This window comes from Cupressus sempervirens, chromosome 10 (assembly GCF_028749045.1).
Source record: "Cupressus sempervirens isolate cs-2001-9-10 chromosome 10, ASM2874904v1, whole genome shotgun sequence".
Classification (NCBI taxonomy): Eukaryota; Viridiplantae; Streptophyta; class Pinopsida; order Cupressales; family Cupressaceae; genus Cupressus; species Cupressus sempervirens.
Window position 1 is genome coordinate 224094718 of NC_143127.1, and position 144179 is coordinate 224238896.

The following is a 144179-nucleotide window of genomic DNA, read 5'->3' on the forward strand; positions in this document are numbered from 1 at the left end:
TCCTTATATTCTTCAACTAATTTCTTTGGTATCTTGAATCTGTTATTCATCTTTTCTTTGAAGGCTTCAAAATAGTTATCCATGATACTGACAAAATTTTCACCCATTTCAGCGATATATTCATTTATCTGATATAAAACTAGCATATCTTTTCTCCATACAATCGTGCCTTTAGAAGGGAAAAAATTTCAAACATAGAAAAACAAACATGTCAACAATGAACTAAATTTGCATGGGTTATTCTTTGAAGTTCTAATGCTTTCCATGTTTTTCTTCAACTACTTCAAGAACAAATTTGCTAAGTCATATGATAGATTCTTCTTCACTACCTTAAAAGCTAAGTCAACTACTTCACATGACACACTATTAAGTTGGCTCAAACTATAAATCTTGTGTGCTATCACATGGATGCCAAATTTTAGTTCTGTATTAGTTACATTATTGATTTTCATTCCTTTGCCGTCCCATTTGGCTAGGGTTTTCTTTTGTAACTCATCTCGACCTAGGGTTTTAGTGGCTTTAGCTATTGTGAGCATGGGGAGACCAGTAATGCGACCTATAATTTTCTATGTGATCAAAACTGGTTGCTCTAACCATGGTTGACCATTATGAAATTGGCTTAGGATATACCTAATCCACTTGATTTGAAAGTTCCAAGGCAGGTGAAGAATATGAGTTAAACCTTTCTCTTCCAAATGTTTGTGCTCAGGTTTGAGAATTCCATCCACACAAAATTCACTTAGGGCATTATCCATTTCAAGGGTTCCTATCTCTTGAATTGCACATTTAAAATGAGTTTGAATGTCAATTATGAGAAGTACCTTAGGTGGGATCTACGACTGAGCTCCATTCAATTCGAGGGTTTCAGCGATTGCTGGCACAACTTTGAAGTTAGGGGCTTTCCATTCAACACCTCGCACCAACATTTCAGAACCTTTCTCTGCCTTACTGCTACTACCGGATGCCATGATAACTCAATAAGCTAAGAAATTTTTTGAAATAACTTCTTTGCAAATTCTACTGAAAGTCGCTTGAATGCTCTACAAATCGCTCTGTTCGCAATATTTTGAATTCACGGTGAAAAATGAAGTTGATTTCCTGCCTTTTAATAAAACTTCCCATTAATGCTTGGTATGGCGGGATCCACTATTTCTATGGATTGCTTGGTGAAAGCTTGTAACTCAACAACCAAACATAACCATGTTATTCCCGACTTCGCTCGATAGAGTCCATGTCCCAACCTTGCTCGGTAGAGAAGTCAATTCGGTGATAACTATTACTGATCTTACCAATGATCCTTTTGTATCTTGAACACCAATATGAATCTTTACTTACTTTCAATTGGAACTGTTTAAGATGTGACCTTGAAAACACAGTTCCAGTTCTTCCTTAAGAGCTTAATTGGAAATGGTGGAGTCACCCACTTCTTGAGTGATATGACTATCATCGCTTGAACTAGCTTGCTTGGTAGATTTATGAATCCATTGCTATCTCATCAACTTCCTGATGCTATCTACTTTTTCTTTCTTTTCATCTTCAATTATACTTGTATTCATGCAATTCTTAGCTATATGACCAAGTTCTATACATGTGTAACATCTTATGGTGGTATCATTTCTTCTCATGTGATGTTTAACACAGTTCATGCCAATGTGTCCATATTCTCCACAATAATGATATCTACACCAAGTGTTGTAGTCCCAACTAAATATTGCCTTTACAAGTTGTTCAGCTGGATCCAATGAGTTGGATCTACATTCAAATGCCTTGTGACCTTGTTTCTTGCATTTGTGACACTTGCCAAACTTTGGTTTTTCTTTGCATTCATTAGCTTTATGACCATGCTAACTGCAATTGTAGCATTTTTCATTGAATTTTGCTTTTCCCTTACTCCAACATTTGTTTGATGTATGAACTATCTTACTACAGTGATTGAAGGTAGGTTTTTTTTTCTTTTGTGCACCTTGTTTGGAGGACTCACCTTCTTCTTTGTATCCAATTCCTGCCTTACCCTTTTGCCTATAGATATTCTACTCATTTTGCTAATTCAGTTGATCCATGTCTTCTTGGGATTTCATTATTCTTTCATTGAGTTGCTTTTTAGAATTTAGATCAATTTTCATCCTTTTATTGATTTGACTTTCAAAGTTTAAGTCATTCCTTGACCTTTCATTTTTAGATCTCAGATCATGATTTCTTCATTTGCATTGGAGAGTTGATCAATAAGATTTTCTTGTTGAAGGGATTGATTTTGAATTTCATTGTTCCTTGCATCTAAGTCTTCTTTTGCCTTATTTCTCTGTTTTGAGATTTCACACAATCTTATTGATTGAATTTCTTGTTCTCTTTTCAATTTTCTTACTTCTTCTTGTAGGGAACCATTATTTTCTAAGAGTTCTTTGATTGCATCATTTGCTTCATCTAAATTACTTGAAAGGAGAAAATCTTCAATCTTTTTTCAACATACTAGTGGTCATTCATCTGATTTGCAAGTTCCTTCTTTTTAGAGATTGGGAAAGATGCTCTTTTTCTTTCTTGAGTTGAGCTATGGCCATCTCTAGATCTAACTTTTCATTGTCAATAGCTTTGTCAAGTCTATATATCTCCATTGTCCTTGATCTTTGCTCAAGTTGTCAAACTTTATCTTGAGAACCACAATGCTCTGATACCAATTGTTGGAAATATTCAGGACTAGCTAGGTTACTGAGAGGGGAGGGGTGAATCGGTAACCTCAAAAACTTTTAATAAATTCATAACTTAATTGTATTAATATTAATAACTCTGATATACTGCATGCATAAGAAATTGAGAAACATAAAACACCATGAACACAATATTTGGTGACCTAGAAACCTTCCAAATAGAAAGTAAAACTAGGGTGGGGATGATACCCACAATACTTCAATACTATAGCATAAAGTTGGCCTGTTAAGGCTTAAATTAATCACTTTTGATGATCTTCCCTATTAGGAGCAATTAGGACTGCTAGATCCACCTTGTTAGAGGTTTTACAAACATACAATGAAGTATGCACTCAGTAAAGAGATTTAAGATAAGTCTACCTTGTGAAAGGATTTGAAGTTGTTTCACCTGTTAGGATGAAACAGTAGATCTCTAACTTACAATTGAATTTTTGATTGAGATCCTTGAAGTACTGATCACCTCTATGTGATAGATATAACTCTGCTGCTCTTGATATGGCCTTACAATACACTTTACTCTGCTACTGAATCACATTTGCGTGCTTACATTCCATTCACATTATCGCATCTCATTTCATTACTTGCCTGGATATGATACAATACATTACATATATATCAATCCAATTCACATAATTATAAAGTCGACCATTACACAAGTTAACACCAATACTACAAAGTCAGCCTCGAATGTAGATACTTGGGTTCTAAAAATTGACTTGGTGATGTTCTAATACATGGCGTCCATTGTCATTACTCGGCTTTGTCATGCACTCAGTAGAAGTAGAAGCTTGGTCCATACTAATCACTTCAACATAGTTTCGAACTCGGTATGCATTGGTGACTCGGTAGATATAGTGTAACTCAATATAACCTGCATTCCCTATTTACCACAATTGTACTCAGTAGACACTATTCTGCATTCAAATTGATTAACAATGGCTTCGCTTGACTTAAGTTGTTAACTCGGTAGAAATTGTAAAGCTCGGCAAACATTGAACTGCTCGATCTGAACTGTAGTACTTGGAAAACACTGAACTGCTCAGTCTAAACTATAGTACTTGGCAAACACTGTATACAGAATCTGAATAAGTGTTGTCACTAATAACAAACTTGACTGAATGTCAACAATACCAGTAAGTTAAAATATCATAGAAATGAAATCAGATCCTACACAAAATAATTCGTGCATAATACAACACTGAACATGTTTGAGAGGACTATGTTTTGTCCCTATGGTTATGAAACTAGTATGCAAAGAGCAGAGAGCTAGATATATTCAAGGCAACATAGTTTGTGTTGTGAGGTTCTCACATCATCGCCCCAAAATTTTGGGGACCCCCTTTTTTAGTTGCCTTGGCAAAAAATTTTGGAGTTGTCCAAAAGTTTTCATTTTGGAAATTTTACGCTTTGGATGCCTTCGGGCCAAGAGGGATGTGGTTGGATTTATTTTTTCACCCAATCTTAACTTGATTTTCTGGAACTTGTAATTTTATCCTTAGGCCAAACAATTTCAAAGATAACATTTTTTTCGATGGTTAGAACAATATCTAGTAGGATAAATTTAAAAATTTTGTGGACTTAGACGGATTTTGAAAATTGGATGTAATTGTATAATCTTGAGCATTTTCAAAACAATTTTTTTTTAGATTTAATTGTTTCATAATTTTATTTTATTTTTTGGTGAAAAAGAAAATTTTGCGAGAGCGAAATTAAATTGGAAAAATCAATTTTGAATGCTAGAAAAATGGTTTATTTTTGGTAAAAAAATTGAAATTGCATTGCAAAGTCAAAAATAGATTAAATTGCAAAATTTTGCATTAAATTGGTTAAATTTGCCCTGAAGATTTTAAAAATATTTAAAGAGATTGGTAAATTAAAATTTTAAATTGATTTTAATCTGATTTTAATGATATTTTAATTACCAAGACCTTATTAAATGAAAATTTTTAACATCTCCAAGGCTTCCTTAATTTTATTTTGCAATTTTTGGTCTTAAACTGGCAATTAAATGTGCAAATTTCGTTATAGACAAAAATAATTTTTGCTTGGTATTTAAATTGGGACCATTAATGAAATACTAATTTGATTTTCTTCTCCTATAGGGCTAGTCAGCCAACTTGGAGGAGTAATGGGAGTGTGGTATAAGAGGGCTCCCCCCTCTTCCATTTCTTCATTCCATCATAGCCTTCTCCCATGTTTGGCGATTTTTCTAGCAAGGAGCAGATTTCATGTGCTTGGTGATTTTTGGAGCAGCCTTCTTGTTTGGCGATTTTCTTAGAGGACCAGCTTGCTATGCTTGGCAATTTTTTACAAAGGAGAGCAATTTTAGACCTTGGAGTTTGTTTTCTGGTGGTAGATTTTATGCTTGGAACCATATTTTCTTCTTCCAACTAGGGCTACGATTTCTACCCTAGACAATTTGAGGGGCAAATCAGAATAACTTCCTCTTGCTTGGCAATTAGAAAGGAGTTTGATTTTCTTGCAAAGATCTGTGACTTCAATTTCAGATCTGGGCAATTTTTATTCGGTAGAGGATGAATGATTGAAGGTCTGATTTCTGGGCAAGTATGGGCAGTTTCAATGAGTTTGAAGTTCTGATTTTTTGCACGAAAGCTTGAATTTTTTAAGGTCTAATCTGAATTCAAAGAGGGCCCAACTATTGGTAAAGGTTAAATTAAGGTAAAATTCAATTCATTTTAGAGCTGAAGATTGGTTTAAAGGCAGATTTTACTTCTTGTTCTTGCTTGGTTTCGTTTCCCTTATATTCTTCTTCCATTCATCATCCACCACTTCATCATCCCATTGCTAGGTTGAAGATTAGAGAGATAAGTGTAGATTTCATGATAGGACACTTGGCGAGGCAAAAATAAGCTAGACCACTCTAGGTTGAAGTTGGGAGATATAAGTATAGTGTTGAGATAATGGGTGTTGCACACATTGCATAATATTGTTATTTTATTATTTTATTTTTATTATGTAATGTTGTGCCTAGATGGACGTGCAACATGTAAAGATTCCCATAGAATATTCTTGATGAGTTGTATTGTAACATTGTGAAAATATTTGATGTAATTATTTAATATTGGGGAAAAGAATTAAATGCCCAATATTAAATGTGGAGTTAGTGGGTTAGGTAGCACATGGTTTTAGCACATGGTTTATGTAATGCCACTTGGTGGTTTTGTAAGACTTGCTACTATATAAGCAGCCAAAGGGGTAGTTGTTGTATAGAGAGAGAGTGACAAGAAGACAAAAGGCAAGAGTCGAGCGGGACAAGGCTTGACAGGTTAGCCAAGGGAGCATTTGTGAAGGTTGAAAGCATGGCATGGGATGTGTGGATTCATGCTTGTTCACATAGTTTTCTCGGTTGTGGCTATGGCCATGAAGGCTTCCATGGTTGTATGGCAATGGTATTTTTGCTGAATAATACATTGTGATGGATGCTTTTGGAGGCTGGGTTTTTCCCTCAATGAGGGTTTCCCAGGGTATATCTTGTGTCACAATTTTGTGGGTATGTTGTCTATTCTCTTGCATGTGGATTTTAATTCCGTGTTTATTTTAGATCTATTATGGGTTATGTGGAAATGGTTATATTCTTTATTGCCAAGTTTCCTTACAAGTGGTATCAAAGCTATGGTTTTATTATTGTAACCCTAGATTGAATCCATGGGAATGCATGAGAGGATAAAAGAAAGGGCAAGATATATGAATGATTTATTGTAGATTTGAAGGTTTTTGGATTTTCTGTTATGATGGGATGTTAAAAGATTTGGGCATGTGAAATTGTTGGACAAAAATATTTTTTCGGATGTTTCATTTAAATGAGAGTTTTTCGGGGGTAGCTTGCAGAAATGACCTCCTGGGTGAAAATAGACCTCACCATTGGATCCGGGTCGACATTTCCATAAAATTTGATATATAATATGCCCTAGTTTGGCCATGTTAAGAGGAAATGAAAGAGTTTTTTGGTTTCAGCCCATGATGGCCGTCAAATTTAATCCCATTGGAATTTTTGTCACAGAAAAAAATAAAAATGAAAGATCGTACTAAAAATGGTAAAAAGACTGTCTTAGTAAAATGGCCATAACTTTCTCTCAGATTATCGGATTTCAGAGTTCTTATAGGCGTTGGAAAGCTAATTCAGAGCACTACAAGATGGTGTAGGTTTGGTTCTATGATTTTGAAATTTTGTAAGGTTTTAAGAGCCCTAAAGTCAGATGTTTTTTATTTTTAGCACGGATTAGGGCATAACTTGGGCATATGGAGTCGGATTTTGGACTTCGAGTAGTCAACGGAAAGCTCTTCGAGAGCTCTACACATTGGTTCAGATTTGGTGCAGGTTTGGCATGATTTATTTGGTGATATATTTATCTGAACAGTTTATAGGTATATTTTGACTATGGTAACATTGTGAGTTTATGACATTGGAGATTTAAGATTTGATGTCATTGTATACTCAGTTCATATTTTAGATTGGTCTCATGATGATATGGTTATCAGTTTTTGGTTTGGATATGCATGATGACTTGTTGGATCTACAAGTTGTGCAGTGTTGTAAGTGGTCTATACTTACAGGTTGCATTTATAGCTTAGTTATGGGTTGTCTTTGCCCATTGATCTTTCATTATTGATGCATATTCAGATTGGTGGCTTGGATTTGGGTTGTCTATGCCCTAAGTCACATGATTTACTATTTTATCTTCATGTAGAAGGGATGAGATGTTGTTACCAGGTACAGTCATGGCAGAGGATTGTGGTTGACTATGCTGACAGGTTGGACATATTGAGAGCCAGATGCTCGGTTCATGGATGTGATCATGGTGTTATGGATTTTGGCATGACATGATTGGTTATACAGGTACATCCTTGATGTTCATTAGCTTGGATTTCTAATTCAGTTATGGTGGTATATCTTCTTGGTTGAGGATCATAGTTATTTAGTTTCTTTTGAGGAGCTCATGATGTGCACTTTGAGTTCTTTGATAGTTTGATGCCTTGGTTGATTCTCATGGTTAGAGGATGGTTATTTTTCATCATGATGTCATGGATAGCTTGGATACACGGTTTAGTGGGAGCTTGTGATAGTGATGGGGTGACAGTGCAGGATTAGTTCTTGGTTTGGTTTGGATCTTCAAGTAGGAGATGGATTTTATGATGCCATAGGTGACTTGGTACCACGGTTGAGTGGGAGTTGTTGGCATTGATATATTTATTGAGTGTTTGCAGATGTTGGAAGTTTGTCTTAGATCCTGTTGCTGCAGAAGCATCTTTGACATTTGCATGGTGCACTTGTTATCTTCATGGCGTTTGAAGATGATTAGATCTTGAGGACTCATGGAGTTCTTGGTTATCTTCATGGTATGTGGAGATGGTTCTTCCTAGTATATGAAGATGTTTTTCTTCATGGTGTGTGGAGATGGTTGCATCTTGAGGACTCACAGGGTTCTTGGCAAAGGTGTGGTTTATCCTTTTATTTGGCATGTTATCCTTGATGTGAGGATGGTTTCATTATTATGTCATGGTATACTCTTGATACGTGTTTAGAGTTGTGACATGTTATAGTATGTTCATATGGAGCATGTTATCTCTTTAGTTGAGATGGTTTGGATCGTGTTGTCATTTTTATGTTCCTAAGGCCATGGTTGGAACTTTGACATTGATCTTGGTTTAGTTTCTTGGTATTGAGTACACTGATCATAAGCTGGATACTTCATGATATTGCTATGTTGCATTTGGAGTTGCCATGGATTGATTGGTTACAGGTGCTCATGGATACTTAGAGACGGTGGTGATGCTGATTTCTCTTGGATTAGAGAAGTATTTGTTGGGATGGTTGATGGTTTCAGCAGGAAGTCCAAGGGGCAGTCACCTGATATGGACTTGAGAGGAGATTGTTCTTAGATGAGTCTTGGTTGGAGACTTGGGTATCTTGATGAGCATTCTCATTCCCCACTCTTGGTCTACTCGGCAGTTTGCTACTTGAGAGGTATAGCCCATTGTTTCTCTTAGTTGCATTATATTTATGCTTGTCTTTCATGAATATGGATCTTGAGCTATGGTTCATGAGTTAGTTCTGGAGGGTTCATTTGAGAGATGGTTTACCATTGGTTATCTCCATGTGCATATGTTGTTATGCTGGTTGAGTTTGGGAGATGGTTTTATATTGGGCATTTTTCTTGGTTTAGGAATGGTTTAATGAGTTTGATCTTCTTGTGAGAGGCTTACATCCATGATTAGTTATATGGTATGGTTTGGGTGTTGTTGAGGCTTCTTGTTGGGGTTTTATGGAGGAGATCATACTTGCACAGTTTACATCTAGAGGTGTGTGTAGAAGGACATGATGCAGGTTTGATTTGCATGGTTTCTCTAGTCTTGGTTATCTTCTCGGATGTTCAGTTTTTCCTACATTGGATTTGAGATTGGTTAGAGATTGTGATCACTGGTTTGTGCTCATGACATGGTTATTTCTTTATCTCTTTCCTTTGTTGGTTGTGGTGAACTTGGGAGAGCATTGGAGACGTGTTACAAGAGTTGTTCTTGCAGGATAGCAGTTTATGTATTGTGGATGTCCTTGATACTACATGGATTCACTTCTTTGAGATGTGTTGAGTGGATTGGTTATAGATTTGACATTATCTTTTGCAGTGGGAGCTTCTTGGTATATATGTGGTAGGTATTGCTCTTGAGGCTTGTGATTGTAGGTTGCAGATTGGATATGTCGGTGATATGAGATTCACTTGTTATACCTTTGAGGTATGGATAGTTGGATGGGTTTGGCACTTGCTGTCGGTGCTATTTCAGCTATGGATATTTTGAAAACTACGGATACATGTGATTACCTTTGGATTAGTTTTTTGTGCTTGGAATTTTAGTTGGTACAAGATTTTATGATCTTCTAATGCAACAGGTTAGGTGGCTTTCTCTTTGGATGGCTTCTATGTATGTCCAGTGGGAGTGGCATAATAGGAGGTAAGATCATTCATGTTCGAGATGCTGGATACTTTGATTTTTTTGCGGGTACTAGGATGGAGCACTTGGTGTATTTTGATCCATGATGGTGGATGTGCTGGGAGGGATTGTTCCTTTGTTCATTTATGTGACTACGGATTGACCCTATGCAATGTATACAACAAGTGGGAGATTGTTGAGATAATGGGTGTTGCACACATTGCATAATATTGTTATTTTATTATTTTATTTTTATTATGTAATGTTGTGCCTAGATGGACGTGCAACATGTAAAGATTCCCATAGAATATTCTTGATGAGTTGTATTGTAACATTGTGAAAATATTTGATGTAATTATTTAATATTGGGGAAAAGAATTAAATGCCCAATATTAAATGTGGAGTCAGTGGGTTAGGTAGCACATGGTTTTAGCACATGGTTTATGTAATACCACTTGGTGGTTTTGTTGGACTTGCTACTATATAAGCAGCCACAAGGGTAGTTGTTATAGAGAGTGAGAGTAAGAGTGACAAGGAGAAGACAAAAGGCAAGAGTCGAGCGAGACAAGGCTTGATAGGTTAGCCAAGGGAGCATTTGTGAAGGTTTAAAGCATGGCATGGGATGTGTGGATTCATGCTTGTTCACATAGTTTTCTCGGTTGTGGCTATGGCCATGAAGGCTTCCATGGTTGTATGGCAATGGTATTTTTGCTGAATAATACATGGTGATGGATGCTTTTGGAGGCTAGGTTTTTCCCTCAATGAGGGTTTCCCAAGGTATATCTTGTGTCACAATTTTGTAGGTATGTTGTCTATTCTCTTGCATGTGGATTTTAATTTCGTGTTTATTTTAGATCTATTATGGGTTATGTGGAAACGGTTATATTCTTTATTGCCAAGTTTCCTTACATATAGTCCATCCTAAGGTAACGAAGAGGCAGAAATAAGTTGTAGTCTCACCCCTAGGTTGAAGGTTGGAGATTGATAAGTGTAGAGATAGGACTTGGCAAGGCAAAAATAAGCTAGACTCCATCAATAGAAAGAAGGTTGGAGATCAATAAGGGTAGTCCATATCACTTAGAACGAAGTGGCAGAAATAACTGTTTAGGATGGTAGATGTTAGTGCAAGCAAGAACCCAAAGGAAACAAACACCAAAAAAGATAGGGAAGACATGATGCCTAAGACCACCTTCTTCTCGAAAGTGAGGCAAATAAGTGATACCAATATCAGCACAGTAAACATGATACAATTAAAGGACAGACTAAAGGAAGGACAATCCCCCATGGCAAAGAAGATTTACAAAAGCAGAATTGTACATGTGACAACCTTCCCTTCGACCTTGCCTTGTCCAAAATTGGTAATGGAATGTGCATCCTGATTTGATTTGGTTAGTAAATCCATCATTTTTGATGAAGGGAAGAGGGTGTTAGCCAACATTAGCGGACAACTGGTCAAAGAAGCATTGTACAAAAGCATGACAATGGTAATGATGGATTAGGCGGCTAAGTTATTCTAGGATAACCAGGAGGCTTATTTCATTCATTTAAAGCATGATTGGCTACACGAAGGCAAGAAGGGAGTCACCAGATCATCAATGTTCACCGTGTCAGATTTCAAATCAGAATATGGCAATCTCATTGTGCTTCTTAGCCGGATCATGGACCTAGCTCAAGGTATGCAATTCAAAAACTGGATGTACTTCTTTATTGATGAAATTGACAAAGGGAAAAGAAGATTTGATTGGCCTAGGATCATAAGTGAAAATCTAGAATTGCAACTTAGGGCCATGCAAAATCAAAAACAATTCTACATGGGATCCTATCTATTCTATGTGATTGCTAGATTGTATGAAAATCATAGACTTAAGGCCTTAGGAGTGATTGGAAATGGGTCAAGAAAATGTTTGGTGCATGAGTGCTATCCATAGCTTCACTTGCACAACAACAAAGACTATAAGATATTTTGTGATGCCTTTGCCATGAAGACAGTAAGGATATTACAAGGGACACTTGCTAAGAGACTCTTAGTGGAAGCAAAAGCAAAAACTAAGAAGTATGGAAGTTGGTTCATCCAGTTTCCACAATTCACTTATATTAGAGTAGCAGGAAGTACAGTTCATCCCAAGAGACTTCCAAGGTACCCACCCGACAAGGTAGTTTTGATGGAATTGGCTAGGCAACTTGAGCATTATGACAGAATGATGAAACTCAAAGGTGAGACAGGCATTACCTTCTCATTTGGAATTGGCAATGATAGTTGCCCCAATCCTGTCGCCTTTGTAGTTGCAAAGAAAGAATTAGAATGGTATCGTCTAGCCTGGTATAGAGCAAGGCAAGGATTTGATCCTAATGGTCTTATCAAGGCATCTCATGGAAATACATTCAAACATGTTCCTATTATAGAGGATTTCTGGGCCAATGCACGAGATGACTTTCACATGAGAAAGATAGCTTTCTCAAGACTGTCAGTGAACATGATGAGGGCAATCAGATGGGGAGGCCTTGATATTCCTGATCAACTAGAAGATGATGAAAATGTGTTGAGAAAAGATTATGATACAGTGGATGGAACGGAGTTGAATCCAGTGGATTGGGATGATCATCAGGATCCTTCCTTGGAGGCAGTTACAAGGATAGTCGATTTGCACACCAAGTCATGGTATAATGAGAAGTTAAGAAAATTACAAAGCCAGAGGGTACACCTTACTTATGAGAAGATGAAACCAAAAGAAGGTCCAGAGGAGCCAGTCGGACAGAAGGATAAAGGAAGTAGCCGGCAATAAGGAATAGTTAGAAGCAAGAAGAGAGGTTTGGAGTTTGAGAAAGGTAAAGAACATTAGGAACCTCTAGCAAAGAGATAGAATGCAACACCATCAAGGGAAAGAATAATTGAGGCTAGAAGCCAAGAAGATAATACTAGTGGACAAGGGGCTGCGGTAGAGCTAAGCTCAGCTCTAATTCAAAATCAAGTGGTTACAGTGGCAGCACTAAGTACTCTCCTCTCTCAAAGAATCAACATGGAGATGACATGGCAATTACTAGTGAAGAAGAAGATGGGTCAATTAATATTGAGGAAGTAAGCTTGGCACTTGAGGCTGTTGGTGATGATTGACTAATCAAACCAAATCCAAATTTGGGGAGATGCACTGCACCACTATGGTTAAGGCACATGCTTATGCTGAGAGGTGAGGTAGTAACTACCTGAATATCTAAAGACATCCAAGGATTAATGGAAAAGGGTGATAGTGAGAACCAGAGACAAATTGCAAAAATAGTGGCAAAGGTAGTTAGGAGAGACAATGATGGTCACCGAAAGGTTCAGATTGCTATACCAATGGTTAACAAGACATATGGATGAAAACGTAGCTCAAGAATATGAGATAGTTAAGCATAACTTGGGAAGAATCATGGATGACATGGAATGTGAGGAGATCTAGGAAGGCATCATTTCAATCATAGAAAGGTTGAGGAAGGAAAATGAAATGATTGTAAAGTTGGAGGCCGAGAACAAGTATTGGAGATATTGCCAACCTATCCAACAGTTGCACCAGGTAGCCCCTCCTCAAGACAACAGGAGCAACATAGAAGAGATATTAGCTCAGCTGCGTAAAGTCAAGGATTGGATCCATGATACAATCCAAGATGGGTGAAATTTCTTGCCTTCCTTTGTCTCAACATTTAGGTCATTAGTGGCTATGAGAGACAAATTTAGAACATTTGAAGGTGAGTGGAAGGATTTCCTTCCAATCAAGGACTTAGCCATTCCCAGGCTATAGACATTCATTGAGCTACTAGAAAAATATTTGGAAAGAGCCAAGTTGTTAGATTAAGGAGGATTGAGTATGAAGGAGTCTTGGTTTGTTGCCCTAACTATCAGATTGAGAATACTTGAAGAGGTACATAATGAGGTTGCACAGCATAGCCCAGGCATTGACACTTCCATTTCGACCATGATGAGCGATGTTAGGGTTGCACCTGATTATGAAGATATCAAAGAGGAGAATGTCAATGAGACAAATTTTGGATCAAGATTGGATGAGTTGGGGAAGGTTGTCATCAAGAAGAAACATTTGGGCACCCTTGCCTCCCTTAATGCCTTTATCGGATATGTGAAAGAATATGAGAAGGATCATGAGAAAACACTGCAAGCAGCAAGAAACATGATGAATTCAGTTGAGCTCAAGATAAAACATACACCTTTCCCTCCCATGAAGAAAGTCAACGAAAAGCTAGCCAAGTTCATCACTTTGGCTAAAAAGATGAAAGAAAAGGGTAGAACTATATTAGAAGATCATTTGACGTAAGCCCAAGTGGCAAATTCTCCTTCTTCTTGGGTAGGATAGGTGTTTGATTCTGATTGGCTACCATTTTGGTCCCTTCTCATTGGTTGCCACTTTTTCTTTTTTTCATTGGTCCATTGATGAGGTGGCATCTTCTCATTGGCCGATGGGTGACAACCCTAATTAGGATTTCTAGATCCAATCTGGATCATTAGATTTGCCTCTTTATCTCTACCGTTAATTGTAAATTTTGGCCTCTATATAAGGCAATTTGCTCTCATTTGTAAAGGGTTGACGAAAATTGTTGCTAAGATAATGCCAAAATCACTTTTCTTTCTCATTGTTGTGACTTGCATGGTGATTAAGAACTTTTGGTGTTGTTGCATGGTTTCTATTTCCAATAGTTAGAATAAGATTTTCTTTGAAGTTGCTAAAGTCGATTTCATTTTAAGAAGGTTGTTAAGTAGAAAGAAAAGTAGATGGATAGTTGCATGGTAGTATTAGTGGATGTTTCATAGGGATCTATAACTAGGCCACTAGCATCCTAGCGGCTGTTGGGAAGCCTTGTGTGGTAAACTAGTTCCTTTCCCTTGAATCATTACATCTATGGAGGTAGAGCCACTGGTTAGCTTTCATTGGATTCGATCCCTATCCATTTGCTAACCTTTCCATTCATAGGAGTAGGAGTAAAATAGAAAGTAGTATTGTATTTGGAGTTTTGAAGAAGAAGGTTAGGAAGGCATAAGTCATTAGAACATTCACCCTCCATCACCATCACCATCTCTATCAACATCATCTAGAACTCATACAAAACCATTGTCACCATCATCCTACCAAAAGTCCAAGCTGTCCTCAAACAAATAGCATAAGGTTGCCTACGTGATTACTAGCAAATCACATCGATATACCGAGTTAGTATCCATAGGTGTAAGGAACCTTGGAGTTTTTCTCATGTTTTTCATGAATATTTACTTTTCAAGAGAGGGTCGAGTGTTTGATATTTCATATCAAGTATTCAATTCCTATATGTTATGTAGTGGTACAAAACTGACATCAGCATTGTTTTGTAAATACATGTTGTCAGTAAAGTTATAAAATAGCCGACAGGTAGATTAGCATGTTGTTGGTAAAGTTATAAAATAGCCGATGAATAGATTAGCATCCAAAAGGACATGTGATGATTGAGTGACCCCTTCGAAATGGTATATGTACATCGTTCGAAATGGATTTTGGATCATGGTTGTAATAATCATTGGAAGCACTATGTAATCTCTTCGGCATATATGTGAATAATAAAAGGAGTATTATTGTGTTACATGTTCTTGTCTATTGTCTGTATGAACTAATAAATTGTTTAACCCGTATGGTAAACATTTGGCACCGTTGCCCAATGGACCTAGAACAAAGGCAGAGGAATGAAGACTAATGCTGAATCAGCTGAACAAAAATAAGAATAAGCTAAAGGAAAAATATGAAATACGCACCGCACAAGGGAATTTAATTTTGGCACAATAGGCCGAGTGCAGACAAAGGTTTCAGCAAATTGCTGACGGACACCAAAGCACCGAGGAAGTGTTGGAAGAGACTCGATAGTGAGTGGATTTGGTGAAAGAAACAAGGGAGGGATATCTTAACCAGTATATGCTGAGGGAAGAGAATCCATATGGAAGGAAATTAACTCGCACAGCTCAAAGTGTTGAGGGAGCACGAGCATGGAGTGAACTCTTCATCCGCGATACACTTTCGAAACGGACAACTTTTCTTAACGAAGGCCCTTCTTCACCAAATAACACGGCTGTGGGAAATAAGATGACTGTCCAAAATAGCATGGGTATTCAGAATAGCGCAGGTGTGCAGAACAACACGTGTGCAGAACAACACTAGTGTGCAAAATAACGTGAGAGTGCAAAATGACGCGGGTACACAAGTACTTCCAACTCGAATAGTAATGGCTGGACCAAAGGAAAAATTTCCAAAGTTTGATGGTGATGGAATGACCGATCCAATCAGACACTATAAGACATGCAAAACAATTTGGATGACAAATGGCGTAATCGACACAGATAAATGGGTCTAACAATTTTCAACAACCTTAAGGGGTGTAGCAATTGATTGGTTTGCCGATGCCAATTCCCAAAAATTAACTTCTTGGACAGCAGTTAAAAAGGAGTTTATCACTGAGTTTCAATTGCTGCGTGACCACAATGAGATTGTAGCAGAAATCTACACCACAAAGCAAAGAAAAAATGAAACAGTGTATATGCCAGAAAATTAAAAGAATTAATAAATAAAATGGAAAGTAAGTGGGCAGATGGGCTGAAAAAGAGATGGTTCATTGAAGGACTACACTCAGAGTTAAAAAAATGAAGATTGTGCCGCCATCATCATACACCAAAGCATACAATTGGGCGATGGACTTAGAGAGTAAACAAAAAATGAAAAAGAAGAAGAAAAGTAGCTCATCTGACTCAGATGACTCATCTTCGGAAGAAGATAGTAGTGGTGACAAAAATGATAGTAAGAAGGTCCGAGATCTCCAAAAAGATATAATTAGAATGATGAAAGAATTTAAGAATGTGCAGAAAGAAATGAAGGGAAATGAGCTATGGTGCACAAAATGCAAGACAGAAGGTCACACAAAGGGGTCCTGTCCAAAAAACTAGTTTTGTGATATCTATTAGATTATGGGACATTCCACAAAGGAATTCCCCTTCAATATGAAAACAAGAGGGCATCAACAAGTGCTCCTGACATAGGAGGCTTCCACAGAAACACAAGCAATGATGGTGCCACTTCGGGTGGGTACAAAAATAATAAAAGAGGGCAAAACAACAATACCAACAATAATAATGAAAGTCACAACCGAATTTAGTACCAGTGGTTCAATGCCAAGCATGCAATTTGTGGGGCCACTTTGCACAGAATTGTACATCAACAAATACACCAAAGTTGTTATGTAGATGGTGCGATCTTGGAGATCATGAAGATGCCAAGTGCCCGAAATTAGGAGTCAATTTGATTAGCATCGGCACAGACGAAGAAGTCTTGGTAATCACCCATAAACAAGCAAAACTGTACACCAACCCGATGGAAGAAAAGAGGAGATTGGAAGAAGTGTGGGCAAAAATTGAGAAAGCAACACAGGCAGAGAAATCACAATTGAAGAACACTACTGGTACCTCAACAAGAAACTGCGCAGAACAAAACATCATAAGGTAGATATTACAAATTGAAATACCAGTCGAGTTAAATGATCTGATCCTCACAATGGCTCAACTATGGACAACACTCACGAACATAGCCCCGACTGCTAAACTACCAGGAGAACGTGGAAGGAAAAAGGAAAGCAAAGCAAGTGCAGCAGACCCAATGGTGCTAGCGCTCACATTCAGACGACATTTGACAGTCGTAGAGATGGCTATATTAGGAACGGTCCTCCTAGACACAATTTTGGACAGAGGTTTCGGGGTAAACGTCCTACCAAAAGATACCTGGAAGAAGTAGGAACAACTGACATTGTGGCCACCTATGTTCCAATTACTAACAGTGAACCAACACAACATTAAACATCTCGAGATTCTGATGGCACAACTAGCGACTATTGGAACACAATTGTTCCTACTTGACTTCGTCATTATCTCGCTGAAGAGGAGAGGATATGATGCCATTTTGGGCCGAGGATGGCTTGTACAAGCAAGGGTTAAGCAAGACTGGAAGAAGAATACCCTATCAATGGAGCGTAGAGGCAGAAGATTCTTAATTGACCTGCACACACAAATGTTAGGTGAGGAGGCAGTGTCATTAGATTCTGAATGTGAAGGTGGAGGGGATGACGAGGGGAAGAAGAGAATGGAACCTAATGAAGAGGGAGTATTGAGATTGGAAGAAGGGTTGAATGAGGATGATCTAGATTCGGTAAATGAACTATTTCACTGGCAGATGGAGGATTACGAACTCTTCCCGAGCTGCAACATGTTGGGCGTCGAAAAAGAAAAAGGAAGAAATGAGTTCCCAGAGGAATATAGTGAACTAAAGGAAGGAGAAGTGTAGGTGGATGAAACACTAGCCCATACGTTTAGTGAAGATAAGTTGATAAAATATGAAGAGGCCATAGTATAAACCATGAACCTTGGAGATGATATTGAACCAAAAAATATACTGGTGGGAGAAGAAAGAGCTTTGACCCACATGGAGAAGAGAAGAATACACCATACGGCTGGAAATTTGTACGAAGAGACCTGGAGGTGCACCATACGGCAAGCACAAGGCAAGGGAAAAATATCGTACATACTGGAGGCTCCATACGAACAAGGAGCAAAGAAGTACTGTACAACCTAGACAAAGCAATCCTATGGATTTAGGAAAGGACTGTACAAACCAACTAGGGTACCGTATGGTACTGTATGGACAAGAGTACATCACTGTACGGTACATGAACAAAATCGTACGGCTACAGAGGGGGATACACATTGCCAGACAACACCATACAATCAAACAAGATAATCGTACAAATGACTAGAAGAGGCTACCGTACAGACATACATGCAGTGTCTGTAAAGGAAAAAGCACCGTACAACCTTCTGTACGGCAGAAGATAAACATAGGGTTGTATGTGTATATGAGAAAATGTTAGTATGCTAATAGAAACCAAATTTAAATAAAGCTTCTACAAACTAAACAAAATTCATAAACTTCAAGATAGACTAAGATGAGCTCTTAATTGAGAATATGAGCCATTAATGGGCTCTCTCAATAAGAAGCTCTCTTGTTGAGTAGCTTTGTCTAAATAGATAGGATGTATGCTCAAGCTTTATGCTTCAAAAAGGGCTTCAATGGATGATTGTGGATTTTTGGTGTGGATAGATGGCTTTTAGTATGGATTTGGCTCTCAAAATAGCATTATAACTTTACTTCATGGATTGTGTTATTTTGCAAAGGGGAAGGATCCAATTTATAGGCAAGAGGCTTGAGGGATTGAGGGCTAAGATGCAAGGATGGGAAAAAGCTTATGGAAGGCTCAGATTGCATGAGAGGAGAGCACATGGATTGTGCTTCCTTATAGCCAATCAAGGAGTGACACATGTCACATGGTGAGAGGATGGAGGAAAGGGCAAGGATGAGTCAACAAAGGAGGCTCAAGAGATAAAATCTTCATAAAGACCCTCATAATGACTTGTAAGAGCAATAAAAGGGCTTGTAAGAGTCATTTATGACCTAGTGGACTTCATAAAGTTTTATGGTTGAGATATTTTGAGGGTGATGAGAGAAAATTCGACTTGGACTTGATTAGAAATGTTTTAAGCTTGTTTAGGCTTGTGCAAATGATTAGAGGATGGATTAGGATGGTTTAGGATTAGCTTAGGGATAGGCAAGTGGATGGCATTTAATGAGGGTGGGTGAAGGAGGAGATATTTGTTAACTTTGGCTTGGGTTAGTAAGTTTTAACCCATGTTTAGGGAATGTGACAAGGTTAGGAGGGGATTAGGATTAGGTTTAAAGACATCTTCTAGAAGAGTCTAGATTTTGGATGAGGATAAAGACTTTCTAGAATAGTCTAGAATTTTTTAGGATGAGGATGAAGACTTTCTAGAAGAGTCTAGAACTTCTTAGGGTGAGGATAAATTAGATTTTTAAGAAATAAATAAAGTTTTATTTATTTCAAGGGTTTGGGTTGAGGAGATATTTATTAAAACTTTTTTAATAAACATGAGGATTAATATTTAATTTTAATTAAATATTTTGAGTTGGGGTTAGGGGTAGGAAATGATGAGATTAGCCTTTAATCGAAATTAAAGAAGGATTAGAAGATTTTGGAAGAGGTTATTGGTCATAAAGAAATTGGCCAAGTTTTGGGCAAATAAATAATTTTTTAATTTATTTTAGGATTTTTGGTCAATTTATTAATTAAATAATTAATAAATAAGGAAATAATGTTTAAATAAGATTTAAACATTTTTGGGAGGGATTCCTTAATTAAATATTTTTAATTAAGATAAAGGGATTTAATGGCATAAAAATTAATTAATTAATAAATTAATAAATGATGATGTCATCAGGACTTTTTCAAAAAATAAAAATACTTTATTTTCTAAAGGTTTTTTAGGTGTCTACAGTATGAACATATAAGAGCATTATTGGGAGGAAGAAAGTACCATACGTCATACGAAGGAGCAATTAAAAGTTAAAACAATAGAAGGACATGGAAATGGCCATATGAAGATATTTCATATGACTGTATGGCTCAAGGAAAGAAAACATCAAGCACCGTACATATCAACATACATGGAAGTGAAAATGCAAAAGTAGTACAACCAAGAAAGAGAAGTTTGGATTGTACGTCTAGGAGTTGAAAGAAGTGGCTGTACGACCCTTGTAAGATCGATGGGAGAATGAAGGAGGCATTGCCATACAATCAGTCAGAAGGTTGCAAAAGACAAAATGACCATTATTAAAATGGGGGTAGAGGTGACTAATAAAAAAAAATGACGACAAATCAAAAAAATTTAGAATGAATAATACATGATGCCCAAGGGAAGGGAAAGACATAAACAGGTAGTAAAACATAAGTAGTGGCTAGAAAGAGTGTGGGATTGGAAGAAAATCACAAAAATGGTGTATTCCATGGAATTTTGTGTGGCTTTGAGAGTATGACCAGTTGATGAGACCTGGAGCTGTTGCAGGCATGGAGTGTCTATGTACCAGAGGTGGAGGGAACAACAAAGCAAGCTTTTCGAGAGGGGTGATACACTTTGAGGCACTCGGAGTAGGTGGTGGATGTGAGGCTTTCTTGGTGGATTCATAGAGAGCTCAAAAGGAGCTGATCATCCATTTGAATGCAGTACAACAACACTTGGCTCAGTATGCCCAGGAGTTAGAAGCAGAGAAAGTGGCACGGGTGCATATTTTGTAATTGTCATTCGGAGATGACTTTTTTTTTGGGCGGGATGATATTGTCGATAAAGTTATAAAATAGCCGATGGGTAGATTAGCATCCGAAAGGATGCGTGATGGTTGAGTCACCCCTTCAAAATGGTATATGTACATTGTCCAGAATGGACTTTGGATCATGGTTGTAAAAATCATTGGAAGCACTATGTAATCTCTTTGGAATATATGCGAATAATAAAAAGAGTACTGTTGTGTTACATGTTTTTGTCTATTGTCTGTATGCATTAATAAACCGTTTACCCCATATGGTAAACAATATACAATTGTGTTGCCTGCTTCTGCCCATAGAAACAATGACAAGATTTGATCATGGCCTTCACAGAACTAATGATAGATTCGTTCGTCCTCTCTGCAACCCTATTTTTTTACGGATTACAAGCAACCTTTTGAACTCATTTGAGGTATACTCACCCTCGTTGTCTGATCTCAACACCTTGATCTTCCTCCCTACCAGATTCTCCACTTGACCTTTGAACTCCTTGAATAGACTGAAGGCCTCATCTTTGGTCTTCATGAAGTAAATCTGAGTCTTCTTAAAGAAATCATCAATGAAGGTGATATAATAGGATGCACCATTCATCGATGCCACTGACGTAGAGGCCCACAAACTCAAAATTTATTAGATCCAAAATCTCTTTGGATCGAGTCGCACTTTTGGGAAATTAATCTTTGAACATACCCCTTGCTGCTCCAAACTAAACTCTTGATGATGTTTTTTTTTATATTATAAATGTGATGATGTATTCTCCTATTGTCTTTGATTTCTTCAATGTGATATCAACATAATCTTAGTTGTTCTTGTTTGCTTCTAATTTTCTAAAATCCAAGACCCTTAAGTTTTGGGTTTTCAGAAGGCTCCCAAAAACTTTCAGTCTACAGCTTTATCCCTCAGTAGTCAAGAATTTACCATATTTCTTCCAAATTGAACCAGAGTTTTGGTGATGATTAAACTCTAAGGCAGCATTAATTTTCCTTTTTCACTAGAAGATTGAATATTGATGGAAAGATTCACTTTGCATGGTCTTTCATGAAGCCATGGAGCTCTTCTTTGCTATTTTTGGCATGGAGAGGGAGGTACGGAGGGAGGGAGGAAATGAGGGAGGGAGGGGGAGGGAGAGAGAGAGAGAGAGAGAGAGAGAGAGAGAGAGAGAGAGAGAGAGAGAGAGAGAGAGAGAGAGAGAGAGAGAGAGAGAGAGATATCTATTTTTTCATGAGAAATGAAGTGCACTTCTATTGGTTTTCAGGCTGTATTTCATGGTCCATCAAATGTGGTGCCTAACTAAAATTTTGTACAAGATTTAACTAACGAGTCCACAATTGCTAGTTCAGAATCAAAGATAGCTTAATCTAAAAGTTCAATCATTATGAAACATATTATAAGTAAAATGAATTTCATAGGTTATGGATGTCACATCAAGTACCATTGTCAGGAACAACATAGCATCAAATGCACAAACTGTAATTAAAAAAAGATTTCTGGCAAGATGGAAGATATGAGAACATAAACATATATCTTTTAACCATTCGCCTAATAGAATCATTAGGCAAAGTTGAAATGTAATGAAAGGGTACCTATTTCTTAGGAATGCCTTTATAATCCCCATAAACTAGGGCATGCTCTAGCAGTTCATTCTTGTCAATCATTGATTGAAATTGATCTCTACTAACAAAGTAGTAATCCTGCCCATTAATTTCACCTGGCCGCATTGCACGAGTTGTAGCTGTAACTAAAAAGTGAATTCTCTTACATACTTGCTGCAGTCTCTGTGAAAGAGAAATGATCAATCAAACTTAGTGCAACATAAAAATACCCATTTCTGCTACAAAAGACCCATTTTTGAAGATAAGTTTCAGCCATCAAAAACCATGCATCTCTATTGATAATGGAAGAAACTCACAAAAAAGGGCATGGATAATTAGGGAAAAATGATATTTGTCCACATTCCAAAACAATGCTTGCTCAAATAACTAAACAGTGGAGTGGTATCATGCTAGATAAATGCTAGGCAGTTGCAAGCCACAAGTAGAATGGCTCATATTGAAACAACAACAATACTTATTGTGCAACTCAAGCAACAATGCAGAATCAAAAGTGTACAGGTAAAAGAAATAAAGACAAGTTATTATACTTCAAAATAAAATGTCATTCAATTCCAAAAGAAAAAGGAAAAACTATTTCAAGAGTCACACATCTAAAATGTGTCAACAAAGTCAACAATGAAGCAATGCAATCAAGGAGATTGGAGTAAAGGTGTATCCTTCAAAATATCTAGACATTCATATAGAAAGACAAAGGACAGATTTGAATTTTCAAGGGCAACACATATCTAAAGAAAGTCATTCTAGGTGACAATTGAAGCAATTTAGTTAGGTAAGTTTAGACCAAAGAAAGAATCCCCTTTAAAAAAAAAAAAAATGTTGTCAAAATACAGGTTATTAGCTTTAAAATTAAAGAATTTAGAATACATAAAGAGAAGGGAAAATGACCATATCCCATACCTTAATAACAACATCCTTTCCTAGTCCACTTGGTCCATTGAGGACAATAACAAGTGTTTTGACAGGGGGTGCTTGAGACTCTGAATCAAGAGGTCGGCCTAATGATGCCTCTATCTCTCTTATTATTTTAGCTTGTAAGAACCAATCAGAAAAGATGATCATTTCATATCCCCTCCTTATGCAAGAACTGTAGAAAGTTTAAGCTACTGAGGATGAAACTTTGGAAACAAATTTGGCATATTCATTGGAACTAGGCCTACTCTATAAAACTGAAAAGTATCCTAAGAAAACAATATCCTTACCTATCCAATTCTGTAAAGCATGCAAGACAACAGTTGAAACAAATTTATAAGAATTGAAGACCATCGTACTTCTTCTAAATGATTCAATAAATAAAAGCATGGTAGCCATGCTCATAGATAACCAGAATATGAGACATTGACAAAAATGTGAAAGAGGTGAAGCAACAAAATGAAATGGGAAAAAGAGGTTAAAAGGATGACTGGATATTCTTTTCTACAAATGTCACAAAGCATATAAAGCTCCCTTCGAATAGAATTTAAAACTTAGGATCATTTGAGGTTGGAGAGGGAATGGTCAACCTTAGTAAAACTATCTCCAAGCCATCTCTCCATTATAGTTCTTCTATATGATTTAATACATATAAGCATGGAAGCCATGCTCGTAGACAACTGGAATATGACATCAAAAAAATATGAAAAGAGGTGAAGCAACAAAACAAAATGGGAAAAAAGGTTAAAAAAATGACTGGGAATTCTTTTCTACAAATGTAACAAAGCATATCAAGCTCCCTTTGAATAGAATTTCAAACTTGGGATCTTTTGAGGCTGGAGAAGGAGTGGTCAACCTTAGTAATACTATTTCTAAGCCCTCTCTCTAAAATCAATTTTTTCTACCGAAGGAAACTTCTAGAGATCGCATCTGCTACACATACTTATTGCAGCCATGCTCATAGATAACCCGAATATGAAACACTGGAAAACTATGAAAGCAATGAAGAAAAATGGAAAAATGGGAAAAAAAGGTTAAAAGATGATTGAATTATTTTCTAGCAAATGTCACAAATTATATAAAGCTCCCTTCGACTAGAATTTCAAACTATGGATCATTTGAGGTTTGAGAGAGAGTGGTCAACCAATTCCAAATTTTCTACCTAAGGAAAGTTCTAGAGGTTGCATTTGCTACATGTACTTGGGGATACAAGACCACCATAGTTCTTCTAAATGGTTCAATGCATGTAAGCATGGTAGCCATGCTCATACATAACCAGAATATGAGACATCAAAAAATGTGAAAGAGGTGAAGCAGCAAAACAAAATGGAGAAACAAAGGTTAAAAAGATGATGGCGAATTCTATTCTAGAAAATGTCAGAAAGCATATAAAGCTCCCTCGAATAGAATTTAAAGCTTAGGATCATTTGAGGTTAGAGAGAGAATGGTCAACCCTAGTAAAACTATTTCCAAGCCCTCTCTCCAAATTCCAAATTTTCTACGAAAGGTAACTTCTAGAGATCACATTTGCTACACATACTTGAGGATACAATTTTCTAGCCAATCCTTTACCATGAAGTCCACCTCTCACCCGCATACCTCTCTTTCAATCTTCGAGTGTCAGCATTTTCAGGTCCATCTCTAGGATATTCATTTCTTTTTAACACAATCATTACCTATAGTTTCACATGGTTCAAAGATTTGGGTATATCTTGGGGCATTGAATGGGGCTATGTGTCTAGACTCTCATGCTGCAACACATGATCTATTGCAAGTGAAAAATTCCTTGATGTATCATCCAATATGAATTTGTAGCCCAGCTGCTACACCTTGAGGTTATCTTCAAGCTTAGCTTCTAGATAATTAAATTTAGAACCATGGGGCCTCAGCTTTTTTGTCATGAGAAATATCCCTTAACTCTTTTGGGAGAATTGCTTCACTTGTCCCCATCATAGTTTTAAAACTCACTAGTTTTAAAAACTTGGGATTCAACAATAACTTGATTGACCCAATAACTTTAAAAACTTGGGACTTAAAAAAACTTAATGACTCACAAATTTATCAAGCATTTAAAACTAAATAATTTTTTAAAAAATCTTTGAATACACACATATTACTGATTTTTTTTCAAATATAAACCAAAATCGAAGTTTCATACATATCATTGACTAGAACAAGTCTTTAGAAACCAGAAAATGGAAATAAAGCCTAGCAAAACACAAATAACAACGGACAAAAAAGCATTTTAAATATGAATCTATCATCTATCTATATCATAGTTCCCAAACTCGGACTCGGCAAGGCTGACTCAACTCGTGACTCAACTATGACTCGACAACAACTCAGCAAAATGAAAAAAAAAACTTGAAATTTAGAGATTTTTAATGATTTAAAACTTGTTTCATGCACCCTTTATTGAATAAAACTTAAAGTGAAAGATCCCTGATGGATGCCCTTGTTGATCTGCTGTAGTTTTTAAATTAATAAACTATATTTTCTTGTGATTTATTTGATGGCCTTTGAGAATAGACAGAAGTTGCAGAAGGTTTTGTTTTTGTTTTGTGTTTTTTGATAGTTTTCACAATAGTAATGAATAATGAACAATGAACATGAGAGGAAACTGAAAATAAATAAGAGCATAGAGCCAAATCAGAATTGCTATAAATTGTACTAGGAAAATTTCTAATTTATAAAGCCAAATAATAAATCCAATGCAGTTCCAAGGAGCTTACATCCAACAATGATGCCAAACTGCTGCAAATGGCGGCCCCAAGATTGCAAGGAATCACATCCCAGCTGAAAGAATCAATCTGCAACGCTAAAACCATAAATCTACAACCTAAATCCACAATAAAGAATGGCATACTCTATCCCTGATAGCAATGCACACTGTCTGAAGAATCCAATGCCAATAATTACTGAGGGCTACGTCCCAGCCAATCTAGAACCTAGGGTTTGCGTCCTAGATGAAGAATTGCTCTCTCAGAGCCAATTCACAAAAAAAAGTTTTTCAATATGCAAAAGATAATAATAAATTAGGTCTCCATCTCCTTATATCCCCTTCCAACTATAAATCGAACCCTAAAGGGAAATTACACTTTGCCCTTAAAATAAATATAATAAAATAACATTTTCCCAATTAAAGTCGTCCATGCTATAGGAAAAACATTACTTTATTAAAATTCCATAGCTGAAGGCACCAAAAAGTCTATAGATAGTAAATATCATGTATAATAATTTGAGACCTTTCTAACGAGCTATAACACATAGGTGTACCTGATCAACTGAAGCCAGAATCCCCTTATTACTCCAAAATGGTTATATTATTAACCTTATTTTAATTTATTTAATCACCAACTTAGGAAATATTAAAATATATTAAAATATTTCCCAAATGGTCCCAAAAGGCCCAAAATGACCAATCAAACATGAATCTAACCTTGTCACCTGTCTGTGACTGATGCCGGACAAGATGGGTCAACTGGCAGTCCATCCCTAAAATCTAGGGATGCTCCTAAAAAGTAGGAGACAACCCCAATCAACCAAAATTGAGTCCCAATGACTCTCCCCTACTGTGTGCACCTCTGAGAGAACTATCATTGAACTGGGAGTTCCTCCTAAAAAATAGGAATGCCTCCTAAAAAATAGGAGATGCACTCTAAGTCTCCAAAACGTTCGCCGAGGTCTCCAAATGCCTCCTAGACCACTCCTAGTCAATCCCTACAAATTAGAAATCCCTCCTAAATTGTAGAAAACTATTGTCTACTGCTCCAAACTACTTGGGAAGCTCATGCATGACTCTCAAAGCCCTTGGGTTGGTTCCCTCTATGCTCTACTGGCCTATGGGAACCAAATAATAGACCATCCTTGCTAGAAATGTTGTCACTAAGGAAGGGAAAAAATTGGGGACATGACAATCCTCCCTTCCCAAAGATTGCCTGTCCTTAAGCAATGTCAATCCAACTCCACAAACATCAGGAAAGTCCATACCATAACCAAGAATGATCCCAATGTCCCAAGCCATCCTGGAAGATTTGTAGTTCCATCTTCTAGAAACATTGTCCTGTACTGCACCCAAACAAGTAACCTCCTGAAAACCCCCTAAAGGAAGAGCAATCAAATATTGTACCAACTCTGTCAACTCCTCAATGAACTGCTCTCCGAAAGAACCAAACTGGAACACTAAAGGCAGAAACTCTAATAAGCCTACATTGGCTTCCACATCCTCAACTATTGAACTGCAAATCCAAGTGATTCCAAGATTCCAAATCCACCTCAAAAGGGAACCACCATGTTGACGCTTCATCACTCTGATATAAACATTAGTGAACCACAAGTTGTGAAGCAATTCATTAGGACCTTGAAGCACCAATGTATCAATGAGACCAGGGCCCGGATCCCAAACCAAAATATCAAATGTACTGAATGAGATGAAGAAGTATCTCAACCACACTCCATGAAACATACATACAATGAAGCAGACCAGCAAGGTGTGAAAGTGAACTCCCATAAACCAGTATTCCAACCCACATGACCACCTAACAATGCTGCTATAATTCTGACCAGAAACTTGAATGATATCATAGACATCATCATACCAATGCCAAACAACAAATGTCCCAAAGAAACACTCCTCAATGCCCTCATACTGAATCATGGATGTAGTCAATGCCAAGTCAAGTAGTAAATGATTCCAGCTTGGATAGCCACTAGTCCATAAGGAATCGAAGACTATGGAATCACCAATCAACAAGGATACCATTGCCATATCAATGGATGTAGATGAAAAACTCGAAGATGAAGTATGTATGCCATCATGAGAAAAACCAAAGCATGTGTCATTTATACCCAACATTGTAGGATTATCAATTCCTGAATCCCATATCGATCTGAGAAATGTTGCTCCACCCAACCACTGCGCTACTCTGATGTAAACATCTGTATACCAAAAGTGAAGCAACTCAACATGAATCCACTAAAGAAATGCCCAAAACATGTTGATGCTAAGATCCCAAATCTTTGCATTGACACATCCCTCCAACATGTTGATACTCATTATGTTGCTGTTGTGAAATTGTACCTCATCTAACCAACTAAGAACTTCACTCCAAATGAAGCCACAATTACTACCAACAACCAATGCTGTTAAGAATTCACAAATGAGCCAATCATCGGCAAGAAAAGTTTGTTGAATACTTTTCCAAGTCCTCCAAACAGCTACTGCAACTTTACCTATATTTCCACAAATTAGTGTGCCTTCATTAAAAGTTGTTAAGTAAATGTTTTGTTTAACCATGTAACCAATGAAGTCCCTTATATTCTGATCTTGAAAGCCCAATGTAATATTTAAAAAGTCTGAATCTTCAATTAGAAGGCACATCGCTGCCCTATCATATGGAAGAGGTGATAAACCCATTGATGAATGAGAGATGTTTCAAATTCTCAACAAAGACAGGCTCTTTGTGGCTGGTCCACTGGATATGCAACTTAATATATTATCAACTCTTAGTAGGGAAGGATCAATTTCACACTTGAACACCCCAACTTGAATGTAACCAACCCAAGGTTCAAATTTTGACTCATGAGATGAAAGAGAATTGCTATTCAAAGTCAAAAAATCAAGTATGTTCATACTTTTCCACAATGTTTTTGTAATCTTCTCTTGCCTCTCCTCCCAAGGTAGGTGACTCCTCTAAAGGTGCTGGTCCATGGGGTGTGTTCAAACGAATATAACATGTCCACTACCTTAGCTGCCCAAAATCTGATATGTTTTCCATTACTAACAAACTCCAAGGTGTAGTATGCCAAACAAACCAAACATTATCAAAATGCATTATCTTCTTAGTAGGCAGCCTCTTAGTCTCCCTAATCATCTCTTTAAGACAAGATGCTTCATATGATCTTAACAATTGTCCTTCCATTGTAGATGATGCATGACTAACCAAATAAGAATCAATAATGTTCCATTCCACACAAATGAAAATAACACTTATGGCTGGTCCATCAAGTGTGAAACTAAAATCATCATTGTTTGGAGCCTTTAAGGGGATCTTTAAAAGAGGAACGCCATAAAATTCATGATGCAAACTAGACCAAACTGAGCTTTCTAAATCATAACTCTTTTCCTCTTCACACATCTTAACATGCTCTTCTTGTGGCCTTACCTCAAGAAGCTCTTCCCTTGTATGCTCAACATCCTCACTTTCTTCCCTTGGAAGAAATAAGGATCTAATGTATGACTCTCTTTGTCTTCTTGCATTATCAAGCTGATTGCATCTTTTCTTGACCTCTTGTAAGTGTTGTCTTGCTTGGGCAGCAAGCATCTTGGCCTTCTTAGCTCTATGTGACCATCCATTGCACATCTCTTGAGCCTTTTTCACATCTTCCAAGGTGGGGTAACACAATCAAAACCTTTTTGGTTTGAATCCACAATATAAATCTCATGTGCAACACACTTAACCTAAGTACCATCATAGGAAGACTCAACAACCTCATTACCTTCATGTGAAATGGATGATACCACATGACTAGAGCTACTGTTGCAAAAATTAGAATAGGTATCAGACCTTGGAGACATGCTTTCAGCATCCGTAATGGACTGATCCATGATTGTAATCTCTTCCATTTTGTGATCAACTTGATGAATCAATGGTGTGCTATGTGTCTCCTCCTAATCTAGAGTTATTTCTTCTTTAGGAATCCCATATGATGACTAATTTTTGTTTTTCATAGGCTGCAACTCAAATGATAACACATCTTCATGCCTTTCTTCTACATACTCTACAAGTGACTGATCCATTATGGTGTTTTTATCATGAACATGGATAGGTTGACACAAATCTTCTTTCTCACATGAAAACATATCATCAACTATGGCATGGTATTCCTTTTTTGCAAGCTGAACCTTATGACAAATTTTTGGATGCATGTCAATGTAATCTTTGAAATGAAAGTTCTCCCTAACATATTGAGGAAGAGTATTATACTCCTCAAGTATGCTAATTACTTCCGTTTTCCTGTCTAGTGGCAATGGATCCTTTTTAGAAGAAGATGATGATCCACTAGCATGTCCAAATTTCTTTGACATAGAATCATTGAACTGCTGCAATTGAAGCTTGAATTTTTTTTGTGACTGTTCCCATTCTTTCCACAGGGTTATATCTCTTAACAATTTTTCCATAATGAGCTACCATGCTGACCAACTAAAACTAACATGCCAGAGCAAAAATCGACCCTATACTGCTAATATGAATTATCCAAACTTTTGATCCAGTACCCAGATGCCAAAATGAATTATCAAAATTTTTTAGCTAGTACCCAGACGCTGAAATGAATTATCAAAACCTTTTATCCAATTCCCAGATGCCAAAATGAATTATCAAAACTTTTTTTCCAGTACCCAGATGCTGAAATGAATTATCAAAACTTTTTATCCAATACCCAGATGCCAAAATGAATTATCAAAACTTCTAAGCCAGTACCCAGATGCTGAAATGAATTATCAAAACTTTTTATCCAATACCCAGATGCCAAAAAATTTTGTGACAATTTCTCACAAACCCTACAGGCTGGCAGGATCTAGGCTCTGATACCACTGAAAGATCCCTGATGGATGCCCTTGTTGATCTGCTGTAGTTTTTAAATTAATAAACTATATTTTCCTGTGATTTATTTGATGGCCTTTGAGAATAGACAGAAGTTGCAGAAGGTTTTGTTTTTGTTTTGTGTTTTTTGATAGTTTTCACAATAGTAATGAATAATGAACAATAAACATGAGAGGAAACTGAAAATAAATAAGAGCATAGAGCCAAATCAAAATTGCTATAAATCGTACCAGGCAAATTTCTAATTTATAAAGCCAAATAATGAATCCAATGCAGTTCCAAGGAGCTTACATCCAACAATGATGCCAAACTGCTGCAAATGGTAGCCCTAAGACTGCAAGGAATCACATCCCAGCTGAAAGAATCAATCTGCAACGCTGAAACCATAAATCTGCAACCTGAATCCACAATAAAGAATGGTGTACTCTATCCCTGATAGCAACACACACTGTCTGAAGAATCCAATGCCAATAACTGCTAAGGGCTACGTCCCAGCCAATCGAGAACTTGGGGTTTGCGTCCTAGATGAAGAATTTCTCTCTCAGAGCCAATTCACAAAAACAAGTTTTTCAATATGCAAAAGATAATAAGAAATTAGGTCTCCATCTCCTTATATCCTCTTTCAACTATAATCGAACCCTAAAGGGAAATTACACTTTGCCCTTAAAATAAAATATAATAAAATAACATTTTCCCAATTAAAGTCGTCCATGCTATAGGAAAAACATTACTTTATTAAAATTCCATAGCCGAAGGCACCAAAAAGTCTATAGATAGTAAAGATCATGTATACTAATTCGAGGCCTTTCCAACGAGCTATAGCACATAGGTGTACCTGATCAACTGAAGCCAGAATCCCCTTATTACTCTGTCATGTCCCCTTTTCAAATAATTAAAAATAATAATCTTTGCTAAGACAGGCAGGCCCAAGAAAGTGAAGTTTCGGAAAAAGGGAGTTAATCTTTGGAAACCGTTGGACTAATAAATGATAATAATTATTAAAATATGTTTCATTAACCTCTCTTGGATGTGAGTTACAGTTATGCCCCTTTTAAAGAGGTTTGGAGGCATTTTGGATGGTATTCCAGACTTGATTTTCGCTCATTCTTTGTTATTCTTCAGAGGCTGCCAAACCTGTGGAGAAGGAGACCCAAGAACGGGAGTTTGCAGGTTTCTAGGGAGACCCAAGAATGGGAGTTTGCAGGTTTCCAGGAAGGCTAAGGACGGGAGTTTGAAGCCATTCCATGTGCATGCTCATACAGAGTTTGCCTTTGTGCTAAACAGTGCAGATTTATCTTTGTAATATTGGTTGTTTGATTTTAAAGTTCTGATTTGAGGCTGGAAATATCATACAAAATCAGAAAAGGGACATTTCAGTGGTATCAGAGCCATGATCTTGCCAGCCTGAGGGTTTGTAGAAGTTGCAGGTCAGTTTTGACAACTACCCAGATCTTGCATGTCAGTTTTGACAACTACCCAGATTTTGCATGTCATAATTTATGGTTGCATGTTTCTTCTAATCAGATGCATGTTAAAATTTATGGTTACATTCTACTTCTAATCATTTTCATGTTAGTTCTTGGTGAATTTGGTGGTTGTAGAAGTTTGCATGTCAGTTTTGACAACTACCCAGATCTTGCATGTTAGTTTTGACAACTACCCAGATCTTGCATGTCATAATTTGGTGGTTGCATGTTGCTTCTAATCAGTTGCATGTCCAAATCTATGGTTGCATGCTACTTCTAATCATTTGCATGTTAGTTCTTGGTGTTTGAAGAAGTTATATCCTATTGGGGTTACACTCTACTTTATCCAGAATGGACAGGTATAGTACAGAGTCTCAGAGGGAACGATCTTAGACAATTGATAGCCAGAGTCAAAATAGTAGAAAGGATGGTTATTTAGACATTCGAGATAAACTTATGAAAATAAGCCATGACATGTCTAAATAGTTGGTTGAGCACCACCGTATAAATGACATGTTATCTGACCCAGCTAAGGTGGATAAGTTGACTGGATTTCTATTTGGCAGATTTTCTCACAGGACAGATGACACAATTCCCAAGAACTTGCATGAGGATTTTGAGAAACTAGCTGATAGCCAGGTAGAGGTCTCAGATTCTACTCTGCCACAGGAGGTGGTGGGAAAGGATATCACACAGATTGATAGTAACAGTCAACTTGATACTCAAATTGAGACAATTGTTTACAGGTCGTCAAAGGGTGATGCCACAGGTATTCAAGACGGTATAGTTACAACAGGCAGTGACTACAGTGTAGTGGGTTCAGATGATGGTTATGAGGATGTTGTTGTGCAGGATGGTGAGATACCTGGTAGAGATGAGCAGACATTGAACATTCATGACTTTTCTGAGAAAGAGTACCAGGCACAGTTAGATGCTTCATCACATGAGGTCAAGGCTGGTAGTACTTCACATGATTTTTCCAGCCAGCTAAAGGTGAACAAAGATAGTATTGTGACTTCATTATCTCATCATGACAGGTATGTAGAGTTAGTTGGTATTGGTCATATTACTCAGGTGAGGATTTTGCTTGAGTTACCAGTTGATTCTAGTTTACAGATATGGACTCAAGATTGTTATATTGGCATTTGGGATTCAGTTGACAGGAGATCTTTAAATCTTTTTGGTAGCAGTGTTTGTTTGGATGCTATCATGGATTTGATCAGCAGATTGCACGGTGTTGTCTTTTCTTGTGCTAGCAGCTTGTCCAGTGTTGGTATTAGTCTTTATACACCCATGTTGGGCTTTGTTCATATATCTAGTCGACCATACTTGCTGGAATGTGTTGATGATATTTCATATTTGGCAGTGTGTATAGATGAGTCCCAAGATCATATTGGCATTGATGACATCCAGGAGGATGCAGTGGGCAGTTTTGAAGACTTAGTTTCCTTGGGTATAGAGGAGTTAGACAGCAATGCTAATGTTTTTGATACTCCGTATGTTGATATGAGCTTTAGATTTGATTCACAGGATATGGATGGTAATACTCTAGAGACTAGTAACTTTGAGGACACTCCTTCAGACAGTGCATCAGAGGAGGTTTGTAGGAGACAGTCAAGCCAGTGCCATCATGTGTCTAATCAGTTGAGAGTTAGTGACCAAGACATTGCTATCACTTGCCAACATTTCGATGCTGCTCATCAGTTGTTAGCAGTTTATGGATGGGGTTCTCCTACTAGTGATGAGCAGGGAGGAAGTTATCTTTCCTTGACAGAGATCCACTCTTTATGGGAGGCTATTTGGATTTTGAGACAAAATTATATGCAGTTGGTAGCCGACAGAGATTATCTTATGGAGTGGGGCAGTACAGCATATGATGCATTGTTGGCCAAGGAAGATGAGGTGAGTGAGCTTACTGAGCAGCTTGAGGTGACTTCTGAGATTCTTGAGAGTACACAGTTGGCTTTCAAGGAGTCACAGTTTCATTTGGCTAAGGTGACCATGGAGTTAGAGCGACTACAGTCTTTACCTGATTCTATACAGTCACAAGCTATGGTGTTTGGTGATCCGAGGATGTCCATGGCCGAGATTGTCAGAGACAGTGGAGATGGGGATGCATCCATTCTTGATACTAACATTGGCATATCAGGTTCATTCCCACTAGAGTCAGGTTCAGTTGAGTTGGGTGTTGTAGTAGATTGTTGTATGCCTGACAGGGTGGTGGCCTCTAGTATTGATGGCACAGAGACTAGAGATGTATCAAAGATCATGTGTGATGTTGGTGAGTCGACAGTTGGCATGGTTCTTGCTAGTAATACTACTCCCTTGGTGATATCTTTGGAGGTAGTAGTCAGTTCCAACAGGGTTGATGATCAATTGCAATTAGTTTCATCTGGATTACAGTCTGAGCCACTAACTGAGATTGGCGCATTCTATCGGCATTACACTATGAGGTACGCTCATCAATTTACCTTTGATGACCATGTTGATGAGATTATGATACAGAGATGTACTTTGGTTCCTAGTGCTTATCATCAGTTATGGAATAGTTTGATGCCTCGAGATGAGAGTTGTGATGGGCACGACATGGCGACAGGTTCTGTAGTTGATAGCTTGATAATACATGACTTAGAGCAGGAGTTTTGGAGTGATGCTTCAGCAAGTGTTGTTATTGATTCTACTCCTTTGGCTATGACATCTCTTGACTTAGCTAGTGATCAGTCACAGTGGGTTGTATCACTTGTTCATGAAAAATTTGGTTTGGGTTCCATTTCTTGTTGTTTATCTTGTGATGGCTTTTCACCATTAGGGGTGCATGGGAGTTATGGTTATGAGACAGAGGCCAATGATCTACAGAGTTGTGTTGACTGCAGGAGTTGTACAGTGTGTGGATTCTCCATACTTGGTATAGTTTCATTTGAGAGCATTCACCATTGTTGCAGAGTTGGATTGTACATTCCATATAGGCCAGTGGAATGCATTGATGGTATTTACTATGTTGGTAGTCCACTTTACTTGGGTTTTGATATTCTAAGAGTTTGTGTCTCATGGGTTTTTGACTATGGTAATGGTGATTTTGGAGTTTGGTTGAGCTATAATTGCCAGTTTGATTATGGATTCCTCTTGGTCATATTGCAGAGGATCTTGCAGGAGTCTGTGTTAATTGGTAGTAGTATAGTTCATGACTACATTTGGGATCCAGGAGGATTGATTGGTTTATTGTTCAGCCATTGCTTGAGGACAAGCAATGTTTGGGAGGGGAGGACTTGTCATGTCCCCTTTTCAAATAATTAAAAATAATAATCTTTGCTAAGACAGGCAGGCCCAAGAAAGTGAAGTTTCGGAAAAAGGGAGTTAATCTTTGGAAACCGTTGGACTAATAAATGATAATAATTATTAAAATATGTTTCATTAACCTCTCTTGGATGTGAGTTACAGTTATGCCCCTTTTAAAGAGGTTTGGAGGCATTTTGGATGGTATTCCAGACTTGATTTTCGCTCATTCTTTGTTATTCTTCAGAGGCTGCCAAACCTGTGGAGAAGGAGACCCAAGAACGGGAGTTTGCAGGTTTCCAGGGAGACCCAAGAACGGGAGTTTGCAGGTTTCCAGGAAGGCTAAGGACGGGAGTTTGAAGCCATTCCATGTGCATGCTCATACAGAGTTTGCCTTTGTGCTAAACAGTGCAGATTTATCTTTGTAATATTGGTTGTTTGATTTTAAAGTTCTGATTTGAGGCTGGAAATATCATACAAAATCAGAAAAGGGACATTTCATACTCCAAAATGGTTATATTATTAACCTTATTTTAATTTATTTAATCACCAACTTAGGAAATATTAAAATATTTCCCAAATGGTCCCAAAAGGCCCAAAATGACCAATCAAACATGAATCTAACCTTGTCACCTGTCTGTGACTGATGCCGGACAAGATGGGTCAACTGGCAGTCCATCCCTAAAATCTAGGGATGCTCCTAAAAAGTAGGAGACAACCCCAATCAACCAAAATTGAGTCCCAATGACTCTCCCCTACTGTGTGCACCTCTGAGAGAACTATCACTGAACTGGGAGTTCCTCCTAAAAAATAGGAATGCCTCCTAAAAAATAGGAGATGCACTCTAAGTCTCCAAAACGTTCGTCGAGGTCTCCAAATGCCTCCTAGACCACTCCTAGTCAATCCCTACAAATTAGAAATCCTTCCTAAATTGTAGAAAATTGTTGTGTACTGCTCCAAACTACTTGGGAAGCTCATGCATGACTCTCAAAGCCCTTGGGTTGGTTCCCTCTATGCTCTACTGGCCTATGGGAACCAGATAATAGACCAACCTTGCTAGAAATGTTGTCACTAAGGAAGGGCAGAAATTGGGGACATGACATAAAGACACTATAACATCGTCAAATAGAAGCTAAATTGTCATCACATACATGAACAAGGAAAATAAATGATAAATCGATCTTATATGTAAAATATAAATTGTAGCTAAGTCTATATGGAATATGTAATTGAAACCAAAGGGATTTTCGACGAAATGAGTTAAAAACTTAAAACCTTTAGACAATCTTTGTTCTAGCTTCAGTTTGACCTTAGAAAGCAAGGATGCATTATGGGGGGTTAGAGTGCTAAAGGCATGCCAAATCTTGGAATTTGGCTAAGTTTTGAATTTTTTGGAAATCCCCAAAATCTAGATTTTGCATTTTAACTCCAATGAAGCTGAAACCTATCTCAAACATCCTAACAGTATTTATACGAATATAACTTAAAGTATAAGTTAATAAATGTAACTTATACTTAAATGTTATATTTGTATAAATCCTCCTGCCCCTTGAGTCAAGTGTTGAATTGCAAATTAAATTTGCAAGTGTATGCTTGGAGTCGGTCGAGTTATGCATGCTTGAACTCACTGAGTTGGGTGAGTCATGCCTCAAAATTTGGCGAGGCGAGTTTCCAAGTTGACATAACTCCGTTGGGTTGACCTAGATCACCAACTCACTAGACTCGCTTGACTCACAGTGAGTTTGGGAACTCTAATCTATATTAAGGTAAGCATTGGTGAAACTAGCTAAAAATGTACTTATTTAATATATATTTATTTCTTTAGTACAACATTTTTTTGTTTATGTCTACTATATGCATTCTTATTGTGAATATGCATCAATCAATTTTAAGGAAGAAAATGGTAAAGCTAACTATATGAGGGATTACAAGCTATGTTGTGTAGAGCCTTGAGATGGAGGGACACCAGGGACAAAGGGACCATGGGCCAAGATTTAGGGACAATAGTGGTGTGGTGGTAGATGGAAGTTTGGGGTTGGAGCACCCAACCAAGTGAAGTGACACTACTCCTCGTAGGGGTCTAAGGGAAAATCCCCTGGTGATGTTGAAAGTCAATGCCCCGTATGAGGACAAGGTCAATGGGAAAAGTCCCCACCAAAAGTGCCAATGAAGGCTTTTAAAACCACACAAACCTTCATAATGCATGTAATTTTCATACTATTTGTAAAACTTGGGAGTGAATTGGAATGAGACTTAGATGTCTAGTTCTTATCACTTCGTTGTTTCCAACACCAACTCCTTATTAGATAGAAACCCACAAGTTTTCTTATTAAAATAGCTCTTAGTTTTTACAAATTTTTGGCAATAATTGGAGAGCTTAACACAACATCTAAAATTTGAGACATTGATTGCAATGCAACCTCACCAAATAGTAGAGGGGATACACACCTTGAGATTTAAGTAATATATATTAATTGCAAAAGTCAAGCACATTTTTAGATGCATATTACAACCACTAAATGTAAGGATTGGATTTGACCATGATTCAATTGTTAGACTGAAGGAGACTAAGCCTTATAAAAAGAATAAAAAAATCACATATGCAAATTGTACATAGACATAAGAGCTAAGTCACCTTATTTTTTTCCTTCTACTACCAAGTGATCTTTTTGCATGGGCAACTCATGCTAATTTTAGCACAAAATGGAAAGTTCTGAGGGTAAAACTTGTCACAATTTTTACAAATAAATCAATATTAAGTAATCCGGTGAGTTTCTCGGCATGGATTTTGACATATGATTAGTCATGAGTCTTAGAAGTAATCATGGAGTTTTTGAAGTATGATCCCATTGCTCACCTAATTTCCCTCAAACAATGGCATAATTGATACTTGGGACCTAGGTTATTCGTTTTCAATTCTCCGCAAGGATGTGCCCTTTGGCCTAGATTCCCTTATCACCTATAGGGGATGTTTCAAGGACTTGGGACAAGTAGGAAAATCCCCTCTCTATCCCCTTTTTATAGAATAGTAGGTTAAGTCCTTAAGATGTCTCAAAAACATAGAGTGTAGGGAACAATTACCTATCTCATATGGACCAAGCACTTTCTTGGTACTTTTAAAAAAAAATGCAATTTTGATTTAGAAAAGTGTTACTCGGACATAAAGGTTTGTGTAGTTTTGGAGGTCAACATTTTGGCCATGAAGTTTTGTGTGGTTTCAAAGGTTGTCATTTGAGCATTGCCCCTCAGTGCCCCAAACCCCAACCAATTCATAAGTCTAACCAAGAAAAGGACCAATGATTAATCATGATCACAAAATCTACAAAATACATATCCTTTGTTATAGATCTTTGCATCTTCATAGTCAAAGTCACAATAAAGGATTATTTCACACATTGGACAATTTGTTCAATATACAGAGATTGTCAAAAATAAAGTTGGCATGTTATAGTAATTATATTTCTAAATACAAGTTAAGTCAAAGACATCATGAAATACAACTTTCATAATGCAAAAATTAAGTAAATGTATCAATCGTTCCATTCACAAACAATGGACAAATCATACAAAAAACCCATCTAGAAGCATTCCAATTTAGGGAAAATTTGAACATAACCAATAATTTTTTAGGTTTTATCTTAACCATTCCTCTTTGTTGTGAGACAAAATCGTATGTTGTCTTGAAGGCTTCAAGAAAGCATCACTGATAAATTCACCCAGATATATACACTAGTCAAGCATGTCTTTACTAACTCATGCTCATACACACACACACACATATATAAGCATCATAATTCCTATTCAATTACTCATGCTCCAAAAGGCTTAGAAAGGTTCCATAATGTCTACGATGAATTCTTGATCACTATTATCATATGTAATATTTGGAAGTTCCTTATATTTTATAAATTTCCCATTTTTTAATAGACATCTAAAAATGGACTTTAATAATGTCCCAAAAACATGCCCTACTATCACTTGTGGGATCCATATTAATTGACTCCTTCCCGTAAACATCGTCACTATAATTGACAAGGCAAATAACTTAAGACAATATATCCAAACTATCTAGTTCTGCCCCTTTGAGCCAATTGACCCAAGCCAAGCTTTTACACCAAGCATTTCTTAAAGAAGTTTGATGGTATTATGTCACCGTCACTATCTCCAACATCACTAGTCTCCTACCTTGAGCTTTCCCCCCTTGGCCAGATAAGAGTGTGCTTGCACCAATTATATGTTGAAAGTAATAAGCATGTCCTTTGTTAAGACTATATATGTTGTCTTTGCTCCCTCTAGGAAGTAGAGACCAAGGAAAAATTCATTTTTAGATGGCCCATTTATTATGAGATCCAAGGAAGATATTGATACTTCTATAGGGACTAGGGCAACCTTTACTCTAATCTCTTGAAACATTCAAATTAGGGCTATTTAGCTCTTGGTCTTCACAAAATTTTCATCTTCCACAACAAATCCTTATAGGAGATCATAAAGGCTCTAGAGTCTTGTTGTACCTAATCACACATCGAAGATGGGACCACCCCATCTTTTCACTAGCTTGACCCTCTTATTTTGGGTTTTCTTGGTGGCTTTGGTCTTGGTCTCTTGTTGCTTAGAGAAGTGATGGGTTAGTTTTAGAGTCTGAGTTATTTCCATGCCTTTTGAGACTCCAGATTTAGAATCATTCCTAATCCAAGGTTGGGAATTTAAATGAGGAAAATTTGAGTACAATACAAAGAAGCTTCAAAAATCTCTTGTAATAGCCCATTTGCACCCAAGTTAGAAGAGATGGAACAATTGAAAGAGGTTCAAAATTAATCAAAAGAGGAGGCCAAATAATGGTGAAGTGCAGACCATGGTCACAAGGGGGATGTTAAAGTAGCCAAGTCTACATGACTAGAAATCAAGGCAAGGCTTAGAAATCTGATGGAAAAGAAACAAGAAATTATATAATTTATGATCTTGTTCATGTTTGGAGTTTGCCTTCTCTGTTATGCATCTGAACATTTAGCATATATTATTATTAGAAACACATTTCAAATCTGAAACTGAAAACAATACATTATATCTGCATACATTATCACTGTTCTTGTTTTGAAAACTCATTGTCATGACTCATTTTTTCAAATTTTCTATAAATTATTAAATTATTTAAAACAAAAACTGACCTGCCCAAAAACCCTGTCCCTTATTGTCAAAAATAAATGTACCCATACCTAGAGTACCCAAGTACCCTCACTCCATGCAACCTTGAATATCTTACTTTAGATTTAGGAATTATTTTATTCTAAAAAACATTGATACAAGATAATATGTTGAGTCACTGTTAAGCAATTATTTTATTACATAATAGAAAAACCAAATTCAAAATCAAATATATTTTTCAAAAACACATTAATAATATTATATACGTTTTATTTGATCTATAATTTGTTTTAAGAAGAATAATATATATTTATATAGACTTTTTTTGGTACATAATACATAAACTATGTGACATTCTAATTTTAACTTGTGCTTCTGAGCTTCATAAATATGATATATATATATATATATATATATATATATATATATATATATATATAGACATGTTTTTTGTACGAACGAATCTGAAACCCTTTCTAAAATTTTGCCATACCGGAAAACTGGTTCTTTGAACTCAAACTTCAAATCGAACTTGAACCAATAACTTAGGTATTAGTATTTTAATATATTTACTTGGTTGTTTATTATTTCTTGAAGTGCACACCTCTTTACAATCTTATTTACTAAATTCATTTGTTAAAATTATTTAATTCATTATAAATGAATGAGAATAATTATGTGCATAAATATTTTGTAGAGTAAGTATTTTGACTCTAATATTTTTTGTTAACACACCCATGCCCCATCTCTTGTTGCTATTGTAATTACACCTCTCATCATAATTAGTTAGAATACACAGCATTAACTCATTAGTCAGAATATGCTAATAGTTAAAAAGGTACAAAGCTTATCATATATAATTTAGTAACCATACCCACATAGGAGAGAGGACCTAGTAGTTGGGCACCCTAACTTCATGCTTTTCAAAATCTTACTTGCAAGTTTAAATCACTCCCAATTTTTTATAGCAACTTACTTGGCAAGTCCCTTGCTTATAACTAAGGTCTCAAGGACACATCAGCATGGTTTTAACCAAGTGTCCAAATCAACCCAAACAAAAAGTAACACCGCTACTTGTGCAAAAGGGAGACCTATACTTGTGCAGCTGATGTAGCATCACAGGATTTGTTCCTTTTTAGATCTAAGGGATATATTTCATTCAATTATGGGCAGTCATCATTGACAATAAGAACTTTCCTACACATTGTTGCATCATATACTTAGACATTAGTTTCATTGATCATTTACAGAGTAGACCAATTGAAAGTGGAAGTAACAAGGCATTAGCACATTCTTAAATGCGCATTTTTCATGAACGTAATACTAAACCTTTTCTCAACTCAACTCGACAACACCAAAATATAAGTTCAGGATCATAATACCTACTAGACCATTTTAGGGTTAGAGAGACATTTCATCCTCTGTCCCCATCAGATTTTACCTACTCCTGAAAGTCGGAAATGTTGAAATGGAAATACATTGCACATTAGCCCTAAACATCAACTAAACAATATTTTTTTGGCCTCGGTCAAATGGGATGGATAGTGATTTAATAGATGAACAATTAGTATGAAATCAATGATGATAGTTAAGAGTCAGTAATCTGATTGGTTGATGGTTGGAATTAAGAAATTGACTAGATTAAGTCAATATGATTAACTTAATGTTTATGAGTTGATGATTAATCAGTGGAAGAAAAAATTAGAAACACCTAGTTTGGTGCTCTGAAATGAATCTTGAGATATACTTATTAATGGTTAGAATTCACATGGTGCATTTCATAAAAGTTTATAATTCTTAATTTGATAATGCATCTAGATGGATAGTTATGTTAAGGATATGTTGCTTAAGGTAATGATGTTAGGGAACACAGTGAAGACTTAGGTTAGATGATGAACTCTGCATTTATGCAGTATAGGCATTTGTGTAATGTAATAACGAAATCTAAATTGAGCATTCATATCATGCAATGTAATTAATACATATAATATCATCATGTTTAAATAATTGTAGTAATTGTCATTTAAAAAATATTAGTACCATTTATTGCTTATTTAGTGTTGTCCTCATGGGTTACCTGGCAAGGCATTACAACTATTGGTGCAATGTTGTCAAAAATATTGGGCATTAAATCAACAAATCAGGGTATTAAATCAACTGCTGCTACCACAGTCAGTGGAATGCACTTGCGTACTAGATCTTTTCCCCTAGTTAATAAGAACTACATCATAAAGTTGATTTGTTTTGCCATATAACAAACATCAAAACCAGGATTGCAGTTAAGAATTCCCCAGTTTTACACATCCATAAACCATCTAACACAGTTATTTACCATATAAATGACAAATACTGGAGAGTGTAAAACTTAAAAGAGGAATACTAGTGTGTAAAATTTAAATGGCAAATATCTGTCTTAACATCCTCTTCCTTTCTGGAAATAAAATCACATAGAGGTACTGTATTCCTTGTTGGTTCTCTTGCCCTGCGGTTATTACCATGGCATGAGAGATATGATCCTAAAGGAAATGACTATTGATTGAAAGCTGGTTATTGTGGACAACTTTACCATATGCAACTCATCGAAAATTGATCATTGTGGCTGACTTTGCTGCTACTCATTTAAAAATCTCACAAAATATAAGAATGGCTTAAATTGAAATTGTTAGCAGGTAATTCTGGGTGTTAGATGGAACCGAATTCATGAAAGAACTCCCAAACAGACCCAAAAGGAGAATATCTTTCACAACAAAAATGGGCTGCAAAACATCAGAATTGTAATGATGAGGCCACCTAGCCTGGACGACAGTGTTGATTGTTACCTGCGAAGTTTCATCTCCTTCCAAACAATCATGAAAAGATCAAATTGCTGCCAGCTAAGAAGTCCTGTCTTGTGTAGGAAAAAAAGATCAAATAGCTGCCAGCTAACCATCGACTTCTTTAGGCCCAATTTCGTCATGTAGTGACAGTCGTCTCCTAGTAGGAAACTATATTTGTTTTGTCTTATAGTGACAGTTGTCTCCTAGAAGGAAATTAGATTTGTGTTTTTCATAATAGCAAACTGTCTTACGGTTCTCTCAGGTGGTAGTTCTCTTGTTTGTCTTTAGCACTAGCCGCCCTAGGGTTTCATGTGAAGGTGATTCCCTAAACCACCCTTAGCTTAGATAGCAGCCTCTGCTTTGTTTTTAGACATGCTGACTAATTTGTTTGTTGTTATGCACATTTGGTGAAGGGACAAAACCCCCACATATCACCTCTGCTCTACTGTGTATTGTGCGAATTCTATTTTGTGCCAGTTTTTTATGAATAAATCAGAATTCCAGAATTTCTTAGTGAATCTATGTAAGCATGATTAAATGTTTGAATGGTCTGATAAGAGTTCAGTTTCATTTCTATAACCCATAGCAGGTAAGCATTCTGTTTTCAAATTTGATAGTTTAAGAGAGACAAAAGATTCAGATCATTCAGACATTCCCGTGAATTTGAGGTCACTTGGCCTGGAAGGCAGTGCTGCCTACCAACTGTGCAAGTTTTGTCTTCTTGCAGGAAGATTACAGAAAAATCAGATTGCTGCCAACTGCACAAATTTCTTCTTGCAGAAAATCAAATTTTTGTTGTCTTATTTCTGTTTTATATCTTCTAGCGAGTCCTACAAAGAGGCCAAATATTGTTAACTTGCCTGGGATGGCAAGTTAATGAACCCTACTATTGACTTCTAGAAAGGGGTCAAAACAAATAGTTTACTTGCCTTGTACACCATGTTAATGAATCTCCCCAAGTAGGTATATATAGAAGACTCTGCTATGTTTTTTTATTATGCTGAATATTGTTGTTGTTGCAGGTTTGGTTGAAGGGAGAAAACCTCCACAAATCACCTCTACTATTGTAGTTTGAAATCAATATTGAGTATTGTACAGTCTGTAAGCTCAACTGCTGCTGTGAGAGAATTTAGGTCAGTTTTCTATGAATAAATCAGTTCCAAAATTTGCAGCTTCTAGTGAATCTGTGTAAGCACCGTTGAATGTTTGAATGGTCTATAACAAATCTAGAATTCAGTTTCTTTTCTTAAAACTCTATTAAGCAAGCAGTCGATTTTCAAATTTAATAGTTTAAGGATAATAAAAGATTCAGACCTTAAGATCTTTACAAGAACTCAGTTAGTGAGCCTCTCTCACAATCTAAAATATGAACTGGCTTTCGTCTGATATATGAAATGAGATTGACCTTCTATTGGATTATATCAACCGTTGCCCATTAGGTATAGAGTCTTCCACTTTCTAAGAAAACATATTCCCACTGCCAATGCTGGATAGCTACTATGTATATGTATAAATCCATGATTTGAGAAGAAGTTTGTATGTCCTCTTCAATTGGGTAGTACCTAGTTTCTAAACAACAATAAGTAAAAAAGGAACAATAGCCTTGAGTAGCATTAGACCATGTAGAAACCCACTCCCATGTGTTACTCTGTTGAAACCATGGCAGCCCCTTGTTCCATTCAGGGTTATCGTGATAATGCTTCAATTTTAGAGTGTTATCCAAATTGTTCGATGAGGACAATTTCCTTCTAAGGGAAATCCAATCTACACAAATATTTTGTCTGTCAATGATATTGACTATGATGTGCTTCCTTATGCCCCAACTGATACGATAGCCCAATGTGCAGGTCATTACGAAATTATCCAGCTTGTATTATCTCAATGCATTTATCATCTCTACCACACTCTTAGACTCTCTTCTTGCTTTGGAAACTTTACTTGTATTAGGGGTGATTACTTCTTACATCCATTTAAGTATTTTTCATGCCCTGCATATAAGAATATTTGATGTTAAAGTTGAAGCTCTGTAAACGAAAACACCTGGCCTGATCTGACTCACTCCAAATCAATATTAGAAATTATGCCTTCACAGCCATGCAAAGTAATATTAGGGAAGATGCCACTACAGCCAAGCCTCATGAGCTAATTTGCAGCCCAATTCAAATCAGCAGCCTGTAAATACAAAACAAAAAGAGTGGTAATACATGCAAAATGGCTACTTAATACCCATCTACAAACACTATGCCTAAAAGAAGGCAGAGAACTATTGTTTTAAAATCCTAAATTGTATGTGTTAAAGGCTCTGTCTGCAAGCTTTTAAGAATAAGAAAACAGTACTTTACAACCATTTGTAATCACGTAAACCCAAAACCAAAAGGTCAAGACATCTCAGTTGGCAAAGTCCATGTTACTTATAAGCACAATTACTTAACTTCATAGCTTACTCAGTCCTTACTTTTGAAAGTAAGAGAAAAGCTATTTACATGCATTGGATATCCAATAACCAAACACCTAAAAGTAGGCACAGTTAATATGCAACCATTTGTGAGCATTAAACTCAAACACTAACAATATAGCAACACACGGGCATTAATCAAAATTTAGTAAATGTGTTTACCCTCGTGGGGTAACAGAGATTAATTGCATACAGGAAGTAAAGTATTTAACACAGAATGTAAAGAGAACATTGTTGTCGGGAAATTGGGTAGTTAGACAGTTGGTCTACCTAAGGGAGTTACACAAATGCGACGGTTCGCCTCGCATCCCATCGGATACTATATGTATGTATTCTTCCTTTTGATCGGGACATGGTTGTACGGAATACATTTGTGTATGGTAACCGATTAATGAATATAATACTATTGCATTCTCTTTACATTATGTGTTAAATTTTTTACTTCCTATAGGCATTTAATCTTTGTTACCCCACGAGGGTAAACATTTGGCATTGTTGCCAACTTTGAATCTAGGAAGAGTGATGCAAACAATGGCATACAAAGAATAGAATAAGTGGGAATACCTATCCTAGAGACTGTGAGGACTAATGACAAAGGAGCAACTGAGTTATATGAAGAGGACCATGAATTGACGACAAATTTCCATATTTTGTTCTGGGCAAGTATTGAAAATTTCACACGGAGAGAAGTCATATGTCAATAGGTTCCCGAGGACACCATTTGGGACACGCTAAATGTGAGCCCTGTTGCAAACTGATTGTTGCATCAGTTCGCTCAATTGCTTGCACAAACATTCCTGGTGCAAGCGAGGCAAAGGGAGGAAATGGAGAGGGAGTAGAGCAGGCAACAAACTCTCAAGAACTTTCTAGAATGTAACCGTTGAGAATTGTAGGATCACAATGAAACCCAACGGAGGTCAAACCCATGAGCCTTAGGCCATGGGAATGTAAATGGAGTACGAGTGAAAAGAGAATTGAAACTCTGTAACGAACACATAGATGACCCATGATGATGTATGAAGACTATATATAAATAAAAGTGTTCTTACTATTTATAATGTATTTTAAGAATTGATGCCAAATCAATTGAATAAGAATAGAAATAGAAGAGAACAAAATGATGATGATATCCATGTCGCACAGTAGGCTTTGATCCTTACACAGGTCGAGCGGAGGAAAAGGCTCAAGCAACTCATTGACGGGTACCATGATGGGGTCATGGAGGGTGACCACAATGCCACAGGAGGTGCATTGAATGGAGAGCACAATTCGCCTAACCATTTGCGACCAAGAATACAAAGGACTTACTAGAGGAGACACGAAAAAGGTTGAATCTGATCGAGGAAACAAGGGAAGAATTCCTAAATTTGCATTCACCATAGGTAGAGAATCCAGACAGAAGTAAAGAAGGAACTAGTGCGGCTCAAGGTTTCGGAGCACAAGCGTGGGGTGACCACTTTGTCTGTATGAACGAGAATGGTTTGATAATCGAACAATCCTCTTTTCAGAACCTATCACACCTAGTATAACATGGGTGTGCAATGTAATGCACTGACGTAGTCAGCAACACCACCGGTAGTACAATGGGTGGCACAACCAACAATCATGGCTGGGAACAAACAAAAATTGTGCAAGTTCACGAGCAAGGCGAAGGAGGATCCTATCCACCATTGCCAAATTTGCGAAACCATATGGACCGCTAACAGTGTCATCGATCGGGACGAGTGGATCAAATAGTTTCCTGCCACATTAAGGGAAGGATCCATTGACTAGTATTCCGATGTGGATAAAATTGGTTTGACAACATGGGCGACATTGAAAAAGGAATTCCAAATGGAATTTAAGTTGCTAAGAGATGATAACAAGAACCTTGGCGAGATCTATGACACAAAACAAGCAAAGAATGAGTCTGTTAGAGACTACAGGTGACAATTAAAGTAATTAATGGAGAAAATGGAATCTACCCCAGCCGACAAACTGAAGAAGCAGTGGTTTGACGAAGGACAAAAAACTTCCCTTTGAAAGAAGATGAAGATCGTACCCCCAACATCGTAAGATAATGCATATAATCGTGTAATGGACCTGTAAAGTGAATGCAAGATTTCTAAGAAAATTAAGTCTTCAGACAATGAGTCCTCATAGGAAAGTAGTAAGGAGGAATTAAGTAAGAAAGTGCATGCCTTACAAAAGGACCTCCAGAGGATGATGAACTTATGGCAACAAAAGGAGGATCAAGCAAAACCAAGGAGGATGAGATGTGGTGTACGAACTAGAAGGAAGCCGGACACACGAAAGGTTCTTGTCCAAAGAAATCCTTTTGTGACATTTGCCAAATTGTGGGACATTCCACCAAAGAATGTCCCTATAACTTGAGGGTCAGGAACCAACCAGTGTTGTTCATGTAGGAGCAACCTTCCACAATTGGAGCCAACAATCAACAAAATATTAATAATGCTGCATCATCCAGCGGCTACAAAAAAACCAATGGAGAGGTAGAGGAAATAACACTAATAACAACCACCACCTCGAATCTAGCAGGTGCAAAGGAAAGGCCAATGATACAATGTAGAAATTGCAACCGGTGGGGATAATTTGCATGGGATTTTCAGAAGGAGGAAAATCAGCAAAAACTGTGTAAGTGGTTCAGACCGAGGGACCACGAGGAGGCCAACTACCAGAAGTTTGGTTGCAACCTCATCGATGTGGAAACAAGAGACATGGAGAAGAACATCTTGGCAATTACACGAAATATGGACACACGAAAGGTTCTTGTCCAAAGAAATCCTTTTGCAACATCTGCCAAATTGCAAGACATTCTGCCAAAGAATGCCCCTATAACATGAGGGTCAGGAACTAGCAAGTGTTGTTCACACAAGAGCAACCTTCCACATCTGGAGCCAACATTCAACAAAATAATAATAATACTACATCATACAATGGCTATAGAAATAACCGATGGGGAGGCATAAGACAAATTAGTTAGAGAGAAAATCAAGGTTTGTGTTTGGAAATGTGGATGCATGTGTGGGGTATAATAATGAGATAGGTTGGTCATTGCTTAGATCTAGTGGATCTAATTCCATCTTTTCATGTGATTGCAGGAGTTGGCACTGGAATGTGGGAAAATAGGAGCAACAAAGCATCCAGAGCATGCATGGTCAAAGCGAGCAGTAACATTGCTAGAAATTCAGGCAATGACTAGCTCTAATGTCCCCAATTTTAATAAAATACTTAAAATAATTAATGGTCCCAAAATTTAAATAATATTATTTGGACCTTTGATTATTTAATAATGGGGCCCAATTTTTATTAATTATTCGTAGGTGTTTGTCGTGTTGGTACTCTTTTGTAAACCCTTGAGAGTTTTCTCCAGAGGGATATTTATGTGTGGCATGTAGGTAGTTGTTAGTATGTAATTTGGATTATTTTCTTTGTACTACAAATTCCAGTTGGGATTCTCTGCTTGCCATTTCGAAAGTGAAAGATCTTCCCTACTTGGTTTTCCGATTTTGGTGGGATTAAACCCTCACCCTATTCTGTCTCTATAATAGTTTGCTCAGATCTAGCGAATCGAAGCACCATCAGATTTGCAAATCGGAGGAATAAATGTGTCTAAAATGATCATCTCTCTTTGTGTTTGGGCAATTCAATCCTTGGCAACAATTCTTGTGTGTTTGCATTAAATCTAACTTCGGCAATATTGGTGTATTGTTTGTACCTCCTCCTCTACCATTCCTCTACACACTAGCTCAACTGTATGCACCCAAGCCAAGCACATCACCACTGTATGGCCTTCCATTATGTACTGTACAATCCCCCCACCCCCCACATACGGCCTTCCACTTGCCTTAACTGTGCAACCCTTGCATTGTCACCTCGTCTACCTCCACCATATGGACACCTTCACCATACGGCCAGCTTCCACCTTGCCTACTATACAATCTATTCAGATAATCTCAAAATCGTACAAAGAGGCTCAACATTCTCTTGTTTGACATCAGAGTTGCTCGATTGATTGGTCTAATGCTTTGGTGTCTGACTGGTGTGCAGAGGTTAGGAACATTACAGTGGTATTAGAGTTGGTGAGTCTGCTAGCCTATTGGGAGAATTAAGAGATTAGTCTTGGATCACACTATGGCACCAAGCGATGCCATATATTCTCTATCTCATGTTTCAGCTAATTGGAAGGCACATTTGTTAGTAGAGTACTCCAAGAATACTTTTGCATGCCTATTGTTGGATGGTCAAGTGCAGGATGACAGATACAAGGTTTCTAGCGATATCATTTACCACGAAGACATAATTTGTTTTGTACCCAAGTGGAAGATGAAGGAATGAATTTTGGAGAAAGATACCTACACAAATATTGTCAAATCAACACCCAATGATCAGCTTGATGGAAATTTGGGTTCTCTCAGTGGCCCTTTGAATGAAAAGGTTATATTGATGGTTCTTCAACTTCATAGATATGCTATGGACAATTCCTTGCAGGAGCAATTCCAGTTGGTTGAATATGGAGTTCATCCTTTAGTTGTGCCTAAAACATGCATGACTGCAATTTTTCCATGTGAACGACTTCCTCATAAAAATAATAGGATCTACATGTTTTGTGAAGTTCCTAAGGAGATTAATGATTACATGAAGATTATGGATCTGGACATCAATGTGTTTAATGATTGGCTCCCTTAGGATCCTGGTAGTTTTGGATATAGTAATGTTTATATCAAAATGGCGCAGCGGAGCCCAAATGGCAGTTTACTCATCTCAATTGAATTCAATTATGCACATGTGATCTTGAAGAAGCATGGAGTTTTCAGCAGATATAGTAATCTGCATTCGCGCATGGTTTGGGATCCTGGAGTTTGCATATTGCTTGAGGACAAGCAATCTTTGGCCAGTGAGGATTTGTAATGTCCCTAAATTTAATAAAATACTTTAAGTAATGAATAGTCCCAAAACTTAAATAATATTCTTTGGACCTTTAATTATTTAATAATGTGCCCAATTTTCATTAATTATTCATAGGTGTTTGCCGTGTCAGCACTCTTTTGTAAACCCTTGAGAGTTTTCCTAGGAGGGATATTTATGTGTGGCATGTAGGTAGTTGTTAGTATGCAATTTGGATTATTTTCTTTGTACTACGAATTCCAATTGGGATCCTCTGTTGTTCGCCATTTTGGAAGTGAAAGATCTTCCCTACTTCATTTTTCGATTTTGGTGGGATTCAACCCTCACCCTATTCCATCTCTATAGTACTTTTCTCAAATCTAGTATATCGGAGCACCATCAGATTTGCAAATTGGAGGAATAACTGTGTCTAAATTAATCATCTCTCTTTTTGTTTGGGCAATTCAATCCTTGGCAACAATTCTTGTATGTTTGCATTAAATCTAACTTCAACAATATTGGTGTACTGTCTATACAACCTCCTCTACCGTTCATCTGCACACTAGCTTGTTGTCAATAGATATTGTGTAGCCGATGTCATTGGTAAATATTGTGTAGCCGACAGGTAGATTAGCATGTAGTTGGTAATGATTTATTATGTAGCCGGCTTGTAGCCGATGGACCCCTTCGGGAAGGTTCTTCGGAACGATATATGTACACTGTGGGAAATCATTGTAATCATCATCAACATTATGTAATCTCTTGGCCTATGCAAATAATAAAAGGAGTATTGTTCTTCTTGTCTATTATCTATGTGCATTGATCTATTCCCACATACGGTAAACATTCAAGGTCAGCTTGACTAGGGGACTGTGTTTTGGAGATCAGATTGGTGTAGGCAGGATGAATGTGAAAGTAGTGTGACGAAAACATGTCTATCTTGTTGTAGTTAGTCAGTTAATGTATTTTGTTTTGTTAATCTATCTCAGATATTTTGTAATTGTTGTCTGAAGATGACTTTCTTTTGGGGGGGATGATGTTGTTGGTAGATATTGTGTAGCCGATTTCGTCGGTAAATATTGTGTAGCCGCTGGGTAGATTAGCATGTAGTTGGTAATGATTTATTATATAGTCAGCTTGTAGCCGATGGACCCCTTTGGGAAGGTTCTTTGGAATGGTATATGTACACTGTGGGAAATCATTGTAATCATCATCAGCATTATATAATCTCTTGGCCTATGTGAATAATAAAAGGAGTATTGTTGTTCTTGTCTATTATCTATGTGCATTGATCTATTCACCCATATAGTAAACATAGCTCAACCGTACGCACCCAAGCCAAGCACATCACCACTTTTGCCCTTCCATTCTGTACTGTACGACATCCCCTCCCCTGTGCCCCCCCCCCCCCTTATGGCCTTTCACCAGCCTTAACTATACAACCCTTGCATCATCACCCCGTCTACCTCCATCGTGCAGACACCTTCACCATATGGTTAGCTTCCACCTTGCCTACTATATGATTTGTTCAGATAATCTCACAACCATACAAGGAGGCTCAACATTCTCTTGTTCGACATTAGAGTTGCTCGATTGACTGGTCTAATGCTTTGGTGTTTAACTAGTGTGCAGAGGTCAGGAACATTATAGTGGTATTAGAGCCAGTAATTCTACCAGCTTGTTGGGAGAATTGAGAGATTAGTCTTGGATCACACTATGGCACCCAGCGATGCCGTATATTCTCTATCTCATGTTTCAGCTAATTGGAAGGCACATTTTTTAGTAGACTACTCCAAGGATACTTTTGCATGCCTACTGTTGGATGGTCAAGTGCAAGATGATAGATACAAGGTGGTTGGCGATATCATTTACCACACAAATGGAATCTATTTGGTACTGGAGTCAAACATGAAGGAATGGATTCTGGAGGAAGATACCTGCACAAATATTGTCAAACCAACACCCAATGATCATCTTGATGGAAATTTGGGTTCTATCAATGGCCCTTTGAATGAGAAGGTTCTATCAATGGTTGTTCAACTTCAAGGAGATGCTATGGACGATTCCTTGCAGGAGCAACCACAATTGGTTGAATATGGGGTTTATCCTTCAATTGTGCCTAATCATGCATGATTGTAATTTTGCCATGTGAAGGGCTTCCTCATAAAAATAATAGGATCTACATTTGTTGTGAATTTGCTAAGGAGATTGATGATTACATGAAGATTATGGATCTAGACATCAATGTGTTTAATGATTGGCTCCCTTGGGATCTTGGCGGTTTTTCATATAGCAATGTTTATATCAGAGTGGCATAGTGGAGCTCGAATGGCAGTTTACTCATCTCAATTGAATTCAATAATGCACATGTGATCTTGAAGAAGCATGGAGTTTTCAACAGATATAGAAATCTACATCTGCACATGGTTTGGGATCCTGGAGTTTGCATATTGCTCGAGAACAAGCAATCTTTAGTTGGCGAGGATTTGTAATGTCCCCAATTTTAATAAAATACTTTAAATAATTAATGGTCCCAAAATTTAAATAATATTCAACCAAAGTTGGTTGAATATGGAGTTTATCCATCAGTTGTGCCTAATTGTGCATGACTACAATTTTTCCACGTGATGGGCTTCCTCATAAAAATAATAGGATCTACATGTGTTGTGAAGTTCTTGAGGAGATTGATGATTGCATGAAGATTATGGATCTGGACATCAATGTGTTTAATGATTGGCTCCCTTTGGATCTTGGTATTTTTGGATATAGCAATGTTTATATCAGAGTGGTGCAGTAGAGCTCAAATGGTGGTTTACTCATCTCAATTGAATTCAATAATGCACATGTGATCCTAAAGAAGCATGGAGTTTTTAGCAGATATAGCAATTTGCATCAGCGCATGGTTTGAGATCCTAGAGTTTGTGTATTGCTTGAGGACAAGCAATCTTTGGCCGGCAAGGATTTGTAATGTCCCCAATTTTAATAAAATACTTTAAATAATTAATGGTCCCAAAATTTAAATAATATTCTTTGGACCTTTAATTATTTAATAATGGGGCCCAATTTTCATTAATTATTTGTAGGTGTTTGTCATGTCAGCACTCTTTTGTAAACCCTTGAGAGTTTTCTTGGGAGGGATATTTATGTGCGGCGTGTAGGTAGTTGTTAGTATGCAATTTGGATTATTTTCTTTGTACTACGAATTCCAATTGGGATTCTCCGTTGTTCACCATTTCAGAAGTGAAAGATCTTCCCTACTTCATTTTCTAGTTTTGGTAGGAATCAACTCTCACCTTATTCCATCTCTGCAATACTTTGCTCAGATCTAGCAAATCAGAGCACCATCAGATTTGCAAATTAAAGGAATAACTATGTCTAAATTGATCATCTCTCTTTGTGTTCGGGAAAGTCAATCCTTGACAATGATTCTTGTGTGTTTGCATTAAATCTAACTTTGGCAATATTGGCGTACTGTTTGTATAGCCTCCTCTATCATTCGTCTAAACACTAGCTCAACCATATGCACCCAAGCCAAGCACATCACCACCATACAACCTTCTATTCTATACCATATGACCTCTTCCCCTCCCCCCCCCTCCACCTTCCCCCATAGTACGACCTTCCACCTGCCTTAATTGTACGACCCTTGCATCATCAACCCATCTACCTCCACCGTACAGCCAGCTTCCACCTTGCCTACTATACAGTATGTTCAAGTAATGTCACAACCGTCCAGGGAAGCTCAACATTATCCTGTTTGGCATCAAAATTGCTCAATTGACTGGTCTAACACTTTGGTGTCTAACTAGTGTGCGGAGGTCAAGAACATTACACTAGCCCCTATGACTCTTTATGCCCTTTTTTTTTTTAACATATGTATTGATGTTTTCAAATTCAAAATTTGAATTGGCTCCTTAGCTAGTTTCAAAGCTTGTGTGAAACATTTGAACATGCACCTTTGATTGTCATAACTATAGTTCTACCTAAATTTAGCCAGGGGCAAAAATTTAGGTAACAAATACTTAAAAGGAGCAGATGTAGGTACATTGTACATCTGCTAAAAAGTATTTTTTTTAAAATATGCCCAAGCCCTTTGTTACGTTAGCCATGCATAGCATGTTTTATATGAGGTTTTTAAACTATTCAAGGAAATTGATATATTAGTACGGTCTCACAGAGTGATCAGTGATGGACAACGCCCAAATGTGTTTGTCAAAAAGTAGCTTAGATGAAGAACTAAAACTGATTGCTCCAAGAAATTTTTGTGTGGGATATCTCTTATTTTCATTGCATTAAACTAGAGGTGTTGGTCTAGGTCATTATCAACAGCTTCTAGGTCTACATGAAGGTCTCTGAATGATTTTTGTGGCATAAGGAGCATCATTTCTCATCAGCTTTCTCATGTATTTGCTGATTGGAATGGAATTTAAAGTGTAGGATGTATAGTTGCATCATATTTATTTTTCACCATATGTTCTAATAATTCATTATTAATATTGGCTGAAGGTTGGAGGTAGCATGTCATTCCAAAGTCAAAAATTTGAAAACAAATATTCGCAAACTTCCACCTTAGTATGGTAGTGCTACTAAAGATAGGGCTGGCAGTTGTTTTGTTTAATATTGCAGCATCTTGTTGCATCCATAAAAGTTTATACAACTCCAAAAAAAATTACAAAATGGAACTGAAACAAAATATCATGTCATTATATAGTTAAGCTTTAAGGAAACGACTTCTACACTTGTGTGGATTTAATTTTCTATAAAGATGACTATGAAATTAATAGAAACCAGTGATCACGATAAATGAAAATGCAACTACTGTCATCACATTTGAAAATCACCATAGATCGCCACATCTTCAGCATTGATCAAATAGTTCTATTTCATTTCAGCCTGTTTAAACTTGGTCATGAGGATCAAAACATTTTGAAGGTTTATTTATTGAGATAACCCATTATTTCTTTGGTTATAAGTAAAATTTTTGATAGACAAGTGGGAAGTATATTCTATAGTGTGTCAAGTTATTATATTTATATCAGGAATCAAATGTAAAGTTGTTCAGTCAAGCTCATTTAACCATATTTCATGATTAGCTATTCACATGAAAATGTCTCTCATGAGAATGAATGGTCTGCTTAGCACATAATGCATCTAGGTGATACTCACATGGGTAAAGTGTCAAGATTTACTCGAAGGTCATCCATCTCAATACTTCTCCAACTCAAGCACACTTACCTTGTCATCCCATTTGCAAAAGTTTCAGGAAGTGTAAAGCCTTATAAACCATTCACTACAAAGTTCCTTTAGCTCATCCATTGACAAGAAGGATGCCTCTTTCTGCATACTCTAAATATGGACAGTGAAGAAGGTAGAATGGAAAGAACAGTAATAAGTACAGCCATAATAAGTGTTTAAAAGCTAAATTGATTACTTTTATTCGAAGCTTTCCATAAATTGATTGAACTTCATACGTAAAAAACATAGAGCAATAGGGCAATATAGTTGTGTTGATGATAGTGGAAGAAGAGAATTAAGGAAACAATCCTCCGGAGGAGGCATGCAAAGCTATGGATAGGGAGGACATAATGTTGTGAATGTTTTGAAGAGCTCCAAGTATGATTGAATACAAAATCTGAATGATGAGAATGTTGAGTGGATGATAGTCAACCAATGCTTATTTTCAGTTAGGTCTCTGTTACAAAGATTTCTGGACTAGTGGAACGATTTGTAACAAAAAAAAATCCCTGAAATAAGAAAAAAGAGAATCAGCAAAACTAATGGATGAGGTAGGGAGGCTCTATGTTGAATGGCACATCAAGCACAACACTTGCCGAAAACCTAGAAAGAAAACTGGGTAGCAAGCTACATGTGCTTCATCTTGAGGAGAACTCCATGATCAAAAGCACAAGTAGCACTAGGATGGGTAAACTCCCAAGAAGTAATATTACTTTCCCCTTGCAAGTGTCACCTGGATGCTATGTTATGGTTCTTCAAAAAATATTCTTGGATTTAGTTAGAATCCTCTCCCATATCAAATATGGGTCCAGTGTGATCACAAAGCTGGCAAACATTCTAATCTTTTGTTTACGGGTTCTACTTTGACAAATCAACATAAAACTAATTTGAATCCAACCAAATTTTTAAGATTCCTGGTGAAATCAACAAAAGCATTAGCAATTTTTGGAGGAAAATTGGATTGTTCTTTTCTTTTCCTCTTCTTTACAACAAACTCTAGAGCTTTCCCTTATTTGCTAGCAATTTAATTCAATGCAGCAAGAAATGCATACATGTTGGAGATCCTAAGTGTTTGTACATACCATCGACAATGATATACCATGGGTGGGAAACTTTCAATGAAGCATCAAAGCCACCCCTATGCTTGGCCAAAAAATTTTATTAGAAGTAGTTGGTGAAGTTGTGGAGGACATCGCCTACTAATAGTAAATGATTCACCAACATCTATCTCAATATCTACTGCTGAATTGTTGGTGGAGGATGCAAGCCTCGCTATGCAAGGAGGTAAATTTGTCAACCCATATGTTTGATTGAGAGAATTGACTCATTGTTGACTAAGATGCACGCCTCCTAGTTGTTTACCATATGGGGTAAATGAATTAATGCATACAGACAATAGATAAGAACAACAGTACTCCTTTTATTATTCGCATATGCCAAAGGGATTACATAATGCTTTTCTTGATCATTACAATGATCCTGGAGGGTGTATATATACTTTTTGAAGAACCTTCCCAAAGGGCCATCAGTTACATAACAAGAACCTTCCTGAAGGGCCGTTGGCTACACAGTATTTACCAACAACATACATCCTGTTGGCTACACAATATTTACCGATGATGTCAACCCATTGGCTACACAATATCTACCAACAACGCCAACCCATTGACTACACAATATCTATCGACGACATCATCCCCCCCAAAAGAAAAAAGTCATCTTCGGATGACAATTACAAAATATCTGAGACAGATTAACAAAATGAAATACATTAACTAACTAACTACAACAAGATAGATCTATTTCTATCACACCACTTTCACATTCATCCCATGCCTACACCAAACTGATCTCTAAACCTTGATAGCCACCCATGTTGCTTTCTCTACTTCCAACTCCTGGGTACATTGAGCCAAGTGTTGTTGTTCTGCCTTCAACTGGATGATCAGCTCCTCCCGAGATCTCTATGCATCTACCAAGATAGCTTCACGTCCAACACCTACTCCAAGTGCCTCGAATCATATCACCCCTCTCAAAAGGCTTGCTCTGTTGTTCTCTCCACCTCTAGTATAGAGAGACTCTATGCCTACAACAGCTCCAAGTCTCATCAACTGGTCACACTTCCCACAACTGATAATTACACCGACTGGGGGTCTAGGAGGCAACGCCCCATTGAGATCTTGGGGAAGAGCCCCAGGCATACTCGTGATACAAGGAAAGGTTGTGCCAAAACCAAATTAGCACTCTCAAACCCACACAAAACTCCATGGAACACACCATTTTTGTGATTTTCTTTCGATTCCACACTCTTTTAGCCGATCACTTGCATTTTCTACCTATTTATGTCTTTCCCTTCCCTTCGACATCATACATTATTCATTCTGAACATTTTTGATTTGTTGTCTTTTTTTCTTCTTCTTTTTAATTCACCTACTTCCTAAAGAGTCTTAAATGTCTTCTCGCTGAACATCTGTATGGACTAATTTGTTTCATGTCTCTTGCTTGACAATGCTTGCACGATTGCTTTTAATATGCACACAAGAATGTCGTATAATACAGTTTCAAGCCTTCAACTAACACCCCTTGGCCATGCGGTGATGTCTGGTGGCTCACCTTGCTTCTAGTCATACAGCTTGTTCTCTTCTCTACAAACATAGATTGTACGGTCCTTCTTCTCCCTTTATGATCTTAGACCTTACGGTCCTTTCTCCTCTCTGTCTTCGGCCATACTAACTTCACCATACGGATTCGTTTTTCAATTTCATATGAGTGTATAAGCCATACAGAATCAGGCCATACGTTCCCTATTCCTAGTTGACATTGTCCTACAATCCTTTCCTTTTTCGTTGTTCACCATACTATCCACCATACTATGGTTTCTACTTTGACATTTTTCCACCTTTTGCTCAGTTTTCTTTTTATTTCTCCTCATTGTATGTCATACAATGTTTATCTTTTCTCTGCCTTCCTAGATGTCATACATCGTATGGTCTTTATCCTTGTCCTCTGCCTGCGTACATCATACAGTTCACAATATTTAACAATTGTTTTCCTTTTACTGGCTGTACATTGTCTTTAATATATGAGCAGTGCTTTTGTACAGCCTATACATTGCAATGATAATTGCCCGATCTTGCTGAGTTCTTAACCCATTCCTGAATGTCGTACTATACAATCTTTCCACTAATTGTGTTAATAACTATTTAACAATCATGTTCCAAATTTTATTGCTTCAGTACTCTAATCTTTTATTAATATATTACTTTGCAATGGCACTCAAAAATTATGTTTAACTCTGTCCTTACTTATCTTACATATGTACAATATTTACATATATATAGTATTTACAGTCATTATTTTCTCAGTTGTTCACCCATGGAGGTGCATTATGTCTTCCATGGTAGACATTTAACTTCAACCCATTCACTGCATTGGCCGCTTCCTTTTTGTTTAACGCCCATAGTTTTTCTGCTCCATTATCACCTACTTCCTGGATTTGGTATAACCTGACCCATTTGACTTTAAACTTGCCTGGTTTGATTTCGTTCTATCTGTCATACTTACACCAGCTGTCCTAGTTGGAATTTGTTCAGTTTTAGGTGTCTATCATGCCATTGTTTGCACCTATTCTGTGTCACCTCTATGGTCCATTGTGCCTATAATTGTCGCTCATCAAGTTTATTTAAGTTACATGATCTCTCCCTCAGGTTTTCCATATCGCCCAATTTGTTCTCGAAACTCAGTACGATGAATTTTGTCAACTGCCATTCCTTGCTATCAATAACTATATTTTTGAATTTAGAACCTTCACTTCATACTGTTAAAGCTTTTATTAAACCCTTCCTCTTTGTTTCTTCTGCAAACCATATGATGTGTTTTCCTTGCTGCTGACACCTTCCTAGTAAATTCATGGTGCATTGTAACCTTTTCTTTTTGTGCAGTTCGTTCATTGTATTTCGTATGGTGGAATCTTTCCTTTTTATGAGTTCGTATTGTATGTTCTTCCCTTTAGCTTCAGTCCTAACCGCCTTTCCTTCTTTCGCTTCTCTGTATTCCTTTGGACATTCATTTCCCTTTTCTTTCTCAACTTTGTCCACCCTTAACATATTTTTAGCTTAGAAAGAGCTCATAATCCTCCACCTACTAGTCGAAAAGGCCATTCGCTCAATCCAAATCCTCGTCCGTCAATCCACCTTCCAACTATAGGACTCCTTCCTCATTGGATTCCAATCACTACTTTCCTTCATCATTTTCTTTGGAATTAGATAATATGGCTTCTTCGCCCACCATTTGTGTGTAAATCAATAATGAATCGTCGTCCCCTGCTTTCCATTGATAGTGTATTCTTCTTCTAGTCATGCTTAGCCCTTGCTTGTACAAGCCATCCTCGGCCCAAAATGGCATCATATCCTCTTCTCTTCAGTGAGATGATGATGAAATCGAGTAGGAACGACTATGTTCCAATAGTCACTGGTTGTGCCATCAGGACACTAAGAGGTTTAATGCCGTGTTAATCCACTGTTAGCAACTAGAATGTAGGTAGCCACAACATCAGCTATCCCAACCTCTTCCAGGTATCCTTTGGTAATACATTCAAATTGGACCCTCCGTCCATAATTGTGTATGTTAGAATAGTTCTCAGAATTCTTATTTCGACGACCGCTAGATGCCATTTGGATGTGAAGGCTAGTAGCATCGGGTCCTCCACATGTGCTCCACTTTCCTTCTCCCTTCCTTGTTCTCTTGATAATTTAGCAACGGGGGAAATGTTTGTGAGTGTCAATTGGAGTTGAGGCATTGTGACCAGAAGATCGTTTATTTTGACTAGCACTTCAGTTTGTAATATTTGTCTTACGATGTTCTGTTTCACGCAGTTTCTTGCTGAGGTACCAATAGTGTCCTTCAAGTGTGCTTTCTCTGCCTATGTTGCCTTCTCAATTTTTTCCCGTGCTTCCTCTAATCTCTTCTTTTCCTTCGTCAAGTTGAGATACAGTTTTGCTTACTTCCATGTGATTGCCAGAACCTTCTCTTCGTCCGTCCTGATGGTGATTAAATTTACTCTTGATTTTGGGCACTTGGCATCTTCATGATCTCCAAGACCGCACCATTGGCATAACAAATTTGGTGCATTTTTCATTGTATAGTCTCAAGAAAAGTGGCCCCACAAATTGCATGCTCGACATTGTACCATCGGGTGACTGTTTGCATTGTACTAAATTTGGTTGCGGCTCCCATTATTATTGTTGGCATTGTTGTTATTTTTTTGCCCTCATCTATTATTTATGTACCCACCTGAAGTGGCACCATCATTACTGGCATTCCCACTCCCTCCTGACGTGGAAGCCTCCTGGGTCAGGAGCACTTGTTGAGGTCCTCTTATTTTCATATTGGAGGGGCATTCTTTTGTGGAATGTCTCATGATCTAACAGATCTCGTAGAACTGGTTCTTAGGACAGGATCCCTTCTTGTGGCCTTCTATCTTGCAATCTATGCACCATAGTTTGTTTCCCTTTGTCACTTTTTGCATGTTCTTAAATTATTTCATCATTTGGATCATATCCTTCTGGAAAGCTCAGACCTTCTTGCTGCCCTTTTCGTCATCATTTCTCTCTTCTTCCAAAGATGCATCGTCATCTGAATTGGATGAGCTACTCTTCTTCTTTTTTGTTTTCTGCTCACTTTCTAAGTTCATCGCCTGATTGTATGCTTCAGTGTATGACGATGGCGGCACAATCTTCATTTTCTTCTGTAACTTCAAACATAGTCCTTCAATGAACCATCTCTTTTGCAACCCATCCGCCAGCTTACTTTCCATCTTGTTTATTAAGTCTTTTAATTTTTTGGCATATACTCGAACTATTTCATTTTTTCCTTGCTTCGTGTTGTATATCTCTACTATGATCTCAATTTCATCATGCAATAGTTGAAATTCGGTGGTAAATTCCTTTATAACATCCACCCAATTGGTTAATTTTTGGGGATCCATATCGGCAAACCAATCAATTGCTACACTCCTTAGAGTTGCCAGAAATTGTCGGACCCATTCATTTGTATTTGTTATGCCATTCGCCCTCCAAATTATTTCGCATGTCTTACAGTGTCTGATTGGATTGGTCGTTCCATCACCATCAAACTTTGGCAACTTCTCCTTTGGTCCTGCCATTATTACTCGATTTTATGTATGGGCATTGTTCTGCATTGCGACACCAACGTTCTATAGTTTGGCACTGACCCTTTTTATTTTGACACCAATGCTCTGCACTTCGACACTGACGCTCTACACTCTGTCACAGACACTTTGTATTCCAACACCAATGCTCTGCACTTTGATATTGGTGTTGTTTTCAACAGCTGCATTTTTTGGTGAAGAAGGGTCTTCGTTAAGAAAAATTTCCTGTTCCAGAAGTGTATCATGGATGAAGAGTTCACTCCACGCTCGTGCTCCCTCGGCACTCCAAGCCATGCGAGTTCCCTTCCCTCTGGATTCTCTTCCCTTGGCGAATACAAATTCAAAAATTCCTCCCTTGCTTCTTCCCCCAATTCCACCCATTGTCGAGTCTCCTCCAACAATTTTTTGGTGCTTCAGTGTCCATCGGCAATCTGCTGAAACCTCTATCCTCGTTCGGCCTATGCATATTCCATCTTTTCCCTTTATCTTATTTCTATCCTTGTTAAGCTAATTTGGCATTAGTCTTCATTCCTTTGCCCTCATTCTAGGTCCATTGGGCAACAGTGCCACAAGTTTACCATATGGGGTAAATGAATTAATGCATATAGATAATAGATAAGAACAACAGTAGTCCTATTATTCGCATATGCCAAAGGGATTACATAATGCTTTTCCTGATGATTACAATGATCCCAGAGAGTGTATATAAACTTTTCCAAGAACCTTCCTGAAGGGCCGTCGGCTACATAACATGAACCTTCCCAAAGGGCCGTCAGCTACATAGTATTTAAGGACAACATACATCCTGTCGGCTACACAATATCTACCAATGACACTAGTCAACAAATTTCGTGTTGAATCAAGCCCAAGATAGAATTATATTATAATAATATCATATAATATTTATATTATAAGATTATAAGATTAGATTTACATATTATATTATTAATTTATATATATCAAAATGCTTATAAGCCATGAGTGAAGTTGTAATTATAAATAACTTAAATAAAACAAGCGGGTAAGCTTGGTCAAAATAGAAATATTATAAATACAAATTAAAGTTATAGCTGATTAATTTTATTAAATTTTTAAATATATTAATACGAATACAAATGTTATGAATACTAATTTATAGTTATATTAGTATTGATATATTTATATATAATTTTATTAGTGTTACAAAATAGGTTCTGCTATGGAAAAACCTTTAAACTTTAGAAAATAAGCAACACTTTACTATTATTTATAGCCAACAACATCCTATAAAACTATTATTTACTATAGACATCAATAATTTGATATTGGACCACAAGTGAAGGGAATCAACATTGTTAACCCTTCTGCTCCCAATTAATATTAGCTCTTTTATCAATGATCATCTTACACTTCTTCTCACACAGATCATTAACAAGATACTACTTTTGCTCAAACTAATCATCTAACTTTGTATGTTTGGGTGGGTTTGTATACCTATAATTACTTGTTCATGATGTCAGTCTCTATATTCAAGGGATAACATAAATGTTTGATGTGAACAACTTCCCAAATTAAAATCCAACTCAGCATTGGAATCCAGAAGAATCCAAACACATGAAGTTCATGTTTAGTCTTTGATGTCAATTTTTTTAATGTGTAATCCTTATAGAATTCAAAAATATCATCTACTTAAACCAAATTCTTCAGCAAGACACACTAAAAAACCACATCACTTTGTTGAAACATTTTAATAATAAATACACCTAAAATATGGGACTCATAATAATTTAGGTGAAGAAGTGTACTACATAGTAAAGATCTTACATTTGAATCAGAAGGTTTTGTACTTTGTTAGACAATACATAAGGTAAAAGGAAAACAAGTTGTCTAGTAGCACACTTATACAAGGGTTTCTTAGACAACAAATTGGCATCTTGCATGGCAAAGAACTAAGATATTATATTTTTCCATTTACATAGACAGTAATATTGCACATAAGATCCATCAGTGTTGGGCTTAGATATGACAAAGTTGTAATAAAGAATGCAAAGTGGAATTCCCTCATTCATATTTTACAAAATGACTAGGATGGGGCTTGAATGGGTAATTTGTGAATGACTGGATCTCACTTCCTTATAAGAAATCAGTAATGCATCTTCATCGGTACATGTTTGGCATTTATTTCAAAGGTAGAATCTATCACACATGTGGAAGGTTTCTCTTGGCTTAGTGTGGAATGTGAAAGAATAAAGATGGAAGGAGACTCCAAAATAATCATTCAAGCCATGAAAAGGGAAAACACCCCCAGCTGGAAAAGTGAAAATATCTTAAATCAACGCTAGGGAGGTAATATATTCATTCAAAGTGATTTCCTTTCCAGCACCTCTACTGAGAATCCAACCCCCTAGTGGTCTTCCTTACTAATGCAAGGATTGGTCCACTTGCCCTTGAAGCAACTTAGAAAAAGAGATAGGATGACAAGGTTGAGTTATCTAATTTATTATCCATGGATAATATGTTGAGTTCATCACATATCTTTAAACTTGGAAAGTTTGACCTTAATCATTAAAAAGCTGGGTGTTGTTTTTCTCCTGTCTTTTGACAACTCTTCAATTGCCCCACATATTAATGAGACTGTTACATCACATGATCATAAATTAGTGTATAATCTGACAACTTATGAGCATTTCCATTGCAATCACCACCATCAAATCACTTTGTTAGATGGCCATCGGCATGCATTTTTTACCTACATTTTTCATTTACTCTAAACCTTTTATGCACTCTGAGCTTGGCATCTTGCAAGTATAATTTGGCCCATTTGATCTCTACCGAGACTCAAGAAAAGGATGAAGAAGAAAGATCTCAAAGACTCTTCTTACAACACCAGTCTCTGATATCAAGAAATAAAATACATTTTAGGATTAAAAATAGGGATACCCTAAATATCATCAAATTTATCCTTGGAGAAGAGCACAAGACCCAATATTGAACAAAACTTCCAACTCAAACTGGCCTACTTGGTTATATATAGAGAAATTTATAATCATTGATTGATTAAAGTTTACTCCATCCATTATTACTCAGAGTAAACAAGAAATATAAATAGAATACAAGAACATGTTAATTCAAACAGAGCTCATGACATAGTGAATAGGCAAAGAGATGTATATTTTCATTCAATGAAATGTTTATACAATGTTAGTTGTGTTCTCGGTACCAACTCATAGTATAAAGCATCTGACAGTTAATTAGAGTGTCAACTGTCAATTTCCTACAACCGCCCAAGAATTTATCTATTCATTACATTAACTTATAAATAATAATTCATAATTTATTCAGATTGGTGAAACTATCACCAATGTTGTCAGCTCTATTGTACTGTAATTCTTCTCTGCTTTAGATAGTAGTCTACTAGCAAAGTACACCAGATGATTCAATCCATGATCACCTGTTTGTGTCAATGTTGCTCCAATTCCATAGTTTAATGCGTCGACATGAACATGAAACTCCTTATCCTAGTTTGGATAAGCTAGGATAAGCATTGTAGCTAGTTTTGTTTTCAATCCTTTGAAGGCTTCATTCTACTCTATATCCCATTTGCAAGGTTCTCCCTTGCAGGTTAGTTTGTCAAGCGGGTATGATATTTTTGCAAAGCCCTTAATGAACCTTTGAAAACATCTAATATGTCCGATAAGCGATTTTACCTTTGTTACATCCGTCGACGGTGGCATTTCCAAGATTACCCAAACTTTGTCAAGATTTGTCTTCAATCCTACTTTGCATATTATGTGCCCTAATAGCTTCCCCTGCGGTACCATGAATCTACACTTCTTTGGATTAAGTGCCAGTCTCACCTATCTGCATCTTTCCATGCATTCTTTGAGTGTGGTTATACGATTGTCCTCTGCACTAAAAATTGACCAATTGTCCAGAAATGCCTTGAACTTCCTCCTAACTGACATCTTATGCAAGATAATTCTTTGAAATGTTGCCAAAGAATTACACAGTCTGAACGACATCCTATTGTAGGCATATACTCCATCCTCAACTATGAAGGTTATTTTAAGCTTATCTTCTTTTGTGATGGATATCTGGTTGTATCCAAAGAATCCATCCATAAATGAATAGATTTCGTGCCCGACAACTTCTTCCAAAATACTATCGGTGAATGGTATCAAGAATAGATCCTTGATCATTACTACATTTAGGAATCAAAAGTCCACACATATTCTTATCTAATTGGTTTCTTCCTTCAGAGATATCAAAATCGGTGATACCTACTCACTAGTATGCACTCTAAAAATAATGCCTACTTCAAGCATTCAGTTGATTTCATCAGTAACCCATGCAACATAGTTTTTGTCCATCTGGTACGGTCACTTTCATATGGGTATTGCTCCTTCTATTAGTGGTATACGATGGACACATAGTTTTGGTGGTACCCCTTTCAGGTCCTTATACATCCACACAAATATGTCTTTATATTTTTTAATGCTGCCACTTTTAGGATTGGATTCCAGTCATCTCCCACAAATATATTTTTTGGATTGGCCTCATCCCCTAAGTTCATCATTTTTACTCTAGGCTCTTTGTACTTAATAGATTTGTCTTCACTATACGTATGCACAGGCATTTCATCTATCTTTGCTTCTCCTTCCTTTACTTCACTATACTCCTTCAAAAATTCATTCTCTTATTTTCCCTCTTCGAACCCTAACATGTTACAGCTCGAAAAGAGCTCATAGTCCTCCATCTTCCAATGGAGTAGGTCATTCCTCGAGTCCAGGTCATCATCGTTAGACCCTCCTTCCAATCTCAATATTCCCTCTTTTTCAAGTTCCATTCTTTTCTTCCCCTCATCGTCACCTCCACCTTAATTGCATATGAAAATAAACTCCCAAGCTGGCAAGATCCAACTCTAATACCATTTGTAATGTCTCCTTTTAAATTTTGTTTTTTTTTAAATGAAAAAAAGCATGTCAAATATTAGAGCATGATCAATTATAAGTATGAAATTAACCCAATAATTGTAGCTTAACAGTTTACTGTATCCCCTTCCCCTTTTTTTTTGTAAAACTTCCTCTAATCTACACCGATCTCTCTTTCATTAAATGCCTTTGAAATGTCTTAATAGTCTGTCTGAAACAAAGATTTTGTCCACTAACTTGATTATGCAAATTAAGGGCTTTTTGTCCTTAAATTTCAAACCTTGAGGAACTTTGCCACAACATAGTTCAAGTATACAAGGAATAGTAATATAAAACATTTTCCCAAAAAAGTTGTCTCCTTCTTCTTGATTGATTTTCCTTATACACCAATTTTTTAATAGAGATGACTCGTCACAAGCCTTTTGACTTCTATTAAAACTAAATTTTAATTTCAATTTTATTATTACTAATCCTTTCTTGAGGAAATTGCAAGGATACTTAAACTTCAGCACAACAGGATAAGTAAATTCTAATTATTTTAGAAGAATTGCTACCACTCAACATCACCAAATAGTATTACTATTTGTTCTATTGAAAGGAAGGGACACTACAAGACCCCATATTTTTTGCACAAGTCAAAACTGCATGCTCTCCACTCTTTCTCCGGAAGGACTCAATCAGCTTGCATGAGGGATTTGTATGTGTATTTTGGCCTGTCATGTTTTGATTATTTTTGGAACTACATATGATCATCTGATATGATCGAGAAATCCAATTAAGTATTAGAATATTCTAATACCCTCTCTTAATGGTCATTGTCTAACTGTTGTCTTTTGATCACAAATTCTACAAAACATTTTGCTGCTGCTACTGAGACCCTCCTTGGATCTACAAAATGTTAATGATCCACTAACTTTTCCATTGAGATAAGTCTGCCACAAACCCTCCTAAAATCAGCAAAACATTTGACCATAAATCATCATAAAATATCCAACCTGAATGTTGGATAACAGAGCTTCTCTTTTCTGGAGACAAAAACAAACACTGTGAACAACTAGCATGATTTTGTAGAAAAATTGCCACACCCTCCAAACTTTGTAGATGAGCATGATGCCCCAAAATAGACAACAAAAAAGTGCTATTTTTTTAGATGAAAAAATTGATCAAAACCTAGCATGATTTTTGAGGTGACAAATAGATCAAAATCCAACATGATTTTTGAAGTGAAGAATCAATCAAAACCAAACAATACAAAGCTTCATTTTTTTAGGAAAAACGGTAAAACCTACCAGATAATTTTTGGGGAAAGATTCTAAACCCACATAGGAATCCCATGCAACTTTGTGAATTATAGAATCAGAAAATTTTCAAGGGAAAAGTTATAGAAACCCATAAAAAAATTTTTAAGGGAAAAAATTATGAAAACCCATCAAAAGTTTTTTAAGGGAAAAAATATGAAACTCCACCAGAATTTTAAGGGCCGCAAAACACGAGACTGCGCATGGTAAACCAATACGTGCAAGTACATGTAACCCTAAAAAATTAGACACTTTTGCTACAACCAAGAAATTGCGAGATCAAAACCCTTAACCAGGCTTCCAATTTCCAACAAAAATCCTCAAAGATGAACTACAAAAGTTTCATAAAATACCTTGAATGATTTTTATTTCTGAAAATCGAAAATCAAATTTCTAGAGAAGATTCCAGATTAGAAGAGGCTCAAATTTTTCTTTAAAAAATCATCAAATTTTATGAAATCTTATCGACCTACTCTGATACCATGTTATGGTAAAAAAATGAATTTGTTATTAACTAAGTTACCACATTCGGACCTTGGAGCTCAAGTCCAGGTCCAGATTCAAGCCCAGACTCAGTCAAATCCGAAGGACCCGTGGTATGTGGGGCCATAAAGTGGCCATAAAAACACTAAAAAATGAATTTTTCTTTTTTCTTTTTTCAAACCCTAAAGTAAGGCATATTAGATACTTTTCATTCATCTAATCTCTCATTTGCTTTCTTATTTTGCTCTCTCATTTTGGTGTGGCCATTTTGTAAGTTTGAAGAGAAGGTTGTAGAAATTGTTTGTGGAGTCTCAAATCCTTCAAATAATTAGTGTTGCGTGCTCCAGGAATGCATTTGATCCTTCCTTTTACTTCTTTCATAGTTTGTTTTTGGTTATTTTTAATGTTTATTGTTCTAATTTTTTATCAAGTTTTGTATGAGTTCTGAAATATTTTTTAAATTTTTTGTTTTTTTAATAGATTGCAAGAATCATAGAATCAGTAGTCAGGGTTTAGTGGGTGGGGTGGGATCCCAAAGATTTAAAATTGATAAAAGCTTCCTTTGTGAAAGTATACAACAATAATTGATGTGTTGGAGGGGGAAGGTATATATGGAAATGCAATTTTTTTCAAAACCAATATCAAAGCTCATATTGCTGGGTTAAACATCATTTGATAGGCCCACCAAGTCAAGGGATTAGCATGTGTGAGGGGCCCCTAGAGGGAGGTAAAAAGGGGTTGTTGTCTTCTCAAATAGCAGGCATGTTAAAAGAACAACAAGAGGCTGATAGGTTAGTGTCAAAGGTGAAAAAAAAATCAAAGCAAAAACCACCAACACCACCCTCTCAAACAACCACTAGACCACATCCCTTCCTACCTACCCTATCTATGGATGAAGATGAAATAGAAACACCCCCATCCCACAAGAAATGCCCATCAAATAAGGCATTTGAAAATGAAAAGAGAGAAAATGCTGACATAAAGATTGGGCGTTGCCTCATTACGAATGGTGTTTCATTCAATCTAGTGAGATCACCTTATTTGAGAGAGATGATGTACCTCGTGATTACCAAGCCCTTGGATATGAAAAGTTAAGAACCACCATATTGCATAATGAGAGAAAAAATGTAAAAAACCACCTCAAACCAATAAGAGATTCTTGGATCCAAATGACATTGAGCATTGTCTCTAATGGATGGAAAGATTGCAAAAATTCTCCATTAATAAATGTGATTGTTTCCTGCCCCAAGGGGGCAATGTTTTTTAGGGTGGTTGATTGTGAAGGGTAGGTAAAGGATGCAAATTTTATTGCTGAACTTCTCATTGAATCCATAGATTCTATGGAAGTTGACAATGTTGTCCAAGTAATAACAAACAATGCTAAAGTTTGTAAGGCTGCAAGTGCTTTGGTAGAAGCACTATATGAGCATATCTTTAAGACAACATGCATTGTCCACTCCTTGAACTTGGTGATGAAAAAAATTAGCACCCAAATTGAATGGGTGAAAAAAGTGTATGAGGGTGAGCAGATCCAAATGTTTGTAACAAACCACCATATGTCACAAGCAATTTTCAGAACTTTCTCCCACTTGGAATTATTGAAGGTAAATTTTAAACTTTATTTAGCTTCATTTATCATTTTAATTTTTGTGTCATACTTTACATAATTTAATACATATTTTTAAATTTTTGTGTTGTTTACATATTTGATATTTGAAATGTGTTATTATATTAACTTACAATTTGAATTAACATCGTAATAGGTTGCTAAAACAAGGTTTGCTTCACACACAATCATCCTTAGATGACTTGTGAGGGTGAAAGAAGCATTGTGTCAAATGGTTATTAGCAACAAAAGGGGTGGATGGAAGCAAGCCAATACAGAAAGGGTTAAAATTGTAAAGGATTTGATCTTGAGTGATGATTTTTGGAATAGGGCAGAATATGCATTAGAACTCACCAAGCCCATCATGTCTATGCTTTGGTATGCCGACACTGATGAACCTTCATTGGGGGACATATATGATTCCATGGACCCCATGCTAGAAAGAATGAAATTAGTAAGTTTAAATTTTTATACAATACTTTATCCTTGTTTATTGAGAGATTTTGATTTTTTATTTTAATTAAGTTATTAACACTACATCAAGATAACTTACATGCATATCATTTGACATCCCAAGTTATTCAGAGGAGGGAGCAGGATCCTAAGAATACCTTGTACAATAAGGTGAAGAATTTTTTTTTACATCATTGCAACAAGATAACTACACCTTTACACCTCCTGGCATATGCACTTTCTCCTAGATATTATAGTGGTGAGAAACTTTCTATTCCTGGCAGAGTGGCACCATACAAAGATCTTGAAGTTTCTACTGGGTATAAGAGGGTATTTAGCAGGCTCTTTAGTGATCCTGATGTGGCATCAAATGTTAGGAGAGATTTTGTAGATTTTGTCTCAGGCAAAAATGCAAACCCTGATGCAATAAATGACCAAAGCAGAATGGATGCCATTGGATGGTGGTATTTACATGGGAAAAGTTACATGTGCCTCCAACCTCTCATCATTAAGATCTTGTTACAAGTATGTAATTAAGTTTGTTTTCCCTTTTCTTATGGCCACTTAGCTTGTCGAATTAGCACTCTTAAATTTCTATTGTATTGTAAAATTACAATTTCTAATTTTTTTAAATTGTGTTGGTTGTCTCTCTAGGTTGTGAGCTCTTCTACTCCTAAGAAGAATCAGAGTACTAGTTCCACTCAGTGAAGCATAACTAGTTGGGTTCAAAGAAAACAAAGGACTTGGTATTTATTCACAAAAACTCGTGCCTCCTATCACACAAGGATCCAGGATATAAGAAGGGACTAGAGAAGTGGGATGCACCACCTGATACTTCTAAATTGGATATGACTATCCAGGATAATTCTAGAATTGCCTTGCTAGATGTTGAGGAGGATGAGGAGGAAGATGTGGTTGCATCTGGGGATAGTGGAACCGGTTTGGGTTCCAATGATGAGGAAAATGATATAGATGAGGATGAAGCCCTTGATCCCTCATATTTTGATGACCCATTTGACCCTTGAAGGGCATTTGCATCTTTGATAAACTATGTTTAAACATTTTTCATTGACTCATTTATGATTTATCACCATGTTTCAAACTTTATTAAATTATAATTTATTATCTATCAATCTGATGAAGTAGTCTATGTTTGGAAATTTTATTTTGCATTTTAGTAATTCAATGTATGATTTTATTTACAACATTAACATAGATTAATGAGTGAATATTTAATGTTTATCTTTGACATTTCGCACTGATCAATAATCAAGTAAAATTGATATATTCATACTATGAAATGACTTAGTAAGTTAGTTTTATAACTATGCGATTTTATTTTTTTGCATATATATATATATATATATATATATATATATATATATATATATATATATATATATATATATATATATATATACTCATGAATCCAAATGGGGAAAAACAATTTCTCGAACCCATGAACCCGATTCCCAAACCTGAATCCATCCCCGAACCCAAATTGGCAACTTAGGTTATTAAACAGAGATCATAACTAATCTATATATACAAGATACAAGAGAATGTTTCTATAACAAATAGGAGAGAACAAATAGAAACATTCTCGTAGAGTGAAAAAGTATGAAAAATAAAGTTTCCACAATGAACAAAAGGAGTTTATGGAAACATTACAAAAAGAGTGAATATTGGAAAAAGATGGAAGAAAGATTAAATAGAAACTATCTAATATCGTAATATTAAGGGTGTGTAATTGTATGTTCAAGTAAAAGTTTAGTGTTAGATGCATGTAGATGATGGAAAGGACTCAAATTTGACCTACAAAACATTTTTGTATGTCCTTTCTGTTATCATAATATTGGTAAAAGCACAATACTTCAAAATTCAAATGCACATAGCAATTAGTAGCTTGAATGTATTGTGTTTTTGGAAAACACAGTTGAAACTGGAATTCCATCCTAATTTTTAGTTCTTTCGTAGTATCATGTTGTTGGAATAAATAGTACTAGTATGGGTGACCTCGAAAAAGTTTGATGCTTAACCCATGTGAACATCACCTAGATGGAATGCTATATATTTGAATCATCTCAAGGGATGAGGGATGGGTTCGTGAGAACCACTGCTCATAAAATATGGGTTAATGAATTTGACTTAAAGACTACATGGGTGAATCCTAATAGAAATACTTGACATGGAAAAATAACGAACACAGCTATCCTCCCTACAAATGGCACCATTGACTAAATTTCAAAAAATAAAAAACATAATGAATTTTTTTGAAATTTTCAACATTTGATCTTCATGATCTATATATTTTGTGATCAAAAACAAAAAAAATTGAGAAAATTTCACTTTGTTTTCATAAATCTGAAAATGAATCATGTTTGACTTTTTTTTGTTTTGGTGCATTTTGTCCGGAGACCAGCGTCGAAAATAACTCTTACTTATCTATCTCAGTTCCATCAAACTATTGCAATTTTTTTTAAAGGCACGAATTTAGGTTTAATTGATGAGAACCATACAAATTAATTGCACGAGGATCTTACAAATACAAATGGTGTGGATAGAAATATAAAACGAAAAGTAGGAGTATAAAGATAATTTTAAAAATTAACGAAAACAATCAAATGTTATATATCAAGTGTAGTTAAGGATCCCTGATAGACATATATGCCCAAACACAAACGAAAGCAACTATTTGAAAAAATGAACTAAAGATTTCAAATGCATATTGGTGACCCGTTCTATAATACTGATGCAATAATCAACAAAGCAAGTTTGCTAAAATTGATATGTTGACCATATCAAATGGAAAACCTTTGTCCAGAGGAAAATCACATCAGAAAAGGCGTCAATTTTGTATATCGTTAACTCATTCATGACAATTAGCAAAGCATTTCCTTTAAAGTGAAAAAATAACTAATATTTGGGGACCAAACTTTGTCAATGAATCTTGCCATTAGGGTTTTACTTTAGGAAGAATGCAGAGCTCTAGAAACAAAATGAAAAGAATTCTCCCATGGAAACCCAAAAAACCAATTGTGTGCCACAGAACCAATACCAATTATCGGGAGATATCACGTTGTTAACATCGGCTGCCCCATATTGCCACCTAAGAAAACTACGGGGGAGTCTATCCATCTTAGATGAGGATTTTTTATTTTATTTTCATTTTTTATTTTTTAATGAATAATTTCTTTTTTATTTAGATTTATTATAAAGTACACATTCATAAACAAATTAATATAGAAGTATATATTTATTGAAAAAGGATTGTGAAAGTCTACATAGCATTAACCTGAAAATATCAACTAACTATTCATCCAAAAAAAAAAAGTAAAAACCTTAAGTTGCAAGAATGAATTGTACTATTTATTCCTTGGAAGTCCTTTTAAGGCATGTTTTATGTGGGTATGTATATAGACCAGCACATCACTAAAAGGAGGCATTATGGTTACAGCAATAGCAAGATATATGATTGGTGCCATATTAAAGTATAAAGAAACACAAAATAATCACGAATGAAGATTCTCATTTTTCCCTGTGAAAGTCAAGATGCTTAACTTTTAACATTTAATTGTAACTCTAAGTTGGGCATACTATACAATGTGTGATCACGGATACATGGAGGAGATGATAGGTTTGAATTTGTGGTTTTTGATTTATTACAAGGAAAAAATTTGCAAGCGAGCTTCATTTTTTTTTCCTTAGAATTGTATATTGGTTATTTTGCATTTGAAGGAGAACATAGATTGAATGTGAAGGTTGCTTGATGACTTGACTTTGGGTGTGGTTGCAAATGTCAAGTTCTGTCTCTCCATTCTGTCAATGTTGGATGTTTTTGTTTTGTTTTGTTCTTCTTCTTTTTTCTATTTTTTTTTGTTGTCAACTTTTGGGTTTTATGTATGGTTAAATCCCACACCTTAGTGAACGGTATTAGCCTTTGACAATCTAGTGATACAAGAACTATCAGTACAATTTCGAGGTCATCTTGGTTCCATGTTAGCCCATGATAATTATCAATCCGTGCTACAACATATCTCAGAACATCTAGTGAGCTAGAACCAATGATGTAAACAATGCAAATTGTTTCACTAAGAGATCCATTCACCACCCCCTTACTTTTGTCCATATGTTTGTTGTAAGCATGATGTGTTGACCTTTGCGAAGTAGGACATATTTCTCAAGTTGGTCATTATTGGCTTCACGGGGCCTATTGCAATGCTTATTACAAGTAGAAAATTCAACAATATCAACATCCTTCTATTATATATCTTGATTCAATCATTGCTAGAAAATGGGTCAGTGAATTATCAAATTCATCATTTTCATTAGATGTTCGTTATTTGTCTACACATGTCATCAATAGTTGCCAATCTTCTTACCTTCGCTTTTGTCATAAGTCCTACACACACACACACACACACACACATGTATATTTATTATTCTCAACTCCTAAGTCCCTGATATAATATTAGTTAATTAATAAATCAATATTATAAATATATTATTATGAATTAGTTATAAATAATAAATAAAATAATTAAATAAACTTTATCAATTTAAATGAAATATATAATTGATATTAATAGCAATTATCCAAGTAATATCTAATACTCTAAAAGTTATATAAAAGAAATGAAATGAATAATCTAAAAATAATAATAAATTAAATCATATCGAAAAATGTCCCATGAAGGGACACATCACTTGGGACACACTCCTATTTAGTAAGTGGACAATATGTAGGATAAAGGGGGAGGAGATCAAACATAGGAATAAGGAGGAAGAGATGATATAAATATCGGTTAGAATTCCATCTAAAAACTCTCAATAAAGTAATAAAGCCGAAATTATAGGGGCTACATCATAAGAGATACTAAGCTAATGCATTTTATTAACGAAGGTAGTTATCCTTGTTATTTAAAATTTTTATTTTTTTTCTTTTGGCAAAAGTGGATGAGCCACTGGATACATTTAATATTTTAAGTAAAAACTGGTTCAAGAGCTCAACTGGGAAAGAACCAGAAAGAAAACTCAACATCGTTGCCATATTTACAATTGACTTTACATTGATATTTACAATCTGGTTGTATCGATGAACAACCTATCAAACTTCAAAAAAATTTGAATTTAACTTCGAATTTATCCTTGTTATTTAAAATAGTTTGTTTTATAGTTTTCCCTATATAAATATATGTAAATATATATGTATGGGAAAATTTAGGAAAGATGTTTAAATATTGGAATATTGTTTTTTAATTCAAAGAATGCTATTTTAATTCTATAGTGAGCTTTTATAATTTTGGCATTATCAAATATAAAGAATTAATTGATGTGTAGAAAGATAATAATATTTTTTTAATGGATCTAAGTAATTAATTCATTGTGCCAATAAAGAGATGATGCTCATCTCTATATGAATGGCTATGTGCCAACGTAGAGTTGAGGTCATCTCTACATGAATGGTTAGATGGAATCTCATAGTGCCAATGCAAGAAGTGAGATCCTCGTATGAATGGCTTTTGTGCCAGTGTGAAACATGAGTAACTCTTTATGAATGACTACATAAGTAATAAATAGAACCTCATAATGCCAGTGTAGGTAGTGAGATCCTTGTATGGATGGCTTTTGTGCCAGTTTGAGAGATAAGTAACCCTGTATGAAAGGCTAGAGGAGAAATGGATTAAAGACTAGAATATTCAAATGATGTCAACATATGCATATGTGAACCTTAATGGGTGCACTTTGGAGAAGATGGTTGAATAACTAAGGGTTATGAAACCTAATCTAGAGATGTCTTTAAGGTTGGAGTTAGATTAGAAGGTAGAATAGTGTAAAAATATTGGTTATCATTTTGATTCTAATTATTGTTTTATAGGTAATACTCGTCCCAAGGTAACCTTAGTAGTGGGGACATTACAGTGGCATCGGAGCATAATCATGCCATCCTATGGAACTTATTAGTTCACACATCAACACATTTTAAAGAAAAAGATGGCAAGGGAACTAGCCCAAGAATTAAGAAGCTTTATGGAACAAACTAATGAAAGAATTGAAAACTCCAATACATTACTACTTAAAGCTATAAAAAAATTAAGCTACAATAATAATCAGAGTGAAAGATGTAACCAACAAAGGGAGTATCATTCTAATCATGAGGAAAATGAACCCTCATCACAAATTTCAGTTCCACAAGATACCTTTTCTTCATTCATTCCAAGAGGAGAACATGTTGTAGAAGAAGAAACAACCACAATTAGCATGGAAGAAATCGTACAAATGTATGTGAACTTGGATCTAGACATTCAACAACTTATTTCCTTTAAAAAATACTATAAAACCAAAATCATGGAAAATAGAAAGAAAAATCATGTAGATGAAGACCTTCATGAAAAAGTAAATAAAGTAAAACTACCATGTTATGATGGGTCAGGAGAGGAAACTGCTCAATCATGGGTCCAAAAGTTAGATATATATCTATCATACAGTCAGTCCTATGACATAAGTATAAGCTATTAAGTTTACCATACTTCATTTAAGGGGGTCAACCCACAAACGGTGGCACTATGGACAAAATTCCTTAGGGCTAAATTTTTTTACTACATATAGAAAATTTACTCAAAGATTGATAAGTAGGTTTGATCAAAGAGATTCTGAATGGTACTTCCAAGAGATAACTCACCTCAAACAATCAAGGATAGTAGAAGAATTTGCTAATCATTTTCAAGACCTATCTATGATGGTTCCAAATCTATCCCAAGGCTAACTCACCCATATGTCTATAAAAGGACTAAACAATTTTAAACCCCACAAGCCCTAGAATTTAGAGGAATCCATTAAGAAAGAAAAGAAAGTTGAGTCTGTTAAATATAAGGAAAAATCAAAGAACTCCACATCCAAAACATCTCATGAAGGGCCATTAAGCAATCACCAGTAAAGATCATGTTATGTATGCAAAGAACCTTCCACTAAGGAACATTTATGTCACAAAAGAGAGAAGCTAGTCAAGAAGAACCTATGGTTTAGGTGTAAGGAACCTTGGAAGAGTGGACATTGGTGCCAAAGAAGACAAATAAACAGGATGGAAAAAACATAAGAAGAGACTTCCAACAAGAAGGCAAGATTTGAGGAACAAGAATATGGAATGTTAGCAATGATTAGTCAAGAGGATGGGAATAATTCCTTTTGTATCAATTGAACATTCTAAGGAATCACAAATTCAATAAATAAGTACAGTAACTTAGAAGATTAGTTTGCTTGAGGACAAGCAAAATTGGAAGGGTTGGACTATCATAAGCCCAATTTATATATAAATATACATGTATATTTATTATTCCCAACACCTGAGTCCCTGATATAATATTAGTTAATTAATAAATCAATATTGTAAATATATTATTATGAATTAGTTATCAATATTGAATAAAATAGTTAAATAAACTCTATCAATTTAAATGAAATATATAATTGATATTAATAGCAATTATCCAAGCTCTAAATGTTATATAAAAGAAATGAAATGAATAATCTAAAAATAAGAATAAATTAAATCATATTGAAAAGTCCCATGAAGGGACACATCACTTGGGAACACTCCTATTTAATAAGCGAACGAAACATAGGATAAAGGGGGAGGAGATCAAACATTGGAATAAGGAGGAAGAGATGATAGAAATTGTTAGAGCGGGGTTGTTTTTACACCAAAAGACTGATCTGTCAATGCCTGATACAACCACTTAACTTATAGTACGCAGGAGGTGGTTAAACCCTTCTCACAAATCTTGAGGGGAGCATTGAACAAATTTCCAACAGTCTCCCCCTCAGTGTTACCTGAGGGTATGAGGATTTGAACTTGTGACCAAGCTCTAATACCACTTGTTAGAGTGGGGTTGTTGTTGCACCAAAAGATTGATCTGTCAATGCCTAATACAATCACTCAACTTATAGTACATAGGATGTGGTTAAGCCCTTGTCACAAATCCTGAGGAGAGCGCTGAACAAATTTCCAACAATAAATACCAGTTAGAATTCCATCTAAAAACTCTCAATAAAGAAATAAAATAATAAAGTAATAAACTCAAAATTATAAGGGCTACATCATAAGAGGTACGTGATACTAAGCTAATGCATTTTATTAGCTAAGGTAGTTATCCTTTTTATTTAAAATAGTTTGTTATATAGTTTTCCCTATATACATATATGTGTGTGGGAAAATTTAGGAAAGATGTTTAAATATTGGAATATTATTTCAATTCAAAGAATGCTATTTTAATTCTATAATGAGCTTTTACAATTTTGGCATTATCAAATATAAAGGATTAATTGATGTGAAGAAAGACAATAATATTTTTTTAATGGATCCAAGTAATTAATTCATTGTATCCAATAAGGAGATGGTGCTCATCTCTATATGAATGGCTGTGTGCCAATGTAGAGTTGAGGTCATCTCTATATGAATGGTTAGATGGAATCTCATAGTGCTAGTGCAGGAAGTGAGATCCTCATATGAATATTTTTTGTGCTAGTGCAAAAGATGAGTAACCCTATATGAATGACTACATGAGTAATAAATAGAACCTCATAATGCCAATGCAGTAACTGAGATCCTTATATGAATGTCTTTTGTGCCAGTGCGAGAGATGAGTAACCCTATATGAAAGGCTAGATGAGAAATGGATAATGGCCAGAATGTTAAGATGATGCAAACATATGCATATGTGAACCTTACTGGGTGCACTCTAGAGAACATGGCTGGAAAACTAAGGGTTATGAAACCTAATCTAGAGGCATCTTTAAGGTTGGGGTTAGATTAGAGGGTAGAATAGTGTAAAAATATTGGTTATTATTATGATTATAACTATTATTTTATAGGTAATTATCATCCCAAGGTGACCTTAGTAGTGGGGACATTACAACTTCTCATATGTTTTGTAACATTTGACATAATTGTTCATGTCATGTGCTTTGACCTTTTTTTCAAAATATTTTTTGTATGGTGACTAATGTCATGAACTGCTACTGCAATGTTCTAACATTTGAATGGCATGTGTATATGGGCTTTTCCATCACATGTGGTAATTGTGTCAAGTCATCAACTAGGATTATGGAGACTCCTTCAAAGTACATGTGTTGATTTAAGGAAATGTGTGTCTCAATCTGATATCTACTTTTAATAGTAGCTTTGGCCTTATGAAGCTCAATTCATCAATAAGGCTGCATCTTATGTCCTCCAATTCTTCCTAAAATGATGTTAATGCTTGCCCTTGTAATGTTTTTATTTCTTTAATATGAATCCTTAGAACTTAGTGTATAGTCAATGCATGTATATTGAATGTGGAAACACCTATAGGAGCTACTATAGAAAATGGCTTTTTTTGTGATCTCATTGTTCAATGCATTCCTTATGCAAGCTATCTTGAGAAAAAATTTCTTTTAGTATTTTTTCCTTGGATTACCATGTAGTGGTTAGGAAAAGGGATATTTATTGTAGTTTGTAAGTTTTGTGAGCACTAGTTCTTTCTTTAATGGCATTACATAGCTTGGATATTCAAAGATCAAAAAAATACACTCATCTTGCTAGATGTTTTTGTTCCATTTATAAATTGTGTTGCAATGCCATGTAAATGTTGGGGTATTGTAATTTGATCCCATTTTTTGTTCTTATCCATCTCACCCTTGGTAAGCATATCAAGTTCTTATAGGTAAACATTATTTGAGGGTCTAATTTGAAAAAAAAATGTTATTCATTCAGCTCTTGTTTTACCCATGTTGTTATCATTATTTCTCTCTTCATCTTTTGAGGTTTATTCCTTTTGGTGATGTGATTGATGTATCATACTTCATATTTGGTTGAATTAGTTTTCTTCCAGTTTACAATTATTGAATCCTTAGCAAGTCCTACATTTCATATTTTGTGTTACAAAAATGTTATATGAGAATTGATCACTCCAATAGAATATTTTAAAGTGGAGAGTCCTCATCTTGTATGTTGAAGAACTTTGGGTAAATATATATGATGGACTTGCTTATTTCTCTTTCCATTTGTGTTGCTTAGGATTCACAAAATAGGTGTAAGATCTTGAAGATTCTAGAAATGTTTTTGTCTCAAGATTTGAAGATCATTTATTATAAATTTTTAAGTAGGTAGATTTTTCTTGGCTTTCACAATTTATCTTCTTTCATCTATTGGAACAATTTTCATCTAGCATTCAAAGATGTAAAATGAGGACTATAAATTAAAAGGGTAGTTTTTGAAGAATGTGACATGTCTTGTGTACCCCTATATCATGCTCTACAATAATTGTTGTCATAAATATTTAATATGATGCGAGAGCTAGTTTTTTTTCTTGTTGGGACATTGATATCCTCTTTAGACAAGTAGTCAATGTACTTGAGAACAAGTACTTATAAGATAACAAGTTGTAATATATGTTGGCTTGCCATATTGATAGCATGTCTTAGTTGTGTATTGTTAGAATGACATCATTTTTTGTACGTTCATATTTTTTAATCCCATCATTGTCACATGATAGGGTGCAAATATTTTGATTTTTCTATAGAGCTTTGTATTGACACATCATTTTTTCCCTTCTTTTGCAAGTATCTTTATGTTAGAAAGTAATGTCCACCAAGATAATTGAGAGGGGCGGGGGGCAAGGGTTGAATCAGTTATCCAACTATTAAGATAGTTATCAACCTTGTTAATTCTTAAGAATTTGAACAATATAATCAACAACCATAAGAAGATACCCATACACAATAACACTAGATATGTTAGCTAGGGAAACCCTTGATCAGAGGGAAAACTCCAATAGGGATGGTACCCACAAAATGATGTACTAATATAAAAGTTCCTTGTTAGAGGATGGACTCTGTTAGGAGCCAATGAAATACATTTAGTACATATTAGTCCATGTTAGGAGATTCCAACCCCGTTAGGAGTTGTGCCAACCCTTTTATGAGTTGTAGAAGGCAGATGAAGCCACTATTCAAACAACTTTAGGGGCAAGACCATTGAACTCATTGTCCAACTGATCTCTATATTATTCCTTGCAAAATAATAAAAATGAAATGATCAGCTCCTTCTCTATCCTCTAACTTGACTTCTTTCCTTTAGATCTCAATACCAAATTACCAACTTTGCATCTAATAATCCCTTGGATTGCTTAGTTGCATTCATCAAATACTTCACATATCACACTTGAATTACATTCATCATACACTTTATTACAAGGAAAATAACCTTCCTTTATACCATATCCTCAAAATAATTCCTTGACCCAACCTTGAGGCTTTCTCAATCAATTATAATAGGACCTCATTAAGATATTACAAAACTTTACATCTTTCCACAATTACAAATTACTATTGTCTCACGGTCTTTACAAATTCCCACATGTTCAACCTTAGACCTTGTGCACTCATTGACATTGTCATCAATCTTTATACTATCACTATCTAACTACACTCATCATGATTCTATCTCAGTTAAGAGATACAAATTAATCATCAAAAACCACTTACCAGGTATCCCATCTGCTTACTATCTTTTGTAAATCAATCATATTGTCTGCATGTCTTTGACTCTCTACATGCGCACTTATCCATGTCGTCAATATAAAATGTAGATTGCATCCTTAACTATACTTGACCTGATCATCAATACATAATACGTACAACCTCATTCTCTGTATGTTACTCTGCTAGTCTTTACAAAAATAATGTTATGTTGACATCAATGACAAAGACAATCATGAATCCAACATGTCAATCATGCTAACAATCTCCAAGTGTTCTAGAAATTCTTAGGATATTTCCTTTAAGGAATATTGTTAGCATTCATGTTAACAATATCCCCCTTTGACATTGATGGCAACATAGATAATTAAAAACTTCTAAGTTCTGCGAATACCAAATCAAGCTTTCTTGTTGTTTTTGTTCTCGTCTTTTCAAATCTTATTCATCAATCAAATCTGAAATCCACTAGAACATTGTTGTGTTTGTGCTTCTTCATTCATAGGGAACAACTTACATTGATGGAAATCAATTGTTCATAGCTTCTCTTCTTGTAAACATCAATATTGTTTCTCCCCATTGACATCAATCACTTTCAATAGTATTTATCCATCATTATTACAATCTCTCCCCCATTATGTTAGAGAGCTTAAATTTTCCATCTACGATAATTCTCCCCCATATATAGGAGATGTTTTTCATGCAATCTCTCCCCCATTGACATCAATGACAAAGGCTTCATTATGTCAATTATCTACTAAAAATATCCAATCAGCTCAAGTGTCCAAAGACGTTTTTCTATACCAACTACCAAGAGTCCTTGATGACTTTTCTCATCACATATACTCTCCCATATAGGAAGCATCAACATTCAACCTAGACAAACAAGTGTGCTCTATACCACTAAACTAATGCATTCTCTAAATCATCTACTTGGAAGTAGGCAGGGCCATGACCCCAAACATACCTCACAAATACTCAAATACATCTTTAGGAAATGGCTTTGTAAAGATATCTAAAATCTTCTCTTTTGTACTTCCATACTCTAATTTGATCTCTTTCTCTGCAAATACTTAATGGATATATGCTTAGTCTTAGAATGCAATACAAAATTATTAGACATACTTACTATACTTGTGTTATCACAATGTATGATAACATGTTCTAAAAAATCTATCCCAATATGCTTTATAATCTGCTTCATCCACATGATTTGATTGCAATTGTTTGTTGTTGCTACATACTCTACTTCTACTATACTATGTGAAATACAATCATGTTTCTTTCTTAGCCAAGAAACCAATCTTCTTCTAAGGAAAAATGCTCCACCACTAGTGTTATTTCTGTCATCAATACTCCTTAACCAATCTACATTAGTATAAGCATAAAAAGTGAAATCACTTGATCTATCATACCATAGTTCAAAATCAAGTGTACCCTTTGAATATATGAATATCCTATATACTATTGCATTATGTGATTCCTTAGGATCATCTTAAAATCTTGCTAGTATCCCAACTGCATTTTTTATATCTAGTTTGGTGCGAGTCAAATATTGCAAACCTCCAATCATAGATCTATACTTCTTTTTCATAATTGTAGGTGTCTCATCTTTCCTAGATAACTTTTGACCAGTTATCATAGGTGTACCAACATGCTTAAAAATTTTTAAAGCCAAATATTTTCAATAATTCTTTTAAATACTTCTCTTGCAATAAGAAAATACTATCATCATTCAATACAATATGTAGACCCAAGAAAAATTTCATCTCACCAATCATACTCATCTCAAACTCATTTTTCATCTCATCAACAAACTTATTGATTGCTTCATCATTTCCTCGAAAGATTATAACATCAACAAATATCACAATGATCAACAATCCCTTCTCAATTTCTCTCAAATATAAGTTACTATCTATCATACCTTTAGCAAATCTCATTTTTGCCAAATATTTTTCCAATCTTGCATACCAGGTTCTAGGTGCTTTCTTTAGGCCATACAATGCTTTCTTCAATCTACATACCATATCCTTTTCTTCTGTCAAAAGAAATCCTTTAGGTTTCTCAATGTATATTTCTTCTTCAAGTTCTCCCTTCATAAATATTGACTTTACATCCATTTGATACACTTTGAACTTCTTATTTGTTGCATAAGCCAAGAAAATTCTTATTGCTTGCATTATAGCAATAGGGGTGAATGTCTCTTCATAATCTATACCTTCTTGTTGTGAATATAATTTACATACCAATCTTGGTTTATTCCTCACAACTTCACTATGTTTATTCATTGTATTTCAAAATAGCCATTTAGTTCCTATTACATTCTTATCTTTGGTCTAGGAACCAATTCACATGTCTCATTCTTTATAATCAGATCTAGTTATTCCTTCATTGCTTGAATCTAATGATCATCTTTACATGCCTCATCTGCACTCTTTGGCTCAACTTGAGAAATTGAACATAATTCCTCATGTACTTTATTTCTTATCATCACTCCTTTGTCTTTACTACCAATAATCTGATTAGTAGGGTGATTCTTTGTCAAATTTTTGTTTGGTGTAGGAGTTGCTATTTCAACTCTTACATATTCTCTTGGTTCTGATCCCTATCCTTCTCTTTGTTAAAAAATTTGAACATCATTATGGAAATCACTATTAGTCTCAAAGAAAAATTCAATATTCTCTCTAACAAGTTTATGATTTCTTCTTCTTCATGAGAAATATAATCCAACATTCTCTCTTTAACTCCAAACTTTTTATCCACTTTTACATTTTCACACTCAATAATTGTCTCTCTAATTAAAACATTTGTAAGCTTTATTTTTCAATGAATAACCAAGGAACATAGCTTCATTTCTTCTTACATCAAACTTACCAATATCATCATGTCTCTTTATGTAACACTTACTTCCAAAATTTTTGAAATATTTTATAGATGGTGCATGTCCAAACCATAATTCATAAGGAGTCTTGTTTATACTTTTTCTAATCTGCACTTTGTTCATGGTGTATACTCTTGTGTTGGCTTCTTCTCTCCAAAATGTCTTGGATACATCATTCTCAAACATCATTTCTCTTGTTGCTTCAGTTACAAAGTTATTTCTTCTTTTAGTGTTCTCTTTCTACTCAGGAATCTTAGGTGTTGATAGTTGTCTCTTAATACCATTTTCTTCACAAAAGATGTTAAGTTATCTATAAGTAAACTCTCTACCTCTATCTAATCTCAAACAATTTATCTTTAGACTAGAGTCAATCTTGACTCTAATCTTGAACAACTTAGACTTTTTAATTGCTTCAGAATTTCCTTTAAGAAATGCTACCCACATCATTATGGTGAAATCATCAACAAAAATCATAAAGTACCTTTCACCATGGAATCCTCTTGTTCTAGTAGGACCACTCAAATATGTACCAACAATCTCCAATTTCACTATGGTAGTGGACTTCTTGCTAGGAAAAGAAACCTTCTTCTTCTTTGGCATAACACATTCTTTGCAAACAATATTAGTAGGTTTCATGATTTTAGCATATTTGTAACAACAAATGTACTACTAGCCTTTACAACACTATCAAAGTTTATATGAAATAATATTCTATGCCATAGCCAACTATCATCCACCTTTACAACCAAACAAGTCATCTCTATAGGGTTTAGTTGAAACACATTACTTATGGATCTTGTACCAATTCCAATTAACTTACCATCTTTATCCTTGATAAAGCATGTCTTCTCTGTGGATTGAAATTGATAACCTTTATCAACCAACTATCCAACACTCAATAGGTTATGTTTTAATCCATCAAAAAAATAAACATTATCAGTGTTAGTCTTTCCATCAAGAGTAATAGATCCTATTCCCATGATATGACAAGCTGCATTATTATTAGCTCTAACAATTCCTCTATCATGATTTCTAAACTTAACCAACTTATTCATGTCTCCAGTCATATGATGTGAACACCCACTATCTATAATCTAATCTAATTTATTTTCAACCTATGAAACTAGGGCTCTTTCTTCGCTATAATCCTTCACAGGCATATCTTTCTATTTTAGATTGTGCAACTTCTTAAATAACTCAAGATCATAATTAGCAAGAATGAGCTTAGCCTTCAGTTTAGTCACTGTCAATCTCCATCTAGAGATATTCATTTCACCTTCCTGCTCTCTATCTATTTGCAATTTCTTCCACCAAAGAGCAACATGTCCCTTCAACTTAGTTTATGCAAACCTCACTCTGAGTGGATCTTCAATATCCACAAGCTCAAAATAGTCTTCCAATTCACCAATCTAATCAATCAAGTCTTCAGGATTCAAAGTACCTAAATAATTATAAACATCCATCTTATGTTTTAGCTTTGATTGAGATCCATGTCAAGCAAACTAACTAGACCTAATTCCAATATGTCTCTCCACATGATCAGTTTTATCCTCACCACTCAATCCAACTATTGGAAATATTCAAGACTATGCTAGGTTACTAAGAGGGGAGGGGTGAATCAGTAACCTTAAAAACTTTACCAAATTCATATTTTAATTGTAATAATCCAATTACCATTTAATTCATTAAATCAAATCTAATTTCATGCATGAGAAAATGAAAGCATAAAACATTCATAACACTTGAACACAATAATTTGGTGACCCAGAAACCTTTCAAATAGAAAGTAAAACTAGGGTTGGAATGATGCTCACAAAACTTCAATAGTGTAGCATAAAGTTGGCTTGTTAAGGCTTACAATGATCACTTTTGATGATCTCCCCTATTAGGAGCAAATAGGACTCCTAGGTCCACCTTGTTAGAGGTTTTACAAACACACAATGAAGTATGCACTAAGTAAAGAGATTTGACAAGACACTTAGAAGCATAAATGACGAAACTCATTGCAAGTCCAACATTTAAAAATTCTCTTACCATATGGCGCTCTTCTCACAAGTAGGGAAATTCCTTCTTCAATTGTTCCATCTTGCTCAGATCTAGATATGTTATTGCTAGCATATTGTACTTCTTGATAAACAAGGAAAAACACTTAGTGCATTAAAAAGTTGTTTCCACTATGGGAAATTATCTAGATTTCTTCAAGCTCATTCCGCCACTTCTAATATTCCAAGTAAAGTCTCTCTGGTAAACTTCTTAGTGCAAGGTATTACTTGCTTAATCATCTGCGATGTTTGTCTAAATGGTGGTGTTAAAGTTTTCAAATCTTCCAAAAAATTGCATCTTCTACTTAACTATTAATAAATTTGTACACCTTGTTAATCCTTAAGCATGTGAACAATATAATCAAAAACCATAAGAAGATACTCATACACAATAACACCAGATATGTTTAATATGGAAACCCTTGATTAGAAGCAAAACCTCGGTGGGGATGGTACCCACAAAATGATGTACTAATATAAAAGTTTCTTGTTAGAGGATGAACTATGTTAGGAGCCAATGAAATACATTCAATACATATTAGTCCCTATTAGGAGACTTTAAATCCTATAAGGAGATTCCAACCATGTTAGGAGTTGTAGAATGTAGATGAACCCACTATCTAAATTGCTTTAAGGGCAAGACCACTGAACTCATTGTCCAACTAATCTCTATATTATTCCTTGCAGAATAATAGAAATTAAATGATCTATGTTCCTTCTTTTTCCTCTAACCAAACTTCTCTCCTTCAAATCTCAATACCAGAACACCAACTTTGCATCCAATAATCCCTTGGATCGTTTACTCTCATTTACCAAATACTTTTCATATCACACTTAAATTAAATCCATCATACACTTCATTATAAGGAAAATAAATTTCCTTTATACCATGTCCTCAAAATAATTCCTTGAGTCAGCCTTGAGGCTTTCCCAATTAAATATAATAGGACCTCATTAAGATATTAATAAAATTTACATCTTTTCACAATAAAAAATTATTGTTGGCTTGCAGTCTTTACAACTGCCCACATGTGCAACCTCAAACCTTACACACTCATTGACATTATCATCGGGCTATCTACGGTCATAGTCTAGCAGCACTCATCACCATTCTGTCGCAGGTAAGAGATATAAATATATCACTAGAAACCACTTATCAGGTACCATGTTTTCTTACTATCTTATGTAAATCAATCATATATTTTTCATGTATTCGACTCTCTATATGTGTACTTATCCATGTCATCAAGATATAGTGCTGAACACATCCTTAACTATGCTTGACCTAATCATTAATATGTAGTACATATGACCTTGTTCTCTATCTTCTACCCTGCCAATCTTTATGGAAACAATGTTATGTTGACATCAATGACAAACACAGTTATGAATGCACCATGTCAATCATGCTAAAAATCTCCCCAAGTGTTCTAGAAATTCTTAGGATACTTCCCTAAAAGAATACTATCTGCATTCATGCTAAAACTTTCATCTTTAAGTTTTGTATATCTCTAGACATGATAAACAATATGTAAGAATTTGGCTTAGGCCAAAATTCACCCAAGACCAAGGAACTCAAACACAAGCACACAGTAGACCAAATAAATAGAGTATGATCATAATGATGATATTCATTCAATATGCTAGCTTGTGAGTACACTAAGAGTGCCTGTATATAAAAGCCTCAGGAGAGCTTCTAGAATGCATAGAAGTCAACATCATGATAAGTCATACAATCAGACACATGTCCACCAGATATGGGTTACCTCCATTAAGCATGGAATTAAGTGTGATGATGTGAGGATAAGCCTACAATGGTGTAGCACACAAATTAGTGGTGTAGACACCATGTGCAAAAATAGAGTTACGTACTCCTGTGTTGTCAACATGAAAACTCAAAAAGGTGTGCAAAATCCTAAATGTCTCACAAAATAAAATAATAAAATATTGCAAAAAAAATAATAATGCATTAACTTAAGTAAACTTAAGTAAGTGTAAATAGTGAATACTTATTTACACCAACACCCTCCCTTAAGTGCAACTTAGGGGAATGCCCTTAAGCTTAAAAAATCTAGGATGTAATGCATAATGGGTCTCGGCTACTAGGCCATGTTAGGTACCCATGTACATAATGATATGCAATCACTCATAAAGCAAAGAAAGAGGGAAAACCTAATGGGAAAAACCCTCCCCCAAAAAGAGAGATGAATAGGGATGCATGGATGGATGGAGTAATCAAGACCCCTCCCCTCTCCCCCACATTATGACATACATCTAGTATATACATAAGAGAATGATGAGAAGAGGAAGAGAGATAGGATAGGCTCCCCCCCCAAAAAGAAGAATGTCGAATAGTGACTATTCCAATGAAGAAGCTAATCCAGGACCGCAGAATGGTGTTCCTCCCCTTAGGAAGAAACAATGCCAAGGGTACAAATGAGACAGTTCCTCTATGTGTGGAAAGAATCCCATGGATAAATGATGTCTTTGAAACCTACTCAACAAACTAAAGACCATATCCCAAAGAACTATCTATGTCTGCAACTCATGAAGAACCCTGTTGCAACTATTGATCATAAGTATCCACAATCACTTCAACCTATGAGGATCGATCATGTAGAGAATGAACAAGAGGGTCAGATGGAGCCCTCATGACAACTGAAGAAGGTACTTCTACATCAAGAAGAAGAGGCAGATCATCAATATTGTCCCCAAAATTTGCCACTGAACTTGTACCTAGAAGACTACATGTACCCTATTGTTCTGGACCTATCACTGTGGTGATGTATGCATGTGGACTAAATTGATGTAGTGACCTCTTGCTACAACTGTTGATAGAACCCCATGTGTCTGAATCTGTTGAAGCACTATCACTAGTGTCACTATTAGTTTCCACATTGTATGATGTGCAAAGAGGAGTAGAGGACAAGCTTGGTGAGCTTTCCTCAAATTATACATCCTTCTCCACAAATATCTAATGTGTCTCAGGATCTAGAAGTCTATATGCCTTCACACTATCTTCATAACCAATGAGAGTACAAGGTTGAGGTGGATGTACCTTACTTCCCCTGGATGATTTCTTTGCCCATGGAGGACAACTGAAGACTCTAAAGTGTGTCACAATAGGTTTTTTATCGCACCATGTGTCAAAAGGAGTTTTGTCATCTAAGGATGGATGAGGATAAAAATTAAGAATGTGAGTGGCACTAGAGATTGCTTCGACTTCTAATGATGGATCTAGAGACTTGGCATGGATCATGCAACTTGCAATAGACTTAAGAGTGTGGATCCTCAAAGCTACAACATATGTCTTATGCAGACTGAATGCTACTAGAGTCTGAAGATCAATGCCCTCGAGTTTGCAAAAGTCCATGTCTTCTGTTCACATACATGCTTCCATTATCCATACACAGTACTTTGATGGCCTTTTTGGATTTCCATTCTATGTGAGACTTGAAGGCTAAAAACTTGTCCAACACTTCATTCTTGTTATGAAGAAAGTAGACCCAAGTGAACCTTGAAAATTCATCAACAAAGGTAAGTATATTGCGACCCTGGCTAAATGCAAAAGGACCTGCTTATACCATGTGAACCATCTGTAGAACACCTAGTGCTCTTGAAGACTTTCATATCTGTAACTCTCCTCTGGATTCATATCCACTGAATCTATTGAATAGTCACCCTTAAAAAAGTTTATTTGAGGTAGACCTTTGACCATTCAGTTTGTGCAAACTTGCTGAAGGTAGAAAAAGTCAAGATGACCATACCGCTAGTGCCATAATTGCATGCTTGAATTGGATTGTGATAAAAAGGCCTTTGAAGGAGACTTGGGTACAAAATGAGAGAAAGAGTACAACCTTATGTTATGATTCACTTTCCTCATTGCAACCAAGGAATCATCTTTGAGACTGTGCACTTTTACTAAGTCTAGAAGGAATTCAACTCTGTGTCCATCTCCAAGGTGAGTGATTTGGTAGATTGATAGGAGATTTGAACTTAGGTTTGGAACATAGAGAACATTTTGGAACTCTTAATTTTCCATCTCCACATTTCCTTTCCCTTCAAATTTCATTTTTCTATCATCTCCCATGAAGATGTGCAGTATCTTTGATTGCTTCATTGAAGAAAAATCCTCCTTTGAAGAACCCATGTGATACGAGGCACCTGAGTCAAAGATCCATTCCTTTGAAGAGTGTGAATTTTCCATGAATGCTTGCCCTTGGCCCTTTGAATCTGAAGAAGATCCTTTCTCTTTATATGCATTAGGCAATGGAACATTATGTCTCTTCATGATATTGGTCAACTCATCAATCTTCTTGAGATAACACTCATGCTCTTCATGACTCGATTTCTTGCAATAAGCACACTTCTTCTTCTCCTTACTGTTGTCGCCTTTCTTGTTGGAATTTGAGGACTTGCCCTATTGAGTGGATTGTGGTGTTGTCTTTTCTGCATCCTCTTATTTTTTTTCCATTTCTTCTTACCCTTTCCTTTAGTTGAAGACTGTACATTTGAATTTTGAGAACTCTCATTGGCCACCAATGCTTTAGACTAAGGTGATTTGAGAATCCCCATTGATTTCAACTTGTTTTATTCATCATCCAACAATTTAGCATATTCATCAAAAGTGACTTTCTTGTAGGTAGACCCTAAAGTAGTCTTTGAGGTGTTAAAAGAAGATACAAATGTGGAATACTTCGGTGGCAGCTTGTTACGTATGAGATAGATTAGTCTGTCATCTTTGATAGAACTCCCACAATCAGTAACTTTGTCCTTAGTTCATTCACGTTGATGATGAAATCCTATATAGAGTCATATGACTTAGGATCTAAGGATAAAAGCTTATCTTTAATTTTGAAAACATCCTCTTCAGACCATATAGGCTTTCGAGGGTATCCCAAGCTTCCTTGGATGTAGAACACTTCTTGATTTGATACATGATGTTATCATCAACCCCCAAACATATATCACCTAAGGCTTTCCTATCCGTTGCTACCCAAGCTGAAATATCACTTGCTAAAACTTTATCACCTGCTAGTTTAGGAAGAGTACCATCTACATATTGTGAAACTCCATTATGCATTAAGTGATACCACATTTTGATCGACCATGTAGCATAGTTATGATGAGTTAATTTAGAAAACTTAAAGTTGCTCATAATGTAGAAAATGAAAAAAATGTGCCAAAAAGAGAGAACACAACACAACAAACGCCCCCCCCCCCTTTTACAAAATCAAGAAACCCCCCCCAAAATAGATACTTTGGGCACTTTATTAGTAGTACGATTACAATGGGCCACTTGCCAATTTTGGCCTTCATGGACTTCTAATTTTGCTTGTTACAACTTCTATATGAAATACAAATCTGGAGCTTTATAATGTGCTAGAATTTTGAAGCATTACAAATTAAAGAAAGGCCCTATTTCTAAAACTGACACTTTTTTCCACACAATACTACAATTTGATATTAGATCTAGAAAGTAGATGAAAAATAACGCAGTTCCAAAAAAAAGGGAACTTGTTTTTTACTCTAGATGTGCTCGTACGGGGCATTTGAAGTTGAAAAATGTAGGATTATGCAGGTACAGTTGCCCAAAAATGAAAATTCTAATAAATCCATGCAACAAAACCAAAAGGAGCTGCACCACTAAAAAAATTAGAAAATTCTACCCAATTTCAAAAAAAATTACACTTGATTTGGAGTCCAGATGTCTAAGTTATGGCCTCCCGAAGTCTAACTGCAAAAACCAAAATCAATTTGGAGAGGGGTTGCATTAGTGAATGACAAGGTTAAATTTGAAGATCATATGGCCATCACAATAGTTCAATTTTGGCTAGGAATGATGGTCAGAAGGTTGTCAAATTTAGGCCAGTGAAAGTGTGATGTTAGCAACTCCGGGTTGGTGATGATGTCAGTCATACGAATGATGACATCGGTAATCTGTGTGGTAGTTTTGTACTGTATGGACTGTACAAAATCGTACAAAAAATATGACGTGGCTTTCCTAGTTGGATGTGACGTCGTGCTAGCTAATTCAAGTATGTAAGGCCACGTGTTGACACGTGGATCGTTGACTGTATAAGTTGATAGGGACCAGTTGATTTGGCAGATGTCCACGTGGAAAAATTAAATCATGCCATGTGTTTGCTGATCTATACACGTGGGGAAGACAAGGCTGCAATTTAGATAGCACTGCTTGGATAGCTGGAGGGTCCACGTTGTCCCACGTATGCTAAGTGGATGTCACAAGAGTTTAAAAAACAATGACACTTGTACCAAAATATTCGTCCTAGTTGACAGAATATACTGCCCTATCAGAATATGCTTAAAGGTTGTGCATTGGATTTCTTAATTGTTGTTGTTGGAGATCAACAACGAATGCCAGAACTATGGGTCTTTACTGGAGACGGGTGCCAAAAAACAATTTTTTGCCATTGAAGATATTAATCAATTATTGCTGAAGGCTATGCTATTTATCCCACATTCATTAGTTTTGAAGCTTGAAGTCTATTTAAATACCCCACACTATGTGGGGACTAGAAATAACCCCACCAGATTTTGTTGAGGGGCTCGAGCTGGCAGGGAGTGGGAAATGCTCGCCAGTATTTGTGGATATTTGCTGGATTTTGAAGTGACTAGCCATTGAATGGGCTGCTTGGTTGGGGTGCCAGATTTGTGACCAGTAGATATGGTATGGCCACTATTTGGAGCCCGCAATAATAATGCCCAAATATTATAATAAAACCCTGCGATAAAATAAATCTGAATATTCCACCAATTATAGAGCTGAGTTGGGGTGTCACTACTCGATTCAACTAAAAAAAATTTCTCTACATCAAATTAAATTTTGAAAAATAATTTTGAAAATAAAATAAAAAATGTAGAGAATTAAAATAATTACATATTTGAAATACAAATTCATAGATCAAATAAAATGACCATACCCAATTGCAAATTAGGGCTTTTGGGTTTTGATTTGCAAAATTTTGTTTGCCTCACGATCAACTTTCACCCAACATACACAAATTTAGAGTCAATCTTCACCGAATCGATGCTCCAAATGCAATAGTGAGGTCAAATTTGACTATGGATGCTCCCAATTTTTGTGGATCCTCTAGATTCATGTCAAGGTGCTAAAGTATGAATGGTCTTGAACGGCTATGTGTAGAGAATCTCCCTAAGCTCTAATACCATGTAAGAATTTGTCTTAGGCCAAAATTCACCCAAGACCAAGGAACTCAAACACGAGCACACAATAGACCAAATAAATAGAGTATGATCAGAATGATGATATTCATTCAATATGTCAGCTTGAGAGTACACTAGGAGTGTCTGTATATAAAGGCCTCAAGAGAGCTTCTAGAATGCATTGAAGTCAACATCATGATAAGTCATACAATAGGGCACATGTCCACTAGATATGGGTTATCCTCCATTAAGCAAATAATTAAGTGCGATGATGTGAGGATAAGCCTACAATGGTGTAGCACGCAAATTAGTGGTGTAGACACCATGTGCTAAAATAGAGTTGCATACTCCTGTGTTGTCAACATGAAAACTCAAAAAGGTGTGCAAACTCCTAAGTGTCTCACAAAATAAAATAATAAAATAATGCAATAACCTAAGTAAACTTAAGTAAGTGTAAATAGTGAATACTTATTTACACCAACACAATATTTTATAGTCATCCACATGATCTACAACACATATCTCAAGCATTGTGTTAAACAAATTGTCGATCATCCAATTGAGATCAAAATAGTGTGTCATGTGGAAAGAGCTCTGTGCACATATATACATGTTGAAGAATTTTTGTTCCCTTTTGAGCTATGCATTATAACTCCTATCATATTTTTCCATATTTGGTGAATTTTGGAGCCAAATAAATCCATGTACATGTATAGTCCCTCTATATTGTTGCTCATATCTATACTAATAATATTTTACATCAATGAGGTTTTTAATCACTTCTTTACAAAATATTGTGGACCATTGATGCAAGTATAATGCTATGGTGTGGGGGTTGTTAATTATGTTTTTCAAAATATTGTTTTCTTAATTTTATTTCTGTAGGTATTCATTTATGAACAAGAATTATAAATCAAGTTTCTTTGTATTTGTCACACTTAGTGTGAAGAATACAACATGTGAACCTATTTGGTTAATTATGTTTATTATCTTAATGTGGAACTTGTTTCAATATGGTCTTGCACCATAATTGAATATCAAAAATGCGTAGCTCATCAACAAGATGTGTATCTAGAAGATTCTTAAGTGCATGCAAATATTTTTAATTGTGATTGGCATATTTTTATGGCCATTCATCAGTGCTATTAGAGAAAGATTTCCTAAGTGTGTGGATAGATCGTTGACTATAAGGTAGTTTGCATGAGGATCACGACTTGAGCTAAGTGTGTATATAGATCGCCGATTCTGAGGTAGTTTGCACCAAGTGCTTATGTTGAGTGAAGTTTTTCTTATGAAGACTATATTATGGAGAAGAGAAAGAAGAAGAAGATTTTTTGTGATCATATGAATTCTCAGGATTCATAGACTTGAGAAAATTAGAGAAAAATCAAGAAGCTTTACAAGTTGCATTCTTAGATTTGTAGAAGCAAATGGATGAATTAGAAGTAGAGTTTCAAGAAAGAAGAACTCTTCATCAAAAAAGAGATGTTGATAATTATTTGGATGCAAAAAAGAAAGAAGATACAATGAATTATCATGTATGTAGTTGAAAAGAAGAGGAAGAACATAAAGATGAAAATATTTATGAAACTGAAGTTAAAGAAGATGAAAAAGAAGAGGAAAAGCATGAAAATGACAAGATTTGAGCTAGAAGTAGATGAAGATGATCTTCTAATGAAGATTGCAACAATAGAGGAAGAGTTTAATGCATTGGTTGGAGTTCAATAATGTGAAGCAGTCACATCCCTTATTAAAGATGTAAAAGAAGCAAACAAAGATGAAGAGGTAGAATAGGTGAATTTTTACAAATCATGGGATGTTGAATTTGAGATGGATTTGAAAAATAATGGTTTATATGAGGACCTTTCAAGTAATTTTTGGTATGTAAAAGAAGATTTGTATGGTATTATAAAGTTTATTACAAGTGCATTAGATTCTACAAGATTGGAGGAGACTAATAATTAAACTTGGATGAAGTTAATTGTAGAGGAGTATTATCAAAAGCAAACACTTGTTCCAACTAGGTGTTGGAAAAGAAGAAGAAAGAGAAATAAATCGACAACAAATACTTGTTCCAACTAGGTATTGGAAGAAAAGGAAAAAAGAAATATATCAGCAACAACTACTTCATTTTGTGAATCCATACTCACACAAAAATTCCTACCATGGGTGTCTGATGGAGGAGCATCTTGCATCAAAAAACAAAAGGGGACATGATAAAAATAAATGTGGAGGATAGAGAAAGTGACAAAAATAGAAGGAAAAATAATAAAAAAGAGAAAAAAGACATTTCGTTTACCTAGATGCATAGGTGGCCTAAAAGAAAAAAAGAAGTTATTTTGTTTGTTGAGGTGTGTAGGTGACATTTTAGAAGCATTTAATATTTATTGTTGTAGACACCTAAAAATCCTTTAGAAAATAAAGTATTTTTATTTTTTGAAAAATTCCCGATGACATCATCATTTATTAATTAATTAATTAATTAATTAATTAATTAATTAATTTTTATGCCATTAAATCCCTTTATCTTAATTAAAAATATTTAATTAAGGAATCCCTCCCAAAAATGTTTAAATCTTATTTAAACATTATTTCCTTATTTATTAATTATTTAATTAATAAATTGACCAAAAATCCTAAAATAAATAAAAAATTTATTTTTTGCCCAAAACTTGGCCAATTTCCTTATGACCACTAACCTCTTCCAAAATCTTCTAATCCTTCTTTAATTTCGATTAAAGGCTAATCCCATCATTTCCTACCCCTAATCCCAACTCAAAATATTTAATTAAGATTAAATATTAATCCTCATGTTTATTAAAAAATTTTTAATAAAGATCTCCTCAACCCAAACCCTTGAAATAAATAAAACTTTATTTATTTCCTAAAATCTAATTTATCCTCATCCTAAGAAGTTCTAGACTCTTCTAGAAAGTCTCCATCCTCATCCTAGGAAATTCTAGACTATTCTAGAAAGTCTTTATCCTCCTCCAAAATCTAGACTCTTCTAGAAGATGTCTTTAAACCTAATCCTAATCCCTTCCTAACCTTGTCACATTCCCTAAACATGGGTTAAAACTTACTAACCCAAGCCAAAGTTAACAAATATCTCTTCCTTCACCCACCCTCATTAAATGCCATCCACTTGCCTATCCTTAAGCTAATTCTAAACCATCCTAATCCATCCTCTAATCATTTGCACAAGCCTAAGCAAGCTTAGAACCTTCCTAATCAAGCCCAAGTCGAAATTGCTCTCATCACCCTCAAAATATCTCAACCATAAAACTTTATGAAGTCCACTAGGTCATAAATGACTCTTACAAGCCCTTTTATTGCTCTTACAAGTCATTATGAGGGTCTTTATGAAGATTTTATCTCTTGAGCCTCCTTTGTTGACTCATCCTTGCCCTTTCCTCCATCCTCTCACCATGTGACATGTGTCACTCCTTGATTGGCTATAAGGAAGCACAATCCATGTGCTCTCCTCTCATGCAATCTGAGCCCTCCATAAGCTTTTTCCCATCCTTGCATCTTAGCCCTCAATCCCTCAAGCCTCTTGCCTATAAATTGGATCCTTCCCCTTTACAAAATAACACAATCCATGAAGTAAAGTTATAATGCTATTTTGAGAGCCAAATCCATATTAAAGCCATCTATCCACACCAAAAATCCACAATCATCCATTGAAGCCTTTGGAAGCATATTGAGCATACATCCTATCCATTTAGATAAAGCTACTCAACAAGAGAGCTTCTTATTGAGAGAGTCCATTAATGGCTCATATTCTCAATTGAGAGCTCATCTTAGTCTATCTTGAAGTTTATGAATTTTTTTTAGTTTGTAGAAGCTTTATTTAAATTTGGTTTCTATTAGCATACTAACATTGCTCATATACATTTTGGCACGCCCGGTGGGACCCCGCATGGGTCATCTTCATTAGCTTTTTTAGTCAAGTTTTGTATGTTATTTGCTGATTTTGGCTAATTTTTCTTGTTTTTGTGATTGGTAGGATTGTATAAATTGGTTTTGTAGGTCCACATGAGCATGAAGAAGACAAAGGAACTCATAATCTATTTCATAGTGTTTGCAGATTTTTCAAGCTTATAGGTGGACAAAGAACTTGAAATTCTTCTTCTTCTTCTTGTCTATATTCTTCTTATTCCATCTACTTCTTCTTCTTCTTCTTGTGGGAGATCTTAGCCTTTTTTTTTTAAGGAAGAAAAATCATATACACTTCTTTTTAGTGCTTAAAATGAACCCCCAAATCATACTTAAATCCATTGAAAATTAAAAATTTGCAAAAAAGAAAAAATCTTTTAACAAGTGAAACTAAACCAATCTAATCATTTGCATCCTTACAACATCAAGGTTTTAGATGCATTCATGCAAAATTAGGAACACTTCATTTTTGGGAATTTAAAAAGAACTTCAAGTTTCCATTTCAAAAGGTTCAAAATCAACACTAAGTGCACACTAAAGTTCTTTTAAAAAATCTCATGAAAACTAAGAGTCCTAAATGGTTGCCAAAATTTTCCTAAAAAGCTTTGTTATTTGTTCCAAATAAATGTCTTGTTGCAAAATCTTGAATGTTTCTTAGGTTTTTCATGCATCAAAAAAATCTAGGAATATCATTTTTGGGCTTAAAATATGCAAACTAGAACACAAAATCTTGAATGAAAACCAAAGTCCAAAGAGTTATTTTCACTTTTAAGTCCAAAACAATCTTGAATGGTCTAAGGTTAAAACAAATCACATCAAAGTTCTTAAAACAACACACAAAATCTCAATCTTGAATGCTCAAAGGAAAAAAATTTGAATGTTTAATCACTTGTCTTTGAATGCATGTTGTTAAAACACACTCTTGAATGTCATGGATTAAAATCAAATTTCCCTTGAATGCATGATTAAAACAACAAATCCAATCTTGAATGCCTAAAAATCAATGAACATCGCATGGTTTTGACGCATTTTGAATGGCGCTCACATTTCTTATGTTGACGATCTCTCGACTTTCATTATGCTAATGACGCTGTCAAATTGGAATGAACATTGTATGCCATAATCACAAGTGTCTTCAATCATAGCTTACAAAATTTAAATCATCAATTGGAATGAACGCGTGTCTTTTAAAGCCCAAGATCATGTATGTGGTCTTGTTTTACACTTTTTAGGAGGCCTGCTTGGGGATTTCATCACCCCTTGGGATGACCTCAACTCCAGCATTCCGGCGGAGTATAAAGATCGGGAGGTGAATCCAAAGACACCTCTCTTGGGATCAAAATTTTGTCACTCGGGCTAAGCCTCAAGGAACTTTATACCCTTGAGAAGTGAAAGAGGAGAAGTGGGTTACCGCTCCTCTCGGCTGTGTGACATCTTTTTGATTTCATATATGGATTTGGGCCTCACGTACCTTGCGTATATCGAGGACTCCCTAGCTATAAAAAATTTCATCCTTGTAGAAAGCTTCCTAGGATGTTGGTGTGTTTGACGTGCTTGCTCAAAAATTTTGTCTGCTTATTTGTTCATAGCTTTTGAATGAATGTTTGCCAACTTTGGTCAAAATCCCAAAAAAGCTAAAATCTCCCAGCTCAAGGCATACTTAGCGTAGTCACTACCTCATCAGAAAATTATCTAAGCTCCCCCGATGCAACCGAATCTATCTAGTTCTTTGCCTTAGAACAATCCCAAATCCAAAGTCCATCCAAATCATCCCCCCAGCCAGCTAGCAACCCAATCCAAAATCACCCAAGCCTTTAAAGAGTTGTTGTCACTTTGCTAGATTTTGCTATCCAATCAATCCTACCAATCAACCAATCTCACCAAGGTTATCCCTCTGACAAAGCATTTTCTAGGGTAATATAGCTTTTTCACTTGCATCCCTCATCACCTTGAGCTAAAGGTTGGGATCCACAAGTGGTCAATCTCATGTCATGCCCATAGGATCATTAGTCTATCCTCAAGTTGACACAGCCACCACCAAATCTAGCACATAGGAAAGCAAAACTCTCACCTTTTGACAACATGCCCTTGAAGTCTTCCATCCACAGGAAAGCCAAAAATCTCCAGCCAATCCTCCTTAGGTCTGTCATGCAGCTTTGACTCTCCCTAGGAAATCTTTCATCAGCCAATCCAAAATCTGTGCTTAACCCAAATCCAACCATGAGCTTCCGTGTTCATCCATATGCAAGACCCCATCCCCATCAAACTCATCATCAAAGCATGAAGTACCAATCCTATCATGATGTGTTTGGTCGCATTGTCCTTGCTCCCGCCACCTCCTATTCCAATGATGATGAAAATCTTGTTGACTATGATGGGTATATTGAAAGTCTTAGAAATATTCCCCCAAGCATCCCCCAAAATCCAAGAGTTATTCCAAACTATCTAGTCATGCCATCCGATATTCCAGCTTCCCCTCCATCACCCCAGCAACCAAGCTTCCAATCTTCCACCCCCATCACACTAGCTATTCCTGTCAATCCACCTCCACCTTTGACACACGAGTCTCCAAGGAATCTCCTAGAGAAAATACAAGAAAAGTTGCCTCCAACAGTCGATAAGCCATGTCATCTAATCCAACCATGTGAAGTAGTCAGTGATGAAGCTTCCCCATCTATAATATCACCTCCATCTCCCATAGCTATCATCCCCATACCATCCATCAAATTGCTTAAAATCCTTCCACTTCCCGCAAGCATCAAAATCCCACCACCTATCAAATCCCTCCAAATCCTATCCACATCGCCTCCAAGCATTTCCCTAATCTATCGTAATGACCCTTATGCATCCATCTTCTACTCACCCATCTCCACTACTGAATCTCCCATCTATCCATCTGCTGCCTTTGAAGGATCCATCCCTTCACCTCCTATCGCACCATCCACTCCAAACCAATCCTATCAAGATCCTGCCCAAAAGCATGTTGACATCCCCCAAAGCATAAATGAAGATATCATCGTACCATGTCTTCCATCCATAGTGCAGTCACCATCTCCTCCATCTCCAAAACCTCAAGCCATATCTCCTCCACTACAAGATATCTTGTCATCCCACCAGCTACATCAAGATCCTATCCTTCCATCTCCCCCACTCCATGCTTCCATCTTACCACCTATCCAAGCTATTCCACCATCTATAATCTACCCTCTTGGTTCACATACATTCATCCACGGTGGCCCTCTCTCAGAAGAAGAATTAAGAACAGTATCTCCCCATTGCAATACACCTAATAAATCACTTCTACCATTTTCTGCAAGCAAAAAGTTTCCTCAGCTTGTTCAAATGCTCAATCGATGGCATTATCAAGGTCAAGGTTTAGGACCACAAGAGCAAGGAATCAGAGAGCCTATTATTGCACAAAAAAATCTAGGATTTCATGGTCTTGGATATGTATCCAAAGGCTCACCATCTAAAGGTGTTGGTACACCACACCCCCAAACCAAGCCTATCTCCAAGCCCACCATGCCAGCCTCCCATCACTCCTTCAAGAAATCTTATTTCATCCCCCCTCCACCATCTTTGCAACCCAAAACAACCTACCATATCCCCCCTTCATCCGCTAAATCCATTTTGGGTCCCTATGTCCCAAAATCTACCATCCTCCATCCTCCTATCAGCCATCATAAAAATCCTATTCCATCCATTTCTATGCAAGATCAACAAAGGCACATATCAGGGCACATCATCCATCATCATCCCCCTACATGCTCTTTCATATCCTCTCCATCTCACAAAGCTTCTCCTAACCATCTTCCCAAATCTTACCACAACAATGTAAATTCCAACTTCAAAATGCATAAAGCTAAAAATCCACATCCTAGGCAATCATATGTCTATTCTAAAAGACATATTCCAAAAAGGCAAAATCCAATCAAAGAATGCAAAACAATGCAAAAGCCTATGAAAAGAAAATCCAAAACCATGTGGATCCCCAAGAAAAAAGTTGAAACCCAATGCATAATGGCATCCACCATTGCTAATCCCCCATCTAGTGACTCATGTCCCCCATCTCCTAACTCCATCTTGGGTGCCTATATCCCCAAGCACGCTTCCACAAATCCTCCATCACGCCCGCATCTACCATCTATCCCCCATATGCTCTTTTCACACCCATTCCAACATGTGCCAATGTTGCTCTTGCAAGCATCCCCATCTCATGCTCCTTTCCAGCATTTTCATCCCTCCATCTCCTACCATCAATCCCATCTAATCCGATCTATTGCATAAATCACACATCCGATGTACCAACAGCTAGCAACAAAATTGAACATTCCAACAGCCAGTAAAAAATCCCAAAAAAGCCAAAATAGCTGAAGAAAGCCAAAATCATTCCAGCTAAGTTCAAAGTCAAAAAGTAAAAAAAGAAAAGAAAAATAAAGCGTCCACTGGTGAAAACTTGGCAATTCAAGCACCTTGGACAAGTACCATGATGAAAACTTGGCAAACAAGCGTCATGCATAATCCCGCCATCCCCAGCTTAGCCTATCACCCTCATGCTTTTGGTCATCTCTTGACATCCAACTCCATCTTCCAATCTATCCACCTATCCTCCATCCTCCAGCTTCCATCTCACACCATCCACTAATCTTATGCAGCTTCAGCCAATCATCTCAATTATCATCCATCTCCTTAGCCCCTTTAGCTTTTTCCATCCTAGCTTCAATCCTATCACATCCATCATAAGACCTCCTTCCGCATGTTATCTTCTGATTGGGGGCACTATATTCCTTGGAGATCTTGTCTTGTCCATCCTCCCTTGTCATTGGTATCTAGCTCTAGGCTATCCTCATGCAAACCCAATGTCATCTCTTTATATCCATCATAATCCTAGCTATCTACCATCCTATCCATCCATCTCATCCTGCTCCTCTAGGTATCCTTGGTCACAAAATCTCTCCTCATCATTGGATGCATCCTGCCAAATCTATATCTTTCGCTATCACCCCACCCTTAGCTTTTGCATCTTGCACAACATTGAACCATCCCACTATCCTCTCATCCTGAGCTTTTTATCCATCTGTATCATACCTATCATTGGTCTGTTAGCTTGTACCATATCTTGATTAGTTCGCTTGTAAATATCTTGGTCTGTTAGCTTGTACATCCTCTTTAGATTAGTACCGTTGTATCTATCCAACTTTCATGTTCGTTCCTCCTTGATTAGCATCTTGCACACATCGCACAACCCTTGGTTAGCTATTTCAATGCATCCTTTAGCTAGATCTCCTGTCACCAAAGTGCTATCCTTCTTAGTTCAGCTTGCCAGACGCATCACCCATCCAGATCCATCAGCTTAGGTGCTCTCCGATAGATCCTTGTAGGATATAGCTTTCCTCATGTCTGATCTTGGTCCGTTAGTACCTCGTCCTACCCATCTCATTGGCAAATGGCTCTCTTTTGGATTTTCACTTTCTTTTGATTTGGGATCTTCCCTTTTGGGTCTTGAAGTATCTTTTCCAAGCAATCTCCTTGTTCCCTCCTCAAGGTTGCCACGATCTTCCATATCATGGTATGCTACGAATGGGGCAATCTGAGCGTAAGGTCTTAATCAAGTCTTTTGTTTATTTTTCTTTTCTGCTTGTGGGTTACCTAGTGTCGGTTCCACACTGCTTCCTCTTGGACTCATGTGTGATGCTGGGGCAATCCTTGCATGTTTGTTTTGAGTCAGTTCGTCAGTCCTCTGGACAATTGGTGAAAAGGCCTTGATGTTCTTGGTAACCTTGGCAATTAACCAACAGTCCTATAGAAAATCTAGTGCTCAACTACGTGGTGGTACTTCTCTTTGAAGTATCCCCCCCGCTCAAAAAGCTTCAATGGTTTTCCTTCATCTCCATTATCCCCCATCCATATCTAGCATCCGTCTCTCCTACCCCAGCTTATGCATCAGTATCTCTTTGAATCACTCATCACTCTTAGCTTTAGGGATCCACAATCCTAGTCTTAGGGATCCACCAATCCAAATCAATCCACCAAGCCTCATCTTTCGAGATCCACAATCCTAGTCCTAGGGATCTCCAAAACCCATCTTCCACCAATCTGACTCTTTGAAATCCTGTTGCATCAGCTTTATAATCCCCTCATCCATCTCCCTATCCTGGATTCCTTTTTATAGCGCTCTGCTCCTTCATCCTCCACCTTCCCTAAAGTCTTAAGCTTGCTTCCTCTTGTGCATCTGATTCTCCTTTATCATTCTCCCATAGTGAGAGTTTTAGCTAATTCAGCCCCTTCTCTTTGCCAATTTGAGTCTCCTTGCTCATCCCAGATTCTTGTATTTTTCAAGAAGCCACCAAGCCTCGCTTTCTCTCCCCGCTGCCTTCTTGAGGGGGCATCTCATAGTCCATTCTCTCCTCTTCTGCTCTAGCCTTGGGCATCTTATTTTCTTATCTTTGATGTCATGCCACTTGCGGCATCACATCAAAGAGGGGCAAAATGTAGACACCTAAAAATCCTTTAGAAAATAAAGTATTTTTATTTTCTGAAAAATTCCCGATGACATCATCATTTATTAATTAATTAATTATTTAATTAATTAATTAATTAATTTTTATGCCATTAAATCCCTTTATCTTAATTAAAAATATTTAATTAAGGAATCCCTCCCAAAAATGTTTAAATCTTATTTAAACATTATTTCCTTATTTATTAATTATTTAATTAATAAATTGACCAAAAATCCTAAAATAAATAAAAAATTTATTTTTTGCCCAAAACTTGGCCAATTTCCTTATGACCACTAACCTCTTCCAAAATCTTCTAATCCTTCTTTAATTTCGATTAAAGGCTAATCCCATCATTTCCTACCCCTAATCCCAACTCAAAATATTTAATTAAGATTAAATATTAATCCTCATGTTTATTAAAAAAGTTTTAATAAATATCTCCTCAACCCAAACCCTTGAAATAAATAAAACTTTATTTATTTCCTAAAATCTAATTTATCCTCATCCTAAGAAGTTCTAGACTCTTCTAGAAAGTCTCCATCCTCATCCTAGGAAATTCTAGACTATTCTAGAAAGTCTTTATCCTCCTCCAAAATCTAGACTCTTCTAGAAGATGTCTTTAAACCTAATCCTAATCCCTTCCTAACCTTGTCACATTCCCTAAACATGGGTTAAAACTTACTAACCCAAGCCAAAGTTAACAAATATCTCTTCCTTCACCCACCCTCATTAAATGCCATCCACTTGCCTATCCTTAAGCTAATTCTAAACCATCCTAATCCATCCTCTAATCATTTGCACAAGCCTAAGCAAGCTTAGAACCTTCCTAATCAAGCCCAAGTCGAAATTTCTCTCATCACCCTCAAAATATCTCAACCATAAAACTTTATGAAGTCCACTAGGTCATAAATGACTCTTACAAGCCCTTTTATTGCTCTTACAAGTCATTATGAGGGTCTTTATGAAGATTTTATCTCTTGAGCCTCCTTTGTTGACTCATCCTTGCCCTTTCCTCCATCCTCTCACCATGTGACATGTGTCACTCCTTGATTGGCTATAAGGAAGCACAATCCATGTGCTCTCCTCTCATGCAATCTGAGCCCTCCATAAGCTTTTTCCCATCCTTGCATCTTAGCCCTCAATCCCTCAAGCCTCTTGCCTATAAATTGGATCCTTCCCCTTTACAAAATAACACAATCCATGAAGTAAAGTTATAATGCTATTTTGAGAGCCAAATCCATATTAAAGCCATCTATCCACACCAAAAATCCACAATCATCCATTGAAGCCTTTGGAAGCATATTGAGCATACATCCTATCCATTTAGATAAAGCTACTCAACAAGAGAGCTTCTTATTGAGAGAGTCCATTAATGGCTCATATTCTCAATTGAGAGCTCATCTTAGTCTATCTTGAAGTTTATGAATTTTGTTTAGTTTGTAGAAGCTTTATTTAAATTTGGTTTCTATTAGCATACTAACATTGCTCATATACAATTGTAACCCACAAAGGCAGTGTAATTTTCTTATTGGGCAATATGGTGGTGCTTAATTTTAATTGGGTAGGTATTTAATATTTGTTGTAAGGTAGTTGCATTTATCTTTTATCTCACATTGATTGTGTTTGTAATATCTTGGATGGTAAGTACCTATATAAGAAAGACATATGAGCATTTTAAAGAAAGCTCTTGTGGAATAATATCTTCAAGTGTAAGATCTTGGGATGAAGGTTCTTCTTGGTGAATCTTTTCAAGTGAAATCTATTTGATTGTAAGCTCTTCTTTGTGGAAGATCTCTTGGTGCAAGATCTTAGTGTAGAATCTCTTGGTGTGCAAGCTAGTTGGAAGCTCTTTATTTGTAAGCTCTCATATTGGAAGCTTTCTCCTATTGTAAGAATTTTGAGTTCTCTCATTTTGGAGAATTTGTAAGGAATTTCAAGTATTAATGGATACTTTATAAAACATTTTGTCTTCTCTTTGTCTACATATTTTTATGTCTTTGGTTATGAGTTGGTAATGGTGGTGTGGCCCTTCATCAATTTTCCTTTGTATTTCTCTTAATAAATAGAGTTGGAAGCTTTTGGCTACGATGTTGAAATTATTTGGCCATGGATGTCTTCTAAATCTTTGGCCACAGTAGTAAGTTGAGTGTAATGCAAACTCATGAATTTGCATATTTGTTAAAAAAGAGGGTGGGAAATTTCAAAGACCTTTGCAAAGTATTCATTAATTGGAGAATATTTCATTCTAGGAAAATAGTATTTTTGTCTACATTGTTGTCAAGGTCCAACATTTTCTTTATAATTTGTAGCTCACGATATCTTTGGTACTTTAGAAACAATTATGATGTGTAAACCATTCTCTTTTCATTTGTGTCTTCATTAATGTCCACTTTGTTAATTGGAATCATTGTGTATTCTGTTTTTTCATTGATATTAAGCATATTTATGTATAATATGAAAGAGAAATCACATAAAAGGGGTGTTTTTCCCAATTCATATGTTACATTGGAATACAAAACCATCTAAAGATAGAATATGATTGAAACCACTTTTTAGCAAGGATGTCAATGCATAATCAATACCTAGAAGGTTTTTTTATTACTTTTGTTTCTTAGAATTGAGAAGGAGATAAATGATAGTGATATGCATGAGACTATATAAGAAAAAATATGATCTAATATATCAAATAAAACTAATGTAAAAGGGAATGATGAAGAATTTGAATGCATCTAAAAATGAAATAGGATAATTGAGTTTTCAAATCTAAATTCTCATAATGATAGGAAACTAAATTTCTAAGAACTAGAGGTTGTAACCTCACTCTTTTCCAAATTTGAGCTAAAAATACATGGTACATGAAAAAAATCGTTTTGTAATTGGTGATTTTGGTTGAATTTCTTTGAGGAATTTTGATTGTATTTGATCCTTATGATTCATGTTCAATTTCTTTGTAACTTGTTCCTACACTCTGGAAAATGGGGAAGAATGTTGGTTGAAGGGGTTTGTCTTTTACAAACCCCTATTTAGGAATCAAACTTGAAGATGAAAGGAAATTTCATAAGGAAAGTTACAATAGAAATTGGATCTAAAGTGTAAATCACCTTGTACCTTTATGGAAAAATGCTTCTTTGGATGTGATCACAACAATAGCTTGATTGAAATTGAAACTATAAGATAAATTCCTTGAATCATGGATATTATAGATTTCAAATAATGCTTGATGTAGAAGAAGAGGATTACTTTGAAGGATTTAAGGCTTGGATGCTCAATTGTAGAAAAGATCTTGAACTCCAATTTTCTTTCTTGATCATGAATACTTAAAATTTTGATATAAAATGGTCAAACTTGATAATGAATTAAATGTGAAGAGAGATCAAGTGTTTATATACCCAATCCATCATTTTGAGGGTTAACACTTCAATAGGCCATCCATAGAAGCAAATTATCCTAGAATACCTCTATATAGAGCCTTGAGACAAATATGGGCCTAATTCCTAAGGGATGTGACACCATTAACATTCTCTCCCTTGGAAAATGAACCAAGTTTTGGACTATGGGTCCCAAGTAATTGGCAGGTGCAAGATTTTTGAGTATTACTCATTCCAAGGTCATAATTGGTCACAAAAACCACAAATACGGATATAGGGCCTAGGTAATGAGATTAATTATTTGATTGGAGGAAAAATATAGGATTACAAATATAAATAAGGGATAACCTCAAATTTTGAAGAAACGTAATCAATATAAGATTTATAATGTTAATTTAAGGGTCCAATAAGTGTTAAGAGAGCATGAAATCAATTTGAGAACCTATAAATACTAAGATGGGGCTAAAATGGGAACCTAGTTAAGAGTGGTTAGTTTTTAAGATGGTACCTTTAGCTCTCACTTTATCAAGAGTATGAGTCTAGCTCATGCTCACAATAATGTATAATAAAGAGAGAGAGAAATGTGAAGAATGTGAGAAAACTACAAAGAAAAGAGATATCACTAAGCTTAAGGACAAAACCCCCCAAACCAAGGATCCTAACTTGTAAATAAATATGCAATGAAACAAAAAAAAATCATAAATATTACTAAGATTCCAAGTCAACTATTTTAAGAGACCTCACTAAAGGAAATATCTCAATCACTAGCATAATGCTTTTAAAGTAATTGCAAAAACACAAATGATCACTTCAAAAGAGAAAGATCACACATGAAAGATAAGATGAGACTCCATGATTCAATCAAATAGAAAAGTGTGTTATGTTTTGAAATCATTAAGGATATAATAAGAAAACCATAGATGACACAAGCTATATATTAATGTTAACTAGGTGATCAATGAGAGAGAGAGAAAAGAGAGATGAGAGGGCATGATCTATCAAATTTTATTATGCTAGATCTACCAGTCAAAGAGAATGTAAAAAGGGAGTTGATGGTCTAGCGCATACTAATAAACTCATTACAATTTATGAAAATTATAGGTTGAGTGGTCTATCAAAGTGTATTATACTAGTCAACCAATCATAAAAATGCATGCAATGGAGAGGTCAAATGGGCTAGCAAGTTTTGTTTTTCTAGTTCAACAAATCCTAAGGATAACCAAGCAAAACATTGTATCTAGAAACATTTACCGAAAATGTATAAAGGAGAGTGATCTATTCATATAAATTTGTTTTTATATTCTAAAGTACTCTACCTAAAATGGTTAAACTAAATTAAATATTTATAGTAAAGAATCCATGCATACCCCTCCCCCCTCCCCCCCAAGATGGAAAAATAAGACTATTTTGGTATATTAAGGAAAAGTGAAATAATGATATATCTATTGTCCCTATCGCAGGTCAGTATACTAAGAGAGGTGTGAGTGGGGGGGGGGGGGTGTGGTTGAAAGGGATGAATCAATAGACTCACTAATCATGACTTTTTTTTACTTTAGATCACACTTCTTACTTATCTACAGGTTAGTGTTGCCTATAACTCAATTGGTCAAGATTAAGCAAAAACACATAACATAAAAATATCAACACATAACATAGTAGTTATCTTGTGGAAACCCAGGTACAGTAAAAACCATGATGTGTGAGTCGATCCTCATAATTTTGCACTATTCTGAATTGTTCCCAACCAAGATCTTATCCATGTTAAAAGATTACAATGACATTATAAGTTGTCATCCTATTAAGGGATCTTGATGAGACTTGTTAAGTTCTTTCCTTGTTAAGAGCAACTCAATTAAGGGACTTTAGATCACAAGTTTTGGTGTCACCCTATTAAGCTATTTGTACAAATAACCTATTAGGGTCCACCCTCAACTGGATTCACTATTGTAAAGATTAGTAAAAAATAGAGAATTGATATAACAATTTAGTTATTGAAGTTAGCTTGATATAGATCCTTTTTCATCTCTCTTGACCAATTTGGAACTAAGCTCTGCCTTCTCTTGGCTTTGACATCTTTAGACTTTGATAAGTTGTGTGCTTGCCTCTCCTTTCTTATGCACATGATTCACCTTATGTTTTTTGGGATAACTCTCCTCTTCTCAGCACAAGTGTTCCTTGAATATGACCTTTCTCTAAACACTCTCCCTCAAACTATGAGATTCCACTTTACCTTGACTCTTCTAGTTCTCTAGCTATTCACTTGGCAATCTAACCTTTACTCTTCCAACTCTATTTGAATTTATAGTATCCTCTTGCTTCAGTTGGAAGGATTGATTTGAGAATTAAAAATTTGAATTCCCACCCTACTACTAGCTCAACCTCTTGCTGAACTAGTGTGTTTCTCATGTTAGGTTGTAGTGTGTTCATACAAAAGTCACGTGTGCCATGTGTTCTCAGTGACCTTCTATAGTTGGAAAGAATTCAAATTTAAATTCTTTTGACTATTCCTTGATCCTTTCTCTCATCACCATTAAATGTGATGTTGAGTGCACTCTTACCCTCTAAATGACTAAGTATCCATGAGTTTCTTTCTTTATGCTTATCATGCTAACTTTGTCAATTCAACTCACTATTATGTCTATTTTTCTTCCTTTTGCTTACATGAACTTTAATTAGTATGTTTTGTCTAAGTAGACCACCTTTGTCATCACCTCTATTGGGATTTTACACATTCTCCACTCTAATTACCCTTGTGAGTTAAAATTTCACATTAGTGTACTTTATTGGTTGTGCTTCACTATCAATTGTAATTCCTTTATATGTGTTTCCAACAATGACAACACCTTTGATGATGAAGCCTGCCAGTCTATTTACTGCTCATTCTTCAAGATACTTAGGCCAAAAATATTCCCCTTTGGTATTGATGGCAACACTTAGTCATTGTAGCACTCTCTAGTTTGTGTCTATTTTTTCTTTCCTTCTTTCATTGTCTCCCCTTGAGATAGTGCATTTTAATGCTTTGTTCATCTTCAAATCTTTGTCTCAACTTCTCCCCCTTTGATAAAAATTCCAGAGGTGACCACTTTTTCTTGCTTGTTACTTTCTTTACTACTCCCCCCATGGAGTAGTCCTTTGTTCTCATCAATCCACCTTTAGTCTTCTTCATGGATTGATTATTACCTATCTGAACTTAGTTTAGTCTCAATAGGGGTAAGACCTCTAAGATTTCTCTCAGATACTCGAAAGTATCCTTCTAAAGAGGCTTTGTAAAGATATCTACCAATTGTTCCTTGGTTGATACAAATTCCAACCTAGCCTCTTTTTATTTCACTTTTTCCCTTAGAAAATGGTATCTGATGGATATGTGCTTTGTCTTCCAGTGCATAACTAGATTTTTGGATATATTGATTGGACTAGTATTGTCGCAGTTGATAACTATTAGTTCATCCATTTTCTCCTAAATTCCTATAAGAATTTTTTTCCTCCAAACAACTTGCATGCAATTCATTGTTACAACAACATTTTTTGCTTCAATAGTTGATTGTAATATGCAATTCTACTTCATGCTAGCCTAGCCCACCAGTCTTCCTCCAAGAAAAAATATACCTCTAGTTTCTCTCTTTCTATTATCTTTGTTTCTTTCCCAATTATCATTTGTGAAGATACTAAGTTCAAAGTTACCTTTGCAAGGAAACCATAAAGCATATTCTTCAATACCCTTTAGATACCTAAAGATTCTCTTTACAACTATCATGTGTGATTCCTTTGGGTTGACTAAAATTATAGCCACTAAACCAACCACTTGTGTTATGTATGGTCTGTTGTGCACCACATATTACAATTTACCAATCATGGATTAGTAAAGTATCTCATTTACTTTGGGGCTTTCATATTCTTTTCATATCTTGCAACTAGTTTCCATTTTAGTTCATACTGGTCTTGCTTCCTCCATATTAAATGTTTTAAAAGTATTTCTTTTACATACGTAGTCTTCCATATGAAGAATCCTCCTTTTAATTGGGACACTTGAAGTCCAATAAAGAACTTTATTTCTCCAATCATGGACATTTCAAATTCCTTCTTCATGGCTTTGGAAAAATCAACACTTAGCTTATCATCTCCTTCAAAGATGATGTCTTCCATGAGGATCTCTACAATTAGGTTTTTTGTTTTTGTTTCTTGCTCCATGTATAGATTGCAGTTATCACTGGTTCTTATGAACCCAATGTTTATCAAGTATGAGTGTAGCCTTTCATACCATTCTCTTGGTTCATTTTTTAATCCATACATGGCTTTTCTTAGTCTATATACTTGGTTCTTTCCTTATTCATTTTCAAATCCATCAAGTTGTTCAATGTGGACTTCCTCCTCTAGAACTCCATTCGTGAATTCAAACTTTATGTCCATATAATATTCCTTGAGGTTATTTTGTGCTATAAATTCTAGGAGTATCTTGACTCCTTCTAATATGGATATAGGTGAAAAGTTTTATCCATTGTCTGTGGTTTTCTCTTGTGCATAGACATTGAAAACAATTTTGGCCTTGTTTTTGACCACTTCTCCATCTTTGTTCATTTTGTTTTGGAATTCCCATTTTGTACCAATGACATTCTTGTCATCTGGTTAGGTGCCCAAGGTCCATGTATCATTTTCCACTATCTAGTCAATTTCTTCCTCCATTTCCTTTCTCCAATCTTGATCTTTCAGAGTATTTTTTGTAGCCTTAGGCTCCATGTATGAGAGTAGATGCAATGTATCTCTCACCCTCATTATGGTTATTAATCCAATTTACTTCTATTCCCAATGATATGATCTATTAAGCAGTGTCTTCTCACATACTTTTCTAGTACTAATTCTCCTTTAGATGCCTTTGATCTCTACACTTTGGGTCAAGATTCTTCTTCTTGAGATGGTATAATTTCTTGTACAAGTTCTACCTTAGTTGATACTCTCTCTCCATTATATCACTTAGTGGAATGTACTCAAATTATTTGTAATTTTTGGTTCCTTTTTGTTATCTTCCTCATTCTTCTCTAAGAACTCATCCACCTTTACATTGGTAGATTCAACAATTTTGTTTATCTGAAGATTCAAACATTGATATGCTCTTCTCTTGGTATATCATCCTAAAAAGATACCCTCATCACTTTTAGGCTCAAACTTCCCTTGGTATCTATCCCTCTTGATAAAACATTTTCTTCTAAATGCCTTAAAGTAACCGATGGATGGTGTGTGACCAAACCACATTTCATCAAGAGTCTTTTTTGTCCCCTTTTTCACTTGTAACCTATTTAATGTGCACGCAATTATGATTACAACTTCTCTCTAGTAGATCTATGCAATATTATTTTGGATTGTCAATTTTCTCATAGTCTATGATGGTTTTATTTCTTCTTTTAGTGACACCGTTATGCTGAGGTGTTATGAGAGATGAGATTTTCCTTCTGATTCCATGCCCCTTGCAGTAGCTTTCAAATTATTATGAGGTGAACTAACCTCCTTGGTACAATCTAAAGCACTTCAATGCTCTAGTAGTCTCTCTTTCCACCTTCTCTTTGTACACTTTAAATATGTGAAAGTCTTCTGACTTTTCTTTCAAGTAAACAACACACATCATTCTACAAAAGTCATCAATAAATAAAATAAAGTAACTATTACTAGATATATGCTTCATCCTCATGGGACCACATAAATCAATATGAACTAGATCTAATATATGTTTATAAGTAAGTGACTTGCTAGAGAAACTTGAACTTTCCAACTTTCCTTGTTGACAATCTTTGTACATAACATTGTCAAGTTTAGTAATAGGGTGTAGACCCCTTACATAGTTCTTCCTTCCTACTTTGACATTGCTTTCAAAATTTCAATGAAACAACCTCCTATTCCATAACCAACTATTATCATTTCTAGCTACCATACAAGTATTACCAAAGATAGTTAGGTAAAAGAGGTTACCTCTACTTTTCTCTTCTATAGCTAGTAGCTTGTATGTCTTGTCAAATATTTTGCAAGACCCTTTTTGAAATCAAACTTATAACCTACATTAGTTGAGCCAAACTCAACATGTTATATTTAAATCCTCATACTAGATACACATCTTCACAAGTAGTGGATTCATTTAGGGCTATAGTACCCTTACCTATCACCACACATGGAAATTTTTTGTCAACTTCACCATTCCTCCATCATAGGCTGAACCTCATGGAACTTGATCCTATCACCTAACGTGTGGTATGAGAAACAACTATCTATTATCTAGTTCATCTAGATACTAGTGCTGATTATCAAGCCTCTCTCTACCCTTTCTTCAATGATGGAAACAAAAAATACTTCATCCTCATCCTCTTTCCTCATAGCTAGTTGATGCTTCATCAGTCACACCTTTTTCAGCAATGTAGCATCACTTCTTCTTCTTTTCTTTGGAGTTTGACCACCTCTTTTGGTACCCTTCTAGTTTATTTTCTCTCTCCATTTGCTGGTCTCTTTTCTCATAGGTTCTGGACATCTAGCAGCATAGTGTCCCACCTTTTTCTAGTTGAAGCATTTGAAAGGAAACTTTCCCTTGTACTTCCCTTTTCCTTTGACCATCCTTTTTGTAAATAGATCCTGCAACTCTTTTTGTTCGCCTTCTTCAGTGTATATGCTTTCCAATTATCTCATGTTTCTAGATGTGCTTGGTCCTCCTCTTTCTCTTGGTGTTGTAGCTGGTACAATTGAGGCTTTAAATATAGCTTCGACCTTGGGTGGTTGACTATTGTTGAAGTTGCTAAGTTCAAATGCAATGAACTTTCCTATTAGGGCTTCAAGCGATACATCCATCTTGTCCATAGTTATTAGTTCTTGAATAGCTAACACTCTTATGGCATACTTAGGAAACATGGTTCTCAATATCTTTCTCATGAATTCATCTTTTGTTCTTACTCCTCTGCACTCTCTAATGACTAGCATGATGTCTTTTACCTGCTTTCCATAGGCTTCAATCTCTTCGCCTTTTTGCATCCTCATGTTATCAAACTTTCCTCTCAAGGTTTCAACTTTATTCTTAATTCCATGCTTATCTCCACCATGGATGACTTTCAACTTCTTCCACATTTCATATGTTGTCTCTAGTTCCTTGCACCTTTATAATTAGAGTAGGAGAGAGTGCTCACTAGAGCATCGATTATGGCCATGTGTATCTCCTTCTCCTTCAATTGGTCTGCTCTAATTTGACCAGTTGGCTCAACATATTTGACCTCTACATGGGTCCAATAAGAATCTTCAAGATTTTCTAGATTCAAATGCACCTTTATGCACCATGATCTATAGTTTTCCCTAGAGAACTTTGGTGTGTCCCTTTTAAACATCTTTATCTTTTCCTAGAATTGTTAAACTCGTGTCTACTGAGGACTTAGGCCTTGATACCACTTGTTGTCTCTACCCATAGGTTAATATATTGGGCAAGGGTGGGGGTGAATAAGTATACCTACTAATCACAACTTTTTACTTTAGATTACACTTATCACCTATCTACAAGTTAGTGTTGGCTATAACTCAATCCGTTAGAATTAAGGAAAAAAAAACATGAAAGTATAAATAAATAACACAATATTTATCTTGTGGAAATCTAAATAGGGTAAAACCATGGTGTGTGAGTCAATCCTCACAATTTTTCACTCTTTTTAAGTGTTCTAGGTCAAGAGCTTATCCCTATTAAAATATTACAAAATTATAAGGTGCCACCTTGTTATGGGAATTTGATGAGACCTACTTTCCATATTAGGATCATCTTGGTCAAAAGACTTTAGAACACAAGTTAATGTCACCCTGTTAAGGGATTTTTTTTAAAAATATGTTAAGTTCCATCCTTGATGGGATTTATTGTTGTAAATATTAATAAAAAATAGATAAATTATCTAACAATTTAGCTATTGAACTTATCTTGATATAGATCCTTCTTCAGCTATATTGACTAGTCTAGAACTAAGCTTTGCCTTCTCTCAGCTCTATAATCTTTATACTCTGATCACTTGTGTGCTTGCCTCTCCTTGGTTATGAAAATAATTTACCTAATTTTATTCAAGCTCACTCTCCTCTTCTCAACACAATTTTTCCTTTAAGACAACCTTTCTCTAATCACTTTCCATTAAACTATGAGATTCTACTTTAGATTGACTCTTCTGCCTCTCTAGCTATTTGCTTGACAATCTAACCTTTACCATTCCAACTTTTTTTTTTTTCTATTCATACTCTCCTCTTGCTTCACTTAGAAGACTTGATATTAGAATTTTTATCCTACTATTGACCTAGCCTCCTATTGTAGTAGTAGTATGGCACTCATGTCCGATTGTGACACATTTGTACAGAAGTTATAGGTGTCATGTGTTCTCATTGACTTTCTATAGTTGGATATGATTCCAATTTGAATTCTTTCAACTATTCATTGATCATTACTACCAACACAATTAAATGTGACATTGAGTGCACTTTTACCCTCTACATGACTAAGAATTCATAGGTTTCTTGCTTCATGCTCATCATGCTAACCTGGCTGATTCAACTCACTATTATGTCTTCTTTTCCTTCTGCTTATGTAGACTTCACCTAGAATGCTTTTTCTAAGTGGATCATCTTTTTCATTTCCTCTACTGGGCTTTTACATCTTCTCTACTCTGATTACTCTTTTGAGTTAGAGTCACACATTAATGTTCTTTATTGGTTGTGCTTCACTACTGGTCATGATTTCTTTGTATGTATTGCCAAAAATGACAAACCTTTGATGAATAAGTTGTTGAGAATAGATTGAAGAAATAATATAGATTTCATTCTTGAAGGGTTCCTTCATGTTGAGTCACATTTAAGAAGTTTTATTAATAATTTTAAGTCTCAATTGCAATGTCCATAATCATAAAATGAATAAACACATACAAAATCTCATATACACATACATAAAACCAACTAATATGATAAAGTAAATTCAAATAACATCATCCACTGCACATGTCACAAGGTATCCAATAAGTACAAGTACATCAATATACAATACAACATATCATAGGATCTCAAAATAAAAGATACATAATATGTAGATAAATCAAAAGAATAGAAGTCTCCAAGATAAGAACAAGAATGATAAAAGGTACAACTATATCAATGAGCATCCAACATCTATCAATCTGAGGGGACCCAAATGGAAAAAGGTCACTACCTCCCAACCACGTGGTCACCTAATTAGGCTCCTACTCCCACCATGCACGAGAGATAATGTACAATCCACATACAAATAATCAAATCATAAAACAATCATGGGCAAGGAATCTTGATAGCCAAATCTACCTCAAGGGTAACTCAAACTATCAATAAAGAAAAGATAACCAAATTTGAAAAGACACTCATCCAAACCAACATCACATATCAAATTCAACAACATATACCAAGTAAAAACAAAAATATCAAAACCAAAAAGATACAACCACCTTCGAATCCATGTCAAGTGTCACAAGCACAATAGCCAACAAACAATAACTAGCATCAATAAAAGTAAACCACCAATCAATAACTCTAAGAATAAAAACACCACCAATAAATAACTAACACTTATCAATAAAAGTCAACTGTAAACAATAATTGATATCCAATCAACAAATAATAACTCACAGTAAATACACCGTCAAAAGTAACATCCAACAAGTACACCACCAGTAAATACACCAACATAGGTTAAAATAAAGAAAACATGAAGGAGACTTAGGCTACATACTATGGAGTATCATCACATGAGCCAACTTTAAGTTTACCCTAGAAGTCTCTCAAGACTCCGATCTAATAGTGACTCCATGTGGAATCAAAATACCCTCTTGTGAAGACTTGAAAAATAGTCATACCTCTCAAGGTATCATATCATTCCCATCCTTATCCTATAAAAGCACTCAAGGCATATAAGATGAGGCTAAATCTCTAACTTATCTTTTTAATTTATCTCAAGGCATGGGGGAGGAAAGTAGTTTAATTACTATGTTATGACTTGTTACACAACTTAAAATGAGCTACCCTAGCAGCCACTTTGGGCCTCAACCCCCATTGCAAGCTACTTCCATATAAATGCACCTAGACTACCTTCCCCAAAATTTATGAACCATTATTACGTCTCATACAATGAAAGTAATACTAATCAAATTCGGTTCCTTAATAGGAAACCCAAAAATAACATTGGTTCTCAAAACCCAAGTTCTCATAAATTCTCATCAAAATAAATCTCATAAAATAAATCTCAAAATACATCATGACATCGAGTCAAATAATTATAAAAGAAATCTCAAAAAATCCCTCTGCTGCACATCCTACCTTGGCCAACTAAATAGTCCACAAAGAAGAATCATCACAAAAATAAACATCATAAGATTATAAATAAAATATTTAAGAAAACACATAATTTACAACCATATGATTTAATTCCATCATTTCCTCTACTTTAGTTTGAGCCATTAATATGTGTTTAAAAATAAAGTAAGAATATACTTAGATTAATATAAATTTTAATGCTAATATATGTATTTAAATAAACATGTCAAATCGCTTTGTGCATATAAAATATCAAGCAATATTATCATGTTATTAATTTAAATAATCTTAAATCATGAATGATTTAATTAATAACATAAATGTATATTATTAGATAAACATTAAGAAGATAGCCAAGCTAAGCTAAAACCATTTTTTTTTAGTAAGTATCATTGCAATAGTTGTAAACATTTAGGTAGTAGTAGAATTCCCATAAAATCTTCTCTAATTTAGACAGAGAACATTTGGAATGTATGGACTATTTGAAACTCCTACATGGAAGATCATTAATATAGTTATTCTTATTTCAAAATTATTACTTGTAAGAGTAAAACAACAACTTATGATTATTAAATTTGTCATTGATAAATAATGAAAATAGGAAAGAAATAAAGATTTCATAAATGACCACAATAGGTCTGAAAAATTATATCTATCTTGAGTGATCTCCATGTAACCAAAGAGGTAATAGAAAAGTATGAGAAACAAAACTCTTTTCCTATAGTGTAGCTAGACTTCTATGAAAAATAGCTCAAAATATATCCTTATAGGATTATTAGTAATTAGATGTATTTATTGATTTGTTGATTTGAAGTCTATGTCTGCCAAATTTTGAGAATTAGATTTTAAACTACTTGGGACTGAGTGGTGTAAAATGTCATCCTTGATAGTTAGGTACCATAATTTTCTCTCTTTATTTTTCCTAACACAAAAAATTATCTCTACACTAAAGGAGACAATGAAATATGAAATGATGATTTTGTGAGAATAAAGAAATGCTATTAGTATGTGTTTTGTGAAAATTTTATGGTTGAATCTATATGAATTATAATAAGAAAAATGAGGCTTAATAAGCAAGGATTACTTCTCATCTCAAGAGTCAACAAGGGTTTGTGCCCAGGTGATCTGTGTGGATACAACAAAAAAGTACCTACATATAGGTACTCATGGGTACTTTATCACAAAGATAAATATGCATTTTAAATTTTAAATTCATAGTTTGAGTAGGATAATATTACAGTTTTGACACATCGATTGGACAAGTGGATTTAAGGTCTCTCAGACTTCATTTTGAAGTTGTCAATAAGGCCATTTTTGTTATTCCTACTATGAGAAGAACAATAAGTAACAATAGATTAGTGCTTAAGCACATAAATGAGGAAGTAAATATAGTATGTTCATTGAGTTAAGCTAGAATAGAGGAAGAAAATTAGTGTATCTTCGTGATGCATCACAATGGATCTGTAAGGCAAGTTGTGCCTTGTCTTTAGATCTAATCTTTAGATTGAACTTTTACTATTACAACTAATGTATGCCTTTGACATGGAACACTTGTAATAAGTCTTTGAAATCCCCTAACAAGTTATGTCCCAATAACTGATCAAATCTCTTAACAAGATAGTGTTAATAGGCTATTATAATCCTCACAAATTATGTACATTCCTAACATGATGAGTTCTTAAAAGGAACTATTCTAAGCCTTTAACAAGGAACCCTTTTACCTACAAGGAAAGACTAGTGGGTATATTACTCCCACTATGGTTTTTACCCTCATACTGGGGGTTTCCATGTATAAATATCTACCATTGATTTATGCATCTTTGTGTGATCTTGTATGGTTTTACTATATTACTTTTTTTTATTGTTTTGATTAGAAAAGAATCGGTAACAAGGTTTTTGAATAAGGTTGTTGTTGTAACAAGTAGAATTGAACACATTGATTCACTCCCCACTCAGTATCAGTTTGAACTGATATAATATTTTTGTTGTAATATTGTTGGAACTACAATTGGAACAATTTTTATGTTGTCATTGATGTCAAACCTTATTGGTAAGAAAATTTCCATCTAAGTAAAGTGTCATATAAAGATGATTGATGAAGAGGACTTGATAATAAGAGATAACAAAAGGACCTAGAGGAAAGGTAGAGTTATGAGAAACTATAATGGGCACTTGATTAGTTAGACCTTGACAAGATAATGTGATTGTTTAATCATAACCTAAGTAGAGAAGACAACTATATTGAAGCATAGAAGGAATGATCAAAGGAAGACCAAATGCATAGGCTTGACCAAGAAAATTAGAAGAAGATTAAGGAATTATAAGTGTATGCCAAGTGATGCTAGAGTTGACCGAGTTACAATATAAGCCAAGAAAAATACGGTGTCAACTGAGCATCAATATCAACCATGTATCAAAAAGTATGCTGAAAAGAAAAGTTAATATCGACTGAATAATTCAATCATGATTGAGTGTTAGAAGATAGTGTTGGTCGAGTGTCAGTATTTGATAGTTTGTGAGGAAATCTTGATTTCCATCCAACACAATTGAATTCTTGGAATATGTAAAATATGTTGAAGATAAGGATGGGTGACCTAGAGTATTTAATCCAAGGGAAACCATGTTTGAGAATTTATAGGCATGGATTCAAAGATAATATTTTCAAAGTTTCTAGAAGATAAATGAGGAAACAAAAAGATAGAAGGATTCGATGAATTTGACCAAACCGTAAGGTCTGTGGTGGTATTTTAAGTGATAAAAGATCAAAACTACCTATTTAAGGAGGCATAAGAATAACCTAAGTAGTGAGGTTGACAAGTAGATGTTTGTTGATGTTATTGATTGGTGAACTTAAGTAGGAGGCTAAGAAGAGTTATGAAGAGGTGATGTGTGATCACTTGAAGGATTGATAAGGATATCAGAGACAATGATAATAATGGAGGTTAGATAGTGAATCATCATATGAGCTACATTATGATTTGTATTTGCAAAGTGAGTTGTATTTATCAAATCAATCTGTTGTTACTTTCTAACCATTGTATTAGTATTGAAATCCTTTAATCAAGGTTGACCTAATAGTCATTTGTAAATCTTTTAATCAAGGTGAAATTTTAATGGAATGTTCTAAAGCCCTCTAACCAAGATACTCCTAACAGGGTGATTAAATCCTATAACAAGGTCACATTTTACAATGTGTTTTATAAACTTTAATGATGTTAGCTCCTCTTAGAGCTCACTTCAAAAGAGTAAAAAATTACTAGCATGTTACTAGTGGTTTTTCCCAAATTGGGTTTCTATGTTAAATCTTGGTGTCATACTTGTGTGGACGTTATTTGAGATGTTTTACTATTAATGTTTTACATTCTGCAAAGTTTGTTACTACTAGGATAGTGGAATGCAAGTTTTATATTGTTGATTATTTTTTATATAGACAAAGCTACTTAATGATTAGATCTGAAGTGATTAAAAGTTGAATTGGTACATTTGGACTTGAGGATAACTAATCTCCCCCCCCCCCCCCCCTTGTTATTCTAAATCATTCTAACAATTGGTATTAGAGCTTGTGGTGCTTGTAGACAAAATTTTGAATGTACTTAAAGCTAAAGATCAAGATGTACAAAAAGGATGTACCAAGATTGAACAAGGAGAACTTCCCTGCATGGCATAGTCTAAGGAATTTGCATCTAGGAGGAATCAAAGAAGGAATAATACACTATGTGGAACATGCATATGTAGAGATATCAAGACCTTTAACATGTCAATAGATGAAAAAGAAGCAAGAACACAATCAGGCAATATTGGAAATTTCATCACCCCTAATTTATATTGAGTTTGATGACATAAAGGAGTGCACTACTAGAAATAAAATGTGGGATACACTATAGATTATCTATGGAGGAGATATAGAATTAAAAGCAAAACCAAAAAGCTTGAGAGGCAAGTTTGATGAGATGAAAATGATAGAAGATGAAATTATTTCTCAATACTATGGACAAGTCAAAGAGGTGATAAATGCTGTAAGAGGATCAAAGCTAGACAAAGAACATTTGGAATGTAGAAACTATTCATAACTCTTACTTGGAAGATCATTAATATAGTTTTTCTCATTTTAAAATTATTACTTGTAAGAGTAAAGCAACAACTTATGCTTATTAACTTAGTAGTTGGTAAAGAATGAAAATAATAAGAAGAAAATTCTTCCATAAATGATCATAGTAGGTCTACAAAATTATATCTAGCTTGAGTGATCTACATGTAGCCAAAAGGATAATAGAAAAGTTTGAGAAACAAACCTCTCTTCCTATAGTGTAGCTAGACTTCTAAGAAAAATAGCTCAAACTATTTTCCTTCTAGGATTATTAGTAATCAGATATATTTATTGACCTATTTATTTGAATCCAATGTGTGTCAAATTTTGAGAATTAAATTTTAAAATACTTGGGACTAAGTGGTGTAAAATGTCATCCTTGATAGTTAGGTACCATAATTTTCTCTCTTTATTTTCCATAGCACAAAAAATTATATGTGCACTAAAGGAGGTAATGAAATGTGAAAGGAGGATTTTGTGAGAATAAAGAAATGCTATCAGTATGTGGTTTGTGAAAATTTCATGGTTGAATCCATTTGAATGACAATAAGAAAAATAAGAGATAATAACCAAGGATTACTTCTCATCTCAAGAGTCAACAAGGGCTTGTGCCTAGCTGATCTATGTGGATCCAACAAAAGGGTTAGCCTACCCCAATCAAGCATACGCTGGCATTGACAAAAAGAACCACAAAAGATGCGATCTTTTGAATATATCAAACATTTTTTCTTGTGGGCACCTTTTTTTCTTCCACTTTTGTCTTTAAGAAATTAGAAGGTCCATAGGGAAATGGAAAATACAAAACATAGTAGATATTTTTTTCCTATGAATCTAATAGGTGAAATCATGAACAAGCTAACTTTATCATAATCTATGCTATGATATTAGTGAAAATCACATTAAAAATATTAATACTTACACTCATGAACTTAATTTGATTTATCATGAAAAATTAAATTAAATTATTGTAGTATCCAATATAAAGCAATATTAGTGTGTATCTAATGGACTTTAAATCTATTATTATTAAGATTCAAATTAAATCAAAAGTATTTACATACACAAAGTCATGCAAGATCTTGTTCATGATGATAATGGTGGTGGAAGCCATGCATACTTCAAATATATTTTGATAATAATTCCATATGTGTGTGTGTGTGTGTATGTATATGTATATGTATGTATGTATGTATATATCTATATGTATATGTATACACACACGCGCGCGCGCGCGCGCGATGAAGGGTATTCTCCTCAATAACACAAACCAATATAGAATTAGAGAAATACAACAAATTGCTAGAACAAAGAGTTGGCTTCTTAATATCTCCAAAAGTATGGAATTAAAATTTTCAAAAATATAACATACCAAGCCACATGAACATTTCTCTTACAATATTATGTAAGATATAGACACCACAAACATCCTAGAAATGTCCTAACCAACCCTAAGAGCTTTCTCTATAAATGAAAATTTTTAGCACTCAAGAAAGTTCTAGAAAATTAAACTTGGACTCTGAGGCTAACCAACCCCAAATTATTATTATTTTTCATGTTTTATTACATTAGAGTAACCCCCAACAACTTTTAAAACTCAAAAGAAGTTTTGGAGAAATTTCATTTTTGCCCATTTTAGGTGGTAGAACTTCCAAAGACTATAACTCATCACCAATTCTATGATTGACTACTATGACCCCATTTTGAAAATGCCATGACCTGATCTACATTTCTTGATTCACACAAGCTCCAGATAGTTGAGGTTTGATCCCTTTTTGGAGCCTCTAAAGCCTTCAAAATTGAGTTCAAAGTTTTTATTCCCTACTGCCAATACCAAATTTTTTCCAATAACTTTACAAATAGAAACTATATTGCAATTAAACATTATTGGTAGGTTGATATATCTAAAATGAACCTCTAGGGATAAAATTAGAACATTCCAAGCTTAAACAACCAACTTACTAAAAATATGAAGCCTAAAAAAAAAGCAATCATGCACTTAGATAGCCTTTATTGAAAAGACAAAATAGAAATATTTTTGGGTGATGCAAGATTTCCCACACCCAAGATGATCCTGCATTAAACACCTGAGATAATTTGAGAAGTGAGCTTGTCATATCTTAGATTTTTAGAAGAAAACTAATACAATTAACCTCTTCCCTTGTCAACCATGATGAATCTTTAAAAGCTCATCCTTTCCATTTGATTAGATATTCTTTATATGGCATGTTTCTTGTGATTCTACCAACATGGTTTTCTAAGATTCCTTTAGTCTTCTCTATAGTTGAAGTAGTTATTGAAATACTTCATTAATTTTCTATGAATTCATCTTCAATTCCTTGTTCATGATACTTCATCAGTTCTAAAATCTTAAATATTGATGAAATATTTAGTTCACTGGGCAACTCTACTTCATAGGCATTTCCTGAATCATGCTTCTTTATTATCTTGCATGCTCCAAACTTCTTCATATTCAACTTATTATATGTTCCCACTAGAAATATCTCTTTCCTCAAATGAACCATGACTTCATGTCCAATATGAAATTCCTTTATGTCTCCTTTTCTCATATGCCTTTGTCTTATACTGCGTATCCATTTAAATAATGTGACTCCTCACTTCCTCATGAAAATTCTTTAAGTTCTCTACAAATTCTTCACCTTTGGCACTATTCATGTCCCCTTTTTCCAACTTCCTTAATTCAGAAGCATTTCTAGGGCTACTTTCATACACTATCTAGAATGGTGATTTACTAGTGCTCCCATTGACAAAATTATTATATGAAATCTCAGCCTATAGTAAAATAAAATCTCACCCCTTTGGTTTATCTCCAACCAAGCATTGAAAAACTATCCTAACTCCTATTCACCACTTCTATCTATCTATCAGTCTATGGATGGTGTGATGAGCAAAACTTCAAGTCTATCTTTAACTTCTTCCACAATGTTCTCTAGAAGTACTCAACAAACCTAGTGACTTGATTTGAAACTACACTCTTTTATAGACCATGAAATCTCACTAATTCTCTAAAAATTAGTTCTTCCACAAAAACAAAATCATTAGTCTTCTTGTAGGGAATAAAATGTGTCATCTTTGAAAACCTATCAACCACCAAAAAAATTGAATGATGCCCTCACCGAGTCCTTTGTAAACCAAGAACAAAGTCCATACTGATATCCTCCCATAGATTCTCTGGTATGTGAACTTCCTAATATAACCCTATATTTTACTTAACTCCTTTTTTCATTTGACATACTCTACAACTCTATACAATTTTATTAATATCTTACTGCAATTGTGGCTAGTAATAATTATCACTAATTAGAGAATGGTTTTATCTTGACCAAAATGTCCAACCAGCCCTCTACTAAGTTTCTCCTTGTTGATATTATCCCACTTAAAACTCTTTATAATTCACATTTGACTTCCTTTGAATAGAATAACATCCTAGATGATGAAATTCAACCACCTGGTTCTATCTAGAGTAATAAATTCTCTACAAGATCTCTAAGCTTCACCAAAATTAGGATCCTCTAGATACAAACTCTTGAGTTCCTTGAATCCAACAACCTCAATCTAAATCTCTATCAAAAAAATATGTCTCTTGCTAAGAGTATTTACAATCTTGTTAGACTTATCACCCATATGTTTTAAAATAAATGTATAACTTTGCAAAAACTCAACCCATTTCAAATATTGTTGATTCAACTTTCCCTAACTATCCAAATATTGCAAAGCTTGATGATTAGTATACAAATAAAAATCCTTAGACTAAATATAATGTATCCACTTCTTCAATGTTTTAACTATAGCATAACAATCCTAATCATAAATAAAACATTTTGTTTTGGAATCATTTAACTTCTCACTAAAGAAAGCCATAAGTCTACCTTCTTGGCTCAAAACAACTCCAATTGTATTACGAATAGCATCATAGTCTAGTTGAAACACTTTATTAAAATTTAAAAGTGCTAAAAATGATTGTTATATAAATTTTTGTTTCAACAACTCAAAACTCTTGTTTTCTCCTATAGTTCACTTAAAATATTTCATATTCTCTCACATTTTTTTGGTCAAGGGTTCACAAACACTAATAAAACTCTTGATAATTTTTTTGTAGAAGCTATATAAACCATGAAAACATCTTACCTCACTCAGACTTCTTGGAGTAGGTTTTTTGAGGATTTCATTCACCTTCTCTGGGTCCATTTTTAGACCTTCTACTGAAACTGAAAATCCTAGAAATACTAACTCCTTCACAAAATTTACTTCTTCATATTAATCAACAATTTATCTTCACTTAGTCTCTCAAATACCTTACTAATATGCATTTTATTCTCCTCCATATCTTATTAAATATCAAAATACCATCCAAATAAATAATGAAAATTTTACCCAAAAATTCTCTCAGTACCTTATTCATGAGCTACATCTATGTGTTTGGTGCATTGGTTAGCCAAAAGACAAAACTAACCACTCATACAAGCCCTCATTTTTTCTTTGAGGTAATATTATATTCATCTCCTTATCTTATTTGGATATTTTGATATCCACTTTTCAAATCTATCTTTGTGAAATACATTGATCTATTGAAATAACCCATAATATCATCCATCCTTGGCAATGGAATTTTTTATTTGATAGTGATCTTGTTGATGGCTTGAGAATCTATACACATTCCCCATTTTTCATTTTTCTTTGATGCTAATGTTTTTGGTACAAAATATGGACTCAAAATTTCATGGATTAGCCCCTTCTGCTATAACTCTTATACTTATCTATTCAATTCATCACTTTTTGTTGTAGTCATTCTCTGAGCTTCCTTAGAAAGTTGGCTCTTAGAATTAGATCCATCTAATGATTAATATTTTGCACATGTGGAAATATATTAGGTACTTTATCAGATATAATATCCTTAAACTCATCCAAAAAATCTACAATTTCTGTAGGTGAATCTTCTACTTCCTCTTTACTAGATTTTGGAATTAAAGAAAAATGTATATGCTCATAAATCATACATTCTAGAAAATTTCTTCCATCAACTAGATATATCTTGTGATTACTACATATCTTCTTCTTTTTTCCTTAAATGGATTTGACTTATGCCTTATTCTATCCTTTGCTAGGGAATATGTATTTGCATGACCATCATGTATATCATGCATGTCAAACTACCACAACCTTCCTAGCAACACGTGACACACAACATAGGTATACTAATACATAGTACCTCATCATGGTAGCTCCCTATCTTGAAATTCACCAAGCTCTATTCACTTAACATGGTAGCTTAGATGATTTGAGTACTATCATTTGTTTGATTGATGAAAAGGATTTGATCAAATGAAGTAACAATAACACCTATAGGAAAGGTTGAGTTATGCTATGGAAAAGAAGTGCAAGGATTAGTTAAGATAGAGATATTATATTGCATTAATAATCTACTTATGGTTGCAAAGGATGGAAACACTGATTAAGTTCAGAAGAATAAGTTAAACAAAGTATGTTTTTCAAGCTTAACAATTTGCATAGTAGGTGCCAAGCAATGTTAGTTGGAGCCAAGCAAAAAATTAGTTGGAGCCAAGAAAAGTCAAATTCAAGTGTATGCTAAGTGAGACAGTGTATGCAAAGTATAGTTTAGTTGATGCCAAGCACAAGTAAACTTTAGTTTGTGTCAAGTGTCTTAATAGTGGATGTCAAGTAATGCAGTATGTGTCGAGCATCAGAAGCAAGTTAATGTTGAGTGTCAGCATTATGAGAAAGATCATGAATTCAATGAATCTGAGCTGACAAGTTTGATTTCTTGGATTGTGTGAACTGTGTGGAAAATAACCTTGATGAGATGAGGAAAATTCATAGAGGATTGAAGGAGAAGTTTCTAGAAGGGAATAAAATGAGATGATGGGTAGATTCATTGAATCCTACCTAATCCAACCTAACCCTAAAATGGATGATGGAGGTTGAAAAATAAAATATCTAAATTTTCTATTTATAGAGATGACTGGTCAAAAGCAAGGGTTGTCATGTGCAAAAACCTAAGGAAGAAGGCAAGGAATCTAGGGTATAACTTCATTCAGTGACCTAAGAGAAGAAAATTATATTAGAAAGAAAAGCAAGAAAGCTTAAGGTTATGGATGATTGAAGGGTGAACAAGCTATTAGCACTAAAGTATGTGAAAGCCAAACAGTATGGGGGACTGAAAATAGAGATCTATAATCTGCAAAATGGAGTTGTAAGTTGTTATCAGATCAAGCCTTACTATTACTTTCTAATCAATGTATTATTCTAGGGTAAATCCTTTGGATTAAGGTTGATCTAGCAGTCACTTATAAATCCTTTAACCAGGTGACATTCCAAGTAAATGATCTAAATTTCTCTGACAAGGCTCACTCCTAACAGGGTGATTGAAATCCTCTAACTAGGTCACATTTAATAGTGTGAATTGTAACATTTATTAGGGTTGGCCTTTCATAGGGCATCACTTTAGAAGAGTGAGAATGAGTGGCATGTTACTAGTGTTTTTTTCCAAATTGGGTTTCCATGTTAAATCATTGTGTCAAATGTGTTATTGAATCTATTATATTTCATGTTTACATTTTTGCAAAGTACATTTGACAATAACCTAAAAGTTTAAGTGATTGTATGATCTAATGGATGCATGCATGATAAAAATGATTTATGGATATGGGCTCACTAAGTTGTGAAAAGTTTTATTTGTACATCTAGACCTTGGATAACTGATTCACCCCCCTCAGTTATTCTAAAGAATTCCAACAACAAAAAAGATCAAAAATTTTTCCCCTTTGATTCTAACTATTGCTTTCCTTGTCATTCATTTTCTTATCTATATTATGGCCTCCATAAGTCCGCCTTCTCAATCTTCCACCATGACCTCTTCCACCTTGCTTTCTTTTAAACTTCTTGTTAAACTTTTCTTTCATTATTAAGGAAAATGGGTATACCTCTTCAATATCCTCATCCTGACTAGACTCAACTCCTCCTAAATACTTTTCCTTAACCCATTAAGGTAACAAGAAAATTTATCCTTGTCATCTTCCACATGTCATGTTCTAATGAGGACTCGATAAAACTCTTATTTATACTCTTGATAAAATCTTCCTACTTGTTTCAAACCTTGCATTTTCTTTAATAGATCAGGTTCATAATCAATAGGAATGAATTTTCACCTCAATTTCTCTATCATCTGTGTTAGAAATGTTTTAGAATAACTGAGACGGCTAGGAGGGAGGGTAGGTGAATTAGTTATTCAAGTTCCAAATGTCCTATTCAAAATTTTCACTAAGTATAGTGAGCACATTCAACCATTCATTCATCCAAGCTTTGACTTATCTAATCAACAAGTTACTGTAAATCAACATGCAAGGATAACACATAAGAGATCAACACATAACATATTGATTTATGTGAAAACCCAATTTGGGCAAAAGCACCAGTAACATGCTACTCAATTCTCACTCTTTTGAAGTGATGCCCTGTGGAGGCCTACCCTGTCAAAGGCTTACAACACACTATTAAATTTGACCTTGTTAGAGGATTTAACCACCTTGTTAGAAGTGGGACCAGTTAGAGGACTTTAGAACATTCACTTGGAATGCCACCCTATTAAAGGATTTATAAATGGTTATTAAACCAACCTAAGTCCATAAGATTTTCAAATCTAATACAATTGCTAGAGAGTATTAGAAAATCTTGACCTAACTACAACTTACAACTTATCTTGTAGATCTCAGATCACTTCTCAGCTCATACCTTTGCCTGGCCTTCAATCTCTGCAATTCTGATAGCTTGCCCTCCTTTCAAGCTTAGCCTTCTTGAGTCTCCATACTCAATGTACTAGTGTAATCATCTCTTCATGACCACTCATAGAAGCAAATCCTCTATGCTCTTCCTTCTCCTAGATGTCTCCCCCTTGACACCCTTTCAACCACTTTGCAGATTTGGCTTTTTAGTAGCAACAATATTAGCTCATCTTGCTTCTTGTTCTATGACTCCTTAAATAAAAGTCTTAGAGTTCCTTTTCCTGCTCGACTATTTTATTCTTTATTTTCAATTCACATGGATTAGATAGGATTCATTGCATCTAACCCATATTTTGTTTCCTCTAGAAACTTCTTGAATAATCCTTTAGAATTTGCCTAAAAATGGTTTACATAGGATTTTGTGCCACCAGCTCATCATCCTTATCTTCCAACTCATTCACAAAATTCAATGTACCACTATGTTTTCTCAGATTTGGAAAATCTTCATCACTTGAAATAACGTAGCAGCTTGACACTATTGAAATACTGGTGCTCAACACATACTATGTTACTCGGCATCAACTATTTTTTTCTTGATGCTCAGCACTTGAAGATATTTCGGCACCAACTAAGAATTTTTTGATGCTTGACACCTGATCTTCACTCGACACTTGAAGATCACTCAGCACACACTAGAATTTCCTGTTACTTGACTCCAATTAGGAATTTTTCTTGGCTTCAACTAACTTGCTCAGCATCCACTAATATCTTAGTTTTAGCTTTGCAATCAACCTTGTTACAACTTCTTCCTCCAATGTTTCTAAGTGTGAACAACCTTTGTATTCTTGAGTATGTTATCAATACATCATTTAACCATTGTCTTAACTAATCCTTGCACTTAATTACAACATCATAACTCAACCTTTCCCTTAGGTTCTCTTGTCACATCTTGTTGATCAAATCCTCTTCATCAATCAATTAAGTGATAGTACTTGGATCATATAAGCAAATGTCATTCCCACAAGTAGTAGGTTTGACATCAACGACAAAATAATGATTGAAAAAATTCTCTTCCTTCTTTCCAAAAATCTCCCTCTTTGATCTTAAACAATGAGCTTTTAAATTAGATTTCCAACAATCTCCCTCTTTGGCATTGATGGCAAACCAAACTGATAAACCATCAGGCTAAACTATTCAACCAAATGCTAGCTAGGTTAGAATAGTAAGTCAAATGCCAAAAAGTAAATTGTAGCTTAACATCTCCTACTATTATTCTGATTGCTTCATTTCAGCTTCTCCCTCTTTGCTGCTATATCCTTGTTCTTTATCTTTCTCTCTCTTTATTACTCATCTTCTACTGTTTTGATCAACATCTGATTATTTCTATCAATTTCTCCCTCTATCTTCATTTGATCAATTTTTTTCTATTTCTCCCTCTTGATCCTTCTCCTATTGATCAGTTTCAAACATCTTCTCCCTCTTTGACAACAATGCCAATGACATATTAGCATCTTAATATGCAAGTGTAGCTTTTACAGGTTCATTCAATGTCTCCCTTTGTCACCTTGCTTGTGACTAATTTGGAATTTTAGAATGTCTATTACTTTAGGCATAAATCTTAAAATAAACATCCTATGCATCATTGTGTCAAATCTTCATTAATCAGCTTGTTTGATGCAAGGCATACTTTCTTGTGCTTCGAGTAGCCTTAGCTAGGGGTATCACCCCTAACTTACCTCTAAGATACTCAAAAGCATCCTTAGGTATTCCCTTTGTGAAGATGTCAGCAATCTGTTTCTTTGAGCTAACATATTCTATTTTCACTTGTTTGTCTTCCACCAACACTCTTATATAGTGATACTTGATTGCAATATGATTGGTTTTAGCATGCATTACTAAATTCTTTGATATGTTAATAGCACTTGTATTATCACAATAAAGTATCACAAGCTCAGTTATCTCTTCCTTCATACCTTACAACAAATGTTTGATCCATACAATATTGGTGCAATTTATAGCAGCTGTCACATATTCAGCTTTAGCAATGGACAATGAGGTGTAGCTTTGCTTTTTACTAGTCCATGTAATCAACTCTTTTCCTAAGAAAAGTGCTCCTCCACTGGCACTTTTTCTATCATCAATGTTACCCAATCTGCATCAGTGTAGGCTCTCAATTCAAAATTTTCACTCCTCTTGTAGTACAAACCAAAATCATCAGTTCCTTTCAAATACCTTGGTATTCTCTCTATTTCCATTAAGTGATTTTATCTTGGATTTCTAAGAAATCTGGCTACTATTCCAATAGCTAATGTAATGTCTAGTCTACTATGTACAACATATTGTAGCTTTCCAATCATTGACCTATACAATGTTTAATTTACTTCAGCTGACTCATCATTCTTGGATAGCTTATGTCCAGTTGCCATTGGTGTGTTGACTAGTTTTGACACTTCTAAAACAAATGTTTTGAGTACCTCTTTGATGTATTTGGATTGGGTCACAAATATTCCATGCTTTAGTTCATGTACTTGTAATCCAACAAAGAATTTGATTTCTCCAAACATTGACATCTCAAATTCATGCTTCATCTGATCAGCAAAATCTTTGCAAAGTACATCTTTTCCTCCAAATATTATATCATCAACAAAGAAATATGATATCAAAATGTCTTTACCTTTTTCAGCTTTGATGTACAAGTTGTTGTCATCTATTCTTTCAAATCCTATTTTCACAAGATATTTTTGCAACCTCTCATACCATTCTCTAAGTGCTTGCTTCAATCCATAAAGTTCTTTGTGTAGTTTGTAGACCATGTCCTTATTCTTCTCATCAACAAATCCCTCTGGTTGTTCTATGTAGACTTCATCTTCTAGTATACAATTCAAAAAAATAGACTTAACATCCATTTGGTACACTTTGAAACCTTTGTATGCTACATATGTAAGTAATGTTCTTACTCCTTTCATTCTTGCAACAGGGGCAAATGTCTCCCCATAGTCCAATCCTTCTTCTTTTGCATAGCCTTTGCAAACTATTCTAGCTTTATTTCTTGTTATCTCCCCATTCTCATCAAGTTTGTTTCTAAACACCCATTTGGTACCAGTCACATTCTCATTAGTTGGTCTAAGAACTAGAGGCCATGTTTTGTTCTTCTCAATCTAATCTATCTCTTCTTCCATGGCTTTATACCAATCATCATCATGTAGTGCATATTTTACCATTTTAGGTTCAACCTTGCTCAGCAAACATGATTCATTCCTCAATCTATTCCTTTTCATTGGTTTCGCATCCTTGTCACTAATGATTTGATCAGTAGGGTGATGTTTTCTCACATACTTGGATAATCTTGGTTCTATCCTTCTTTCCATGTTTGATTCTTTAGCTTTGGAGTCATTTTGTTCTTCTTCATCAGGCACTTCATCATTCATTTCATGTGTATAGTTTTTAGAGTCAGAATGAGTATCTTCTACATTTTGTAGCTCAGCTTTTGAATGTAGCTTGTTATTCACAAGCTGAGACTCAATAGATACTAAATTTTGTTGCTAATTCCCAACTTGATTTGCAACATTGTCTTCAATAGTCATTCCTTCATAGAAGTATACAAAGGATCTATAATCCTCTTATTGCTTGGACTCATCAATTTGGACTTCTACATGCTCATCAAAATTTACATTTGCACTCTCCACAATCTTGTTAGTGTTAGTATTCAAACACTTATATGCTTTACTTCTAGTGGAGTATCCAAGGAATATGCCTTCATCACTTTTTGCATCAAACTTTCCATTTCTAGTATCTTTAAGAATATAGCATTTACAACCAAATACTTTGAAATGTTTAACATTGGGTGAGTGAAAATACCATAATTCAAAAGGTGTTGCATTTGTACCTTTCTTGACTTGAACTATATTTAGTGTGTAGACTGCAGTACTTACAACTTCTCTCCAGTATTTGAGTGCAACATTTTTCTCCATCATCAAAGTTCTAGCACAATCAATCACTGACCTATTCCTCCTTTCAAAAATACCATTCTGTGGTGGAGTTCTTGGTGTTGATGTTTTCCTTTTGATACTTTTGTCATTGCAAAATATTTCAAATTCTTTTGATGTAAACTCACCTCCTCTATCTGACCTTAGGCATTTCAGGTTCTTTCTTGTTTCCTTCTCAACTCTAGCCAAATACCACTTAAACATTTGAAATGCATTAGATTTTTTCTTTAAAAAGATAGCAGTCATCATCTTGGAATAGTCATCTACAAATAACATTATGTATTTGTCTCCTAGGTTACTTTGTACTTCTATTGGACCACATAAGTTTGTATGGACTAGTTCTAGTACTTCACTGAAAGTGTATATTTTTCTTTTGAAACTAGACTTAGTCATCTTCCCTAGTTGACATTGTTTGTACATTTTGTTTTTAGGTTTCTTCAACTTAGGCAACCCTCTAACCTTCTTCTTCTTGTTGATGCTAATTAGATTATCAAAGTTAACATGACACAAGCTTTTATGCCACAACCACACATCATCAAGTCTAACAACAAGACATTTTGCATCTTCCATATTTAGGTAAAATAGATTACTCCTAGTTTTTTAACCATTTCCTATCAAATTTTCATCAGTGCCACAAATCTTAGCAATTTTGTTTCCAAATTCAACTTTGCAACCTACATTGCCTAATTGTGACACACTCGACAAGTTGTAGTTCAATCCTTCGACATAGTATGCATTATCACATAAAATTTTCTCTATGAGATTAATAGAGTCTTTTCCTTTGATTTGATACGGAGCATCATTACCAAATCTAACACTATTTCTATCATATTGAGTAAAGGTAGTGAACTTACTTTTATCTCTTGTCATGTGATGTGAGCATCCACTGTCTATGATCCACTTATCATTCTTGTTCACATACGTAACCAATGTTGCTACTTCATCTTCTTCTTTATCTGATTCATCTTTCATGGCTACATAGACTACTTCATCATCATTCTCATCAGAATCATCTTCAACAATGTAGCATCTCTTGCCTTTCTCCTTCTAGTCTTTGCTATCATCTTCTCTCTTATTCATGTACTTGTTTCCTTCTTTGTAATTCTTTTTCTATGTACATCTTGCAGCAATATGACCTACTTAATTACAACTAAAACATATGATAGGGAGCTTACCTTTGAATTTACCTTTGCCTCTATGGAATCTCCTAGCTAGTAGTGCTTCTAACTGTTCCACATCTTCCTCATCTATACTACTATCATTGGATGCATGTTTTCCTTTTCTTCTCTTCTTGCTTTTTGTTTCCTCCTTAGTGTCTTGTATTGTCATCTTGGCCTTGAAAGAAGATTCGAGGTTCTTAGGTCTGTAATTATCAAAATTGGATAGCTCAAATGTAGTAAGTCTTCCCACTATTCCTTCAAAGGGTAGTGTGTTCCCTTGTACACACCTTAACTTTTGGATGGTTGAGACTCTAATAGCATAGATAGGGAGTAGACTTCTTAAGTATTTGTTGATTGTAGTTTCTTCTTCCAATTGACCTCCTAGACTTCTTAGTGCACTTACCACTTCTTTCATTCTTGCAGCATACTAAGCAACATTTTCACCTTCCTCCATTTTCATGTCATCAAACTTTCCTCTTAGGCTTTCTCTTTTTGTTCTCTGGACATTCTAATCTCCTCCATAGATTTTTGATAGGGTTTTCCACATTTTGAATGTAGCGTCACAATCTTTGATGTCATCATATTCTGTATAATTAAGTGCAAAGGAAATTTCCAGCATTGCTTGATTGTGTTCCTTCTTTTTGTTCAAATCATCTACAGTAAGAGGTCTTGCTGGATTTACATTTTCTATTCCAAATGAGGTTTGTGCATAGTCACCTATTGATCCAAGGTGCAATTTCATCAGATTCTGCCATGTAGCAAAGTTATCTTTGTTGAGCTTGGGAACTTCTCACTTAGACATCTTGATCTTCCTGCTTCTAGTACCTTGAAACTAAATCAGTAGATGGCTCTGATACCAATTGTTAGAAATGTTTGTGCATCATTTATTTAAGGTCCAATTATCCTATTCAAACTTTTCACTGAGTATAATGAGCCCATTCAACCATTCATTCATCCAAGCTTTGACTTATCTAATCAGCAAGTTACTGTAAATCAGCATGCAAGCATAACATATAAGAGATCAACACATAACATAGTGATTTATGTGGGAACCCAATTTGGGAAAAACCACCAGTAACATGCTACTCAATTCTCACTCTTCTAAAGTGATGCCCTATGAAAGGTCTTCCTTATTAAAGGCTTACAACACACTATTAAATGTGTCCTTGTTAGAGGATTTAACCACCCTATTAGAAGTGGGCCTAGTTAGAGGACTTTAGAACATTCACTTGGAATGCCACCCTATTAAAGGATTTACAAATGGCTATTAAACCAAACTAAGTCCATAGGATTTTTCGATCTAATACAATTGCTAGAGAGTATTAGAAAATCTTGACTTGACTACAACATACAACATATCTTGTAGATCCCATATTACTTCTCAACTCATACCCTTGCCTGGCCTTCAATCTTTACAATTCTGACAGCTTTCCCTCCTTTCAAGCTTAGTCTCCTTGAGTCTCCATACTTAATGTACTAGCGCAATCATCTCTTTATGACCACTCATAGAAGTAGAGCCTCTATGCTCTTCCTTCTCCTAGATGTCTCCCCCTTGTCACCCTTTCAACCACTTTACAGACTTGGCTTTTCAATAGCAATAGTATCAGCTCATCTTGCTTCTTGGTCTATGACTCCTTAAATAGAAGTCTTGGAGTTCCTTTTCCCACTCAATTCTTTTATTATTTATTTTCAATTTGCATAGATTAGGTAGAATTCATTGCATCTAACCCATATTTTTTTTCCTCTAGAAACTTCTTGAATAATCCTTTAGAATTCTCCTAAAAATGGTTTACATATGATTCTGTGCCACTAGCTCATCATCCTTATCTTCCAACTCATTCACAAAATTCAATGTAACAACTATGTCGACTCAAATTTGGTGAATCTTCATCACTTGAAATAATGCAGTAGCTCGACACTATTGAAATACTGGTGCTCGACACATACTATGTTACTCGGCATCAACTGTGTTTTTCTTGATGCTCGGCACTTGAAGATCACTTGGTACCAACTAAGAATTTTTTGATGCTCGACACCTGATCTTCACTCGACACCTAAAGATCACTCGACACACACTAGAATTTCTTGTTACTTGGCTCCAACTGGGAATTTTTCTCGACTTCAACTAACTTTCTTAGCATCCACTAATGATCTTTGTTTAAGCTTTTCAATCAACCTTGTTACAACTTCTTCCTCCAATGTTGCTAAGTGTGACCAACCACTGTATTCTTAAGTATGTTATCAATACATCATTTAACCATTTTCTTAATTGATCCTTGCACTTCATTACAACATCATAACTCAACCTTTCCCTAAGGTTCTCTTGTCACATCTTGTTGATCAAATCCTCTTTATCAATCAACTAAGTGATAGTACTTGGATCATATAAGCAAATGTCATTCCTACAAGTAGCAAGTTTGACATCAATGACAAAAGAATGATTGAAAATATTCTCTTCCTTCTTTCCAACAATCTCCCTCTTTGATCTTCAACAATGAGCTTTTCAATCAGATTTCCAACAATCTGATCCCATCGTGTGATTTTATCTTTTCCTCTTTTGTTTCACTCCAACTAAATCTCCTTCCACCAAATTTTTGCATGCCCTTTTATTTTGGCCCTCAAAAACTTCACCTTCTTGTTATCTTTAATTACTTCATACTTAAATATTCTTCTAGATCATTAATATAGCTTATTAGTTTCTATGGCTTAAGATTTCCAAAAAATGTGATGACTTCAATCTTGGGTCTTTTTTCAATCTTGAAAATGTCTTTAAAAACCAATCCCCCTCAGGATACCTAGTTACTTCTATTGAAGTTGATGAAAGATCAACCCTGGTGCTCCCAAAAATCACCTGCATGCAAACACTTGTCACAAAAAGAAAGAAGAAAAAGCTATGGAGACAAAAATTGCCAAATCCATAGATGAGACATTCTTGATGAGAAAACAAGAGATTGTTATTATCAAAATTAAATTAATCTCAATAATTATTTATAAAGAGAGATCATCCTTATAAAGGAGATCAAAACCCTAAAAATGTCTAACCTAGATTGCATTATAATCATTAATAAAAAGAATTAATTATTAGATGCCTAAAATTTATCTTAAGTAGACTAGAGTTAATTAGAAAATATCTATTTACTCAAACACCCCCCTTAAGATAAACATAGGGAGTAGCTAAAAACCTAAAAACTACTACTAAAAGTAGATTTGGGTCTTATCAACAAAGCCTGATGAGGTACCCAAGCACAACCAAATCTCTGAAAAGAGGAGAAATAGAGAAAACCACATGGGAAAAGCTACTCCAAAAAGAGGTGGAAATAATGCTGAAAAAAAGCTAGTGAAGAGCCTCCAAACTAGGGAATGTCCCAGAAGATAGGAACCAAAGATGATCACAAAGAACACCACTAAACCCTGTAGAAGTTGCAAAGCTCTATCAAAAGTAACTGATCTAAAGAACCTCCATTGATGTAATGTCCCCATTTTTAGGTCCATCATGATTGTTGTCTTTAAATGAATTATAATTTTCATAAAAGTCATCTCAATCATCAAATGATATTATTATTTGGATTTATGATTAGAGGATGTGAATTATGAGAGGATATGGTTTAAAAATTAATTTCTAACTTTTTTATTCGTAATTATTTAGTATATTTCTTCAATATATACATATATATAAATATATAATTGATTTATTAAAAATAATTATGCTTTAATCTTGATATAATAAATTTGATATAAATAAATAAATAAATATATTTATGTATATATTCATAATTTACCACATATTTATAATATTCAATGATTATATTGTGTTTATATATATTTGAATATCTATACTAATCCATTCTAAATCTTATCATATATTTAAGTAAATAAATAAAATGATATTAAATCCTATTAATATCTTTCTATCTTACAAATAAAATTAGAAACATATCTTAAAATTTCTTATCCTTTTGTTATGACCACTTTAAGTTATTACATGACCCTCATATCCTATGGTTATGGCCTTTTCCTTTTATATTTCCAAGTTCTCTTACTTCTACTTTCCATGTGGAATTTATTTCTATTTCCTTCTTTAATTCACTTTTTGTCCTTAGTATTTAATGTGATTTTTTAATGATTATTTTATTATTTTTATATACTTTTCTTTCTTCCTATTTAATAAGGGGTCCAACCCATATAATCCTTCTACTCTCTTTTATCCATTGATTTATATATCTATTTAACTCCTTATAACTCCATGCCTTCATCACTTGTGTGGTCAAACATAAATATGCATTATATATGACCGTCACGTCACTTAGGATATTTATGTGATTGTTTGGTAGTATGTTCTCTAAACATATCACCTATAGTTAGATTTATTTTATGATCTATTAAATTAATATTATAATGACATAGAAATTTAATAATTATTTTGATCAATACAATGATATTATAGTATTGACGATTAATTAGAAATATTGAGTTAGATTGTATTTGATTGATTTGATATAATCATAATAAGTGATATATTATTGATTAAGTATATGTTATGAGTAATGCTTAAGTAAGGTATTATTTTCAATACATTTATATCAATGAGGGGTCATGACAATTGAAGTAGAACCTGACTAGGTAGAGAAGACTGTAATCTACATCAAATTAGAAGGCACAGAAAGGCACACAACTGAACTTGAAGATATAGATGATATGAAATACCAAATCTTAAAGATCTAATCAATTGAACCAAGGAAGCATGAGAAACAATAGAAGAACCCCCCTAATGCAGACAAGGGTGAGGTGATAGGAAACTGAAAAAGTGGGCTAAAAGAACTGCATGTCAAGGAACCACAATCAAGATGCACAAAAGAGTACATATGTGTGTACTAAGGTGGTAAATCTTAGACATGTCATGAGGCTAATGTCATAGAAGGGACACTAACTAGATAAAGGAAGATGAAAAAAAAAGGCAAAACATCAACCCTCCATGGCACTTTAATCATGAGTAGTGCATGTACAATAAGGTACAAGATATAATGAATCCCAAGAACACAATAATTTGCATGAGTGTTCTCAGATGACACTACTCAAAAAAGAAGGAAAAATAAAGAAAAACAACTGAAACAAAAATACAAATGTAATATGGCACTTTATCTTAGTGCATTTGCAAGAATACATACAAACGATGTCTAAAATAGACTAGAAGAGATATAAGACTAATACAATAGATATTAAAAGTCATGAAAAATCATCTAAAGCAACAAAATTGATCCTTAGATCTAAAACAACCAAGATATCCACCATAATGCAAAAATGTAAAAGATTGAATAGAATGTTCCTAGAGTAGGATTTTGGAAAATAACCAACATCATTGAAAAGATCTCTAACGATATAAAGAATTCCCAAACCAAAGATCACATGCTCAAGATATGTCCCTAGGAGTGTAAAATAGAACTCCTAATTTTGATAGCAGAAAAAGCCACAATAAACCATAAAAACTAAAAATAGCCTATACCACTATGATGGGCTCAGAACCAACTTTTCGACGATATCTCATTTTCAAAAAATGGAGTATGTATGCTCAAGATATGAGCAAAAATGTGAAGGTAGGTCTAATAGAGCCCGATGAGGTGACAATATATGCTAATGAAGTGTTGACATGGTGCTTGCATCATCAATTGATGAGCCTAAATTTGATGGTCAAATGGCTTTCAAGGTAAAAAATGCCTTAAAAATGACCCCTATCAGAAAAAAATTTGATTTTAAAAAACAAAACAAGATATCAAAAAATGACACTGTCATTGGATCAAAGGGTCAGTGTCGAATTAAAAACCAGTGGCCAAGGAGAGTGCACACTTAATAAATACTATTAAGAGCCCTTTTTTCAACCATATGAAACTTTATGTAGATGATAAAACTCAAAAGAAGACAAGATAGTAAGGGCCAACCTTCCCTCTCACAACATCCTTAGCCCTTACCATGCACGAAGCCCCCAATGACCAAGCCACCATAGTTGTAGCGAGGAACATAAAATGTCAATTTCCCAAACACACGGGACCTACAAATTCATACTGGAAACTACCACCAACCATAAGATTCTATCGATGGTTGCAAGAAACCACCAATAGAAAAATTTCCCATAGAGAGTTGGAGGGGCTAGCGAACGAGCCTGTGACATGGAGTACAGAGGCTTATGCACACACCAAGCCAAAAAAACTACGTTCAAGACAATAAAATTTGGAATTTGTGGTTGAAAGGCCCATCAATCAGTAACAAAAGATCATACCACCAAAGTTACCGACGGTTGCTCAAAAAATCGGCCATATAAACTATCAAATAAGTTAAAAGAGAATGTAGAGGCACTCCAATAATGTGTAGTAAGATCCCATGATTGGAAGATAGTTAGAAGAGGAGGATGTCCATAGTGGCGACATGATTTGTGCAAGGCAATGTCCACTGAAGATGTGACAACATGCAGGGAAGAGCCTACTATGAAGTCAAATGACAAAGACTCATTATTCCATAAATTTGTCATTGATTAAGCATTAGACTAACTCATTTGGCCACTGGCGCAAAGGGTATGTGCAGTTACCATAAAAAATGAGTAGTCTTATAAAAATACCATAGTTAATGGAAAAATGCCAAATGCCTCCAATGGAAGGCATTTTCTTGAAGACATAGAAGAGAGTGGCCCCATAATCCACCCAAAGTCTTCCAAAAGAAAAAGCATCCATGACACCATCAAAATTCACCATTATGTGATTGGTGGAGTTGGTGAGCTACATGAAGAGACCCAAAAACTTGCTAGGATAGAGCATAAGAACTGTTAACTCCAATCAAAATCCAATGGATGATAGAGTGCATAGGATCATAGAGAGTGCATAGGATTTCAAAGCTATAGTTAAAGGGCCATCGCAGGTAAAAGATCGTCAATGGGAGAGGAGGCTTGAGTTTGGAGGTAGACTGTCTCAGGAGGTGCACTCACTGAAAAGTGGTGGCATCAGTAAAATCTACATGCATATTGAGAAGCCATAGAAGATCCAAATTTTAAACAAGTGCAAAAAGAAAGCAGGTCATGGGCCTCCAAACCACATGCACAACTTTTTGAAGAAACGCCTCCCTACTTGAAATTGCAGGTGTCTATGTACTCCAAACAATACATGCACAAATCAATTTAACCAAAATAAATTTGATTAAAATATTTTTAAAATGTTGCCTTAATTTTCATGTTGGACAAAAAGCCCTAGATGTAAAAAAAATTGCCTTAGATTTCAACAGCATCCAAACAGGACATATTTTATATGGAAATGGGGGTTTTCAAGCACTTTGAGCTCAATGGTGATGATTGTTTTTTCTTAGAGTACCTAAAAAATCAGTGACCCCCCAGATCTAATAAAAGAATTGTTGAAAGCTCAGACCTAAAAATCAATGCTAAATCTCTCAAGAACAGAGTAGGGGCATGAAGATCTGGAGCTCTAATACCATGTTGAAGTTGATGAAAGATCAACCCCAGAACTCCCAAGAATCACCTGCATGCAAAAACCTATTATAGAAAGATAGAAGCAAAAGGTATGGAGGCAGGAATTTTCGGATCCATAGATGAGACATTCTTGATGAGAAAAAAAGAGATTTATATTATCAAAATTGAATTAATCTCAATAATTATTTACAAAGACAAGTCATCCTTATAAGGGAAATCAAAACCCTAAAAAGGTCTAGCCTAGGTTGCATTATAATAATTCATAAAAATATTTAATTATTAAATGCCTAAAGTTTAGCTTAAGTAGACTAGAGTTAATTAGAAAATATCTATTTACTCTAACAACTTCTTCTCCTTAGTGTTGAACATGTCCCTTTTCTTCGAATTCATCCTCAATTTCATCTCTTATTGCAATATGTATTCCTCTAATCTCCTCTTTCAAGGCTTGCACTTGTCTCTAGAGGGCTCTAAAACCCTCTTCTATCACACCTATGACTCTTCCATTGTGGTTCCTTCATGGAGGCATTTCCATGTTTATTGCTCAAACCTACCACTATCCTAGTGCAAATTGCCTCATAGTGATATTTCTACACCATCATGAACTTCTCTAATACCACTTTATAAAGAGTACTCCTCTCAACAAAGCAAACACATAACAAAATTAGAGAAATAACAAAAAATATAAGAAAAGAAAGTTGGCTTCTTATTTTCTCCAAAAATATAGAAATGAAAAATTTAGAAATAATACATGAAAAGCTACATGGTTGTTTTCCTTACAAT

The 144179-nt window shown here is 35.3% G+C and overlaps 1 protein-coding gene and 1 long non-coding RNA gene across 2 annotated transcripts; one reads left to right on the forward strand and one right to left on the reverse strand.

The window, feature by feature from the left end:
* Positions 1-22450: 22450 nt before the first annotated feature.
* Positions 22451-46369, reverse strand: LOC149533439 (uncharacterized). Its single transcript, XM_089804483.1, has 4 exons — positions 45189-46369; positions 27689-27699; positions 23378-23549; positions 22451-22642 (listed from the first exon to the last, which is right to left on the reverse strand). Exons 1-4 carry the CDS (start codon positions 45540-45542, stop codon positions 22451-22453), a joined length of 729 nt encoding a protein of 242 aa, XP_089660609.1. The 5' UTR covers positions 45543-46369.
* LOC149533440 (uncharacterized) lies at positions 43966-72324 on the forward strand. Its single transcript, XR_016356982.1, has 2 exons — positions 43966-44823; positions 71841-72324. It is a non-coding gene; the product is annotated as an uncharacterized LOC149533440 (long non-coding RNA).
* The last annotated feature ends 71855 nt before the right edge of the window (positions 72325-144179 follow it).

What these genes read in the sequence shown, in the direction of transcription:
- LOC149533439 (XM_089804483.1), bottom strand. Translation starts at nt 45,542, where the DNA reads ATGACCTGCACATTGGGCTATCGTATCAGTTGGGGCATAAGGAAGCAC. An exon ending in GAAAGGATGTTGTTATTAAG is followed by an intron (nt 22,643 to 23,377) that starts GTATGGGATATG and finishes TCTCTTTCACAG; the next exon opens with AGACTGCAGCAAGTATGTAA.